Genomic DNA, 136,397 nt, shown 5'->3' with positions numbered 1-136,397 from the left:
TCAGACGCCGGTGACGCCAAAACAGATATGGCCTGTCCCTCCTGGCTTTGGTTCCGGACCAAACCGGTTGTGTCTGCAGAAAGGTCCGCTGAAAATCTCAAGTCGGCGGAGGGTCGCCACAGATGTGCTGTGGCAGCGACATATTTACCAGTCAATGATCCCCGGAGGCTGTGGGTCTCAGATGTGCTTCGGGACGGGCCTCCGGTGCGGCCAGTAAACATCGCCGCCGCCGCTACAGATTGCTGTCTCGCTGCCGTCGTATCGCGTGAGTTGACTGAAATTCTAAGAAGGCCATCTCCCATGGCTCAGCTCACATCCCCCCCCCCCCCCCCCCCCCAACCCCATCTTTTGTGCTCGAGCCCAGCGAAAACAAAGTGAATAATTCATGAGCACACAGAGCAGAATGCACGCCGATCTAGTTCAACATATATGTATTTCAGACATCGTCGCTCTTTGCAGGGCTCTCCCGCTCCGACGAACACGGGGACGTTCGCGGACGGCGTCGACGTCAGAGAGCTCGGACCGTCCCCGGTAAGTTGTTGGAATCGGGCGGCGGCAGAACGGCGGAGGAGATAAGCAGAGGGTCGGAGAGGACCTGACCGCCCCGGCGAGCCCGGATAGGAGCGGAGAAACCAGGAGGCACCGTGGAAACAGAGGCAGGGAGGAAGGAGAGCCGGAGAAGCAGACGCGGAATAGAGCGAAGGTGGAAACGTTGGGACGCATCCCCCGCGGCTCCTCGTGCGGAAAATGTCAAACTCATGTGGTCCGGATTTACTCACACATGGACATCGGCAACCTTCATCTCCGCGTCCCCGAAAACATTGTTATTCATTCCGTCCCCCCCGCCCCCTCCAACCCTGCCACCCACCTCATTGTGGATTTGGTTATTCACTGTAGGACGGGGAGGCGATCAAACAAAAAACAGAGTGGCTTTTAGATGCCGGGGTTTGTGTTCTGCAGTTCTCTTTGTGAGAAGGATTGTTCCGTCGGTGTGTTCTGCATGACGAGGCGGCGTTATCAGGTGGTCAGGGGGACCACGGGTTCGAGCCAGGATGGTCGGGCGGAGGTGGGTCACATGTGGCTGAACCTCCAAGGAGCAGCTTAACCTGAAGGTCCCTCGCAGGGGTGACGTTCCGGAAGAATCCTGCAGACGCTGCTGCACAAAACAGTTGACTCAAAAGTTATTTTCTTGGTTGGTGTCTGCTACGGCGAGCGGGAACTCAGCTCCACGCCTCAGTCCAGCAGAGCCAGTCGTCCAGCGTCCTCTTGTGTTGTTCTTTGAGGAAAGTGCTGGATCAGAACCACGCGTTTGCACTGATCGTCCTCAAGGGGAAGATTTCCGCGTTCCATCTCATAAACCCGACATGCCTGCAAATTCCTGGCGGAGTGAAGCCGTAGGCCAACGGCCGTGGGCCGGCAGCGAAACCGCTCGGCCCCGACGTCGCCTTGTTGCTCGGGGCCTCGGCGGATCCGTGACCCGTGCATCTTATTCCGGCTGGGAGGAAAACACAATGTCAAACGTCGCAAATTATTCACGATATTCTGAAACGGAGCCTGGAGGGCACCCCGAACATGTTTGTCCAGTCTCTCCTTCATGGCCTCCTGGGTTTTAACGGTTCCTGTCCCTCAGTGAGGCGTGTTACACCAAGAGGTTGCACGTCATGGCGGCTCCCCGGCTTTGCGTGGACAAACATCCCGAGCTTGAATGTTTGGGTTGTCTTGAACGTATTTGTCGAAGCTGCGCTCCGAGACGGGAGTCCTCAGCGGAGACTTGGAAGAGCAGCAAGCGACCGCTTCAAAATATGATTATACATCCGGGATCACCTGATTTGCCTAATGATTTAATTTGTTGCCAAAGGGCACTGTAATGCACTTAACTCCGAATATTTTTGGCACAAGTAAGATGATTGGGTGAGTTCACTCAGTTGGGACATCCAAAGGCAGGGGCAGCGGCGAATCTCTCACCATTATCAACGCAACAGCACCTCACTTCTGGGGGAGACGACCACAAGAAACACAAGATTGTTCAGGTCCATCATGTTTAAGGTTTAGAAACATCCAGAGCGCAGGTTCAGGGTCAAATTCTATACGACAACATTTGCAAATATGGCGGTGTGAGTGAAAGACAGGCTGCAAGGTTGGATGGCTCTTTATGACAGGTACATGCTTCCTGGTTTTGAAGTTATTTGGAGAATAATTATTGGAAATGCAGTTATTTTGTAAACATTTCATCCATTCTTCTTCTTTTACTTTCGGCTTTTCCCTTATGGGGAGGGCACACTGAATCGACCTCCTCCGTCTAGCCCTATTCTCAGTATCCATTGATAGCGATATAAAAAGTAATTTCAGTCAAACTCGGTGAAAATTTACAAAACAGTATCTGAAAGTGATGCATTGATACACACATGGATCAAATACACTCAGATGTCTTTTTACATCATTGCAATGAGCAGGTACTACAAGCCTGAGAGGACGCTCTGTCAAGACACTTGTTGATTCTCAGGCCGAACCGTCAGGTGACGGAGTCTGACACACTCACACACACACACACACACACACACACACACACGTCATCGTCCGGCCCATCCCGAAACCGGGGCCACATGCAGACGCCCCGGGTGGAAAATTAGCCGTGTGCTAAAAGCTTTTAGAATCAATACTCAACAGCAGGGGTGCACACACTTTTTCAGCATGCGAGCTACTTATAAAATGATCTACCAACTATTAAAATGCAAAACAAATATTAGAAATTCATTGAGAATTCTTTATGTACAATCTAAGTTGGTGCACCATGCATAACTGCACCATGTTGCAAAGTACATTTTGCACAGAATTGCACTGAACGGACTCAGCCGGGGATGGATAGTCCCGACAGTAGCTCCTGCTAGCCGCCCTCAAGCCCACTTCCAAATGATCATCAGTCCTGGTAGAACGGTATTTGGACTTAATGATCTTCATGTGGGAAAAGGCTGACTCACGTAAATAAGTGGATAACTGTGATTTTAGTCCCTTCTCCTCCTCAGCTCGCTTTTCGGAGGGAAGTCGGCATCGTAGTTTTTATGAACCGTCCGAAAATACCGCTCCACATTACCCTTCCTTGGTAGAGCGATGGTAGACTGGCAGATGAGGTAAAGGCACTTTGAAAATGAAATAGTAAAAAAAAAAAAATCCTCCAAAAATTTTTTGGCTTCTTACTTGGTCCAGCCCCCGCGCTCATTTTACTACCCTTTCTTATCAAATAAATTGAAGGATAACTAGGTAACTCACTAGCTTGCTAGAGTTTTGCCGCACTGTTGTATGCGCATGCGTGGTGACCCATGTGTCAGCAAAGGTCAGATGCCCGACTGTTCTTCCATTAGGTGACAAATTTCATGTTGAGGACGGATGATAGGCTGACGTCTAGTTTTTTTAATACCACACTACCTTTGCGATCAACGTATTGGGCACCGCTGCTCTACAGTATCCAGTCCACAGATCCACTGCAGAGCTGGAGATGTGCACATTTCTGGCTGCCCGGTTCGCGCAGAAGGACGACACGCGTGGAGACTGCATAGAAACCTTCTTGCATTGGGCTGGAGACACCAGGAGTGTCCTGTAATTATCCTTTACTAGACTCTCTGAGCAGTGACATACAAAATATTTTATCATTTTAAGAACTAAAAAGAAATATGCAAAAAAGTACCAAGAAGTTGAAACGAAGAAAAGGCTGCTTTCCTTTTGATCTAGTCCTCAGCAATGAGATGATGGTGAGAAGATTCGACATAATGGTTTGGGGACCAGAGGCTCCGAGGGCACACTGATCCCTCAGTGATGAGATGATTCAGAGTAATGGGATGGGACTGCTGATCCGGATCCAGGTCTTGATGATGGGCGAGGGTTGAGAGCAGGAGGTCCTGGTCGTTCTCGGGCCAGTCAAACACTCGCAGTTTGATTGGCGGGAAGCATCAGCGATTTAAACAACGACGAAGGGTAACATCCAATCATAATCCCTGCGTTGCTGTTACAGGCGGACCAGAGGAGCAGAGATGGTGTCTGCGGGAGTCATGTGGTCCTACTTCTGCTGTCCAAGTAGATGTTTAGAGGACGGCCGACTGATGCTGGTCCTCTGCTTCCTGTCGCTCGGACACATCGTGGACACATCGGGCTGACGCTCTTACAGAAGATGGACGGCGTCTTCAGCGAATCAGCAAAGGCGGTCTTCTTTGGAGTGTTCCCTTTGCACGTCACCACAACCTATCATCTGCCTGCATCTTATCCTCAGCCAATCACCCGCCCCCTCCCAAATACTCGCTCAGAGACCAGGGCGCCCCCCTGCTCAGCTCCCCTTTTAGCCAAAAACATTTTTTTCTGCGCCTGAATGGAGGACAAAAAAGAGTCACTTCAACGCTTCTGTCTGTTTCCAAGCTGCTTGCACGTCTCCTGCCATTGCCTTCTCATGCAGTCCTGGCTTTGGCTGACAAGGAAACTTCTCCAAACAAAATATTCTCCAAAATATTTCCAATCACCCTGCCAACAGAAGCTACCCATCATCTGATCCTTGGAGTCCGGCTGCAACAGAACTAGCAAGAATCATCGACCAACATTTAACTGTGATTCAAACAGCCGGACGCATCTGTGGACGGGACTCCTGTTTGGACCGGTCACCTCCAGAAGTTAGATTAGTTCCGGTGAGCCTTTCATACGCTGAGCCAGAAGTCCCCTTCCATTACGAGGGGTTTGAAAGCAGCAGTCCAGGACCGTCTTCAAAAGTAGTCTCGCTCATCCAGAGGGGCGGGTACTCCACTCCAGGTGGATGCCCAGGTAAACCCTGGCGTCCTCCCCCTTGCACCGCCTCCTCCCGGGAGCCAACACGTTCGAGGTCACCGGTCGTTATACACCTCAGTCCACACGAAAGGCTTGGATTTCTTTCTCCCATCTCCTCCTGTCTCTGCTTCCGTGTCTTGCGCTCCTCCTCAATTACTCTTGCTTTCGTTATCGGCCTCTCTGGTTTAAAATTCTCTCTCTGTGCCGGCGGAGAGCGGTGGATATGGAGTATGCCTGGATCTGGGCGCTTCCACGGTTGCTGCTGAATGGCAGCTGGCTCTTTGATGCAGCCTGCCCATTAATATTCAATGGGGCTCCCAAGAGGAAACTTCATAAAGCCTGGCAGCCAATTAAGAGCGGTTTCATACCGTGCACCACATTATCTCCCCACGTACCTCCACAGCTCTTAAAAGACAAGTAGCGAATGGCGGGGAGGTCAAGGGTGTCACGGCGCTGGGCTCGACTTAATGTTATCAAATGTATGCTGCACCGGGGAAATCAAGGCTCTTAGGCTAAACTGTCGCTACCGATGATTTATCTTTCCAAAGAATTCTTAAAACAAGTTATCAAAGGGTTCCTGCAGATGGATTTTCAAACCAAAGGCCACAGACATCAGGCGTGAAGGTACACTCGAATTGGACGAACATCGGCGTCTGCTTCCCGGAGGCCTTAACAAGGCTTGAGGAACACGAGCGGCGAGTCTTTCTGTTGGTCAACTATTTAAACGGGCGCCATGAAGAAAATGCCGGGAGAGATTCCCGAGAGATTCTGCCGGGTTCATGTTTGAGAATATTCCGAAGAGCTCCCAAATAAGCCGCGGGATAAAATATCTCAAACGGCTGACATCGGGACTCCCGCTCCCTCATTGGTTGTCGGCCGGCAGAGCAGAACATCTCCTCCAGCAGAGCGCCAGCGGCAAAGGATGAGCGCGCTGCCTATCAGCCTCCGGGCCGAAGGTCTGCCGAACCTCCCGGCTCACGTTTGGATGGAAACCAAAAGGGAATTGGCGCCGCGGGTCCAAACAAGCCACCAATGCCCAAGGAGGAAAATCCGTTTTTACCCCGACGTAATGAAACAGCAGCGGCGATTGTTCCAGTTGTTACGAAGCAGCGGTTTGCCGCGGTGAACATGAACGCGCCTCGGAACACGGCTGTCTCCATTTGCACGCTGATTTAAAGAAGAGCCAGAGCTGAGACGCAGCGGCGCCATAAAACCAACCAACCTGTCAGGTTAGTTTTCGCTAAGCTATAAAACTTACTGTGAGAGCGTTCGGAGTCTGAGCCGGTGGCTGTTATTATCGGGGTCCCATGACTCAGTGAAAGCTGCTTGGAACAGAGAACAAACAACCACGGAGGCCGGGACTTCACTGTTTACCCAGAAAAACACAAACCGCCTTCCAATATTTGATGACTTCTTGGACCTCTTTGATTTCTTGGATGTTTTTGGACTTCGATGACATCCTCTGTGATTTTCCCCCGAAACATTTGAACCGTGTAAAGGAGGTACGATGTGCCAGTCACGAGGACGTCTGTCAAAATATCCGCATGGAGGAAACCTGGTTTCGTTGGCGTTGTTTTTTTTTTTTTGGTGGCTTGAAGCCAAACCGATCTGATTACACTCATTCATCCAAACTGAAAAAGCCTCTGTCGAGGCAGAGGGGAAACGCACTAATAAAGGGGCTGAATAGACAGCGGAGAAAACGTCCTCTTAACTTAATTAGCTTAGCATCAGAAGAGCGGGGGGGGGGGATAAGATTTGAGAAAATGACTGCTCATCAAAATCAACCGATGGCTTTGCCAGACGCATCACAAACATCACTTTGGTCGGCAGCTTTTTTTTTTTTTTCAATATTTATTTCTATCGATTGAGAGGGAAACACCGTATCTGGGTCACCATCCACTCCACACACTGGTGTGACAGCAACATCTGGGACCCGAGTGTGTGTCGGTGTGTGTGTGGTGTCAACAACAAACGCAGCAAATCCAAAGAAGTCTCTAGAAGTGTGTACACAAACACCTGAGATCCAATCATCTGCTGTTTTCACCAGGTCAGATCTGGAAAGGTGAGAACGCCGCCGGGGGCCGCAGCAGAAGAAGTCGTCCACAGACCTGGACGGTGTTGGTGCTCCTTTGTGGTCTCACTGAGTCAACGGCTCATTATTGCAGTCCAGCTGCTCACACACTGCAGATTATTTTTGCTTTCCAAACGAGTCGACCACCGATTCCGACCGCTGCCCGCACGCCGATACACATCTGACCGGGCGTCCGGGGACGTTCGGCAAGAGTCCCGGGACGAACTTGTTGACAGTATTCTGACTTACCGAGCTAGAAGCTAAAAAACACGAATAAAAATGTGTTGGTAAGAGCGAGGAAACGCCATGATTTTTGAGCGTTTGAAGACAGCCAGTCGCTTCCTGATTTCCGGGTATGCGGATGAAGCCGTCACACACGTAGCCCTCCAACCCTGCCCGAAGCTGCCGCTTCGCTCCATCATCTGACAGCTGAGCCAGAGAGCTCATTTCAGTCGTCAGATTTGCCACCGTGTTCCGGTAAATCTGCTCTTTCCTGTCCCGCTGTCCTGGTTCCCTTTCTCTTTTCACGCAGTTCAACCCTGACTCCTCCTGTTTCGCCACGATTTGCTTGGTGAGACGTGAAATAAGCTGCATTTGTGGGGCGTTCGGATGCGAGCCGCTGTTTTTTGCCTGGTGTTTCGCCCACCGGTGGAAACAGCCGGCGCTGTCGAGAGAGAGGAATTCACGAAACGGTGATTGCCGTCTGAAACCTAATCAATGTACGATATATGAAAGTAACGATATGAACAACAGTCTATGAAATGAATGATGCATCACTACGATGGTGGGTTTGGAATAATTCATGCTGCAATAGCGTAGCAATAGTGAGTACTTATCAGTGTACTATTACTGCAGTGGATATGAAATAAAAATACTATTCATATTTCTATTCACATTACTATTCAGATTTAGTTGACATTATAACTGTTTCGCTGCTGTGACAAAGAAATTTTCCCCACCGGGATCAATAAAGCTTATCTTATCTTATTGCAATTTTGTCATTTAGTGAAAGGTGGATTTAGACAAATAAGACGTTTCTTTTTTCTAATTTCCAGAGTTCTTCTGCAGCTTCTGTACGCCACCCGCGCACTTTCATTCTGCGCTGATTTATGGTCCTGTGCTGTATTTCCTCAGGATGATGGTTTCATCGACAGGAGAATCATCCAGCTCTCCACCTTCACCTCGGCTTCCCCGACCAGCTGATGACCTCCTCCGTGGTTCCACTTTTCTGCAGTTATTGGATACAGTAAACTGTGAGATTACCGTCCGCTTTGGGTTTATATCCTGAGCCAGGTTCTACCCAATGCCCGGATGTGCCAAGTGTCACCTGTGCACTTTGCAAACAAGTGTTTAATTAACAGTCAGGACTGAAAGAAAAGCCCTCCTCGCTCCATCCTGACAACCACAGACCGTTTGGGTCCCTAACAGGAGAAAAGATGCTATCGGAAATTCGTGGAGCGCCGACGGCAGACGGCTGATCGCGGGGAAACTAAGGAGACTTTGGAAAGTCCGATTGGAGCAGAGCAGCCGTAGTTCGGCCCCGTTTGCGCCTCCGGGATGAGTCGTATGTGTCAGATACACCACCTAGACTCGCACCTTCCAGGTATCTACTGGCGAAGTTCACCAGGACGTCCTCAGGAGGTCACATTTCGATGTGCCAAACCGCACACGGAAGCATCTTTCGTCTTTCAAAAAGGCAAACAAGTTGACGTGCGCCCTGGAAACAGATCTGGTATGGTCTGAAAGTAAACATCCACCAAACAAAACCATTTTTCATCTCATTACTACTCAGGAAAACAGGCACGAGCTGCGATATGGAACTGTTTACATCAAGCTGGTTGATGTGGTTGCTCAGCATCTCTTCCCACAGCAGCGGGACGCTCCGTGCAGCTGGGTTGACCCCGGGGTCGCCGCTTTGCCGGGTGTCTCATGGAGAAGTTGGGTTTGTTCATGTAATCGAGTTCACGAAAGGAACGCCGTTTTTTTTTCTTCCTGGTCGACTGTCGGCTTCACGCGGAGCCGTTGCAGAAGACGGACCTCGTGGCTCAGGGAGACCGAAGTTACTGCAAAATCTATTTCGATTTGCGCCAAATGTCTTTCCTGAATTTTAAAAGCTGCTTTACAACATTAGGGAAGCTCATCTTTGATATTTTGTCAAGTTTTTTTCACGGAATCCTCACTAATTAGTGACAGCAGATATAAATCGACAGCAACATCTGTCATTTTAACCCAAAGAAGCGACAGCTTCTCCGCCCATGAAGCGGCTTCATGAAAATATTTAACATTTCTATTTTTAACACACAGTTTCGCTCACTTGCTGAAGGACGCTCGCAGAGCCCAGATGGTGGAGGAGAGAAGCTCTGAGTTAGAAGTAGACGGACGTGGACAAAACGCAGTAAACCTTATTCCAGAAGAGACGGGCCCTTCAAAAAGATAGTCAGAAGGGATCTATGGGATCCACTCAAGATCGTTCATCTAGTGAGGATGAATAACTCAAAAAACACCTCAAAAATGTTCAGAAATGTGAGAGGAAATGTAAAACGTATATCCCCGAAAGCTAATTATAACTTTTTTTGGGACCAGCATCCTATTGGCACAGGAAATTAGCTGCTGCCTGCCAGCTTGCACACAATACCTTCCGGGAAGTCTGTCAACTGGGCTTCACTAAGACAAAGGTAGGCTAACAGGAGTCCGTCTCTTCTGATGCGCCGCTGAAATTGATGTCGGGTGAGCCGTCACAAAGTCCACCATCCAGTCACAGCCGGGTAAAACCAAGAGGCCGGCGTCCACAGGATACCGGCCTCCCGTACACGGAACATCAACTGATAGGAAACCAACTCGTCACCACTTGCCTGGCGAGGCGCGAACCCAAACACCCGTCTCCAGGCAGAGGCTCAATCCGACAAGCCTCGGAGAACTGCAGCTGACGAGGAAACCGGCCAATGACCAAGACCAGGGTCAAACAAAGAAACCAGACCTTCTGTCTCCACTGGCTCAGCGAGGTGGGAGCCCAAACACACAACTCCAGGCAAGGTTTCAACTCACATGCTTTAGTGCCAAATTGCAAAGGAAGCTGACGGATGGGAAAGTACAAAGGTCTAATGAGGAGAACATTCTCAAACAAAGAAACTCCAACCCTGACAGACCCAGGCCTACTCTTGGGATCTGACACAGGGGTACAAGAGGAACTCCTCGGACAGAGCCTACCACAACCAAATTTACTGGCAGTGAGATCGGGAGCAGGAGGAGACCATCGAGACAAATCCACCGAGGAGAAGATTAGCGTTGCGCCGTTGTCGGGACACAAGCTGAAAGGAGCAGGAACCCATTCTAGCGAGGCAAACTAAAAACTAGAAGTTCCAGGCTCGGAGAGGCCGCTTGTCGGGGAAGTCGGTTCAAGCTGGAGAGCCAAGACAAGATGATGTCCCATCAGGGAAGCAAACACATCAGGTACGATTGAACAGACGTCAGGGACTGTGGTGTTACCTCACAGATGATGCTTCCATGGAATCCGGGTGTGGCCGAGGGGAAGGTCGTCAGACTGAGATGCAACTTGAGGAAGAGCGAACCGGAGAGACCGGAGGAAGCCACGATGGACGGTGGAAACGGCAGCTCACCGAGGACAGGCTCTGACAGAATCCGATGATGTATCACAGAAACCCAGCATTATTCTGACGGGCATTAATAACACATGCGGTATTGATGATGGGACGTAACACCTCGTCCCCACCAAAGGTACGCCTGCAGCCGCTCTGCGACCAAATCATCTGTCGCCTCCGTGGCGCGACGATCTGCCCGCTACAGTTGGGCAGCGTCAAACGTGGCTGCCGGCGAGGAGCGCCAAGACTGCCGTACCCGGCGGCGGATCTACACACGGCGCCCTAATCTCCATCGCATCAACCTGGGACAGAAATATCTCAGCGGCAATGAAAGCTTCCCCGGTACATTATGTAATCAAGAAGTGGAAGAAGGTATAGAAGGTCTGACCCGGCACTTCTTTGATATAATGCATTGATAAAGAGATAATCACTCTGAGGACTCATGATTGTAAACTCCAACATGCCCTGCGTTGTGTCTTCAAATGCTGAGATTTCACACACACACACACACACACACACACACACTCAGAGTTGTTGTTGGTAGTACTTGATTTATTGCCTATTACCGTGCCATGGCAGCGCTGGCAGTCAGCCCAGAGCACCGGATAGTTTATGATATTGAGAATAATAGACCCCGTTAAAAATAACTTTATTATCAAATGCACCTCTGAGACAACGGGCAAGTCGACAAGGAGGGCGTCCTCGGACAGGAGACCAGGGCGGACCCACGGGCCACTGCAGGACGGTGCCCGCGGAAATACGTAACCGCACACTTCGCACACACTCCGGCTGATAGACTTGAGTTTGTATCATCAGAAGATGGACAAGGAGAGGTTCCCCAAAGACGGCGGGGAGAAGAATCATCGCATCACAGCGGCAACTGAGATGGAAAGTCTTTGTGCTGCTGCGGGGCTTTTTTTTTTTTTTTTCCAAAGAGATGAAACTTCTCTGCACCTTTAAGGAGCCAAAGTCAGAGGAGAAAGGAGGTTTGGCCAGGAAGAGGCGGGCCATCCAAGCTCAGGCCCTGCAGTAGAAGGAGCCCAGACTCCGGACGTCCGAGTTGGAAAACCTCTCTGGTTTTTGATCCTGTCCTCCTCAGACACACAGGTGGTGGCACAGCTCGCCTGTCCGACATCTCAGACTGGATGGCAACTAACCACCTGAAGCTCAACCTAAACAAGACTGAGCTGCTCTTTCTCCCGGGAAAGGTTCTCCGCAGGGAGACCTGGCCATCACCATCGACAACACCGCGGTAAGACCAACACCAACTGTGAGAAACCTGGGTGCGGTCCTGGACAACCAGCTGTCATTCCTCAGCGAATGTCGCAGCAGTCGCACACTCCTGTAGATTCCTCCTAACACCAGGAAGATTTGCAGATACGGCGCGGATACTCATCCGGGCTCTAGTCATCTCTCGTTTGGACTAATGTAACTCCCTCCTTGCCGGTACCCGGCGGTGACCATCAGGCCTCTGGAGCTCATTCAGAAAGCGGCAGCCCGCCTGGTGTTCAACCGTCCTGAATTCTCCCTCACAACTCCCCTTCTTATGTCCCGACACCGGCTCCCGGTAGCCGCCCGCATCAAGTTCAAGCCCCTGGTGCTCGTCTACCGGGCGGTGAACCACGGGGCAGCCACGTCTTATCTCCAGGATCTGGTCAAGCCACACGTCCCTACATGACCGGTCTCGGCTCTTATTGGTCTTGGATACTCAGTGGTGGAAAGGACTCCCAAAAAAGGTCAAAACAGCTGGGTCGCTGCCCATCTTTCACAGTGAGCTGAAAGCATACCTCTTCACCAAGCACAGCCCTACTAATCACACCCCAACCCCCACCCAAAAAAAAAAAAAAAAAGTGAAACAAGTGTATGTATGTATATGGTTCTGGGGCGGCTATTTGGTTGAGAGGTCACTTCTGACTTCCGACTACTGGTACTTCAGATCTTCGGTGACTGAATTGCACTTTTTGTAAGTCGCTTTGGATAAAAGCGTCTGCCAAATATCTGTAATAAGAATAAGAATAAGAATAAGAATAAGAATAAGAATAAGAATAAGAACAACTTTATTAATCCCGAAGGAAATTGCTGATGTAATGTGATGTAATGTTTTCTGAAGGCCTTTGTTGAATTCCTGAAGGTCGGCAGATAGAAGTGATCTTGACAACCCTGCGACAAACAGCGACAGTACGACTGGGAAACACCGTTCAGCGTATTGAAGCGCTCTTGGCTCACAGCTCCGAGGCCGGTGACCAGGGCAGAGGTTCTTCATCTACGCCTGATGCTTCCCTGGAAATGTAGCGGGCTGTGAGAGTTAAACGAAAACCTTTTCAAACGTACACACACACACACACACACTCCTCTGCCGGGGAAAAACCTAATCAATATCCTCTGTAGTCGGGTTGGGGATAAAGTATTCATGTCTCTAAAGCTACTGTAATGACATAATACCTCCACTCCAGTCCGGAGGGATTAGTGTCTTCGGTGTGTGTGCGCTCATGTGTGTGTGTGTGTGTGTGTGTGTGAGTACTCATTTCAAACCGCAGCCTTCTTGAGTAATAGCCAATAAGGAATGTGATTTACCTTCTTCTCGGGGGTCAGCGGGTGGCGAGTTTCTGCTTAACGCATGGGAGCCAGACTCCAGCCTGTCACGCTCGCAGCCAGACCTCCAGGCTACCTCCGGGTTGGTCGGCCGGCGCGCCAAACCAGACGTCTACAGCGTCAATGTTCAAGCGTCCGTGGGCGATAAAAGGGAACGAGTGGACGAGTCAAAACCGAGCGCCGCCCTGCTCCCATCCAGCGACAACAGCGAGAAGAGAACGGGAGGCAAACGGCGATGAAGACCACAGTTTTTTTGGCAAAATCCCAAAAGGAAAGGGTCGCCTCTTGTGAGCAGGAGAGCTTCCATCACCCCGGGCCTCCAAAGCTCTTCACACTGGATCAAATTCACCCCTTCACACACACACACACACACACCGATGGAGGCAAAGCTGCCATGCAGAATGAGCTGACCAGTCCATCAGGAGCCACTGGAAGGTCAGTCCCTTGCCCAAGGACACCTGGGCCAACCGAGAAGAGGAGCTGGGATGAACCGCTAAGCTCCCGATCGGAGCAAAGTCCATTCCACCAACTGAGACAAAACCACACTAGACGACAAGAGGTAAGTTCTCTCTGGAGGGCGTTGGGTGAGGCGGAGGTGTTCGCTCATGGTCCAGGTACTCTCTCGAGGACTTCCCCTCAAGACGAAGGGGCTCCTCGGCACCTCCGGAGTATATGGTCCCCTGAGACGACAGAAGTGAACTATGGAGATCATCTCGGTACAAAACCGTAGCCGTATGAACGCGTTGCTCCGCGGCTGTGCTCCAGATGCCTCTGGAGATGGGAGTAAAGAGTGACCTTCATATCCAACAGATGGAGCAAACAGGAAGGCGTTCTAATCACTGCATGCGTGAGAAGAGGCACAGATTCCGTGGACAGATTTTGTGTGAAAATGTTCTTTAGTGGAATCAGTCGTAAGCCCCGGGAGGCTTACGGACGGATCCAGACAGAAGAGCAATAGTGAAAGAGGATTAACCAGGAGAAAATGGAAAAATCAATCAGGAACTCTTTGAGGAACCGGCCGAGTTGGTCTACCGGGATGGGGAAGGCCGTCGAGGAACAGCGGCTCGTCTCGGCCGACGATCACCTACGCGTTTGGGTCGGACATCGGCTACGACGTCGGAAGGTCGTGACGGTGGTGAAGGCCGCGGTTTCTTGGAGAAGGAAACTTCTTGATTCCACATCTCCGAGGGCCGGGTCTACAGCTGCTCGGCGGCGTCCTGGCACGTTACCAGGATGTTGCTAATTGTATGCTTGGCTCGCCCGCTGGGACGCGAAGCCCCGCGAACACTGGCACACTCACACCGGGCGCAGAGGCATTTACTCACTTTGTAAACATCCTTTCACTGATCTCTCATTAATTCAGCCCAGAGGACGGCGGGGGGGCTGAAGAGGAGCTTGGATCTCAAAGTGAGTCAGATAACAAGGAGGCAACTGTTTTCTGCCCCTCAACAGGGGCTCGGGTCCACTTCATCCCCGACGATGGAGACTCAGCTCCTGGATTTCCCTTACATCATCTGAAACACCTTGTCTTGGTCAAAACCCAAAGTCCAAACTCTTCACAGACTCACATTCTGGTTTATGTCCTTGCCAAGGAACATCTCAACTGAAAGGAATAGATTCAGGTAACTCTTTTGCTTGATATTTAGTATTTGTTCTGATTGAAGGCAGATAAAAAGGGAAACAGATGAACACAGATTCGCTCTTCTCTTTGGAGACGTTTCCAATTACGATCGGTTTGTTTCAACGATGAATTTTATTTGTAAAATACTTAGTAATGTTCACTTTTATCAAGAAGTCACACATCTGAAAAGTAGACCAGGTATGATGAAAATAAATTCATGAATTACCTTTCCTTTTTTTTTTTTTTCTATCACCACTATTTGCAGTGCTGCTGTGACAATTGAATTTCCCCATCATGGGATCAATAACATCTACAGGTAGAGATTCCCATCCAGGAGGACCTTCGAGGGCTGACCTCCAGGTTTATCTGGACAGTCAAATGTCCGCTCGTGCTCCTCACGACTATGTATGGAAGGAAAGAAGACAGGAAGAAGAAAATGCAGAGGAGAAGGTGAGATGAGGGCAGGTTAATGGCCTGGAAGCCCAAAGGAAAAGAAGAAGTTCCTTGAGTCTATCAGAGATGTTGCAGTGAATGTGCACAAGGTTCCTACTACAAGGTGGCCCTCAGGAACACGGGTCACAAGAACGTCCAGCACCTCCGATCATCAGATTATGGGATGGAATAGACCAGGGTTGCGTCCTTTTCATCCTCACACTGCGGCTACGAGTGGCTTGGGAGAATAAATTATAAGTATTTAATTGAAGTGTATTTTATTTGTGTTAGCTCCTTTTTTTCATTTTGGATCTAAATTGCAAGATTGTTGTGATCTTGAAATTTAAAAAAAAAATTATATTTATTATTTTTCGACGCTCAAAATACAGCGCTCAAAAAAATAAAGGGAACACTGAAATAACAAATCCTTGACCTGAATCAGTGAAATATTCTTATTAAATACTTTGTTCTTGACATAGTTGAACGTGTTGACAACAAAATCGAACAAAAATTATCAATGGAAATCAATTGAGTGTGACTAATGGAGTTCACACTCAAAACGAAAAGGGGAAAACACACTACAGGCTGATCCAACGCTGATGTAATGACCATAAAACAAGTCAAAATGAATCAGTGTTGCTTCCTAAGTGGACAGTTTGATTTCACAAAAGTGTGATTGACTTAGAGTTACACTGTGTTGTTTAAGTGTTCCCTTTATTTTTTTGAGCAGTATATATACGTCACACTCGCAGAGGCCGGTATACAAGTAAGGTAAGTAAATTAAGTAAGTAAAGTAAATGCGGCTCCCAGTGTTTTCTTTTCCGTGGAAACCAAGTCCAAATAATAACTTATCTGTATATAAGTTCATCTGTGCACTATCTCAATTCAGACCAGCTTCATGTACAAATTTTTTATTTTTATTTTTTCATACTCTTGTGCACTCCTTTCTTTCACTTGGCACTTAAGACATTGAGACACTTTATAGTCGTCACTTGTTACTTAAGACACTTAATTTATTTCTTATCCTCCCCTTTTTTTTTACTGTTTATAAATTTTTTTTTACTGTTTATACAATTTTCTACTACTATTTATTATTGTTATGTTTTTCTTGTAACTCTGGCACAACAATTAACAATTTCCTTTGGGATAAATAAAGTTATTCTTATGGTTTTTTGGGTGTTAAAGGTCGGCGACCCCCGGAATAGACGGAGTCCTGTAAGTCATAATCTAGAAGCAATGCTTGTCCTCCATTAGTGGACATTAGAGAGGTAAACAACTGACCTTCCAAATCCCGTTCACCGAACAGGCACCCCACGGGATAAAAACTTTAAACGCGAAAAACCCTCTCAGTTCCTTCACCTCCTGAGAGATTTGTCAGAGGGGCTCGATCTGGATCTGAGTGTGCCGTGATTGGCTGATCCTCTACGGGACGCTTTGGACGCTAGAGGGGCTTGGCAGGCCACGAAGAAGAGCGCGCGATCCGGCAACGGAGCTCCACGTACCGTGACATGCGCGCAGTCCCGTTTTCTGAATGGACGGCGGTTCCGGGTCTCCCGGAGTTACCGGCCGTAGGAGCCAAAGCCGTCCATGTGGTCCGTCTCCCGTCGGAAGGCGAGATCTGAGAGAGCAAGATCTCACCGCGAGAAGTAACAGAGGTAATAGGATCATGGCCGCCATCTGGCCTGATCCCAGCACACGCAGGGCTATAAATAATAGCTTACATCCTAATACTGTCGCTAAGTCTATCACTGTTTGGCACAAGGCTCTTCCCTCCGGTCCAAGGAAAGACCGGAAAACTCCGCTCACATTCGGAGCGACGGAAGCGAGAGGTGCCAGATGTTGTTGTTGGATTTTAACCATTCGTGGGACTCAACAAATGAACGGGAATTTGATTCGTACCTACGGGGGGGGTCCGGCTTTTTCCTCTCAGGCTGGTTTCCAGCTCACAGCAAACTCTGGTAGCTGTCCCGTCAGTGTGTGTGTGTGTTCATGTCTCATACACTGGGGCTTTAAGTCCGGCCTTTAGTTGCAAAATGGACATAGTAGTCAGGAGAAGCGCGAGGCTTGCAGGATATGTCCTCGGATCAACGTGATGTTGCGCAGCAGATCCCGTCAGGTTTGTTCAGATGCTGCTGCTCTGGTAGCATCTTCTGCATGCAAGTTGGCTAATTGTGTTTCATCACAGAACTGGTTAGTCGTTAAACAATTATGACTGGACATCAATTTTTAGCAGTGGTATAAAGTTACTGCAGCTCAAGTTCGTCCCGAGTTCCGTGAACATCACACCAGTTGTGGGAAAAAAGATGTGTTTTCTGCTCTAGCGGTTTGAATTTTGTCAAGCACCATCTTAAAAGTTAAGACTTAAAGGTGAAGCATTCAGAGCTAAGAGTAACCACAACAAAACATGGATCATTTGATGAAGCATCGATGAAACAGCATCTGAGAGTTCTTCCCAACAACAAGCTACACGAGGAGGCGACGGACTCAGACGTCTCCGAGTAGATCCTGGGCTACATCCCGGCTGCAGGGGATGTAGAAACAGAAGCTCCCGCTGCAGAAGGACGAGGGGTATCTAATGGAGATGTCCACCATCACACAAGAGGAGCTGAGAACATCACGTCCACAAACAACGTAACTATAAGCAGAACGTGCTTGTTCTTCTGAAGGAGTTTCCTGGCATGTTTATGTCTCCTGCATTAGAGTCACAGACTGCAAGTTTCTCACCTATTTGAGAAATGTGAAAATTTGTATCTGATAATGATGATAGTTCTCTCCTACCGGGAGAGATAACCTTCTTGACACGATCCAGAGAGTGTTTTGTTCTTTTAGCTAAAACACCCTCTGTTCTGATATCTCCCAAAGCCAAACGGGAGTGCCGGAGGTCACAGAGGCATCTGGCTGATAAGACGTGGACCTATACAGAGTCATTCCACGTGCAGAGCCTAATCAGAAGGACACGGGGCCAAATGATCCAAAAAATAAATCGGAAATAAACCAAACGCCATTAATTTGGAGAAGCCGCTCGATATCAGGTAGAACGCCTCTCCCCCCTCGCACGCTGCACCGAGGTCCTACCGGAGCAACGTCGGCCGAAGACCGAGCCCAGCGAGGAGCGGCGCAGAACGCCGCGGAAGGTCTTTCGTACCCGTGGCCATCAAACTTTATAACTCTTCCCCTTTCCGCATGAAGGAAACCTGACAGCCATAAAATCAGTATCATGTGTCAAGTGAATGGATGTAATGTCGGCGCCTTCCGGCGAAAGAATTTCCTTCGGGGTGAATAAAGTCACATGATCTCCATTAACTCGAAGAGCAGCGTCTCCAGATCTCGGAGAACAGCGGGCCGACAGCCGATTGGTCAGAGTAAGGGGTAGGGCTCGGATCGCGGTCGGCGTTCGGGATTTAGGGGGGGCGGCGTGGGTTTTGCTCGGGGTTGGATCAGGGTTAGCGTCAGGATCAAACTCCAGACAGCTGGGAAGAAGCGCCGGCCTCCGAGGACGGAACTCCGGCTAATCCCCACATTACGGTGACATCGGCGTGAACCGACCGTGTGCTGAATTACAGACTTGGGCCACAAACCTCAGACCTAATCATTATTGTTTGTGGTTTTAATGAATGGTGAGAGGCTGTGAGAAAGCCCTTCCCACCCCCGCAGTGTCTGGAGACGCCCCCCCATCACGCTCTCTTAGTGTTATTACCTCCTCAGGAAATGTTAATGCAGCTGCTTCATTTGCCTAATTATTTGCCTCCGGCCCGAGCAGGAGTTTGCGCGAGGCCCTTTTCCAGTTCGGAACGGGCGGATCGTCCTCGGTTTTCACAAAGACCTTTGGATTTATTCACACTGTTGCCCCCAAACTGCAGATGGCCTTATGTGGTAATTATCCATTTTAATTGTTATTAACGGCGTCGTTGTTTTTTTGGTGTGTCGGGTTTCCATTGACCGTATGTGTAAGGAAATTAGTTTTTGTTTAGATTTTCAATCTTACGTAATTCGATGACTGAAAGCAAAGGTTAAGTTGTGTAATATTGTGCTCGTGCGATGGGTTGTTACAAAGCGGCGAATTAAATACAAACATTGCTCTGTGTGTTTTGCACGGGACAAAGGGTCGGCGTGTTTATCAGTGCAAATGGCCTCCAACACAAACTGGACTGTCAATATTCACTCGATAAACCGAGTCCCCCCCCCGGGTTCAAACGCAGCACCTTAGCGCCGGGAGAAAAGCAAGGAACGTGATTCAAGTCCTGCGACAACTATCATCTTCATGTATCTTCCAAGCGGGTCTCGCGGTGGCCTGGATATTGGAAACGTCCTGAACGGATGACTGGCGAGGAGTCGGTTATGAGTGACCCGACGTTCTCGAACGTCTGGGTTCCGCAGCAGCTTTTTGCGTGGAGTGGGAGCCGGGAGTTACCGCAATAACGTCTGGCCTCGTATGTTCTCGGTATCAACGCGAAGCAGCTTGTGCAGGACAATGCGTGGAGACGCCCAGAGGGGAAGTCCAGGACCGCGCGCTCGCTTCCTGCCTGCCAGGGAAACCGCCCTTCGGTCGGGTCGCATGGAGGGTCATCCCGGGGTCACGCAGGGAGGATCGGTTCGGGTCTTTATTTGGAAGCGTCTCCGTGGCAGGCTCCCTACCGGATGCCCACGCTGAAGCGCCGCAAGGTTCAGGTTCATCCATCATGTTTAGATGGGATCACATAAACCCGCGCAGAGGCTTTCGAATGTCTCAAAGCAGTGGAAGTGATTTAAAACGCATCATTTATTGGCAGAGGGTGGCGTCGAGCGGCGGCTCCTTCCGGCGTGGGCCGCCAGCCCGGGGCCGGCGCTCACAGAGGCCGATTGTCTGAACCCGCCGTTCATCTCGGCCCCAACAATACACCTTTGAAGTGGCAAATTGGTTCTCCACCTGAACCGATTTCTCTGTCGCCGACTCGGGGGCCTTCGGCCGGGCTGTTTTCCAACAATGCATTTGGAAAATTCCCTTTTCAGCAATATTAAAAGCAAGAGGAGGGCGGGGCCGCGGGAGGACGACCGGAAGGAAGAGCTTAGTTGGCGCGGTCCTGACGAGGGAGATTATCTCCGTATAGAAAGGCTGAAAACAGATTTATATGGATGGAGAATGAATAGCAGCCTTAACCACAATATCTGGACTAATTAGATGGTGTTGTTGTTTTTTTTTACTGGGGTTTGGATTTATTCCGCATCCCAGTCCGGGAAATGCGCTTTAGTAAAAAGGATCTTTGTATTTATGGAGCATTTTTGATCCAACAATGCAAAAGTCACAATGTCCCCGTTGGCTCGACGACTTGCAACTAACTTTTGGCAATCAGGATCCGGTGTGTAGCCGCAGTCTCACCACATTAACCATCATCTGGAAACACTTCGGTCGCTCTCAGTCATCACATATGTCTGCTCTGTCTTCAGTCATCGGATCTTCTACTCCAGTGACTCTGCATGAGGATGTCATCGGGACACATTCGCAGCAGAAGTACGTCCAGATGACTGGATTGTTTTACAGATTAGATCCAGATCCAGAGGACCGTTGTTGTTGACCGCTGCCGTTAACAAGCGCAGACAGCCGATGAAGAGTGTCCGCTTCCGTCGTATTGATCGGCCGGCGCTGAAACAAGGACAAGATCTCACCGCCTCCGTCGAAGCGAGCGGTTTCATCGGCGGCCTTCCGTCGAGTCTAGCTTGACAGAACCGTCCATCCATCCATCGTCTCTCTATCATCCACGGCCAGGTCTCCGGGTCGGCGTCCCAAGCAGAGGCCTGGACTCCCCTCTCCACATCCACCTGGTCCAGATTCCTGACCGTCCCACTCAGAATCCTCTGGATACTGAGGAGATGCAGCTCTAGTCTGAGCCCACATACATCAGGTGTAGGGTGTGTAGGGAGTGAGATGGGAAGAGTGTGTGGGTGCAAAAAGTGTGAACTGTGTGTAGGGTGTAGAGGGTGTGAAGAGTGTGAAGGGCATGAAGGGCGTAGAGCAGGGGTGGGATAACTTTTCGGCTCAGGGGCCGCATTGACTTTTAAAATTTAACAGACGGGCCGGGTCAGCACAAGATATGATACATATAATTAAAAAAAACAACGCATTTGTTAACAGTACATATCAGACTAGTCTGACATTTGCTTTGAAAATAAAACCAGCTCTGACGTTTGCTTGCATTTCATGCACAAACCCGTTTTTCCCTTGAAGCTTCATGTCCAGCTCATTCATGTGTGTCAGTATATCCACGGTAAAAGCTAAAATCACAAAGTCAATCTGTGTCATTCAGCTCAGGAAAATTCTCAAGTTGCTCCAAAAATGAAATAATCTCCGTTTTGAGCTCCCACATTCATTGATCCAAACATTCAATCGTTCAAATCAAGTATGAATTCTGTACCAATCTCTGGTGGGCCGGATTAAAACGACCAACGGGCCGAATGTGGCCCGCGGGCCGTAGTTAGCCCACCCCTGGCGTAGAGGGTGTGGAAGTGTGAAAGGTACGTAGGTGTGAAGGGTGTGTGGGGTGTGAGGAGTGTGAAGTGAGTGAAGGGCGTGCAGGGTGTGTAGGTGTGAAGGGTGTGAACCGTGTGTGGGGTGAGAAGGGTGTATAGGATGTGAAAGGTGTGTAGGGTACGACAGGTCTGTAGGTGAGAAGGGTGTGAAACGGTTAAAAGATGTGTAGATGTGAAGGGTGTGTCGATGTGAAAGATGTTAAATGGAGTGTCGGTGTGAAGTGTGTGAAGGGCGTAAAGGGTGTGAAGGGTGTGAAGGGTGTGAAGTGTGTGAAGGGCGTAGAGGGTGTCCAGGTGTGATGGAGGAGGATGGTTCTCTGTTTACCCTCCATCTGCACATACAGGTGAATAGATGTCCAACAAATGCAGCAGGAGAAAGAACTATTCAGGTTTTTCAGAAAATGTTCTGTACCATCTTCTTTTCAGCCCCGAAAAAAGACTACATTCAACTGGAAAGACTCCCTTCTCTCCCCTCATATTTTCCAATAAGGACTCGTGTTAGTTGTAGTTTGTGTTTGCATAGGAAATCACGCTTTGAACATTCGGTTCGGATGTCTGAATTAAAACAAAAGGCTCCAGCCTTTTCAGTCGGTCAAGCAAAGCGGCGGGCTGTCGCGCACGTAACGGCGCCATCGTCCCGAGCGCCCGTCTCCCTCGGTAATCGTCCCGGGACGTTCCTTCTCCACATCTGGGTTCTCCCCGCGATCCTGCCGACGGGCCGCCGGATTCAAGCCTGTCAACTCGCCGTCATTAACGCGTCCGGCGGCTCCGAACCGAGCGTCAGCTCCTCAACCTGCCGGCCTGTTCGCAACGTCGACCCGCCTGCCGGATCCCGACCTGGAACGAAGGAGCGGACCGCTTCATTTGCGATCTGTCTTCTTTGAAATCCTGCCATGTGTTCAATTCGCCAAAAGAAGCTCAAAAATAGAGCTGGGCATCTGTAATGTTTTTAATGATACATGTGATAATAGGAGTATTTTAAAATGTTGTCCTCAGAAGAACTCTTCATGCAGATTGTAAAAAAAAAAAAAAAAAAGTGTGTTTTTCTGTATCAGTGAGAAAGCCTCTCCTGTAAAGGGGCCAACGAGTCATCCTGGGAATACATTAAGAACCCAAGACAATCAGTATTTGTTCAAATCTCCAAGCGATGCGGTTCATTTGGTCTTGAAACAAATGATAGCCGAGGAGAGTGAGGAGAGTGCTGCGCGTCAGGCAACGCAGGATCCCATTACTCCAACATACGCTGCACACACTGTACTCAGTAAGGAAGTAGAAAGTAGGACTTCTGAGTTTGGAGTGAAGACCAGACTTTGACCGACGGGCGTCTGGATACGACTGACAGCAGACGCGGGAAATACTCACATTGTGTCATATTCGTCTCCAAACATTTCCGTCCCCCGTGTCTGCTTCGGCTACAGCCTTGCACCGACCGCTGCAGCCGTTACGTCAATACGTCCATCTGGGCCGCTGATTTGGTGATTTGTGGGATGACCTTTGGTAACATCTTGGGTGGATGGACTCTACTTGCACAGGACTGAATTCACACACACACACACACACATACACTGACGGTGGCAGAGCTCTGCCATGCAAGGCGCTGCACTCTGGGTATCCTTAAAAATGCTAAGAATCAAGTAAAATAACGAATATAATGGAGCCCAGCTGTATAAATGAGTCTGATTCTAAGTAAGATTAAATTGAAGCCTTCTGATAAAATGCAACATATGTTGTCTCCTGTCAGTGTAGCAAAGACCGACGCTCCAAAACAAGCTCGGCTTGTTTTCCTGTGAAACGCCTGAACCGATGCACCCAAAGCCTGGTGGTGAAGAAACATTGACTACATTTCCATGTTTACCCAGAGGAAGACCAAAGAGAAGATTTACGGACGTAGCGAGAGAGTATATGAAGTCGGTCGGCGTGAGAAAGGAGGATACAGAGAATAGGTTTGGATGGAAAAGGTTGATTTGCTGTGGCGACCCCAGAGGGGAGAAGCCGAAAGAAAAAGAAGGAGTTGTTTGGAGCTTTAAAACTCATTCTGCTTTAAAAACACTGAGATCCACCTTGGGATGCAGAACATAAACATGAAATGCAGAAAACGTGAGCATCAGAATGAAGTAGATGTTGAAGCTTCAGAAGAAACAGAACCGAGCGACAGCGCAAGGAGGAGAAGCACGCAGAGGAACAACTGAAGGGTGGAGAAATGATCACGGATGGATCACAAGAAACCGGCGTGGAAGACGGATCGTCGCGGGCGGAGGCGTGAATGTATTCGTATGGGGATTAAAGTTTAATAATTACCAAAAAAAAAAAGTTACGTAACATCGAGGACCGATAAGAGCTGAAGAAGGAGAGCGGGATGTGCAAGGGAGGAAGCACAAACAGCATCTCATCTCCCAGCTTTGAACAGAACGCGGTATTGTGTTCCAACATACCGGCTGCCGGACTGGAATGTGCGGATTCCCGAAGCGAGTTCGCCGTCTGATAAACGAGCGTCGCAAACCAAACAAACTGTCCGTTCCCTAACCTGTTGCTGCGGCACCACAGGGGCACCGGGTAAATCATTTACTCGGTCCCGTGGCGTCGCTTCTACCTCGGGGTTTATCCGGATCGGCTCCTCCACGGCCGCGTCATCTCAGTTCATTTCAACGTTATCCGAAAACAACCGATGTAAAAACCGATACTGTCTTATATCTGCGTGCGGAAACGCCGGCGCTTGTGACGACGCGACCATCTGGTGGCGTGAATAAATTGCATCGCCTCGGCGCTCTGCGTTTGAGTCGGCGAGACGGATAGCCGGTGCGGCGCGGGGGTTCAGCCGTGCAGAACACTGAAACAGTAATCAAACAAAAAGCGGGGAAACGAACCGCCGTTACTCCGAAACGCACCTGCTATCGCGCATTTCCCAGGCTTTCCATTTGCTGTGCAAATAGCTATGCAAATACGGTTGACCATTAGTGAAGGATACCCGGGAAGAGGGTTAGGGTTGAGCACATTCCACAGATAAGGCTCTTGCAGCAGCTGTAAACACCACAAGCGTGCGACTCTCCATTAGTCAACACGTTCGTACTGTCCCGTGTAATTACAATGAAACTAATGAGGCCATCCCGGCGAACACGCCGACAATCGGCTGTTGGATCGCGGTTCCTTCCTTTCCCCGGCAAACAAACAAAAGGTCACCCCCGTCTTATGATAACGGATGTTTAAAAAGGTCCAAACAGGAATGCGGACACGACTCCCCGAGCAGGTGGAGATGGGACCCGACCCCTCTGAGACGCTTCCCCGTAAAGAATTTCCATTTGAATTAGGACCGTTGGCATTCATTATCCATTTCTCAATGGATTTCTTAATGTGCTTACAGTTCTCCGCGGGTATGCGAAGCCACTCGAGCTGAACATTTACACTTCCTGCCCTCAGCAAAATCAACCCGCTGCAAATACACTTGGTGAGGCGAGTCCAACAACCTGACACGCACTCAATCACAACTTAGAAGATGGAACTCCGGCTCTGCACGTCATTGCTATGCTGATGATGATCTCTTCTATCTGATCGGGAGAATGAATTCCAAAGCATGTCTGGTGAAGATGCGCCACTACATTCAAATCAATCAGTGGAATATTAAATAAAAGATTACGTCATTCCATGAAATGTCCTCCTGCTGATTCTTTGGGATACAACAACACTTGGACAGCAAATGTACTTTTTTTGCTGGTTTTGTTACCAGATAGAACAAGAAAGATAGAAAGAGGACAAGAGCTTGTTTGAACAGTGAGAATGAGGCGACGCTGACGATGAAGCAGATGGTCTCCTGTGTCGTCCTTTAAATGATGTATAGATTTTATTTGCATTGACCGTACGGATGGGTGGTTCGCTCTAACTCCTGCCAGTTCATTTCTACCTCTGCGGCTGAAAAGTCATTATAAAAGTTGTATATTTCTGCAATATATATATCTATATATAGATATATATATATATACACTGCTCAAAAAAATAAAGGGAACACTTAAAAAACACATCCTAGATCTAAATGAATGAAATATTCTTGAAATACTTTGCTCTTTACATAGTTGAATGTGCTGACAACAAAATCACACAAAAATGATCAATGGAAATCAATTGTATCAACCCATGGAGGTCTGGATTAGGAATCACACTCAAAATTAAAGTGTAAAAACAAACTCCAGGCTGATCCAACTTTGATGTAATGTCCTTAAAACAAGTCAAAATGAATCTGTGTTGCTTCCTGAGTGGACGCTATGATTTCACAGAAGTGTGATTGACTTGGAGTTACATTGTGTCGCTCAAGTGTTCCCTTTATGTTTTTTTGAGCAGTATATATGTAGCGTATTCATTTTGGTTTGGTCCGTCCTGCTCATTTTTGGTATCTTGCGGTCCTTCATGCTATAGTATTTGTCCCGGACACAATAATCAATGAGTCAAAGGGTCAATATTCTCCTGCGTAGTCCCACATCGCATCCCCGCCGGCGTGTCTGGAGCTCCGGGAATGGTTGATTATCCTACCGAGCGCGGTAAACTTCTCCTGTCCCTATGGGGTAGATTACACAGACAACCATGTCACCAATGAGGATAATGGAAATGGAGAGTTCTCATCAGCGGCCATGAAACTGCCTGTGATTACAGTCATTATTACTTAGGAAGAGTCAAACACTTTGGGTAATCATGCTGAAAGGTCTACCTCCGCGGAGAGTCAGGCTTCATCTGATCTTCTCTCCGTGGCAGGAAGCACTTCACGCGCTATGGGCTTGATTCGCGTAAATGTCAAATTTGCCCGTGGCGCGTTTGGACGCTGTGTGTTTCCGGAGTCGCACGGTGACGACGGAGGCGTTTGAGGGAGAGGCGGCGGATGGAACGCCGCTCCATCTTCTGCTCCGGCTCTGCACAGCAGGTCTACCGGCGACTGAATCTACCATCTCCCCACACACCTCTATGGGAGTGTGTTTTCATCCATGTTATTCCGGTTCATGGACGAGAAGTTTCCGGACACTTTTCTGTTTGTGCACCAAACAGGCGAGTGTTTATTCCACTTTTAACAACTTATCACCGGTTGTTAATGGCGAGGAGCCACCTGATGCTCTGTGAAGTTCTGACCGAACAAAGTCCACAAAGCTTCCACCTCCAGAAGGCAAGACCCCGAACGTGGAGTCAGATGGTTCGCAGAGACGACGGAAAACGACACAACGCTTCTGCGAGGATTATTTCGGATAAATCGGCGATGAGAGAGACAAACTATCTTCTGCTCCTTCCCCCTTACGGTGGACCGGAGGTGGAGCGGAGAATGGCTGCTTGTAACCATGGAGACACCACAGCATGTCTGGTGAGGGAGAGAGGGAGCGGCTTTGACAACGAGGTTCAGACACTGCAAACGGCCCAACACACACACACACACACACACACACACACACACACACACACACACACACACACACACACACACACACACACCTTCCATAGACTAACAGTGGTCTTTGAGAGGTGATGATGACAAATGGCTGGGAAAAGGCCAGCGGACGGACACGGGTTCTTTGTGGAGATGTTTAATCTCCTCTGCACATAATGCTGTACACACACACACACATACACACACACACACATACACACACAGAGCAAACCTCAGAGATTCCTTGTGCATCCCCTCGAGGATGGAGAGGTGATTTAATGTGAGCGGGTGAATGTATGAGCAGCAGAGCTTCTGAGTGACACCTCCTGAGCTCCTCCAACTCACGCAAACAACACAACCCTGCGGCGGTGTCGCCACAGCAACACAAAGACAGACGCACAACAGCAAACATCCTTGATGGTCCGCACACAAAGCGGGCGCTCACGGAACGAGTGCTCGCGGCTCCGCTTACATGAGATCTTAAATCGGAACGAAGCCGGTAACGAAGACGCCGACGATGAACTCTGTGACTTCATCCAATGATATCTAGGAGAAGACCAAGCTGACGGTTCAAACCCGTCTCGTCTGCATCCCTGGCGAGAAGAATGCGGGGTTGCGGGTGACGGCCTATGGAGGACTCCCTGCGTTCGTGTTCTTAAAAACACGTCTGCGCCCTTTTGAACATCGACAGAAGACACGGTAATTCTCGGTGAGGGTGCAGAAGCTCATAGAAGGTCCAGCACGTCAGAGGCCGTCATCGGAGGTGAAAGCGCCGGTCGGACAGCGGCGCCTGGCAGCCGCGACGCCCCTGAGGGTTTTGCTGTGACCGTCCTCCTCGCCAGCGCGGCGCTCGTGCAGCAGCCTTTTTCCACATATAGTGAAAATATGAATAACCTTTTTCAGAATAATTCATGAATTACCACCACACAATACCTCAAGGTCTGCTCCTTCCTCTCCGTCTCTCACTTCTTACTCGCTGCGGAGCTTTTGCCGAGTTGCTATGGTAACTTGGGTTTCCTGCCAAGATTACTTCCAATGCGCCGGCTTTGAGATTCTTCCTCCCTTCATTTCCTCCGTGCGGTTCTGCTGTCCGTCAGTCCGTCTTCCCGTCCTCACCCCCCGTGACTCGCCCGCTCGCCGATCGCCGAGCCCCGGTTGACACGAGCCAAGCCTGGATGGCTCTTACCGCTCATCTCCTCTGACCGCCGGCGAGCTCACAAAGTGGATTAGCGGTTTGTTTGACTGTCGGCTCTTTGTTGTGGCGTGGAGATTACCGCTCCAGACACACAATGAACATTTCATCCACGGCTGAAGACGGGAGGAACTAAGGCTTAGCAAGAAAACGGTCCACACGCGCAGAGAATGAAGCTATCGTACATCTGTAAGGTGCCGAAGGTCTGAGCGGCATCTCCCTGGAAGCCGAGTGACCTTCATACCGGCGCGTCGGCTGCGGAGAAGAGCTTCTCTTCATACCGCGTCGTGCGGAAGCTCAGTCACGACACTTATTGGAACGTGACACTGACAAAGGACAAGTTTGGACATTTTTAAAAAGCCAAAGATAAAAAACCTTGTCGGGAAAATATTGCGGCAGATTAGGGTGAGAACCGTCCGGGTCTTCTGCAGGTGTGCCGCTCACGCTGCTCTTTCAGAAGGTTTGAGAAGCGAGTCCAGGCAGCTCGGGACACTCGGAAACACGCGCACCTCAAAAATACACAGGAGGCCACGTCCTCTACGGGTATCTGCTCTGAAGGACAACCACATCTGGAGGAAGTTTGGTGGTTTGTTCACAAATATTAAAACATAAACACCCGCCGTCATCTCCACCTCCGCCTCCGGCCCATTAGGAGACATTTCAGCCTCTGAGGTCCCAGGAAACGGTTGTCTCAGGACCTCCCCACGTACTCCCTGCTCCAGGGTTTGACCGGGCCCTCGTCACCGGGGCAGATGACGTCCTCCAAGGGTCCGTCAGGCCGTGAAGACCGGCTAAATGCGCTGCGAGATAATGAGTGTTGAATCACCGGTCTGCTGCCTTCGCTGCTGTGCAAATAAAGAGCGTCCAGACCGAGGCCACGGGAGCTCCGCGACGGTCCTCGGACCACAGACCGGAGTTCTGAGCCCGGCGCCTAAATCTGCTTCCCAAATCGAATGAGATCCAACCCTCGGGCCTGATTCTCCACACTGACAGGACGAGGAGCACGGAGGAACCGAAGGAGATCCGATCGCATCACATCGCAGCGACGGACAGTCGGCGAGCCTCTGAGGAGACACAGACCCGGGATCTGCGGACAAACCGACTACACCGGATGGAGGAGATGGTGATTACGGCGCGTCCGCAGGCAGACACCTTGCACATATTTGCCACCTCTCTCTTGAAAACAGATTCCACGGGCAGTAATTAGCGTCGGGTCTTCGGCTCTGGCCCGCAGCTGGATAAAGATGCACGGATCGGAGCGCAGAGCTTCTCCACAGATGAGACTCGCCGCTTTAACTGTATGCAGAGGGCACGTCTTCAAAGTCACAGCTTTTAGGAGTCAGCCTCCACGCTTAATTAGCCCGGGCTTTTCCAGCGAAAACACAACCCCATCGCTCCATCGCAGGTCTAATAGGATTCAGAGAGAAGCTGCAATCACACGGCTCCCATTATCACCACCATTCCCTCCCATTTGTAATGCTTTAGCACCATTCAGATTGCTGATATTAGAAATATAACAACCGTATTGTATCATATGATCCCCCACGGTTTCCTGTAATTGCATTTTCTTTTTCTGTGTGTGTGTGTGTGTGTGTGTGAGTCTTGATTCTGCTGATATCTGTCTGTCTGTCTGTCCTCAGTGTTCACACACACTGATGCTCAGTCCCTGATATCAGAATGGGCAGCGTGCTGCAGCTCAGCGGGTCTGCAGACCGTCCCCTTAAGCAAAAGCACGGAGGAAACATCTGGAAACTCCGCCCTTGAAGTGTCCACTGTCGAGTCCGAAGGATCTGCGCGTGGACTTTGGTCAGGTGTTTGCTCGAGAAGATCCCAAAGATCTCGAGCAAACACCAGTTCGTTCCTTTACGTCGCTGCTCATCCAGGAGACGACATCGTCACCATTTGATGACCCTGCCTCGGGAAGGCTAATAGCTCGGACCACGCACAGAGCGGGCCGAGCCCGTGGAGACCCGGGCCGCTACTCACGGAGACTGTTTATTGTTCAGCCGGGTCACACCAGGACAATGAATGGACAAAGGCAAAGGACCTTCAAGAACCTGTGCAGAGATCCACTGAAAAGACCAGGCTCCACCCCAGCAAGAGGTCAAGCGCCTGCAAGGGAAGAAAATTAGGGCCAGCTGCTATGAGAAGAAGATTTTGACAAGAAGTCACCAGTGCTGCACTGATGACTGATTGGTCCGTCCAATCTGACCTTTTCTGACACGGGCGTCACTGCGCATGTGCACATAACGGTGCATTCTAGCAAGCTCGTGAGTTAGCCTCCAATTTATGTCTTCTAAACTTATGGGTATAAAGATGAGTGGGGGAGCCGGACCAAGTAAAAAGACTAAAACGTATCACTTCCATACGGAATGGGAGGAGGACTGTGTGTGTGTGTGTGTGTGTGTGTGAGTGTGTGTGTGTGCATCTGCCCGTCTGCCATTGCTATACCGAAAAAGGGAAATGTGGAGCGGCATTTTCAGACTGTTCATAAAAACTACGATACTGACTTCCCTCCAAAAAATATTTAATTAAATAAGTTTATTTCAAAAGGGGACAATGCAATTTCATAAAACACATGAATAAAACATGAGTAAAAAAAAAAAAGCCAGAATTAGCCAAAGAGGCTATTTTTCATCTCTAGCCCCCCGGCCATGATGTCAAAATGGCAATAAAATGGACAAAGACATACGCCGTTGGACACAACAGCAACACAAATATAACAAATAAAATATAATATTTACAAAATACACAGTGAGCGGTCAGATGGACGATGAGAGATCACCAGCCATTCCCGCAAATGTGTCTGAAATGTTTTGTAAAATGATAGTAAATGATAGAAAAGTGAGCTGAGAAGGAGAAAGGTAAAGGAACTAAAATCCCAGGTGTCAGGACAGCAGTCATTTTTCTCGCAGCGAACTTCAACTTCAAGCTGCTGACTCCATTCAAGTCATCAGAATGAGGCATTTACCCAAAAAGTACCCTGTTGTAGTGTGCCGTAAGGGTTCGTGCAGTTATGCAAGATCCACAAACATTTATTGTGTTAAGTATACTCAGTAGATATATCAATAAATATGTATTCAGCATTTCTAGTGGAGGTACATCATTTTCACATGGTTTTCACTAAAAGGCGAAAAAGTGTGGGCACCCCTGATCCAGAGGGAGAAGTTGGATGCGAGCTGTCCAAGCGCAAGGCCCGACCAAGCCTTGTTACCCTGAGACGTCGAGAAGGTCCCCGTGGGAGGAGGTGAAGAGCACAAATACGAGAAATAAAGGACACACGAAGACAAAATGCGAGTGAAAACGAGTCAGACAGCGAAGCCGGCGGCAAAGGCAGCGCTGTCGTTACAATGAGGATTGGATCAGCGGGAGGGTGAAGTAAAGAGCAGAGACAGTTAGCACCTCAGAATGCCGATGAATGGTCCTGACATGACCTTCATGAGCCTGGAATCAAATCTGTGGGATGTTTGTAACTAACCCCAATGGCCGGCACTGCGGGTGGAATCACACCAAACCCAGTGACCAAATGGTGGGCCATCGGCACGGGTTCAACGTGATGAGTGTGTGTGTGTGTGTGTGTGTGTGTGTGTGTGTGTGTTCGGTCTGACATCCACCAGAAAGCAGAGCAAGACAGCTGGTGGAACCGGTCGTGATTGGCGTTAGAGGAAATGTGGTTTAAGAAGAAGTGCAGTTTGACAGTCAACAATGAAATCAAAAAATACCACAAAATGAGAGTGAAAAGTACTGAGGACTTTGTCTGCAAAAGATAATAGTTTTTAAATATCTTTGTAAATTGCATTTTCCTCTTCTTGGCTGATGTTTACCAAACATAGTCATGTGACTCGGTCAGTGGAGAGAAGATGTGAGCCTGAGGTGTTGACGAGGAGTCAATCGCTCTGCCTTCCGCCGTGAACAAGGACAAATATGAGTTTGAAAGGAGAGAAAGGGAGATGGAAAGAAGCTTTGCTGAAGCCGTCGTCGGCTGAAGGAGCGTCCGGAAATGCTCGGTTGTCGTTTTAAAGATGGATCGTGGGCCTGAGACCAACGCGCCAGGGCTAAACCCACCGAGGTGTGTTACAAGGATCACCGCAACAAGCTCGGGTTCTCTGACCCGATCAAACGGTCGCTCGGACGACCAGCGGTAGGTCGTCTGCTGCCCTTCACCAAGAGACACGGCCAAAATAAAAAGTCTCGGTTTTAGCCGGTGGTTGAAGCAGAATCCGAATGGGCGTTCGTGATTGGACGGCTGGTTTTCCGCCCCCTGGCTACAGATGTACAAGTGTACGCAAGAACCTGGTCTGATTCTTCAAAAGAGAGCAATCACCCAAAATGGAAAACATACAGCACCTGGCAGGTGAGACTACATGGGTGTTAGCATTGCCGTTACCATTGCAAGGTGTCCAGACCTTGCAAGATGTTACTACAGACACTGGTCACCCGCTCGCCTCCGTACAGATGTGAGGCTTCTGAAGGCCGTCTTCAGCCTGTGAGAACATGGACTGATTCAGGCCCGGGTTCCTGTGCAGAAACGGAGATGGAGAGGCAGCTGGAGACGCTTAAATACAAAGACACGACTGCTTTTAGAAAACGGACCACTTTCTCATTTATTCCCATGAATGCAACAGTTGGTAAATGAAAATGGAGAGGAAGGGGAACAAGGTGATCGCTCATGCAAGGAGGCAGATCTGTTTTTTTCTTTTTTACAAATGAAGAATGATGTTTTCCGCATGGCAAGGAAAGAAAATAGAGGTTTGAGGTACTTTCACAGGAGCTAGTAGAAGTTCTGCTTTGTGGTCTATCTTTGACAGTGTGTGTGATCATGGGCTGACCTGATGTTCACCATCACAGCAGGTCATTTGCACCACATCATTAGACCAGGTTCCAACACACACAGGAGGATCTGGTCTGTGAGACTGTCAGGATCTAAACATCCATCACTCCAGAAACCAAATTCAGTCCATGTACAGAACCCAGAGGAGCACAACGCCTTGTATGCTCAGTTCTGCTTTCCAGTGCCGAGGGGCCAGGCCCCGGGAGCCGCCGTGACACGTCCCGCCGGGAGTCTTCCGGGCGGAGGGGAAGCATGGAGAAGTTCACCAGCTTGCGGTTTGTCACTGTTTGTCCAGATTGTCTCCACCTTCCACCAACGCTCCTGGCGGCTCCCTCACAGCTGCCATCCATCGCTGACAACAAGCAGAGCTCTTCTTCTGCATCCCTTCATCTGTGCGAGCCGGAGGCTCCGCCCCCCACTCTGACTAATTAAAACAGATGGAGAGGCTGAGGTGGGAAGGGAATTCACAAAAGCAGAAAATCAAATGTAAACAGAGGAGCAGCTCATTAAACGGCATTATCACATCTCCTATCTAATTCCATTGTTTGGAAACATCAGCGAGCGGAGGGCCAACCTTCAGCCAAAACAACGCAAGGTCAAGTTGACATTTGGGCAGAGCTGGTGGAAAGTAACGCATAATTTCTCCATATTTACTTTCCTGGCTTTAGGTCACTTCAGTGAAAAGGGACTCACTGCATTACTTTTTTTGCGTTTCAGAGATGCAGTGCCTGAACTCGGGTGATCTTGGATGGGGATTGGTTTTTGTTTCGGTACATCTTGTTTCTTTAGTTGGGAAACTCGAAAACCAAACAATTCATCGTAGAATAATGGTTGAGCTGAAACGAACGGCACAAAGCCGGGTTTTATCCCGGTATTGGGATATCAGGGGATCCGGGGAAAGGTGTCTCTGTGATGACGCCCCAAACAAAGAGTGCTCGGGAACACACACTGACGAAATGACCGCACTCATTCTGTGGCATCTGTGAGTCATACATGGAAATGTAGGGCCGTCCTACCTGGAGAGGACCGTGCTGCCGAATCCCCGCGGCGCCTTTAAGCAGGAAAAGTCCGGTAACAGAAGAGAATCGGGCCGTCTTGACTCCAAACGACTCCCCGGGCCAAACCGACGTTAACCCAACTCCTCTGCCAGCCTGCCGTTCTGCGGGACCAGCCTCTCCATTGTCCGGGGTAAGAGGATCCTCTCGGGGAACACGATACGCCCACCGGGGGAAGGTGGACAGACTCCTGCTGAGGCCCGGATGGTATGAAGCCCTGAATGCCTCCTCTGTCATCGCAGCCCTCCAGCAAACGGCCGTCGGTGTGTGTGTGTGTGTGTGTTTGTGCGTGTGTTTTCCTCACAAGGGTAGAATGGACAACACTGCTGAGGGACCCCACCAAGATGAAGGGGACCAGAGGAAACTCGGGAGGCTCTGAGACAGAACAAACGCTTTTTATGTTTCTGAGCTTACACACACCTGCATTCATTAGCAAGGAATTCTGTGTGTGTGTGTGTGTGTGTGTGTGTGTGTGTTACTATGGGTACCTGTGATAGCTAAGAAAACACCAACACAATAAACAATACTACACTGACACAGGAAACAGTACCACACTAAGACATTACACAGTAACACAGTAACCAGTACCATATTAACACAGTAACACACTGACACAGTAACCAGTACCACAGAACTCAAGTGTGTCAGTTCCGTCCCACCCGGACTGATGTTTCCCGGCAGAAGCGATGCCTCCTCAGCAACGGCTTCCGATCCAGATTCCTGAAAAATGGCTTCAAACGACAAAGCTGAGAAGCCTCTCTGACTAATTCATAGCAGCTCCACTGCAGGGCCGGCAGAGCACAAAATGGAAGCGGGGATGAATATTTTATACATCCAATAGAAGGTTGTTGACATATGGAAGTGCAATAAAATCAAAAAAAAAAAATCTGGGTGTTGAATAGTGGGCGGGCCCAATCCCAACAAAAGCATTAATTTCCTTTGCAAACCACTGCCTTCTCCACTCTTGTTGTTTTATTGTCACTTCCCTCTCCTCTTCACTCGATCAAATGAGAGGATTCTGAACACACCTTTGCAGGGCGATCTGAAACACTGATCGACCACGATGACGAGAGCGCTGTGTCCGGTCCTGCCGGCCTCACACGTATTCTTCGCAGAAGACAAAGGTCTTTGTGTTTTTGTAACTTGTGAGGTCCAAGTATGGAACGTAACGCCAGCAGACATCCAAACCTGGAAAAACTCAGTTCAACCCCCCACAAACACACACACACGAATACATGCACACAACAGAGGGTCACTTCACCAAAATGTTATTAACTAACAAGAACTATGAGTATTTTTACATATCATCTTCCAATCTTCAAATTTGCATTGGACACCTGCCACGTATTTATTTTCCTGTGACTTTTGCAGGGTGTCATTGTATTTAGACGCTGCTTGACCAATTTCCCTGGCACTTCAAGCTCACACTGTCATTGTTTCTCACCGTTTTGACGCAGGGATACACTTTCCTGTCATCTGAGGTGAAGTGGGCTTGATATTTTCGTTTTTTTTTTTTTGGAGCCCCCTCCCTTTGCCCTCTCACCGAGCTGATTTTGCTGAGTAAACCAATCAGGATGCTTTCTGTCTAGCACGCGTACAGTTCAACATGCAGGCATCGTCTTAGTCTGCGTATTAGATGCGTGTATTAATATCTCGAGTGCACACTCTAGCTTGCTTGGTCTCCATTCTGGGATATTTTATCCAATTCACGGGCATCTGAGAGCCACTTTCAATGTGCGGGAAACTCCCGGAACTCTCTGGAGACTTGGGATGTCTGCGACAGTCAAAGCGTGGTGAGGCCTCGGTATAAGCAGTTGTGCTAAAAGGGTCCCACCTTAGCAGATGCATACGAGTGATCGGACCCGAAACATACCCAAACGGACAAAACCACTAAGAAAAACACAGGAGGAAATGGGATGATAATAGCGTGAGCGAAGCAGGAACAAGAGGGTTGTGCTGACACCCCCGCCTAGCGGACATAGCATGAGTAGTTGCCTAACATATACCGTATTTTAACGACCATAAGGCGCACTGTACTAAAAGGCGCAGTCTCACTTATGTGTGCCATTATTGTATTTAACTCACACATAAGGCGCACCTGATTATAAGGCGCGGGTTTTATATACGATCCGCACTTCCCCCTTTAACGTTCTCATTGTAGTCGTCCATGTTAGTGATGTGGCTGGGCTGGATGTGTTTTTGTCGGCGATGTGTTTGCTGCTGTTGGAGTGGAAGATGGCCAGCTTTTCATTATAATCCGCTGGACGTTGCTGCGCTTCCGTAGTCCTGGTCCCGATGGAAAAATGGCACTGTCGAAACCCCCAAGAAACGAAACCCCTAAAACGGACCTCCTTGGAAATGTTCAATTTTCATTTCTTCTGCTAGCGTTACTGCTTTTAGTCAAATGGTGACCGTCGAAACGCTTCTCCCACTCGTTCTTTGCTCAATGATCCACCGCTCGAGTCTTTCCTCCAACTCGGGCATCCTCGCCTTATGTCCCCGGAAACTCAGCTTCTTGACCTGTCGGACCTCCTTTTCCAGCTTCCTCCACTCACGAATCATCGATTCATTAATCTTAAATTCTCCTGCGGCTGCTCGATTTCCATGATCCCCCGCGTAGCTGATGGCCTTCAGTTTAAAGTGCGCTTCATAAGCGTGTCTCTTTATAGTTTTCAGGGTTGTTAAAACAATGACGTTCTGCATAAAACACATACCCATTCTTTTGTATACAGTCAACTCCCACACTTCCTCCTTTAACGTTCTCATGATGTTTTCTACTACGTCCGCCTTACAACAACAACACACACAGGTCGCACTGCACTAGAGGGCGCGCCGCACATTTTGAAGAAAATCTAAGACTTTTATGTGCACCTTATAGTCGTGAAAATACGGTTAGTAGTTCGGCCGGATGACTCGGGATTTGTATTCTCTCGTGAAAATATAAAGCTCTCTGGTTCTCAGCTTCTGCTGAGACTCCGGGGCTCATTGGACTCTGCCTTTCCATCGCTGTCTCTCAAAGGCTAAAGCTCAAAAACAGCTTAAAGTACTTTTCTTTGTCTGGGAAAAAAAGGGTCCTAAGGTTACATGTCGGGCATTGTAGCCTAAAAAGACAAAGACCCGACCCGGTCTGTGGCCGCCGACTCTTTTCGCATCGGACGCCCCACAGTCCGACCAGACATGAAATTATCCACCGCAAGACCATTTGCCTGATCTTTTGGAGATCACACTGTTGCCAGCAAGGGTCCTTGGGTTTACGCATGCATCACAACATTGCATAGGCCATGTTTGATGCGCAGATTGAAAACTGAGTCGATTTGATCGCACCACTTCGCAAAACTGCCATCAGAATGTGAGAACTCCATGCCGAACCTTCCCTCTTTGAGGCATACCCCGATTCAAATGGACTCCATTTTCTTCCCAAGACCTCTTTGAGAATAACTGACTGCAGCGATCTGGCCATTACAATCTGCTCCTTGTCAAAGCCGCTCGCAGCCGTGCACTTTCTCCCGTTTTCCTGCTTCAATGTCACTAATTTAGAACACAAAATATTCACCTTCTGCCAATAAGAACCCCACCTGTCAATGGACAGACTGGCGCATGTGTGAGTCAAGAGAAGCAAAGACAAATTTGAACCATCTTACAGAGGACCTTGTGGGAAGTTGTGGAATATTTGTTTGTCTTAACGGTGAAATTAAGGAGTTTATACTTTGGCTGAGATTGTGGTAAGGGCCGGGGTGATGCATTAAGCGGTGATAAAGCCAAGGGTCGGGGTGAGATCCGTCACATCCATCATCGTCATACCTGTCCAATATTTCTGAATACAAAATAAGGGGATAAAGATCTGCTTCCGATAATGACCACTTCTAAGCGTCGATGCGATACCGAGCGCGCACACGTTTTTACATACGCTCCTCTAAGCAATATTCCCGTCACTCTTCCACCTGAGAACAGCCGTGCCTGTCAGTCATGCCAATGAGCGTTCAGGGTATTTAACAGTCTGCCAGCGGATCCTCTCACACGTCTCACACATTCACCTCAAACTGGGCCAGAAAACACAATTAACTGGCTGGTGCTGCGTTCGGACAATGCCGGCCGCATCTGATGAGACTCACCTTCAAGGAAAGTCACTGCAGACTTTATTTGGTCGCTGAGAACCACTGCACCCTGACTGACAAAGAACATTTTATGGGACGTCGGTACGAAGTCGTCATACGAGACGGTGTTTCTACCGTGTTACAGTCGTTTCACATTCACCTGACCGCTAATGTCGCCTGCAGCGGTGAGGTTGGCTTTTCTCGCCATGTAAGTGGATATATAAACCCTGCTTTTCATTCCCACTTGTAAAAGCCACCACCGGAGGTCTCCACAGACGTCTGGACGTGTCTGACTCACTCATGTGTTCTACTTCCTCCCCTCCGCACGACTCCTTCCTTTGTAAACACCGTTCGTATTTCTGACAGTTTTATGTTGCTCGAGCAGGGCCTGGGACGTACATGTATATTCGCCTCAACGGGGACGAACAGAAACTCTGCCGTCAGCAACCCTACGCCGTATTTCACGGAGGAGAACATGGCGGTCGTCTCAGTGCGAAGAAGGGAAGCGAGTGCGTCCACGAAGACGCGGCAGTCTCTGCCAATGACAGCTATTGATCACCCTGCTTTGAAAATCTTAAACATCGGCATGTTTACTTGGGCTGGGGGTTCATAAATAAAACAAGGGGTTTCCTTCCCGAGAGGAGAGGAACCCTCTCTTGCTGCGAGAATTCAATGCAATCGCGCGAGAAGAAGGGATTCCAGTTTGTCTTCAGCAGGGAAAGAATCTGCATTCAAAGAAAGAAAGAAAATCACTCCAAACGACACCAATGGGTAACAAGATCTTGTTGCTTCACCACTGAGAGACTGACCTTCTACGGAAAAATGGAACGGACATTTGAACGGGAAGGGCTCCAGGATCCTGGCCTACCTGAGGGCCAAACTCAGCGGCGGTCGAACAGTCTGCACAGGTGATGAGAGAGCGATTCCCATCCCGGTTCGATCGTTCGGTATCTTACGCCATCGACTAAAGAGTCAAAAGCGGAGCCCGTTACTGTGGCGACGCTCGTTCATTCACCGAATGACTTCCACACCGCATGAATGCCGTGGCCTGGAACCCATCAGGCGCTGGAAGAGGTGACGGGCGATCAAATCTGCTCAGAGACTCCGGGCTCATTATGCAGCTGAGGTGCAGCGATGTAGAAAGGGGCTCCTCCAGAGCCCGGCCAGATCACCGAAGAGGAAGGCAGCCCTGCCTTCGGCCTCCGGGGCCCGAGCTGTCAAAGACCGCGTCTTCTTTTGAGCCCCTTCGTATATAATCTTGTATGAAAGCATCATGATCGCCATTATTCATTTATGCCCCTCTTTTGCAGTTTTATTGGACAAAACTTTGGCGTGTTTGTCACCTCACGTGATCCTGAAGTGGTTGTAAATTGACAAATCCACTCTGCGGAGGGGGAGAATCTGTGCCAGAGAGGAGCTGCGAGCCTGTCGCCTTTTCAGGTTTGCCATCTTTCTGACTTTCACACCCTGTGGTGTCGGGTATTTTGCGGCTGAGGATCCGCACGCCTCGCTCCTGGAGTGCACCGGATCCAATCACACGTCTTTTCATCTTCAATGCCGCTGCCGGCGTCAGGTGCGACTGTTCGGGCTGAGGTTTTGATTCTACCGCAAACGCCGTGGTGCATTTCAGTGAGGTCCCAGGTTACAACTCTGTTTCCGGAGAAATATGAAGGGAGTCTATTTATGATGGGAGCCGCATCACTTTGCACAGAGCATATTGAGGGAGGGTATGATTTCTGACAGAGGGGGAAGGATTTCACAGTCCATTTTCAAAATTAACACATGCCAGACGCTCAGTCATTTAGAACAGCACATTTCACAGCGACGTGCCGCAGCATCGGGTCAGAAATCCACCGCCGGAGGGTTGTCACCGCAAAGAAGGAGGCTGGCAACCTCACGGTAAGTGATCGGAACACATCAACTGGCGGACGGAAGCTGCTGCAAGGCTGGTCCGATGTCTGCTGGGACGGCTCTGGGCCCGCCGGCCCTAAGCGCAGCTTCAACTTTGCAGAAAATGAACAAATGAATGAATAAAAACTGCCTCAATTAATTACAGTTCTCAGAAACATATTGATTATAAAGGTGTGCATCTATGTACACTACTTCATCATCTTATCGTCTCTCCAACCAACCAACTAAACCAAAGACAAATCGCTCTATAGCTACGGTTCTCCAACCAACGAACCAAAGACTAATCGCTCTATAGCTACCGTTACTGTTTCGGTTTCTCCACCAATCTACCTGGATCTCACAACCACGACATCTCCCCGGGACTGTATGTGTGCTGCTGCTGGTCTTACCACCTGTCGGACGCTGGACTGGCTGAAGGGTGCAACCATCACAACCATCGGGAGTAACAACCACTGCTGCCTGGGTACGGCTCACCTGGACAATCCGCGGCAAGCTCCCGGTGTCGCACCAAACTGCCAGGTGAAGCTAGCCGACCCGAGCAGGCTGGCTGGCTAGCCGGCTAGCCTCTCGAAACTCCGGATCCCGACGGCGACCCGAGCAGGCTGGCTGGCTGGCTAGCCGGCTAGCCTCTCGAAACTCCGGATCCCGACGGCGCCTAGCAAGACGGCATTTCTATCGGCCGAAATCTGCTTGCTCCTCCTGCTCCACCATCTCTCCCTCCACCAGCAACCATCTCCGACATCCAGCTCCAGCACTTGCCTCCTCACAGCCCCGGGTATGACACTCTGCTGCACACCGGGGCTGCTCCTCCAGCTTGTCCCTGGACTGCCTCCCCCCGCGGCGCTCCTCGCCACACTCCGTAATCATGGACTTCTTCCCAATAATTGTGTGTATGTTCTGTGTCTTCTGTTTTTTACTTGTGAAGCGTCTTTGAGTGCCATGAAAAGCGCTATACAAATCTTATGTATTATCATTATTATTATTAATATTTTGAAGAAGAGATGTACTCCAGACTGTGCGTTCACACATTCAGAGCCGCCTACATTTCACGTTTGCACGATACACACTCTCAAGCAAAGAAATCAGCCCCGTGTCGTGAACAAGCGTGACACAACGTCATGTCGGCCAACAGCTGATCGAGATAAACTCTCAAACGGGACATAATCATTAAGTCTGCTCATGCGCTCTGCATTCATTAGCGGCTCTGGAGTCATTAGGAGCACTCTGGTCCTATTCTGTAACTGATGCTGCTAATGAAGGGCATAACCATCTTGTTTACATTCGTCAACATCGGGCCTCTCCTTGATGTGTTTAATGATGGAAATTATATACCAACATAGGTTTCTTAGGATGAGATAACGGCTTATTATGCGTCCGTTTTCGCAGGAACTACAAAAGAAGGTGTCTAGCTGAGTGCTCTGCGTTAAAGTTAAAACAACGCTGCATGTTCTTCCATCAGACAGAGCTGGGGGAAGGGATGCTAATGAACGGGTGAACCATGTTCTAATTGAAACATCGACGGCAAGAACCAATTTGGGGGGGGGGGGGGGGGCACCGGTTTTGATTTGAGTGTAATGATGGTAATGATATGATGAAGCAGGTTTTTTTAACCAACGCATGGAAGGACACGAGGTGCGAAGACCAGCGCGCTGACCACGGTGAGCTGATAACATCGCACACGGTCCAAAGAGTCATTTCATGCAATGCTAGTTTTAATGAGTTACGTTTTTTGCTCTTGACTTAAAGAGACTTCATATCGTGGCACATTCTAAAAACTGAGGCGTGAGCATGTTCGGTCTGGATTTGTATGCAGACTCGCTCCTCCGGGGCCGTTCCTGTATATCTCTGAAACCCACCTGTCTGCTTGACAAGAGCAGGGGTGACGCAGGAGTCAGCCGGAAAAAGGCTAAATCACTTCTGAAGCAGCTTTACTCGGTGGCAGTAGATGACAGCTGGGGGGATAAAGCACTTGGCACCGGGGCAACTCCCGAGCATTTCCTTTATGGAGATAACAGGCTGCTGTAAATGAAATGGTTGCAAGGGCAGGCCATGCAGACACTGCTGCTCCCTCATATGAAGGCAGGGGCCCGAGGGCCACAGGGGACTCTGCACCTCGCAGATGCACCCATGGCTTATGACGTGCGTGCGCGCGCGCGTGCATGTGTTATGGGGACAAAGGTGAACGGCCACAGTTCGATCATGTTTCTTATCTCTCATTGGTGTGTTTTCCAAAGGACGGTCGGCTGTGTTCGGCGCAATGACAGCTCAGTGTTAGCCAATAAATGCATATTAGCGCCGACTGCCCTCAAACATTTATGAGTGCCTCGGCTCATGTTGCTCCACAGAGGCCTGTTAGATTTCACCGCATGGCTCTACGCTCCGCTCCAGCGGTGCCAAAGAACCCCTGCGAATGGGCCAGGATGCTTTCCATCCCCGCTCCCTCGTCTCACTGTGCAGAATAAAATGACATTTCATCACAGGGCTGGATGATCTATGCTCGCATATTGGATTGCGCAGTGTGCCCACACAACTGCCGTGGGTCAGAATCTCCGGCGGACGTCACAGTGAACCAGATCCATCCAATAATCCATCTATGAATGCATCCGTCTACAAATAAGTATCCGTCCATCCCCCTGTCCTGGCTCAGCTTAAAAGCAAAGTGTGCCGGAGAAGTATTTTCTGATGTGAAACGGCTTCATGAAGCAGTAGAGGCTCAGCTGAGCCCAACGTTAAGTAAAACTGGGCACGAAACCTCAGTTTGGCGCGGGCTGCAGATAAATGTCAACCCTCCGTCACCCCATTACCGCTCAGTGTGTTTTGTCCCGTCGTTTGAGGGATCAGATAACGGGGAGTCCGTGGAATTAGCTAAGAAAACACCAGTGAATGATTTCCTCTCTCACTACAGACTTTGCAGGGAGCGAGACATGCCAATAAATCTTGTGTTTTGGCGCCCACTAGTGTCATAACCACCCTCAAAAGATGGGTTAGGAAAGAACTGCAGCATTATCAACATGGTTCCACTCACAGGTCTTTAGGGCCAGGATTCTACTACCGTATGAAACCCTGTGTTTAAGCCGGGGGAGCTCCATGCATGTTGGTTCATACGTGCACACCATCCAAAAAAAAAAAAAACGACTTGGAAATTTCCCAAGAATCCACATCTGCCAGTACAGGAAACTGAATTATGTTTTTGTTTGCTTTCATTCTCACCCAAATGAAGTGTTTGGAGCTCAAAACACGATCTGTGACATCAGGTCGTTTACCTGAGCGCAACCAGCGATGGACGGTGAGGACAGTTGGTGAGCTCTGCAGAGACACAGTGCCAAGAACAAGAGGAAATAAACACAAGAAGTGCAAGAAATTACAAAACTATGACTCAAAACAAGCAGAGGAGTGATGAGGCGTGAATGTCTCGGGCACCACCGAGCGCCGACTCCACGTCCTGTGTATCTGAGGAGCCACTTCAATTGTTGGTCATGTATATTTTCATTTTCTCCTTAAACAGAAATTGTGATTTCCAGTGCAGGCTTTCTAAACCCTGTGTTATATTTTCCTGTATCATCCAGCCCGCAGCACCAAAGCGTTCCTGACAAGCTCTCAGCTGGTTCATTTCCTTCCTCTCTCGTTCTGGTGGAGAGACATTGGTGAACGTAGGAATGCGTCGATATATTAGTATACAACCTGCACACTCTCCTTGTTTCAGGCATTCAAGACATTAACCTGAACCCATTTGTGGGATTTTTTTCATTTCCTTCTAAAGAAAACACACGGCAACGCAAATACTCAGCACAGAAGTGATGCAGATAACAAATGTCTATTTCTGGCTGAGTAAGGCTAATATTCCCCAAAGCGTGGAAAATCAAACAGGAGAAGCCAAATGCCAGGGAAGGAATGCAGCTGATAAAACTGCATCAACAGTTTTGGAGCATCTGCCTGTGGACTCTCTCACACACACACAGACACACACGCACACACACAGACACACACGCACACACACACAAAAACAGAGGAGACGATGCTGAATGGCTGAATGTAGGTCAGTGCTGTGGAGAGATGGAAAGTAAATCAAAGCTATCAGCAGATGCCACAGTAATTCTTGCCTGGAGCCAAACAGTAGCATGCATGCTAACAGATATGCTGACAACAATGCACGTGTACACATGCATGCGCAAAGAGAGCCACTTAATGACATACTATAGAAGCCACGGGTGAGGACCCCGACCCGCAGCTGCGGGCCACCAAGATGGCAACGGCACAGATGTATGCACATACTGATGGGTTGTCACCTAAAAAGTACAGTTGATGCGTTCCATAATTCATCGGGTCAGCAGGAAACAGCAGCCGCTGAACTGGGCGAGGATCAGCAGAATCACTTAGACAAACACACGTGTGTGTGCTGGGGTTACCGTTTACACACAATGCCATAGCTGCCCTTCATGTCACAGAAAACTACTACTGTGTGGTGTTACGCACTGGGATTATTGCTATGATCATTGGCCTGCAGACAGCTGGGATTGGGCACGAGGAAGCCCCGATTGGGAAAGCCACTAGTTTTTGTGAATTCAAATACAAGGACTATTAATGTGAGGCTGAGTTTTCTTGTGCTTTGCAGGACATTTGTATTTCCTGTGCAGCCGTCCATCCATGTCCAATGTTTCCAGCCATATCATTGAGATGCATGTGTTGGCCCTCTTCCCATTCCCCGCACAGCTCGGTGAGGCACGACTCTGAAACTAAATAAACCCAAGGCGTGGAATATAGGCGGCCACTTTAGTTTTTACATTTCAGAATCGTCTGAGACGTCTGCTTCTCCTCCCCGCCGTGGCTCTTGCAGCATTGCACCAGTGATTTATTTCTCCTCTTGTTTGCGTAATTGATCATCTGTCAGGTTGAATCAGAGTAAGAACCCAAGGTTGCTGCAGAGGACGGGATCTGAGCTGCAGGCCTCCCGAACAACCACTTCATCCCAGGAGCAGGCCAGACGTCAGGGGACAAACAGCTCAGGCATGTATTTGTTTTGTCTCAAGCTTTGGGATATTTGTTATGTTTGAGACAGCCATGGTTCTAATAACATCCAGGAGAGTTGTTTAAGCACATGTTAATGTGGTATTAATGCAGATATATCAGAATACAAGATACATGGGGTCCAAACTGTAATTAAAACACAACTTGGAGGGCATTGAGGACCACTTTATGGTCTGTAGTTTGTTACCTCGTCACTCCACTGGGATTGTATATTTAATTTATTTGAACATAAACAGTATAAACAGATATACATATGTACAAACCAACATGGCAAGGTAGAATCGAATGTCAATGAATCAACCAGGGATGAGGAAGCAAAGGACGTAAGGACGTTCGTTCTGAATGTAATCACTTAACTGTACGAGTTATCAGTATTAAAGGTTTGTGAGAAATGTAATGCCAGAGGAAAAAGGAATGTGAAAAAAAAAATTAAAAAAGAAATTAAAAAATAAATAAATAAGTAAATTGCAAGGGGAATATAATATATACTTAACTTGGTGGTTCACAAGGAATCTCAGACAGCAAACTATATTTTTTGGTTTTTGGATTTTTCCATAAGTTTTAAGGATTGTTTTTATACAATTCAAAATCATTCATAAAGAACGTAAAAGTGGGGGAACACTTTTGAATTCTGTTTATGTGTAAGAAGAACTTGGCCAGGTCTAAAATAACATTGACACAGAGTTCACCTCTTTAGTTGCTTACAATAAACCAAATGTTATGTAATCTCTTGAGTAGGAAACTGGTGACGATGGAAATTTGTCTTAAACCCATTTTTGAGTTGAAGCCCAAAAGCCCGGACCCCACAAGTAAAACAAAACCAGAGGAAAATCGCTGAACACACCTGTCGCGTAGTGATGACGTCTCCTCTGCGCGTCGCAGGATTGTCGCCTAGTGATGACGTCTCCTCTCAGCGTCGTGGGACTGTCGCGTAGTGATGGCGTAACACCTCGGACGCGAAGTGATGACGTAGCCGGTGGCGGCAGTGACGCATTGTTTTGGTCCCCGTCCCGGCGCACGGGGCAGGGGAGGACCGGGGAGACTTCCCGGATCGAAGGTTCCCGTCAGGCAGCAGCACCGGCCGGGCAAGATGGACCTCCACCTCCGCGGACTCCTGGCGGCTCTGTGCGCCGCGGCGGCCTGCGGCAGCTCTCCGCCCAACTTCATCATCCTCTTCGCGGACGACCTGGGCTACGGGGACCTGGGCTGCTACGGACACCCCAGCTCCCGGACCCCGAACCTGGACCGGATGGCCGCGGGGGGGCTCCGCTTCTCCGACTTCTACAGCAGCTGCCCGGTCTGCAGCCCCTCCAGGTTCCTCGCCGGTTCTTCTGATTTTAAATGAATATTTCCGCGGCGGCTCCCCGGAGAGCCGACAGGTGTGCGGACCTCCTGGTGTCGTCAGAACCCGGAAGAAGAGCCGCTTGAATCGGTGCAGACCGGGTTTATATTACACGTCTGCTCCTCTTTTTTTTTATATTCTTTTTCTCAAATCTATATACACAACAACTTTAGCCAGGGGAAATACAAAATATATATATAGATACAAAAATTAAACAGCTATTGAAAGAGCCATATAACTCAAATACATTCTACGCCGATACACATACACACTGATAATTACATTTTTTTTTTTCAAAATAAAATTCTTTCGTACTGCCTTCCGACTCTGAAGGTCATTTATAGTGGTGCTGTAGTGATCCACAAGAAAGATTGATGAAAGAAAGATTGTTTTGTTTGCAGCTCATCCATTTTCCTTTTGTGAATATGAGAAAGGAAACAAAGTTCTTTTCTTCTGTGTGGACTTCTTAGGAAAAACAAATGCCCTTATCCTTCAACGCAGTGAGAATCCAGTTCTTCTCACACTAAAGGCTTGCACATCTAACCAAATTAGTTGCTCCAGACGATGGATGGATGGATGGATGGATGGATGGATGGATGGATGGATGGATGGATGGATGGATGGATGGATGGATGGATGGATGGATGGATGGATGGATGGATGGATGGATGGATGGATGGATGGATGGATGGATGGATGGATGGATGGATGGATGGACATTTCATGCTGTTAACCATTAAAACCAATATCAAAGAAAGAGTTTTCAAAGAAGCCTTGACGGAATAGCAGTTGACCCGTATTGTTCCCTCCCCTCCTGCAGGGCGGCGCTGCTGACGGGGCGTTACCAGACCCGTTCCGGAATCTACCCGGGCGTTCTGTACCCCGGCTCGGTCGGAGGCCTTCCTCTCAACGAGACCACCATCGCCGAGGTCCTAAAACCTTTGGGCTACGCCACAGCCGCCGTGGGGAAGTGGCACCTGGGAGTCGGACCCAACGGGATGTTCCTCCCGACGAGGCAGGGCTTCGACGAGTACCTGGGGATCCCCTACTCCCACGACATGGTCAGTGGTCACCGCCGCATCTGATGGGGATCAGTTTGAAGCGTCTGTTGGCTTTTGGCCGACGCTAAGGAGAAGTGCAGTGACGGGGACCCGAGGTTTTAGCATTTATCCCGGTCTGGAACCGCGTCCTTCTCTAACACGTGGTCTGCTCCTGTTCCTCCAGGGTCCGTGTCATAACCTGACATGTTTCCCTCCGGATGTGAAGTGCTTCGGCTTTTGTGACATCAACACCGTCCTGGCACCCCTGATGTACAACGAGGCCATCAAGGAGCAGCCGGTGGATTTCCTGGGTCTGGAACGGGCCTACAGCGACTTTGCGACATCTTTCATCTCCACGGCGGCGCAGAAGAAGCAGCCTTTCTTCCTCTACTACCCGTCCCATGTAAGAGCCCGAATCCACGACAGAATGCGAATAGCGGCGCCGAGTGGCCGGCCCGGGTGTGACGGCCAAACCGGAGCCGTGATTTCACAGCTGTCTTCTCCCTCGCCCAGCACACACACTACCCCCAGTATGCAGGGCCGGGAGCTGCCGGGCGGTCCCTGAGGGGACCCTACGGCGACGCCCTTCTCGAGTTCGACAACACCGTGGGGGAGATCCTCGCCACCTTGGAGAAGGCTGGGGTGATGAACAACACGCTGGTCTTCTTCTCGTCCGACAACGGGTCGGTTTCGACCTCCGACCTCCCGTCCCTCGGGTGAACTCGCACCACTCATCGTCTTTTCTCCCGCCGGAGCAGTCCGGAGCTGATGCGCATGTCCCGCGGGGGGAACGCCGGCTTGCTGAAATGCGGGAAAGGCACCACGTACGACGGGGGAATGAGAGAGCCGGCTATCGCCTTCTGGCCCGGAGTCATCAAACCAGGTCAGGTCACGGATTCAGACTGGCTGCATTACTTTCATTCAATGCGTGGACTCCTTGCAGGATAGAGTTGTGAAAGTAGAGTCTTATTCCACATTTTAAAAAAGAGAAAACAAGTAGTTTGGTTTCATGGAGCTTCGCCGCCGGGTGAAGAATCCCAGCCGGATGCAATGAGCCGACGATCCCAGGCGACGGGAGAACGTACTGGCTGTGTATCTGCAGGTGTTACTCATGAGATGGCCAGCACCCTGGACGTCCTGCCCACCTTTGCACGCCTAGCAGGAGCCGAACTACCCCGGGTGACGTTGGACGGCGTCGATATGACGGAAGTCCTCGTCAACGGAAGAAAGGTAGAGGCGTCGCGCTCGGGCGAGATCGTGGAAATCAGTTGTACCGCGTCATTTCGAAATGCGTCTCCTGTTTGCAGAGTAAAAGGGAGACCATGGTTTTCTACCCCACCAATCCAAGCCAGCAGCAAAGCATGTTTGCTCTGAGGACGGGGAAGTACAAGGCTCACTTCTACACCCGAGGTAGGCACCTCAGATAACCCGTTCAAAGGTGTAGCTCCAACATTCGCTCCCACGTGGACTTATTTCCGGTGATCCCGGACTTTGCGCCAGGTGCCACCCACAGCGGAACCACTCCAGACCAAGACTGCTCCGTTTTCGCCTCCCTGAAGCCCCACGATCCGCCGCTCATCTTCGACCTGGAAGCCGACCCCGCCGAGAACTACCCCCTCTCCCCGATGAGCAGACCCGACTTCCGGTCTCTTCTCGAGAAGATCCAGAAGGTTAAGGGGGAGTTTGAAGCCACCATGGTGTTCGGAGAGAGCCAGATAGAGAAAGGGACCGACCCCGAGCTGGAGCCGTGCTGCAATCCTCTGTGCAGCCCCAAGCCTCGCTGCTGCCGCTGCTCGGGCTGATGAAAAAGGAGGCGGAGGTGTGGGGAGGAGAGGGGGGGCTCAAGTAATGCACTGATTTGTTGCTCTTAATCAATTATTGAAAGCACTGAATGCCACGCTGGTGTTTGAAACAAGGACTTTGATTACAGTTTGGGGACTTTAACCTCGCAATTAATCACTTTACACAACAAGGGAATGTTTTCATTTAAAATCATCCATGCCTTTACTTGTACAGTGTGTGCGTGCGTGTGTGTGTGTGTGTGTGTGTGTGCGAGGGTGCACGCTTCTTGATCATTACAGCTTTAATCATTCAGATGCGTTTGCGAATCAATTTGTAATCACTTACTCGATGCGATCAATAACAACTCCGACTTTCAGACATCAAGCATATATTTTATTTTTAAGACCAAATTCATGACAAGGCAGAGTGATTTTTTTTTTTGTTCGTTCTTTTTTTTTCATTTTCCCTTAAATTGTACATGATTTTAGAGATAAAAGATAGGATATGTTTCTTCTGTCACATACTGTTCCTCTAGGCGCACAGACTCCTGTTAAATGTCCTTAATTCAAAAGTTTGGTGTATTCGTCACGTCGTGTCTCGGCATCTCAGGACACGTGAACATCCCGGATGTTTTTCCAGTAGCTGTGTGAAAAGAAGTTTTAACTAGGCCGTAACAAGATGGGCGAAAGAACCGGAAGCAAATAGATACAGAGATGGGTCACCCTGGCGACCGCCGCCGTTGGCCGGGCTCGGAGCCGAGCCGCCGGCCCGCCGACTGTCGGCGTCGCACCCGATAAAACGTCGCGTCGCACAAATGTCTGGCAGATGTGCGGCGACGCTCGTGCACAGGGCAGGAGCCCGGCTGCCGGGTGCGACACGTTCGGAGAAAACAACTCGGATAGGAACAGAAGACATTGAAATAAAAGTATTGCAGATCACAGACATCCATGGTTTCTTTTTTTTTTTTTTTTTTTTTTCTTTTTGTTCAGGTGTTAGTTTGATTGTGATATTTTTTTTTTAAAATATCCATATTGAATCAATTACATATTCATTTTAATAACATACAGAACATAAAGGACACAGCACTATCTTAGATTCTCTATTGTATATACATGTTCTAAGTGACAGCAGTACATATGTAGGTAACAAACCCGTCCTGCCACATTCCTCTGTCAGTGAACCCCGCCGGTCAGAGGTGTGTGTGTGTGTGTGTGTGTGTGTGCGTGTGTGCGTGTGTGTGGACTGTGACTGAAAACAGTGCGTGACGGCAAACAGCGTTGGGGGGATAATGCAAAACGGGGTGGTTAAATACTAAGGTTGCCTTTCCCATGTTGATGCCTGATGCTTGCCCCCCCCCTCCCCCGTACAAAGTGTTTTAGCTGAACGCTAGGACATGCTGGAACAACCCTGGAACTGTGGTGCTCGTTTTTTTCTCCGGACCAACATCCATCCGTAAATATGAAAACGTGTCCGACGCCATCCCCTTCGAAAAGCTGTTCGGGGAACTCTCCCTTCACGTCACTACAATCCCTCCGCCTAAAATCCGCCGGCGTCGCTGTGGACTTTCGCCGAGCGGCAGGCTCGCCGCAGCGCTGCAAGAACCTCCCGCCCTTTCCCTCTCCGTGAAACCGCCGAGTCAAATGAAACCAGAGACGAGGACGTCGCTAGAACCCGGCCGAACAGTCGTAGTTGTGAGAATATGGCTTTTCAGAGCTCCTCCGCTTTCTTTAACCTGACGTTCGGGTGAAGCCCGCGGGTGGTCGTCGACGGCCCGGTGCTCGGCTCTTACGGCCGGACGAAAACCCGGCGCGTGAGGCGCCGATGACATTCGGGCTTGATTCGGAGTCGGCGAGACCTGCAGAAACCTCACCGCTGCAAGCTCTCCGACCCTCATCAACATCTGAGCGGGGAAGTCTTAGTGTTGAGTGTTTGGTAGTTAAACTGGATGCGGCGCCGCTACCTACTTTCTATACATATATTTACAACACACGTTACATTTTGTACGCAACACGGGGGGAAAGTCAGACCAAGGACGGCTCACTGGACTCTCTACTCTGCTCCATCGTCACTATCCGTAGAAATCAAAATCAGCAGTGTGTCAACATTGAACAAATACATATTTACAGTTTATCAACCCTGGACCTCCACGTTCTCCACGCCGCCCGCGCACACAGTTCAGCCGCTTCGCCTTCTCCTGGATATGTGTGTTTCTCGGTGTGTGCGGTAATCCTACTGGCCATGCATTGAAAAGTGAGACAGCGGTAGTAGGTATATTTTTGTCGTTTAAAAGAGGAACCATTAAATAAACCGGTGCTCAGCGTCTTAGTTTTATATCATAGAAAAAGATAAAACAATCAGGCAATCTATCCATCGTGTTGATGGAAATAAACCCAGAAAGGAACTAAACCGGTCAAAAGCCAAGCATACTGTAGAAATAAAGATCCCAGTCTAAGAGGGACACGCGGGAGCGCGGCCGCCGCTGAGAGCGCCCCCCGATGGCAAACCTGATGAACATACACGAGCTGAGAGCAGGAAGGCGGTGTCGCGGTGCTTCTCACTCCAGGTAGATGTCCTCCGTGGGGCAGGCGTACTCCAGATGCTCCTGGTAGTACTCCTGGAAGGCTCGTCTGCAGGGGAGACCCGCAAAAAGCACGACTCAGCATTTTTGTGCACCCGTTTGGAAGAGCGAACACACACACACACACACACACAGTGCTCCTCGTAGGTTTGAGCGCAAGGTGTCAAATCAGATTTGGAAAAGCTAAACCCTCTGCAAGAGGCGGGTTCCTCTCACCCCACGCTCTCTGCTACCGGACGCATGGACTCCTGGGATACGAACACATGGCAGGCGAATCTGTTCAGCATCGGGTGCTTGGTGATGAACCCAAAGTAGCTGCGGGAGGAAACACACCCGTGACGTAAGCGGCAGGCGGAATCGAAGGGAAAACGGGAGGTTTTGCGGTCGTAGCGGCGCCGCCGAGTAAAGGAGCCGTCCGCTGTCTTACCAGTTGTTCCTGGGATGGCATCCACAGAATGAGATGTTCTTCATCTGGAAGAAGTGACTGCATCTGTCAAACTGAGGACGGACAAAGAGGAGGAGAGCAAATACAAGTTATGTTTAAGTACGGTAGATTTTTCGCTCCTTGTTACATATGAATCCCAACAAAGGGATTTCTAGCCTTTCTCCTTCGACCACTGTGGTGATTGATGACTCTGCGCGTCAGCTCGGGCCATATTCATTCAAGGGAGCGTTCAAAAATGTCATATCTGCTCGGAAATTTTGTAAAAAAAAAAAACTAAGTGTGCGAGGAATTGTACTGACAAGATCTGGGTGTCAGGAGGTCTCGGCCCACCGCCTCGCTAAAAGAACTTCACGGGACAAATATAGTGTACTACCGAGTAAATAAGCGGCTCTGGGCCGAGACGGCAGAGCAGACGTGGGTTTCCTCTGGACCTCGTCTGTCAGCACGACTGACTGGAGACCATAAACAGAATTACGGAGCTAAAGTGCTTCTCTCGCTGCCACTTCTTGGAGGAAAGGTTTGTCTCTCTTTGTCGGCAATTGCTCTGCAGTCGGAGAGGCAGTAAAACCAGCGGCAGCCTCCTGAGGAGCTCCTCCACAGAGACGCACGCGGCTCTGGAACGCATTTGTTTATTTCACGCAGAAATAAAATGATCCCACACTCTGCACCATTTGATAATATTTACACACACACACACACACACACACACACACACACATAGACTGATGTGTGCCTCCAGCCTCAGTGGAGAAGGTCGAGCAGATCACGAGCACACACACACACACAGCTGGTTCTGGAGCAGGTGAACACACACCGACAAGTGCACGGCTACGATCAGGAGCGAGTGCCGCCTCCGGGAGGGCTTTCGCGTGTCTGGCTGATGTCGTTCAAAGCCTGACACCGGATACACCGGTTACCCCGGTAACGCTCGAAATGGTCCGATCGCTGCTGGCGACGGTGACGGTTGTTTTTGAAACCAAAGTGCGTTCGGCGCTCGTGTCCCTACCTCGTCCACGGAGTCGTACTCGTCCTCCAGGCTCATGATGAGCTTTACCCCCTGCAGGCTGATCTCCAGCTCGCACAGGGAGGGCGGGCGCACGTGGACCGTCCGTTTCCTGGAGATGGCGATCTGACGGGAGGGAAAAGGACGGCTCAGGACACTCCGGCGCCGTCGGCGCGCAGGCGTGTCGACGCCCGGCTTACCTTCTGCATGGCCGCGCACAGAATCCCGTTGCCTTGGTGATACGGGACCTCCACGGAACCCAAGAACTGAACGTTGAACGTCTCAATCCAGGCGGGATTTCGCTTCATCCCTGAAAGGCACAACGGGCGCACGACTCGTGTGAGACGGGAAGCCGCGCGGACGCCGACCCCGACGCTCGCTCGTTCACCCACCCAGCAGCTCCTTGGACTGGCCCATGACCTCGTGGGCGTAGAAGGCGGGGAAGATGCCCCTCTCCCCGGTTCGCATGTTGTAGCCCCTGTACCAGTAGTCGTCCTCTTCCTCCTCCACAAAGAGGGGATCGTCCACGTCCAACTCCAACTCGTCCGCATGTCTGGGAATGAACCTGCAGGGGGCAGCAGACGGGTTTCATTCACCCACGACAGTGCTCGGCTTTGGATCCGTGCAAAAGAGCCAGGAGTTTGGAAACGGAGCAGAAGGTTTTCTATCAGCAGGCTCAGAAGCACCTTCCGAAAACCATGAAACCTTGAACAATATAAGTGATCTTCTCCTCTGGGCTGCTTCCACGGCTAATGCACCTCCTCCATCCAAACATCTAACTTCCTGTCCTCTTTCCCTCCCTCCATAAACCTCCTTGCCGGTCTTCCTCTCGTCCTCCAGTTCCCAGCATCCCTCTACCCAGATGTTTTCTGTCCCTCTTCTGTCCAAGTCCAAACCATCTCAATTTGACTTTACCTCCAGGACATGCAGCATGTGCTGTTCCCCTGGTGGACTCCTTCCTGGTCCTGTCCATCCTCCTCACTCCCGAAGAGGAACCTCCACAGCTTCAACCTCCAAGAGCCTCCGGTTTTCTCCTCAGTGTCTCCAAGCCAGACAGCATCACTGGTCTCAGTGTCTTCTCCACCTTTTCTTTCATACTCTTTTATCACGCATTCCCTCCTGACGCTTTTCTCAGCCCGTTCCAACCTGCTTGCACGCGTTTCTCCACCTCTTCTCCACCCTATCCGTTGTCCCTAAGTACCGTCATTTCCGGACTATTAAGCGCACCTCAATATAAGCCGCACCGGCTAGCCGATCGCTATCTTGGGCTTCCTCCTGCGCACTAAAACCGCCAAAGTCGTCTTCTTCGGTGTCGGAGTTGAACGGACTCAGAATTTCCCGGTCATTTCATTGGTCCGATGTGACGAGGAGAGATGTTTTAGCAACGTGAAGCTCGTTAGCCCCCCCCAAAAAAGTCCATATATTAGCCGCAGCGTTGTTTACGTGAAAAAACTCGCGGCTTATCGTCCGGAAATGACGGTACTTAAACTCATCCGCCTTCTTCACCTCCACCCCCTGTAGCTTCACCGTTCCCCTTGGGTTCCTCTCAGTCGTACATGTATTCTGTCTCGCTGCAGCGAACCTTCCTTCCTCTCCTTTCTAGAGCATACCGTCACCTGCTCTCACTAAAGATCACAATGCTCCTTGCAAAAATCTTTGTCAATTGAGGTTCAGAGCCATAGACGTTAAGTGAAGTACAACCGCCCTGCAGAAGAGCAGGACTGGTGGTGTCCACAGCTCTGGTGTCTCACCTGTAGACGGCCCTGTGGGTCTGCTCCCTCTCCTCCCCGTTGATGGTGCAGGAGAAAAGCCCGAAGGATTCTGTGCCTGCAGAAGGACACACCCGTCACAATGGAACTCCGTATTGTAGGACCACAAAAGGGAGAAACGACTCCTCTCGGCGGTGACGAGAACCTGCTGGAGCTCCCTGTGACCGATCTTAACCAGAAGGTCATTGAATTCGGGGATAGAGGCTAGCATAGCAGAGCAATTCTACACAATCGACCCCCTCTTGTGCAGCCTGCGGGGAAATAACGTTCTCGTTTGAACTCCGAGTGTCAAACGGCACGGCGTGAACGCACGGGACCTTCTGTGATCTGGTGCTGGTAGACCATCAGATCTGCCCGGTATGGTTCGTTTGTGTCGGCGTCTCCATCAAACCGACTTACTGGAGGAGCGGGAGGTGCTGTTGACAAACACGTTAAGGAACTTCTTTGAGAACGGAAGGTCGGCCTCAGGGGACGAATCTTCAGAAGAACTGAGGAGCTCTGGCCTCCCATCTTCATCCTCGCAACCGTAGCCGACCTGAGCCATCCCCAGCGGCTCGTCGTCACAAACGGTGGAGAGCTCGCTGTCGTCGCTCAGGACGGAGGTGCACCTTCGAGGACCACATGGAAAAGATTGTTGTGGGTAAGCCAGTTCACATTTACAAGTGTACACTGGTTGGACTATTTTGCAACTCTCTTTCGCTCACACACACACACACACACACGTAATGGTTGGGCTTCCTGCACCATCAGCAACAAGGAAACGTTCACTTTCTTATCACGAGCCAAATGGCAAACACAGGTTGCCGGTCACTTTGCTTCTGAATTACGATAATGGCCCAGAGCTTTGGGATGAGGCCAAAGCCGGTGAGCGAAGATGGAAGAACTCTCCCTTTGCACCGAGAGGAACACTGGTGCGCACGTATTCCCTGCACGTTCACCTTTGGAGAGATCTCCGCGAAGAGTCCGTGTTGACTTAAACCATAGACCACAATAAAAAATTGTCTACCTGAAATGTCAAGAAGTATCTTCAAAGAAAAAAAAAGTTCAATGAATCGTCATAACAAAGACAAAGTTCGATTTTTTTCCCGCTCGAGTGGAGCCGGGGAGCCTACCTTCTGAGGCTGACCAGTTCCAGAGTGGTATTCTCATCGACCACCAGTGTGTACTTCATGGAGTCATAGGCCAGTCCGTCGTCTTCGTCGGGCCTCAGGGACGGATCTTTCTCGCAGGGCGGGAGGTCGTGGTCGGACAAGGAATGGTCTCGCACGCTGGGGTCGATGGGCGGGGAGCTGTCCAGCTCTTGTTGGCTGCCTCTGTAGGACCGCCTTATCAAGCCCCCCGTGAAGGGATAAGAGTCCCCGTCATCCTCGTCCTCATCGTTGTCCGTGGAGTAGGTGAGACTGAAGCAGCGGTTGGTCTGTGCCGTGGGAATGTCCAGCGTCAGGCTGTGCTTGACCTCGGTGATGCGTTCCAGAGATGCCGAGGAGCGGCTGGCCGGCCTCGCTTCCGTCTCCCTGCCTTCGTCCTTGTCACTGATCACACTTTCGCTGAGGCTCGGCGAGTCCTGGTCTCTTCTTCTTTCAAGCATCACCAAGTCGTTATTTGGTTCTTCTTCCTTTTCCGGTCTTCTGGCGTTCTTGGTGAGGTTCTTCTCTTTAGCGAAGTTACTGGTGCACGAGGAGCGGTCTACGGGTTCCCTCAGAGGGTCTGCACACTGCTCCAGGATCAGTGGAGTGATGGTGTCCGCAGTCGGGTTGGTCATGTAAAGGCCAGACCTCGTAGCTGTGCTCTGATTGGAGGACTCCATCCTCTCTCTTCTTCCTCCTTCCTCAATCTTTTCATCCGTGAACCAGTCGCCTTCTTTGTCTTCCTCCGGTGATCCACCCTTACTTGACGTCTTCCCTGGTTCCTCATCGGCAAACATGTCTCCTTCTTCAATGTCTGAGGAAGGGGAGATGGTATCCGATACGGACGCCTTCCTTTTGAAGCACTCCTCGGGACAGCTGATCGGGTACGAGCCCTCCGAGATCATCCTGTTCACCAAGTTGCTGAGCAGCCACGGGGAGTCCGAGTTTTCGCTGAGGTCATCTTCGCTTTCCGATTCGGAATCTCCCTCGCTGGTACCGTCGTACTCGTCGGCGCTGGGCATCATTCTGGGTCCCACGGGGAGGTAGAAGGAGCGTTTGAAGCTTTCTAAGCTGTGGTCCGGCTCGATCTGCAACACCATCTGTCTGGACAGGGTATCTTCGCAACACTGGGCCGGAGGAAGAGTCTCATCCGGGTCGGCCTGGTGCTCGCCGGACACGTCGTCCACGCTCCGGAGCCCCGTCAAGGCCCGGTCGTCGTCGTAACACTCGGGGGGCAAGATGGGTGAGTCGACGGGGGACGGCGTGGCAATTGTCGGCGAGGGCAAAGGGGATGGAGACGGGAGGGGGGAACCCTCCTTGATGGGGTCGGGTTGGCCCAGAAACAGAGATGCCTTCAGTCCCACAATCCCGCTGTCCTGCTCCAGCTCTGTATCGGGATCCAGCTCCTGATCTGACGTAGGTGAGCTGGCCTCTTCGATGGAATTGGTGAGATGAGATGAGCGTCCGCTGCTACTGTCGTCGCTGGTCAGGTCCAACTCTGTCTCTGAGATGGAGGAGATCATGTTAGAAACAACCGGGCCTCCGCAGGTAAACGCTGCCTCCAGTTCTCCTTCCAGGTCAGAGTCAGAACCTGGAGAGCTCAGGTCTTTGTCCAGGTCAGAGGTCACATAGCCTTGCTGGTTCATGTCTGCTATGCCGGGGTCTGAAGACGGAGAGGTGGAGTCATTAGGTGGCCCTTGCAAAATGGCCGACGCCGTGGCATCAGAGCTGTTGGACCGCTCGTGAGACTCTGACTGGCTGGAGGACACATAGCTGGAGAAAGAAGCGAGCTCGGAGGGCTCGATGGGGGGGAATTCAACATATGAGGACTGACTCCCTTTGCATGCCATCCCATAGGTCTCCTTGCAATGGAACTCGACGTCAAACTCCTTGTCCAGCTCCTCATCAGACAAGGGAGTGTCGGCGCCATCGTTGGCTCCCATGGGTGCGGTGAACGACAAACAGTGACTGGTTCCATCTGGATCCAGGTCGGTCTCTGGCTCCATCCCTGATTCGCTGGTGATCGTGTAGGTATCTGTGGCACGCCGGCTTAAGTGTTTATGGTTGTGATCGTCGTTGAGGTCGTGGTCGACCTCCGTGTCCGAGCACTGAGAATGTTCATCTACGGACGGTACTCTGGTGGTCTGGAACGACGGGTCAACCTTTGGCTGAATACTATCTCCAGAGCCAGGGTAGGTCTTGAGTTGGCCCACTGAGCCTGAGTGGACAAGATAGGAAAAAACAAAGAGGTGCACGAGAGAAGAGAGAGATCAGAAGAAAACAGTGTACATTTTTCATGTGCCAAGAAGTCGCTCTTCTTGACTAGAAACCTGTATATCCAAATCCCTGAGGAGCACCATGAGAGGCAGTCGGTGAAATCGCGTTAATGGAGATATCGAATCCCCATCCGCGCTTTTCACCATAGCAAAACACCGCTCTCATGCCACTGGTCTTCTTGTTACCGTGCTTGGGCCTCTCTCGCCGGTTGCCCTCCATATCGCAGAGGGGAGGCCTATGAGGGGACTGGATGTTCCCACCCTCCCCGGCCTGCTCTGCTGGAGGATGGGACACCGGAGAGGGTTGACACTGGCCTGTCAGGTGGCCTCCGTCCTCCAGACACGAGTGGGTCGGAGTCTGTCGGCCTTTGGGAAAAGAAGATCGTCATCATTTCGATGTCAATAGATATATTGATGGAGCATTTTCCATTCAAGACCTGTACAAGTGAGAGGAGACCAGAGTAGGACGCAGATGAAATAAATAGAGTTACGGCTGATGTTACTAGAACATGAGTTTAGTTTAGTTTAGTTTAGTTTAGTTTAGTTTAAAAAGTTTACTAGGACAGTGTACAATTACATTAAGCACAGAGGCAGAGATGTTTGTACCAGATTGTAGCTCATAGCTAATTTCCATCTGTAGTCCTGGGAAGACAATACAAATATAAAACTGTACAAATAGACAATATATAAAATATACAAATCGGCAATAAAAGAACTATACAATATATAAACAGGCAATATAATAAGTAAAACCCAGGTTGAAAGTGATATTGTTGTGATATTATTAGTTTGGTCATCTGGGGGTCAGAATAAAAGGAAAGGTGTACAAGACAGTGGTGAGACCAGCGATGATGGATGGACTAGAAACTGTTACAATGACCAAAAGACAGCAGGCAGAACGAGAGGTTGCAGAGATGAAGATGTTGAGGTTCTCTTTGGGAGTGACCAGGATGGATAGGATCAGGAATGAGTCTATCAGAGGAACAGCACATGTTAGATGTTTTGGAGAGAAGGTCAGAGAAGCCGGACTGAGATGGTTCGGTCATGGACAGAGGAGGGATAGAGAATATATGGGTAGACGGATGCTGGAATTGGAGCTGCCAGGCAAGAGGTCTCGAGGAAGACCAAAGAGAAGATTTATGGACGTAGTGAGAGAGGATATGAAGGTAGTTGGTGTGAGAGAGGCGGATACAGAGAATAGGGTTAGATGGAGAAAGTTGACTCGCTGTGGCGACCCCTGAAGGGAAAAACCCAAAGAAGAAGAAGAAGAAGAAGAAGGTCATCCGGGGGCCATTAGATGCTACCCAGAAGGGTAACATCAAATGAGGGGTCCAAATGCGGAGGATCCAGAGCTCCGGAAACACAAATCTGCCTTTGTTGACCGGTAAGACACATGACGAACAAATTCAAAAACACGGAAACACGAGTGGAGGCCTATGTGACGTACTCACCTTGCGTGGCCGGGTTACGTAAGGAATCCTGCCAGCTCCCTTTCTTGGGAGATAGGCTGCTGTTGTTGTTCAGTGAATCCTGAAGAAAAGAGGGATCACAGTGCAGATGAGGACCTTCTTACGGCAGGCGTTCTCAGAGGTCGCTCGAGAAGACGCCTACCTGCGAGACAGCAGTGGTGAGGTTGAGCGTGGTGGGCCGGCTTTTCAATGTGCCAAGAGTGGGAGAGGCGGGAGGGGAGGCGGAGGGGGAGGGGGGCGCGTCGGGGTCAACCTCCTCATCCTCCTCCTCTTCTTCATCCTCATCCTCGTCTTCATCGTCGATCATTTCAAACTCCTGAAAGTCATCCTGGAAGGAGCAGACCGGGTGGTGCAGGTCACTCTTCTCCAAAATCAGGGAGTCCTGAACCAAAGGAGACGGTGGAGGGGTGGACAGGGTAAAATAATCAATGTTCTAACGTCCTCGGAAGTACCACGATAATCGAGTAAAACCTGAGATCTGCAAGACGAAGGTGGTGGTCAGAGAACAGGACTTCGTTTGAGAACTGAGTAACCAAGCTTCGTGACAGACACGCACTCGGGAAAACAGGCATCTCCAGTTTCCCAGAGATTTAAAAGTCTTTAAATGCACACTAACATGAATCCGAAGCGCAAGATGAACGGATGAGCAGAAGAGTAAGCTACGCCTTATCTGATCGCCAGAGGGCTGTTAATAAATGGCGGCGCCCTGCAGGTGCACAGCTCGGTATCCAATGCACAACAACAAGGTCCGTTCATGCACGCCGCCGGGCTCAGTTTGAACCGAAGGAGTTTTATACAATGTGACGTGTAGAGTAGAAGGATCCTGGTCCATCTTACCAGACGTTTAGGTCTTTGGCCTGGAGAACCTTGAAGAACCCTGGTGTAGACTTCACCTCTGGGCTGCTCCCCTCAGGGATCTCCACAGCCAATCAACTGCCTCCATCTAATCCTCTCCTCTCACACCAAATACCTTCCCTTCCATCCATAAACCCCCTCCGACCTCAGCATCCTCCTACCCAGATCTTCGCCATGTCAGTACGAACTATGTAAAAACTATAAAATTCTTTGCAAAGAAAACACATCCCATAGTCGTGTTTAAAGTTGAGTTAGTGCATGAAGGTGAGAAATCCTCAAACTCAAGGTAGGGTTACTCGAATGGAGATGGTGGGTATTGATAGATTCATGACAGAAACACTTAGTCTCAAATTACAACTCTCCTCCAAAGCGGGATAACGTTGGTGGGGTGCGGGGAGGGGGGGTCAAGAAAGGTCAGGACTGGGTGACGACATCAGTGCATCAATCAGATGAGTCTCAGGTTTCAGGTGGTTTGTAGGAAATGAGTGCACGTCATGATTTTGGACCATCCGAGTACTTGGTTTAGTCTTATTGCATGCAGACGGAGCCAGTGCTCCTACAGAGAGCCCTAAACCTTCTGGATAAGGAAGGAGATTGTTCTGACCGAAGAACCGGCTGGCCGTTGCTAAATAATCACATCCACCTTAAAGACGAGGAGGTCTTCGACTCCTTTATTCCAAATTTAGTAAACACTACAGTGACGGTATACAGTAACAGGGCGGAGATCACTTGTATGCTCGTACAAATTCGGTCTTAGATTGTGATGTTCATGGCCAGAACGTCCTGTCAGCCCTGGGATTGGTCCACTGTTCACCTTCTCCTCCCCATTTTAAAACAGACAGGGTGAACATAGAGATTGATTTATCTGGTTTGCTGTTTGAACAGCGCAGCATTTTCTCTTCCTGTCAGCGCCACCTTTTAATGTGCGAATCAAAGCTCAAGCTCTCTGTCATCCTCCGTGCACAAACCTGCTGACGCCCGTTCGTGCACTTTGTGCTCAAGCCAACAGAAATAAACACCCCGAGCCGTTACCCAACGGAGGACAAATGAAGGCTCGGGTTATCCGATGTTCGCCACGTTGTTTTTCCGTTTGTTTGTAAAGACGTCTCCTTGCGGGACTCTAAAGAGGCTCTCACACCGGCAGCAAAATCCACTCCACTGGACAAGTGGGGGCGGCCGTGTCCCAGCTGGTGGAGATGGGGTCCCTGCATCAGAAGGTTGGCGATTTGAGCCCTGGTTCCTCCTGGATACACAGCGAGTGCCCTCAGGCATGACAATGAACACCCGGTCGGCCCTAACTGTGAGGTGGTTAGCGCCTAGCATGGCAGCTCCGCGCCTTCAGTTGGGTGGATGTGTGAACGCGACCCAGTGCAAAGGAACCGCAAGGTGTTGAAACCACCTTTTACCCCAAAACGTAGAACCGTAAAGATCCAAAAAATCAACAAGGTGGTTTTAGACAGGCTTCCGACATCAAGGAAAACATCTGCCCGCAGAGGAAAGACCAGATAAGTAGAAATAAAAGATGCTTGGAAGGCGTCACAAACCCCAGCTCAAAATGATCTTTCACAGTCCGATCATCCCTTGGATTTTCCCTTAAAGACAATATTCACGGTAATCTAACATACAGAAACATGCTTGTTCAGCATATTTGTCAATCACCATCCAAACCTCCTCAACAGGAAATGAGTGGATGGCCCTTCCAGTTTGGCAGCAGAAGGCTGAAGGTAGTCTGAGGGCATCTTGACCAAGTGATGAACCAAAGCCCTTGACAGACCAGAGAGTCCCAGTGAGCCATGGTTGCACTGCAACAAAGCCTCAAGGACCTGAGGACGGCGACACGGAGAGGATGCCAAGCTCGTGCGAGGACAGCGAGCGCCAGTGTATCTCTGCTATTAGTCGGTGTTCGTGTCAAACCAAGCGTGAATGTTGGCGGACAGATGAGCATTCGTGCGGGGAAGCCGTCGATGCACGTTAACACAGACAAAGCACGACATCACAATACTATTCCCTTCTTCACTCATTCCAAAGTCCTCTAGATATCAATCTCAAACACTTCCCATGTGACAAATGGAACTAATCCCGGGTTCCCCAGGCAGCCGTTGAAATGTCCTTGACCAAATGCAAGGACGTGGAAGTCAACGGCACCACGCTTTTAACCTGCACGGCGCTGGAACCGGAGGAGGAAGCCTGTCTTGCAGCAAGAGCTTTAAATACGCGAACGAACCGAAAACAAACCCAGAGGTGCTGATGAAAGGTAACTTAACAATGAAAAAGAACATGGGCGGCAGACCGGGAGCTGCCAGGTGAGCTTGAGGGATTAAAAAAACAGGGATGCACGAATTATATAGGAAAAAGAGAAAGGGGGAAACTAAACATGCCAAGAATCCAAGATGGAAAATCTACACCTTCGCCTTATAATGCTCCACAGAGAACATCTCCCATCCAGATGCCTCCCTGTTTGCTGGTGATAAGTATTAAAGAAGTGAACACCTTATAATTGTTTTGGATTATGATGATAAAAGGTGTCATCATCTGGCTTGGTCTTCAGAGGAAATGCTAAAATAGACAAGGGGGGGCGCAGGAAGCGAGGGAGAAAACAGGGAGGTGCATCTTTCTGCATCTTCTAAATGATGACGTGTTGGGAAAATGAAGCGTCAGAGGTGTTCGCTCAGAGTCGGAGGATTTGGACTTCCAGGTCTTGCAATTTAGCGAACAATGCCAGGCATCAATGACAGATCCTGAATGGGCTTCTTCACAAACTGTATGCCACCTCTGGTGTGTGTGTGTGTGTGTGTGTGTGTGTGTGCGCGCGCACACACACTCATGTCACAAAGAAGAAGCAATGATCTCACGAGTTGTTGGGATTTAAACCTGAACCCCATAACCAATTGGAATTAATCGGAGCTGCGGATTGGGGCCAGAGGATAATCTCACTGTTTAGACCGCCTGCTTTTCTTAAACATGGGACGCCACCCAGCGCGACCCAGATCCACCGGGACGGGGGCCGGCGGATCGGCGGAGGACGGGCAAACGGAAGCAGCCAAAATCCACCGGCCCTCGATTCTCCGTCTTGCTTTTGTCTCCGGCATTTCAGATGTCCGAATCGGGTACGAACCGGTCCACCTCAGCCCCTCGGGCCCAAGCCGGGCTGCAGATGCGGCCTGTTCCGGTTTGAGGATCAGAAGCAGCCGGGGGCCGTAATGACGTGAGCTGTGTTTTGGATGCCAAAAAAAAAAAAAAAAAAAAAAAAAAAAAAGGTAACTGCGTGGTTTCTACCGGAGGACCGAGAACATCTCCAATGTCTCCTTCTCCGGATGTCCTCTCAGGAAGGGCGTGGCATGCGTTCCTTACTTTGTTTTGCGGATTACAGCGGACGAGGCCAAATATCCAGAAGACTCGTTCAGAGAGCTTAGCCCAAACAGGCTAACCCCCCCAACGCACAAAGTAAATCCCCATTTCCTGTCACCTTCACAGAGAGAGCAAGGAAAGCTGCGAGGGGACGAGCAGGAGAAGGAAGGAGGGTGTCAGGAACTCCAAGCGGAAATCAAAGCTCTGTCTGAGCGTCACCCCGGGGGCGAGGGAGTGGGAGCGGGGGCGGGGGGGTTCTCTGCATAGCAGCAAACCTCGCTGGGTCACCCACCCTCTGCTGCAGCCCTGTCTCCACAACGGAGGCGGAGAACAGGACGGACGGGGAGAACGGAGGACCAATCAAATCCAAGCTGGGGCGTGATGTGGTTTACCACGTCTGATGACTAACACTTTCCCGGAAAACTTGTCAGGAAATGATCGGCGCACCGTGATGAAACCTCAGTCGCTCATCGGAACACGTGTTCCTCGTTTTGTTTATCGATTGGTCTGGGAACTGCACCGTCATGGCCGCCGGAGCTCTACGGTCCAAACTGGAATGGATGGGACGACGTTAGAGCCATGCCTTCGAGAGCTGGCAATATCAAAGTTGGCATTCCTTCCTTCTTGGACCTACATGTCTTTTGGTTTTATACTAGTCATCTTGTCATTACTCCATCTTGGAAGCAGTAACCTCAGGCAAATGTCAACAAACAACCTCTTTGACAGAAGAAAGGTTACGATGGGATATGCGGAAGTGTGTATTTTTAAGTGCATGTAAAACCCTATGATAAAACAAGCAGTTCTTCATGCACATGATTTTGGGGGTTTACGGGAGATCGGTCCGGTATCACTGGGAGAGCCTCACCTTTTCGTAAGGATCGGAGTCATAGTTCAGTCCGATCCCGCAGTCGTCCGTGATTTCAGAGAGATCTTCATCATCGAACTCTTCCAGGCTGATATCGTGGGCTGGCCTGGAACGACATGAGACAGCACGTTCACCGGCTTGTCAAAGAGGAGCGCGGATCGACCAATTCATCACCCGACGCTCCAGAGCGGAGCGTGCTCGTATGTAAATCTCATACGGCGGACAGAGGCAGCGCCAAAGCCTCCACCCCTGCTCCACCCTCTGGCGAGAACGCCCCGTTACTTACCGAGACCTCTTTCACCGCTGTCACATCGAGCTTTTACGGCGCCGGCGTCTTGCAAATGAGAAGTGCAGCTGCCTTTGCAATGAGCCTTAGCATCGGGAGCTACCACGATTAGCCTCCCTCTTGTCTTTGCCCCATTAGTTTGGGCAGCTCGGGGCCGGCAAAGCAGCAGCGTCAAAGAAAACACTGCATTGCAGCTTTTCCACTCCAAAAAGTGAGACATATCATGTGCGGATCCAAGCTCGCGTCACACAATCACGGGGTCTCGTCCACGCCATGCCATTTGTGTCAAGGTGAAATAGAGGACATGCTGATGTACCAAAAACAAAAACATGCAACGCCACTACTCTTACAAGGTGCAACTGGAAATACAGGGGGATGTAAAAGTTGCAACCATATAACTCTACGGCAGTGAACCTTGATGGCCTCGACAGGTCAAGCGTTGGTCGGAGCGCAGCTGCCGCTAGTTCCCTACCGAACGTCTTTGTGATTTCAGTGGTGAAACAATTATTAAAAGGACAAGGACATTAAACCTTTAGTTTATCAAGGGAAGGATGAAAGCTCAACCGTATTAAACGCGATGATAAGCCGAACAATGGAGAATTTCTGATAAAACTGTTTGGCCTGGGTGAAAACGATCCAAACGGCTAGATATGGCCTTCACTTTCCGTCCGTGGAAAACTACCTTGCTCACATGGAGCCCGATCTTGTGTATATCTACAAGTTTACATCCACAGGGTTCCCACAGCAGGAGCAAGAGGAAGTAGAAATCTGTTCTTCGAGCATCACGGCTCAGTAGTTTGACCTCACGGCTCTTTGCTCAACACCCGTTTAAAAAAGTAAATAAAAGAGTTAACATTAAGGCCTTTGGTATTTTGGCAAGTCACCAGCTGAAGAAATAATTTGGAAACACATTTGAAAAACGAATTATCCCTTAAAAGTACATTTTTTCTACGATCCAAACGGACCCAACCTTATCGTATCTTATAATAATCAAAAGGAGATTTATGGGCGTAGACTAAGGCTATCAAAGAGAAGTGCGGCTGTATCATGCGTGAGATCTCAAAAATGAAGTATGTACCTTCCAAAAAAAGGCACCAAGGGTCACCCTGACTGATAGGGAGGAGCTGATAGGCCAATTCAAATCTGTACATAAAGGCCAGCCGGCGCCGCATTCGACCACATTCAGGTGTGCGGTTTGTGCAGAACGGACCATGAGGTGCCTCATCGTTGTTCTGGTCTGCGCGGTCCTCGCCGAGGGACTCGTCAAGTAAGGACACGTATTTCTGGGTCGCCTGCCTGCTAAGGAGCGCTAAAGTGGCTATCGTGCATTCGTTTTCTCTCCTCAGGGTCCCACTGGTGAAGAAGAAGTCCATGCGTGAACTCCTGAAAAATAAAGGAATTACCATTCCGTACCAGGACCCGGGACTCAAGTACCGATCCGATGAGCTGGCTACCTCTGTCACGATGTACATTAACAACTATGCCGATGTAAGGAATCCTGCTTTGCCGCTGCTTTGCCATCATGAGAAGGGCTTGCTTGCTCGTGTACATGTTGGATTCCATGTGAACTGCTTTCTCCACTTCTGACCTGTCTGTTGGTTAGACCACCTATTTTGGAGCCATTACCGTCGGAACACCTCCCCAGTCCTTCCAGGTGTTGTTTGACACCGGCTCTGCCAACCTGTGGGTAGACTCCATCTACTGCGACAGCCCGTCCTGCAGTGAGTACACACTGACCGGGTCTTCGAAGGGTATGTCCGTGCAGATCGAACTGATATGGACGAAGCAAACGGTGCTTCTTTTACGTTTGGGCCGTTCCTTTTGGGGGTCACGGCCAATCACCTACTTCCATCCCACCTCCTCCTCTGCGTCCTCCCACATCAACCAACCAGCATCTTAGTCTGACATCTCATATGTCCCTTCAGTACCATCTTGTTTCCTAAAGATTACTATACATCCACGAGTCATGTTTTAAGCCGATATCTATCTTGGAGTTCGTTCGGACGCCACAAACGGGAACGGCGTGTTTACGGCACCTGCTGATGGTAGAATCGCGACCCGTGTCTTTCACAGACGCGCACCCCAAGTTCAACCCCAGGCAGTCCAGCACCTTCATTCAGAACGGTCAGTCTTTCTACCTGCCCTACGGAGCCGGAAGCCTCAGTGGAATCTTCGGATATGACACAGTCAACGTGAGTGTGACGAGCCAGGAATTCACCCCTGATTGCAAATGTTTACATTTTTCCTTTCTCACATCTCACAGAGCAGAACAAGCAGAAGCAGGCTACCGTCATATAAGACTATCCCTTTCCCAAGTCTTAACTCGTATGTCCGAATACAATGAAATGGCACATATTAAAAATTGCTGTCATCAAGGCACTCAGAGGCTATTCTACCTCAGACTGAATCTCGAACGCCGCGCGTCTTGGAGAAAACCCACACATCTTGCCGTATAGAAATCTAATCAGACACCGTAGATGCTAGCACAGAGGGGACACCGTGACCGACCGATCTTGTAGCGATGTAATACGTTTATTCATTCTGATTGACCTTCTGACCGGGCTGTATAAAATCAAACCGCGGGCCGAGATCGGCCTCTGGGCCAGACATTCGCACACATGCAGCGGAAGACGTGAGGGCTAGGGACGCCATCGGCGGCCATCTTTTGTCAAAATCTGGAAAAATCGTAAAATTTCATAATGCAGAACTATAATGTAGTATAGTACAGATCTGTGGAGTGAATTACATCATCAAGATATGTACAACATGAACAATCTGCAATTTAGCTGTAAGGACCCCCCCCCCCTTTTTTTTTGGTTCAGCTGTTTGCTTTTTCTGTGATTTTCTAGGTCGGCACCATTGTGATCAAAAATCAAGAGATTGGAATGAGCACAAATGAACCCGGAACCACTTTTGAGGTCGCCAAATTTGATGGCATCCTTGGCCTCTCCTACCCAACAATCTCAGCAGGAGGTGAAACCCCTGTTATGGATAACATGATATCACAGAACCTGCTGGAAGAAAACATCTTCTCCTTCTACCTCTCCAGGTACAAAGTAAAAAATACCCAAGAACATGTAGCTTTTCTCCCCAAATGCCCCTCCGCCACAACTGTCACTCAGCTAAACTGTGTCTGTTTGCAGGCACGAGCAGGAAGGCAGCGAGCTGTCCTTCGGAGGTGTCGACACCACCAAGTTCCAAGGCCAGATCCAATGGACCCCGGTCACCTCTGAGACCTACTGGCAGATTGGTGTTGACGGGTCTGTTTCTAAGAATTGATCAAAATGATGCAGCGAGATACCTGATAACCAGCGTGGTCTTGAACTGTGTTACTCACAGATTCACGGTCGGTGGTCGTGAGACCGGCTGGTGCGCCCAGGGCTGCCAGGCTATTGTGGACACCGGAACCTCCATGTTGACCGCCCCCGGCCAGTTTCTGCGAGCTATGATGCAGGAGATCGGAGCCCAACCCACCCAGTATGGAATTGTACGGCAGACGCGATGGCCCCGCTTCATATTTCGATGCAGCCTTTCCTTTTCATGTGTTACACGTGAACAAATACGTCTTCTTTTTGTGCTAAAATCTAGTACTTGGTGAACTGCAACCAGCTGAGCAGCTTGCCAACCTACAGCTTTGTTATCAGCGGGGTTACATTCAGTCTGCCTCCTTCAGCCTACATCGGCCAGGTACGCAAAGAAAAGATCGCTCCTCTTGGATGCTCACGCAGAAGCTTTAGGTTAACATTCAACGGCTTACGCTTCCTTTCCCAGCATTACCAAGAAGGGTACGGGATGGTCTGCCTTGTGAACATCACTCCCACCTACCTGCCCTCACAAAATGGCCAGCCCCTGTGGATCCTGGGAGACGTGTTCCTCAGAGAGTACTACTCCGTCTATGACCGCACCAACAACAGGGTCGGCTTCGCTCCCGCCGTCTAAGCGCTACCCTTCAGAGTCGTCGCAAGATTCGTCCACTCCGGCGCAACTAATAGCCTGTTCAGCGAGTATTCTTGACCGATATTCCAGGTTGACACGGAGATGCTGTCATTGCCATTGTATATTAAGAACACCTGCATTTTGTCGCTCAAACATTCCGACAAAGATATTTCTCTTACGGAATAAAGGTGAGAATACTTAAGGGTTGTCTAATTTTCTTAAGATCTTCACTTTTTAAACGCCCCAGCGCGAGAACCTAGGCTGCAGGAGATCAGGTGGTTCTCCGTGTGACGACATTTAGCGAACGCAGGAAGTGGAGGCCTTTTGAACGTCGGACGTTTTCCCGTACAGGAGCAAGAAGACCACAGTGACGGCAAACAGAAGTCCTACGTGACAAAACAAGCACGTCGGCCGTTGATAGTCAGAAAGTAGCGGAATCGGGTTAAACGGCAATCCGTATTAATTATGCCTCCTATTGAGAATATCTGCTGGGGAGGAAATAAATAACTGCACATGCTGGACATACAAGGAAAGATTTCATGCCGTTCAATCTGGGTCACGGTACGGCAAATTTAAAAAAATGAAATGTACATTATCCCTACAGAGGAGTCTCGTGGAACTACTCATTTCTGTCGTCAATAAATGGAAGAAAAACCAGGAGTGTATGACATTGGCATGGATGCTGGCACATGGACAAACAGGTTGATCTCTTTCTGTGACCAAGTAAAATGGTTGAAACCAAAGCCCAGCATTACCACATTACACTCGCACTGCTGACAAGCAGGTAAAACATTAAATCCAAAGTGCAGCCCGGGGTCTTTCCAACTGTCCTGTGACACAAAGGGACACAACAACCCGAGGACGACTGTCCGACCGAGGAACGGAGGACTCCCACCGGCTGTCCAAGAAACAGTATCGTTGAAAACAACACAATCGGCAAGCAACCGAAGGGAGGGAAAGCGATGGGGAGGGAAGGGAAGCGCCTGGTTTGGTTTTGGGGTGAAAGGAGCGAGAGGAGGAGCAAAACCCAAATCCCTGCAGGAGGAAAAGTACACCGCTAGAAGAAGTTCCATTAACTAAACACTGCAGAGATGAAGGACCGAGAACGCAGCTGTATTATGAGAGGAAACCCAAGAATACAACATTCAGAAAACACACACACATACACACAAACGCCAAACAAATAAAATGGGATCCACAACAATTCTAATAGGATTTGGTTCATTGGCACTCAGTGACTTCGGTGACGGTGAAACTCCCAGAGCCCAGGCCTGCAGATCCTCGGAGATCTTTCGGTCATTCAGGTTCTAAAACATGTTCTAGTCCCCAGATGGTGTGAACGCAGTTACCAGGAGATCAGACGCTGGAACATGTCGGCTCACACTGAGGTCTGAGGCCGACGTCTTCGCACCTGTGATTGCAGGTGATCAGATTCAGGTGTGGAGGTTGGAGGCCAGGGCGGTGCAGAAGGACACACTCCAGGCTCCAGAGCAGGGCTGGGCAATTCATTTTGAGACGAGAATCTGGACGGTAACACCAATACCAGCAAAGCAACACGCCAGTAGGTCGATTTTTTAGCGAATGGGCCGGACGGGGAGGGCCAGAGGGGCTCTTGTAGCAGGTCAACCCTGGACGATAATGCTGTTTTTTGTTTTTTTTAATCGCCTGGGAAATCCCCTCTGCTCAGTGGTGGAGGAGACGGGACTATGGCTGAGCGCGCTCAGTGTGGGGCGGAGAGAGCCAGAAGGCAGAGCAGGAAGGCCGCCACTTCCATGTTTGCCTTTTCTGTCATTTTCTATCCATCCAGTCTGGACAGGGCTTCCCCTCCGCTGTGTGGAGACCAGGACGACCAAGGACCGGGTCCTGAAAGATCCCCTTCATGTCCCCTCTCCCTCCTCCTGTGCTCCTTTCTAGACACAACACACACACACACACACACACACCATGACTACAGAACCCTCGCCCCTCCTTGAAGCGGGCGTGAGCGTGGCCTCCCCGCGGAAAGCGTGCAGCGGCTGTTGGGCCGGAGGGCAGATCTTCACCGCTCCTGCGTCTGACCTGAACAGCTGAAGGAAACACCCTCCTTCCCTGACGCGCCACGCTGCAGCAGAGGCACGCCCAGGTTCTCTGAGATGGCAGGTCTACCGTCTCCCTGTGCTCGGATCATGTTCCCCGCTGAACTTCCACCTCCTCCTTCTCTCGTCTCCAAATCGTCTCTGCGGCGTGAACGGATTTATTTGCAGTTCAGGATCAGGTGGAAGAACCGGCATCCCGCGGGAGGAGACGCGTTCACAGAGCCTCCCGTTGCAACCAGAAACACCTGACAATGTATGACTGTAGGTCAGTCACCAGTTGTTTACAAATGTAGACGTTATATTTTGTTTGTTTTTTTTTTTGGTCAAAGGAAGAAAGGCGGAGTGGGACGAGGCCTCTGACGGAGCTTCTCCTCCACCTCCTCCGCCATGACATCATCTTCCGTCAGGACCAAGGACACTCCGAGCGGTTGCCTCTGACTCATTTGCAGGATCGACTTCAACGGCTGGACTGCCAGTGTCCCGGCGACACACACACACACACACACACACACACACACACACAAACTCTGGAGCCGTTTCATTAACATCATCTCTTTGTCTGCATCCGTTCCAAACCGGGAAGAGTTGTTTTGAGCCGAGGTCGGGGGGAATGACCTCATGTGGACGTGGATGAAGAGGAGAGAGGTGGATCTGCTGCCGGTGGGAAGTAGGCGGAGTCTCGTGCGGCGGCCGACTCGTGATTGTGAACGAAAAATCTGAATGCATCAGCAGCTGCTCAGATGTTAACATGGATGGAGGAATCTGTGTTTGATTTAAGCCTCTTAGCTTAGCTTAGCTTAGCTTAGCTTAGCTCTGTACCATCAGCCACCACCTTCTCCCCTCCACCCATCATCCAAACATTGGCCGATCATGAGATAAAGCGCAGCTTAAAGAACTGGAGCACTTTACATATTATTGGATGGATTTCCACAAAAAAACTGCCATTGTTGACATTAGCATCTGGACTCATGAGGAACCCTCACAAAGTCCAAGGAGAAGAAGAAGTGGAATCCTCTGAAGGCCAGGCGGCTGCCAGGAGGAGGTCACATGGAGAAACATATGAACATCCACGCTCTCATTCACACGTCTAACCGATGCAGGGTCTCCAAAGAACCTCCTGCGTGGGTTTGGACTGTGGGAGGAAGCTAAAGAGCCAGGAGGAACCCCACGCAGACACAGGGAGAACATGGAGACTCCAGGTTCCAGGACCAGAACCAGGACCTCCTGCTAAATCCCCGTGTGAGTGTCTGGTACATGAGAGAGGGAAACAGGGTGAGATGTTTGCTGGTTTCACAACGTGACGACTTTTCAAAGCTTTCTGGACCACAACCGTCTGGGACCAGGTCTCACCAGCTTGGACCAGGTCTAAGCATCTTTGGAACTCAGCACATTCACGGCATCGTACAACTCAGAGTCTTCAATCAACCTCCTGCATGTTATCGGTGTGTGAAAAGGCTGGAGAACCCGTGGAGAGCCTGCGGCTGAGAGGAGAACATGTAAACAGCCGCGGAAAAAGGCATCAGAACCAGGAAGCGTCTTCCTCCGAGGCGACAGCGCTAAAGTCACGAGGCGCCTCCCGACGGGTCGCTTCGTAGGTTTCCACTGGAGACGGAGATGTTCTCCAGAACCAGATGTGAGGAGGAACATGCTGGGTGGGATTAAGTTGACCGTTCCAAGCGGCGGTGGGGTTACGTAAGGTGGATTAAGGTATCACACACTATGGGACTCCAACCATGAGCCATGACACACACACACACACACACACACACAGGGATTATTATTGACGACCCAAAACAAGGCTCATCCCTGCCTGCAGGCCAAACCCTTTGACGGATTTCATCCCCTCCCTGAGTTGCAGCTCGCCCGTCCCACAGCTCTGCGCCGACGCTCGGCAGGAGGTCCGAGCAGCCGCCGAGTCGGTCAGATCCCACCGACGCGCTCTCGGTGAAGGTCACGGGAAGTGGTCATGACAGAAGCGACCGTCGTCCCTGGATCGGACGCGGAGGCCGCGGAGGCAAACCTCATCCCTCCGAGGCCTCCGAACCGGTCTTCATCTGACCCGGACACGAGGAGGAAGATGGACTCAGGACCGTCCAGTGTTTGGTCCGTCACAGACGGATGAGGGGGGGGACATGATGCCATCATGAGGATGCTGCAGGCGGAGCCCATGGAGGGTGCAGCACTGAGCGCTGGCTCACCGGGAACATCTGCCATATCCTGGCGCAGAGGACGGATAGGAGACGCTGGGGTGGAGGAGAGGGGGAGAGGGGGAGAAGGGGAGGGGGGTCTCCATCATTGTTCGGCCACATGCCCTTGCCTGGGCTGGACTCGGCAGGGCGGGGGCCTCCTGGACAATACGCAGGAGGAAGAGGCTGGAGACCCGCCATCTGCAGCGGCCTCCTCCCGGAGCTCCGCCCGGCCCGCGGTGCTCAGGCCCCGGCGGACTCCTACCGAGCATCCGTCCATCCCCGCCGGAGCCGTGGATGAAGGTGTCATCAAAACCGCGTCTAAACGTCCCCCCCCACCCCACCCCCGCCGCCCTCCGCCGCCCAACCGCCGCAGTCTTCGCCGGCTTACCTGCAGCCCGGGGGAGAGAGGGAGTGGAAGGTGGAGAGGGAAAACATCTCGGCTCGGTCCGCCATCTTCTCCAATGACTCAGTGACTGCAGGAAGGCGCGGGGGGGGCGCAGTCCGTCTCATCCAGGACGGAGGACGGGATCGACCGCGGACGGCGGTGTGCTGCTCGCTCCTCTCTCTCTCTCTCTCTCTCTCTCTCTCTTTCTGCCTCCCTCCTCCCTGTTTCCCCTCCCCCTCTCCCTCCCCCGATCCTCTCCCCGGGGGGTGGGGTGGGTCGTGGACCTGCAGCCTCCCCTTACTGACAGTGTTGTAAACAGATGTGTGTGTGTGTGTGTGTGTGTGTGTGTGTGTGTGTTTGTGGTGGGGGTGCACTGACGCGAACCGTTGAGCAAATGAAAGTGAAACCAACCTCCAAAGTGATGCTGCATTGCGCATGCGCAGTGCAGCATCCCTCCAGCGCGGTGGGCCTGTTGCCGAAAGTGCGCACCCCCGCACGACGCAGGACCCGCTGCCGCCACCCGGGGGCAGCAGTGCGTAAAACCGATCCACGCCAGGGTAACAATGGGAAGCTGCAGTACCAGACGCTGCCACGCGTGGGGGCGGTCGTGCCTGAGTCGGGAAACAGCAGTAGGACTGAAAACCTCACGTTACAGAAAATGGGTTTTGGACGCGCCGAGTCGTGAACGTTTGTATTTTTACTACTAAATGTTTCACTGCGTGTTTGATGCATGTTTTTAAAATCGAACTCTTCCGGTTTGTTGGACGTTTCGCGGCGTCTTTGCTGTGACGGTTCTATTGCACGCAGGGTTTTGACACAAGAGTTCCAACATTTGCATTTTTATTTCCATTAAATGAAATGATTTTACAATCCACATCCTGGACGAAAAGATGTGTGTGATACGTAACATAATTCTTTTATGGCGCAGAGAGTTTCTCTTGTTTGCAAGGTCGCTTCTATATGTGGCACCCAGGACTATTTTGATCATTTGATTGATATTGTTGGATGTGGAGACACCCCCGACATTTTTATTTTTTTTGTTAGATTGTTTTGATTTCAGATGGCACTCGCCCACATTATGCTGGAAATGTTTGAATTGACGCTGTTGTAATCCTTACTTTGACCGGGGTCGGCGGTAGTGACACAACAGCGGCTGGTTGGCTGCTCAAGCCTCGCGCACAAACAGCGGTTGTCGGCCACTCTGACTAAAACGTATTGACTTGTGTATCCCGGGAATAAATCACACGTGACACACTAGTTTCTGCCTCCTGTGTGTGACATAATCTTTGCGAGCCACAAAGGAGGCTAAAGTTAAAACAACTTGAGACAACTTACCTGAGAGTCGAACCTAGACGTATCAAGAGTCAATATGGAGCAGGTGCTGGATGACATCCTTACAACTCTGGACCTTGGACAAGCCAGGGCTCATCAACGTGTGCCATCATCTGAAGTGCAGGGAACCGGCAGGTGAAGGATTCAATATGCAGACCCGCCCTGCCCTGATGAGGATGTTGGAAGTCACAATATGTGAAATTGAGGATGATAAAGTGTTCCAACAGTTTATTAAAGAGCTCCAGTCATTTGTAAAGTCCCTTGAAACACAAGAAATACATGATCCTGAGTCAGAAAAGGCTGCAATAGAACTACTCACGCAGGAATATGAATGACTTCAGCAAGTACAGGCAGTGGAACATCGTCTCCTGGAGGAGAAGTTTGGAGGGCTAGATACAAAGCTGAGCAGTGTGGCAGTAACCAGTGACAGAGAGACAACACCCTCTGCTTTCCAAAGAAAGAAGATGTGCCAACAGTGCCAACTTGATAACCTACCAGTGCAAGCTCTATGGGACACAGGTGCCCAGGCAAGTTTAATAAATGAGGAATGAGACAGAAGAGACCCAGTTTCACTTGAACTGTGACACTCACCCCTCAAAGACATTACTTGTTCCCATCCTTGGCTCCAGTGATCCAAATGTTGCAGGACCACCTATTATCGGGTTCAGTGTAATAGACGAGGTAGTGGGAAAGTGGGACAAAGGACATGTGAAAACACAGCACGTACAGCAAATCAGTCAAACATTCTCAGTCAAAACAGCTAAATCTATGGTCGAGATGTTACAGACCCACAGAGACAAAGTGTTGGGACAGTTCGCACAGGGAAGAAGGAAATTCGGTCGCACTCCTAGACTCCCAGTAGACATGCTGTTCAACCTGCCCCTTCAAGAACAAGTCAGCGATGAAGAATATGTGCAAAAGTGGCAGTCACAAAAGAGCGAGGTCTATCAGATAGCATCAAAATCTGCTCAGAAAGACGCTTCAAGGGGTAAACATTATTATGATCAAAAGACACATGGTGCTCAGCTATACCCAGGCAACAGAGTTCTCCTTCGCAACTTTAAGGAGAGAAGGGGGGGTCCGGTAAGCTCCGCTCTTATTGGGAAGATACTGTGTATGTGATCGTTGCCCAGAAAAGCCCTGACATGCCAGTTTATGAAATGAGGCAAGAGAAAGGGGCACAGAAATTTGCTTCCTGAATGTGACAGCTTGCCTGTAGAAAAACGGGAAAACAAACAGCAAAACATGCAGAACAAGAAGGCACAAGCCAGAACAAAAAGACAACAAAAGACTGTTCAAGAGAACACAGAGTCAGACAGTGATGAAGAAGGTGTTCTTGTCTGGAGATCTCCTCGCCCGCAGATTTGTGAGGACAGTAGCGCTCAAGTACACATCCCCCCAGGCAGAGCAGCAGCTGGAGCCACTCCAAGGCGAGGAACAGCCCAATGACCACCCTTCGGACGAGGAGCTACCCAGTGGTCATCCTTCAGACAAGGAACGGCCACGGTAGAAAGACAGCGAAGTGGTGTCAAGCCAGGGGCATCGTCATCCCACAGCTACCCACAGAGGGAGCGGCGGCGGCCCGAGATCCTCTCCTATGACCAGCTGGGACAGCCGACCACCAGACCAGTGGGTAAAGTCTGCATCGATGTATCACCCACATGCCCACAGAGACTCTGGAGACCGTGGACATTCAACACCCTGCAAGCAGCTTATTGAAGACTGATCTAGTGTTACAGACACTATCACACTGTAACAGGGAAATGGTAATGATTCAGAACACACAGAAGTAAGACTGAACTTATAGGGACTGAATTTGGTATATTGCACATATTTGCAGTGTTAAGTTAAACAGCACGTCAATATGGTAACAGACAAAGTGATAAAGTTGGCTGTTTATGTGTCTGGTTTCAAACGTAAAAGGTAGCGACCTTAAAACACTTGATAGCCTTGACTTTGACACTTTATATTCTATTGCATTTCTTATTCTCCCTCCTTCCTACTATTATCTATCATTGTTATGTTTTACTTGAAACTCTGGTACAACAATTTCCTTCGGGATAAATAAAGTTGTTCTTATTGTTATTGTTATTGTTATTGTTATTCTTATTGTTATTGTTATTGTTATTCTTATTCTCATTCTTATTGTTATTCTTATTCTTATTGTTATTCTTATTCTTATTCTTATTCTTATTCTTATTCTTATTCTTATTCTTATTCTTATTCTTATTCTTATTCTTATTCTTATTCTTATTCTTATTCTTATCCTTATTCTTATTCTTATTCTTATTCTTATTCTTGAGGAGAAATATGGTTATTCATACAGAGACTTTGGTATTACTTGGAATAGTATGTGAAATTGTCTAATAAGGTAATTGTAAATTATTCTTTAAAGTAGTGCCAGAAGTGTAATATAACCATAGTATAGGCTCAAGTTACACTGTTTTGAAAAGCAAGAATGTAAAAAAAAATGGTTCAACTTTTTTTTTTAATTGAGCAGGGGAGCGTGTGGCACCCAGGACTGTTTTGATAATTAGATTGGTATTGTTGGATGTGGAGACACCCCTGACATTTATGTTTTTCTTTGTTATATTGTTGTTGTTTTGATTTCAGATGGCACTCACCCATATTATAGTGGAAATGTTTGAATTGACGCTGTTGTAATTCTTACTTTGACCGGGGTCGGCGGTAGTGACACAACAGCGGCTGGTTGACTGCTCAGGCCTCGCGCACAAACAGCGGTTGTCGGCGTCTGGCTGCCAGCAGTCACTCACCACTCTGTCTAAAACATATTGACTTGTGTATTCCAGGAAGAAATCACATGTGACACACTAGTTTCTGCCTCCTGTGTGTAATATATACACTCATTTGAAATGCATATTCAATTTGCATTCAAAGCAAGAAAAGTGGACTTTCTTGTATGTAGTGGCAAGAAATTTGAGGAAGAGAAGAACTGCAGGCAGCCATGAACCAGTGAGAATGTTTATTTTGATGATCATAGCCTTGAAGGGGTTATTAAATTAGGCAACCACCCTCTCCTCAGCGTAGATGGGACCCAGGGTGACATCGCCTTCCCACTCAACATCTGATAAAGAAGACAAGGGAAAGTGGTTACAGGACAGGCCAAGGCATCGTCCTTACGACACACAAGGTGCAAAAAGAGAGTCCCAAACAATACATGCAATTTATGGAACTCACATTGAGTTTTGGAAACATCACGCATCTTCCTTCCAGAACCTATGGTTGTTGCACCAGGATTCCAGGACATGCCCTGTTGCTGCTTTGAGCCCCCAGTGTTTGATTGACCTCCACCAGGGGTCCATCCCTGTCCGTGTCCCTGTCCATGGCCCTGTCCATGTCCCTGTCCATGGCTTTGGCCGTGGCTTTGGCCGTGGCCTTGTGTTTGGCTGTTGTCCTGACCAGCGTCACAGTTTCCACACACTCCGTCGGCTCCACTGGCCTCCCTCCACCTAAGAAGAAATTAAAATGCAATCCAGTCACAGTTATAAGACGAGAAGATTTTCCAATCGGACTGTCCGCCCGGACCGCAAGTGAACCCACGCCAACTCACCCGTTGTGGAAGTGACAGGCTCTGTGCTGGTTATCATACTGAACACCTGTGGTCGTTGCCTTCAAGTGACATGTTAGGTACATCTAAGGGGACAATGGTGAAGGTTGAAGATTAGTACCATCCTGCTGGTACTTTTTCTCTACAGGCAGAAAAAAACTGAGAAATCTCACCATTCCACTGTCAGCAAGCTGGAACCTGAAGGCCTCCAGCTGGAAGTGAAGCAAGTTCTCGACTGTGCGAGGCATGAATCTGGACTCAGAGTTAGTTAGCCTTCCATCGAAATAACACCTGCGTGCAGGGAAAGAACCGGCAGACGTCAGAGGTGGGGACGACGCCTACACCTCCCAATGAGCAAAGCCATCGGTACCCTATCCAAGTACCCTACCCGTAGTTATCGATGAAGGCATATCTGGGGTTGGAAGAAGGGTCAGGCACCAAGGTGGCCACACAAGTGTCCACGTAGACGCGGAGAGGCACGTGGAAGTATTGCTTGACTGATGCCTCAAGTTTAATCATGTCTCCCAAGTAGTATGAAGGGCTTCCCCTCTCGTGCTGCCAGTCATCTTTACAGAGGGGAAAGATTTGAGCGAGGTCAGGAAATACACAGTAGTTACACTTCCATGGACAAACATAATGAATTCTGAGTGAACTCACCAGTCATGAGTCTCAAGGAGAAGTACAAGAACTCCTCGGACACTTTAATTGCCGCAAAAGGGACCCAGTGGGGTTGGATGGCTTGACTGCTGACGTCGAGCTTCCTGAGATTTAAACAAGTCTTGTTACATTGAGCGCCTGATAATTAATCGACACGTATGGAGAGCCAACACTGGCAAAATTAGACATTGTATTTCATTGAGGTGGAGCGAAAGCCATTCCTCTTGCAAAGCATTCGGATGTACTCGCTCCTCTTTTTGGTTGGGAAACATCTGTTTTTCGCTTCACCAACAACCAACAGTACACACCTTGGATAGTAGCATTCTGCAAACACGACTGCTTTCATGGTCCTCACAACAGGAGAACCACCCAGAGCGGACGGGTTGTAGTTGACAGTGAATATGTAGATGAGGGCATCGTCTTTCATCTGGCAATAAGGGACAATCATAATTACGAAGAGACCGTTGTGAGCCGAGGAACAACAACAGGGCCTGAAAACGTGCCCGTTTGCAAGAAAGTATTCAAAAGCCATTTGAAGAAGATGAATGAAAAAAGACAAAGTGCACAATAGAAAGATAGAGCATCATTCGAAATAGGTCATCATAAAGATTTGGGATTGTTCTCACCACTGTTCTGCTGTTGCAGTCATGCAAATCAACCTGGAGAACGAAAGCAGGACCGTCCTCTGCGACAACAGCGCACTGACCAATCATCAGGTCGGCAGGATTGATCTCCTGCCCGATACCAAACATGTCCTTCTCTACTCTGATAACTGCATCTCTCTCTCTGCACTCAATACTAATAGATGAAGCAGCGACTGGCGACTTCCTCTCGACTGGCATCGGAGCGGTGGTGTCGGGCTTGGGGTCTAGAGGGTACTGCCAAGTGAGTGGTTTCTCATGTTTCTGCTTTTGCTGGGGATCTGTAGTCTTGGCCGACTGGGTATCCTGTCTCTGCGGCGGCTTCTGGGTTTCAGGTTTTGAGTGGTACAAACTCCACTGAGCGTCACAGGAGGTGCCAAGAATGGCTAGTGCCACAAGGCACACAGAGGTCCACTTCATCATCATGACTCCACAGCAACAAGTGATCCGTTCACAAGGTGCTGTAAAGAAACCAATAGAGTTTGTCCTGCTTTTATAATAGAGTGCACTGACTTACTTTGATGGCATTCCCGCCCCTTCTGAACATTGCCCACACAAATCCTCCAAATCTGATCAACAAAAATCTCAGCCAATGAAACGGTATTGACTGAAGTCATGCAGCGGTTGACCAAAGGCTGTGAAAATAAGGTGAATATGTAAGTTTACGATATCACTATTATCATGATCGTAATTATCATCAGCATCAGCATCATCATCATCGTCATCATCATCATTGTCATCATTATCAGCATTATAAATTAAGAGACGTGTTTTTCCTAAAGTCAAACAGAAAAGGGTGGGAGTTCGGGCTCCACAGGGAGCAACGGATATAAAATATGAATTCATTTTTCGGTCCATATGACTGAATGCACAAAATGATTCACCGCTAAGAATTGTGACTTCTATCCTGATGAATATTGTAAATTGGCCAAAAGCTTGTGGTATCAACAAAGTTATCTTGACCGTGAATCAGGTCCACCCGCCCTCAGAGTGACATGTCACCCTGTATGTTTTGCCAAAGTCTCATCCAGGACAGAGGCCAGGATCAACCGTGGACGGCGGTGTGCTGCTCGCTCCTCTCTCTCTTTCTCTCTCCCCCTCTTTCTGCTTGCCTCATCCCTGTTTCCCCTCCCCCGATCGGGTGGGTCGTGGACCTGAAGCCTCCCCTTACTGACAGTGTAGGAAACAGATGTGTGAGGGGGTGCGCTGACGCAAACCGTTGAGCAAATGAAAGTGAAACGAACCCCCGCCTCCAGCGCGGCGGCCTGTTGCTAAAAGTGCGCACCGTGTCCGACGCAGAATCCACTGCCGCCGCCCAGGGACGACGCTGCGCAAAACCAACCCAACGCAAGGGTAACAATGGGAAGCTGCAGTACCAGATGCTGCCATGCGTGGACGGCCGCCGCTCCTGGGGAAGCAGGCGGTCGTGCCTGAGTCGGCAAACAGCAGCAGGACTGAACACCTCACGTTACAGAAAATGGGTTTTGGATGCGGGGAGTCGTGAACGTTTGTGTTTTTATTAGTAAATGTTTCACTGCACATTTGGTGCATGTTTTTAAATCGAACTCTCCCGGTTTGTTGGTCGTTTAGCGTCGTCTTTGCTGTGACGGTTCTATTGCACGCAGGTTATGACACAAGAGTTCCAACATTTGCATTTTTATTTCCATTAAATGGAATGATTTTACAATCCACATCCTGGACAAAAAGATGTGTGTGATACGTAACATAATTCTTTTATGACGCAGAGAGTTTGTCTTGTTTGCAAGGTCGCTTCTATACACTCATTTGAAATGCATATTCAATTTGCATTCAAAGCAAGAAAAGTGGACTTTCTTGTATGTAGTGGCAAGAAATTTGAGGAAGAGAAGAACTGCAGGCAGCCATGAACCAGTGAGAATGTTTATTTTGATGATCATAGCCTTGAAGGGGTTATTAAATTAGGCAACCACCCTCTCCTCAGCGTAGATGGGACCCAGGGTGACATCGCCTTCCCACTCAACATCTGATAAAGAAGACAAGGGAAAGTGGTTACAGGACAGGCCAAGGCATCGTCCTTACGACACACAAGGTACAAAAAGAGAGTCCCAAACAATACATGCAATTTATGGAACTTACATTGAGTTTTGGAAACATCACGCATCTTCCTTCCAGAACCTATGGTTGTTGCACCAGGATTCCAGGACATGCCCTGTTGCTGCTTTGAGCCCCCAGTGTTTGATTGACCTCCACCAGGAGTCCATCCCTGTCCGTGTCCCTGTCCATGGCCCTGTCCATGTCCCTGTCCATGGCCCTGTCCGTGGCTTTGGCCGTGGCCTTGTGTTTGGCTGTTGTCCTGACCAGCGTCACAGTTTCCACACACTCCGTCGGCTCCACTGGCCTCCCTCCACCTAAGAAGAGATTAAAATGCAATCCAGTCACAGATATAAGACAAGATGGGGATTTTCCAATCGCACCGTCCTTCCGGACACCAACTCACCCGTTGTGGAAGTGACAGGCTCTGTGCTTGTTATCATACTGAACGCCTGTGGTTGTTGCTTTCAAGTGACATGTTAGGTACATCTAAGGGAACAATGGTGAAGGTTGAAGATTAGTACCATCTTGCTGATACTTTTGCTCTACAGCCAAAAAAAAAAAACAATTATTCAAACAGGAGAAATCTCACCATTCCGCTGTCAGCAAGCTGGAACCTGAAGGCCTCCAGCTGGAAGTGAAGCAAGTTCTCGACTGTGCGAGGCATGAATCTGGACTCAGAGTTAGTTAGCCTTCCATCGAAGTAACACCTGCGTGCAGGGAAAGAACCGGCAGACGTCAGAGGTGGGGACGACGCCTACACCTCCCAATGAGCAAAGCCATCGGTACCCTATCCAAGTACCCTACCCGTAGTTATCGATGAAGGCATATCTGGGGTTGGAAGAAGGGTCAGGCACCAAGGTGGCCACACAAGTGTCCACGTAGACGCGGAGAGGCACGTGGAAGTATTGCTTGACCGATGCCTCAAGTTTAATCATGTCTCCCAAGTAGTATGAAGAGCTTCCCCTCTCGTGCTGCCAGTCATCTTTACAGAGGGGAAAGATTTGAGCGAGGTCAGGAAATACACAGTAGTTACACTTCCATGGACAAACATAATGAATTCTGAGTGAACTCACCAGTCATGAGTCTCAAGGAGAAGTACAAGAACTCCTCGGACACTTTAATTGCCGCAAAAGGGATCCAGTGGGGTTGGATGGCTTGACTGCTGACGTTGAGCTTCCTGAAGATTTAAACGAGTCTTTTTAACATTGAGCGCCTGATAATTAATCGACACGTATGGAGAGCCAACACTGGCAAACTTAGACATTGTATTTCATTGAGGTGGAGCGAAAGCCATTCCTCTTGCAAAGCATTCGGATGTACTCGCTCCTCTTTTTGGTTGGGAAACATCTGTTTTTCGCTTCACCAACAACCAACAGTACACACCTTGGATAGTGGCATTCTGCAAACACGACCGTTTTCATGGTCCTCACAACAGGAGAACCACCCAGACCGGACGGGTTGTAGTTGACAGTGAATATGTAGATGAGGTAATCGTCGACCACCTGGCAATAAATGACAATCATAATTACGAAGAGACCGTTGTGAGCCGAGGAACAACAACAGTGCCTGAAAACGTGCCCGTTTGCAAGAAAGTAGTCAAAAGCCATTTGAAGAAGATGAATGCAAAAAAGACAAAGTGCACAATAGAAAGATAGAGCATCATTCGAAATAGGTCATCATAAAGATTTGGGATTGTTCTCACCACTGTTCTGCTGTTGCAGTCATGCAAATCAACCTGGAGAACGAAAGCAGGACCGTCCACTCCGACAACAGCGCACTGACCAATCATCAGGTCGGCAGGATTGATCTCCTGCCCGATACCAAACATGTCCTTCTCTACTCTGATAACTGCATCTCTCTCTCTGCACTCAATACTAATAGATGAAGCAGCGACTGGCGACTTCCTCTCGACTGGCATCGGAGCGGTGGTGTCGGGCTTGGGGTCTAGAGGGTACTGCCAAGTGAGTGGTTTCTCATGTTTCTGCTTTTGCTGGGGATCTGTAGTCTTGGCCGACTGGGTATCCTGTCTCTGCGGCGGCTTCTGGGGTTCAGGTTTTGAGTGGTACAAACTCCACTGAGCGTCACAGGAGGTGCCAAGAATGGCTAGTGCCACAAGGCACACAGAGGTCCACTTCATCATCATGACTCCACAGCAACAAGTGATCTGTTCACAAGGTGCTGTAAAGAAACCGATAGAGTTTGTCCTACTTTTATAATAGAGTGCACTGACTTACTTTGATGGCATTCCCGCCCCTTCTGAACATTGCCCACACAAATCCTCCAACTCTGATAAACAAAAATCTCAGCCAATGAAACGGTATTGACTGAACTCATGAAACGGTTGACCAAAGACAGGAAAAATAAGGTGAATATGCAGAGTTTATGATATGATTATCATCATTATCGTTACTATCATCATCGTCATTGTTGTCATCAGCGGCAGCATTATAAGTTAAGAGACTTGTTTTTACTAAAGTCAAACAGAAAAGGGTGGGAGTTCAGGTTCCACGGGGAGCAACAGATATAAGATATGAATTCATTTTTGGGTCGATATGACTGAATGCACAAAATGATTCATCACTTGGAATTGTGACTTCTATGAATATTGTGAAGTGGCCACAAGCTTGTGGTATCAACAAAGTTATCTTGACCCTGAATCAGGTCCACCCGCCCTTAGTGTGACATGTCACCCTGTATGTTTTGCCAAAGTACATTTTGCAACACAGAAAAAAAGTTCATGTTAAGGTAGGACTTGGCGTGAAGCACTAAATCAAACTCTAAGGGAGCCTCCTGGCTTATCTCCATCTCAGACTGTATGCAGCACCTGCTCCCACGTTGTCACGCAGGGCCTTTAAGGGTATATTGTATGACACGCTCTGTGCGTGTGTGTGTGTGTATATGAATAATAGCCCACATCCATATTCATACGAAGGTAAACAAACTGCACCGGCCCCAGGATGTTTCCACTGGTTTTTGTCTGTACGTGGAACTGGCAAGATCTGCTCTTTCTCTTGCCTCCTGGCTCACATTGGGGGCAAAGGACTATACTTTTAAAAGTTATGGCTTCTTGGCAGGGGGAGCGAGGGACGACTTCTTTTCCTTTCGACTTTTCCCTTCAGGGGTCTCCACAATCTCCTCCATCCAACTCTATTCTCACAACTGATGGCGGGTTGTATCGGGGGAACCCTACGATCTCTGCAAAGTCCACCCCGACCAAGAGGACTCCTACAACCCCACACAATGCTCGTGCTGAAACTTAGGGATCTCTAACAGCTAGTCCTAGTAAGAATCTTGTATCCTCCTCTCTCACACCGACAAACTTCATGTCCTCTTTCACTACATCCATAGATCTTCGTCTAGACCTCCTGCCTTGCAGCTCCGACCTCAGCATCCTTCCACCAATATATCCCCCAGCCCTCCTCTGTGCAGGACCAAACCATCTCAGTCTGGATTCTCTGACCTTGTCCCAGAACATCTAACATGTGCCGTCCCTCTGTTGGACTGATTGGGACAACACGTGAGGGATAACTATTAGTCATTTGTTTTTTACTTCATAATAATAATTCATCCTTTATTGATCCCAATTGGAAATCCGTTCACTGCAAAGAACCCATCCTGGATGACCAGCGCCAGGGGAGCAGTTAGGGGTTCGGTGTCTTGCTCAACAACACTTCGACACACTAGGAGGAGCTGGGAATTGAACCAAGAACGTTCAGTTCCAAAGACGATTGCTCGACCTCTTGCGTCCCGCCGCCGCAAAGCAAGCAGCAAGCTTCACAGGAAAGGCTAACATGCTTTGAGTGTAAGTGCTAATATCCTACTGGCAGAGAAGAGTACAGGAATGTGAAGTTCATTCTCTCACCATCATTGGAAGTTGTACAGTGTGCGATGTCTATAATTCATCCATCCATCCATCCGTCCATCATCTGCACTCGGGGTCGCGGGGGCGTTTGAGCTTATCCCAGCCGTCATCGGGCAAGAGGCGGGGTACACCCTGGACCGGTCGCCAGTCAATGCAGGGCCCCAAATAAAGATAGACAGCCATTCAATCACTCACTCACTCATTCTGGACAATTTTCCCATTTTTTTCCAATTAATCCGTCACATGTTTTTGGTCTGTGGGAGGAAACCCACGCAGACATGGGAAGAACATGCAACCGCCACACAGAAAGTGCTAACCACCCCGCCGCCTGTCTAGAATTCACCCCCGGAATATTTGTATGTTTTCCGTTGATTTCTGCAAAATATGAGGTTTATATTCAACGAAATTCAAACTATCACGTCTTCATTTTGGTCTTAGCATGCGCTGACGGGCAGTCAAATCATCTGAAATGATCGGAGTTGTTTTGTGTATTACATGAAATGTAATTTGTGTTGAATCTGGTTTGACACTGGACTTTAGACACACACAACCGTTCACCCTCTAATTTACACGTATGAATGTGAGCCAATGCAAAAAGCTTTCAAACCACCAAGGCATGAAAGCACAGCTGAAACGGAGACCATTTACCAAGTAGTGTACGTGGTTTTATGAAAGATAAATTGTGGTGCCCCTCTTGTCTTTTATTTTAGGTCCGTTGAGCATCGTTATGTTGTGCCTTTCCGCAATGGCAAAGTGCACTTTAAGATAACAAGAGTTGTTTGCTTTGTTCAGCCTTGCAATAGAGAGATTTCATAACCCAAACTGGGTGGGTCATACAGACCCTGTCAAAGTTTCGAAATGTTCAAACAAGCAGGAAGGTTCTTCATTTGTCATCAACAACAATCAGTGTGGCGGGAAAGATGAAGATACTAATCAGTAATTATTCATATGTCCATAATTTTAAAATCTGACTATCTCATGATACGATATCATTCACATGCCGCAACTTTGACGCTTGAAGTTTACAGTTTGTCCCAATTTTGAAACGGTCAGTCTCACTGCAGACCAACCTCTGCCAAGGGCATTTGATTGGTAGTTTCAGGCAGCAAATAGAATGTGAGATATCAACGAGTCATCGTGACATATATCTTATAAAAGTCAGAGGATTTGCTCTGAATTTTTCACAGCAACTGGTGTTCATCAGGAACTTTGTGCTGTGAAAAAAATAGCAATGAAATTGATTTGTGGTTGTCTTTTGGCACTTGCCCTGCTTGGGTATCTTGCCGATGCTCAACAAGGTTACGGCAAGACCAAGGATACTAAGACCAACACTCAAACGCAGACGCAGACGCAGACACAATCGTCGAAAAAACAGCAGAACCAACAGACTGGACAGCAAGCACAGGATAGAACCCTTCAAAAGAATAGCAAGAGTAACCAGAATGCAAATGTGTCTCCAGAATTCCACACTTGTGATGTGGCAGAGCGTAGCAGGATCGCCTGTGGCCCCCCAGACATTAGTGGTTTATACTGCGAGGAGATTAACTGCTGCTTCGACGGTATGAGGTGCTACTACGGTAAAGCTGGTAAGTATTTCTCTTCGGCTGATTTGGATCTTTTTTCCAGTCTGAAGCGACCGAAGGCCTCGGGGCCATTCGCTTCATTTGACATGAAACATCATCATAATCCCCATTTCTTGTGATCTATTGTTGTCAGTGACCCTTCAGTGCACCAAGGACGCCCAGATGATCATCGTCGTGGCCAAAGATGCCACTTTGCCAAATATTGACTTGGACTCCATCTCTTTCCTTGAAAACGATCCCAACTGCTTGCCTGCTGGTACAACTGCAGAATTTGCAATCTACACATTCCCTGTAACTTCCTGTGGCACTGTCGTCTTGGTAAGGTCAAGGCTCATATGACGCTTTCACTCAACCGGTGTTCGTTTTCCATTTGGCGGTGCCGAAAACTGAAATACTCGCTTACTTACTGCAGGACGAGCCTGGCTACGTTGTCTATGAGAACAGGATGACCTCCCTTTATGAAGTGGCTGTTGGGGACAAAGGAGCTATTACCAGGGACACCTCCTATGAGTATGCATTCCTTTTTTTCCTGACAGCATGTCAACGTTTCATGCGTAGAGCATCTTCTGGCACTTTTGTCGCAAACGATTGGACATGATTAAGGACAAACTGCCTGTGCTTTAGCTGACTAACTCTCGTGCTTTGTCAGTCTGCTCGTACAGTGTAGATACGCTGGCACTGAGGTGAGGGCCGTTGTGGTTGAGGTCGACGTGGTACAGGCACCACTCCCACCTGTAGGTCTCGGACCTCTGCGTGTGGAACTTCTCCTGGCCAATGGATTCTGTGTGACCAAGGGTTGTGTGGAAGGTTAGTCTCAAATGATGCTTTGGGTGTTCAGCACGTCACTGGGCGGTGAAGGTCTCACCAGGGAAATTCCCATTTTCAGAGGACGTGGTCTACAACTCCTTCGTCCAGGAATCCGACTACCCTTACATAAAGGTCCTCAGGGACCCTGTGTACGTTCAAATTAATCTGCTGGAAAGGACTGATCCCAACCTCGTCTTGACTCTCGGTCGATGCTGGGCAACTGCTGGCCCCATTCCTTACTCTCTTCCTCAGTGGGACTTGTTGATCGATGGGTAAGTGCCGGTCAGACTTGAGGGATGAAAGCGTTTTAGGGTTTCAATCGCTAAATCTCCCTTTCGTCATTATCCTTCCAGCTGCCCCAACACTAACGACCACTACCGGACAGCGTTAATTCCTGTGCAAGCCTCATCGGGAGTCCCAATCCCGAGCCACGTCAAGCGGTTCGTTTTCTACATGCTCACTTTCGTGACTCCTGATACTTCGAACAACAAGGGAGGCCAGCAGATGAAAGACAAGGGAAACAAAGGAGGGAACACAAATGATGATGCAATCTATACACCTTTAAATATCCCGGTACTGTATTCAACTCTCCGAGTATATGTCTTTTTCACGCTCCTTTGGTATGACCTTCTCTTTCTACATCGTTCGCCGTCATAATTCTTGTTTCCTACCAGGTGCATATCCACTGTAACACCGCTGTGTGCGTGCCCACTCTCACAGATAACTGTGAGCCCAGATGCTTCAGAAAGAGTAAGTACAGTTCTATCAACCACCGATAGTTTTTGCCTTTTAGTGGAGCTATTCAAGCAGAATGGATCGGTCATCGCAACAGGATGGCTTGTGGCATCGAATGAAAAAACAGAAAGTTCTCTTATCGAATGTATCTTAGACCAGGAGAGGAAATGCCAGACATCATTTTTTGACTTGCGTCTGACTGCAACTGACCAGTGTTCTTATCTTACTCACAGGGAGATCTATTGGTGCTTCCAGCCAGGGTGCTCTTAGACCCGAGAGCACTGTGGTTAGCAGTAAACAGATCATCTTCCAAGACAGTACTTCTGAGTAGGAAGATAAAGGCAAAAGGATTTATGCCAAGAAATCAATGTTTCCAAAACTTACCAAAAAGTAAATTTGAAATAAAATTTCAAGTCACTGCTTGTGTTGTCTGATCTCATGACCCTTTCTATCCCAGATTATTTATGTACACACCTGATCTCAAGGCCAGAATACCTATAAAAACTATAGTCCAAATAGATTCTCAGACCCTTGGAAACAGTCGTGTCTGCATTGCAGATACTGGCTTGCTCCCTGTTATACCACTTATAAATATATCGGTACAATATATCTCAGGGTAATACAAAACAAATTAGATTAAAAATTCACTTCACTTGAATGTAATCTTGGTCCAAGAGAAAAGGGTAATCATTTTTTTCAACTGAAGTCATTATCTCTTGCAATAAAGTGTACATACCTATAGTGTTGAAAAGATAAAGGAGCGGCCCAAAGCTACATCACAACACTCCTTTCCACTGACAACCAGCCAGCTCATAGAGACGATTCTTTGTAGGGGCCAAAACGAGCCACCTCTTAGGGCCCAGTCCTCGCAGGGGGGTGAAACAAGCCGCCTCTTAGGGCCCAGTCTTTGCGGGGGGCCGAAACAAGGCGCCTCTTATAGGCCAGTCTTTGGCTGGCCGAGCAACACATGCACACCAGGGATGTGCAGTCAATAGAGGCAGGGGAGGCCGAGCCTCACCTGTCGTCATGAAAAGAAATAAATGTAAAATGAAAAAATTATATTAAATGTTCTATAAAGTTATTTTCCACTTAAATTCACCATTTTTATTTTATTTTTTTCAAAATCACTGGAAAAAAAATTCACATTTACCGTTCAAAATATGAAGAAGAGACGTTCGGTGACACATCAACCGGCTGAGCCCACTATGGATTGCACAATGATTATGCTTACATTGTTGGCCATATTGCTGTCTTTGTGTATGTCACTAAAAAACACTTTTGATATATGAACTAAATTTCCATAGTTTAGCTGATGTGTATAATGTTTTTCGTCAATAACTGTAATGTGTTTCTTGGAATCATAAAACGACTGCGAGGAGACATTAAGTGAGGCACGCACTAACAGTGCCTCATGGTAGGGTGCACCGCTGATCCCAGGGATGCTTCTTACTACTCGACTACAAAATAATATAATTAGCAATAGCAAGCTACAGTAAATAGTTAGCAAGTCAAGTGCAGCCATCCAGTTATTTTTTCCCAATCTCATGGGGCTGTATAGCTCACAAACGGTGGGAGATGAATGTAAATCTCCTGGGCAGCTTCTCAACTTTTTGGCCCAGATGGATCTCATCCAAACTGTTCCTGAGGCGACAAAGTTGCTCCGGCCGGTGGTCACCGTTCCGGCTACAACAGCATCAGTGGAGCGCTCATTCTCAGCACTGAAAAGACTCAAAAAATACAGTCGGAGAACAGGACCGATCAAGGACGACTGTCTTCACTGGCAGCGATTTCCATTGAGACAGAGAGACTTTTAAAACTGAAGAACGAAATGGAAGACTTCGACAAGCAACTTATCAATGCTTTTCTTCAGGAGCTGCAAATGGACTTAATTTATAAGTAAATGTAAGAGATAATAAGGTTTTTTTTTTTTCAAATGTGCTTTTTTTCTATGCTATAGTTTGTATATGTAAAGAATTGTGATATGATATTTTAAACAAAACACCTAAACTGCTGCCAATAAAATGGTGAATAAGCTCTGTAGGGTTCATATGTTTGTAAATCTAACTGTGATGACGTCAATGCCTCACGAGCCATGAACCTCACTGCACGTCACTGATACACACACACACACACACACACACACACACACGCACACGCACACACTAACACACACGCACGCACACACACACAGCTGCGAGCGGAGACTAGATGCAGGAAGGACGTTTGAATAAAATGTGTATTTTTAAAGAAAACACCGAATGGGTGATTGATCAACGGCAAACAGACCATAAATTGACCATAAATTGAAATAAATTGATCTCAGTGAAACAAAATTAAGGGTCGTTCAGGAGCCGGACCAACCATCATGACGTCATTTATTTGGATCGCGAAAACACGGAAGTAACACTCAAAATCCCGGAATTTGACAGCATGACGTCAGCGGCCTGACTCCGTCGTGATTGGACGAGAGTGCACGCCTGATTGGGCGAAGCCGGGTCACGTGAGATCGAGCGAGCTGCCAGCAGGGGCAGTGCCTGGGACGACGTGTTCTCCGGCAGCCAGCCTCCCCGGTCGGTCCCAAAAACCTCTGATGCGCCGGTCCTCTCCCGGTTATGTTCGGCTATTCCGGTTAAGCGGCGTCGCTGGCGAGCTGCTGTCCACTCGCTCCCGCCGGCTCATAACGACAATTCACCGCAACTCTCCATCACTGCTCGCCCGAACGCTCGCAATGCACTCCCGTCGGAATGTGACCGATAGCGGTGACGGGGATTCGGGCAGAGAGGACAAACCGGCGCCGGGGCTTTTCGCCGTCATTTCCCCTGCCACCGCGGACGATGGGGGCCGGCCGGAGTGGCGGAGGGGCCCAGGAAACTCTTTGGCGGCCCTCGAGAGGATCTCCCGGACCCCAAGTCCGCATCTATTCGCCAACTGTGACGAGGACTCGGAGGCAGAGTCTTTCCGAGACGGCAGGACCGAGGAGGTCGGCAGGGACGTGAGGCTCCGAGCGCTCGCCTGGTGTCGAGACTTCTTATCCGGCCAGTGGAAAACCATCCCGGAGGCCGATTTCCAGATTAGCATCGTCAGGTAAATGACGGATTAGGATCTTTACGCTGATCCGATGGCACGCTTTAGAATGGTTTTCTGGGGAGGTTATGTTCTCCCAGACCTTGGCGTCTGCCACTGTTTCATTTAACTTTGTGTAATATTCAAATATTGAACGAGTCCACCTTAAAGACCGGTTTCTCGCAGTAGCCGCACTACGCCCTCTCCACTTCCTGGTTGTTGACCGCATGTCCATAAAGTGACCAATCAGAGCGCGGGAGAACTCACAGTGGGAGGGGCGTCAAAATGAGAACTATTTAATAATTCACTGCAGCTTATTTCTAACCTGGCTGCAAATACTTTGACACCAAAGTATATACCAGTGTTTCCTAACCCTTTTGAGCCACAGCACATTTTTTTATTGGAAAAGTCCCACAGCACACGACCAAATAAATATGTCAAAACTTGTGTTTAATGAAATAGAGTGAAACTGTCAATCTGTTCCTCTGTGTAAAATCTGGCCCTCTAGCCTTCAATGTATTCATCTAAAATACATAAATTAATTTGTATATCTCAGTGCTGATTTTTGTTTTCACAGTGGGTATTGGTTTGTCCCAATTTTTTATTTTTATATTTTTTTTACTGTTTATACAATTTCCTACTATTATTTATTATTGTCATGTTTTACTTGAAACTCTGGCACAACAATTCCTTCGGGATAAATAAAGGTGTTCTTATTCTTATTCTTATAACTTGAGAATGTTATTGTCATTGTCCATTTAACAAAACTTATAAAAGCAGTTGTTGATTTATACTTGAAAGAGAAAAGCCTCAATTGCCAAGTTACGTGGGGGATAAGACAAGTACCTTAGATGTAAACGTAAATTGTTTGGTGCGCCATATCGAAGGAGATGTGACATATCATACTTGCGGGCTTTCAAAAGCACGGTTACGCTTTTTCATGCAACTGCGTCTATTACGAGTCTAAATGTGGGCAGCGAGTGAACTTTGCTTGCATGTTTTGCAGCGGCGGGCTGAGCAATTTGCTGTATCTGTGCACTTTGCCTGATCACCTGCAGCCTGTGGGAGAGGAACCTCGACAGGTGCTCCTTCGAGTCTATGGCGCCATCTTGCAGGTCAGTCGATTCACTTGCCCCAGGATGCCGTCACACGTCGTCCTGTCAGCCCTTCAGCAATCTCTTCCTCTCTGCATAGGGTGTGGATTCTCTGGTCTTTGAGAGTGTGATGTTTGCCATATTGGCAGAGAGGACTTTAGGGCCAAAACTTTATGGCATCTTTCCAGAGGGACGCCTGGAGCAATATATTCCGGTATGATAAACACCCGTTGATGTACAGGCTTTCCTCCTTTCTGATTTTGTACTGTTGCCATGTTTCGGTTTATGAAAACAAAGATTAACAGGCATTTGTGGTGTCTTCTCCCCCTGCAGAATACCCGCATGCGCACGGATCAGCTATCGGAGCCGGCCGTCTCGGCTGAGCTCGCCACAAAGTTAGCTCGCTTTCATAACATGGTTATGCCCTTTAACAAAGAGCCAAAGTGGCTGTTTGGGACCATTGATAAGTAAGTGCGCTGCCTGAGCCCTCGCTCCTCTGTCCTGATGGTGCACCGTTTCCTTCATTTTTGGCGACGTGTCTCTCATTTCTGTCAGGTACATGGATCAAGTGACAAAGCTAAGCTTTCAGCGGGATGCACATGTGAAAAAGTACCAGAAGCTGATGAAGCTGAACCTGCCAGATGAGCTGGAGAGCCTCCGGTGAGCAGGTTGTCAGCGCTGTGCGCTGTGTGTCCGTCTCACGCCCTTCGATGTCCACGTCATCCTTCTAGGTGTGGCACAACGTTAGTCAAATGAGCATTACACAGTAGCCTGAGGAAGACTTCAGAGACAAAGTCCACACAGCTGACACAGAGTTTGTCAACCAAGCAAATGTTTTCGGCTCCGGGTCCAAGTCGTCTCTCCAGCGGCGGATGTCTATCGTGGAACAAAGTGTAATCAATGATACCACCTCACAACATCATGGAGATAACAACTCCATTCAAGACGCTGTAAGATATCCCATGGTGTCATAATGGACCTTCAACCCCAGGTCAGATACAGTTGGGACATTATGAGACAGGGAAGACGCGTGACTTTTCGTAACACTTGACACGTGTGGACGTGACACCGTGACACTGTCACAGCGCAGAGAATTCCGCTCATCCTTATCCTGAGTTCTGCAGGTTCTCCACATTCTTTGAATCTGCAATGTTCAGGAGAAAGGTCCAAATGTCTTCCCATGTGGAGATAGTTTAACCTATGTCCCAGTTCCTGTGTGACCAGAAAGTCCTCTTGGCAATTTGATCGTGTGGGTGGGTGTGTGCATGCATGCCCATTATCATGCAAAACATGCAGTTGTGGAAGTGCGCACTACTCCTACTCCGACACACACCCGAGCTGATAGGCCGCCTCTTTCTAACTCCTTCCCCCCTCTGTTTTTCCCACCAATGCTCCACAGGGCACTGCTGGCTGCAACTCCATCGCCCGTGGTCTTCTGCCACAACGACGTCCAGGAAGGTAAGGCATCAATCCCTTCATCCGGTCGGTGATTGTCCTCATGGCTCCGCGGCCAGATCTCCTCTCTGAGCGGTTTGGTGGACGATGCACCGAGAGGCTTTGGAGTGTGAAGTTATTATTAGGGGCAGCTCGTGTTCTAACGTACCTTCCTATAAGGTCGACAAAGCAGTCCAAGTAGATCAGATGACAGGTTTGTCATTGTTGAATGTCCCGGGGGCATCACCTCCACCAAATCACATATGGCCTTCAAATCGGATTCCCTCTTTATAGGACGGTGATCCTCAGAATTAGACCGCTTAGACTTTTCCCGGTTCGCCGTCAGGAAAAGTGGAAACCAGTACCCGTCGAGTTCTTCGATCAGTGATTTATGTATCAGCACGCCGCTGCCGGCGTGAGTGATGCCGGTTTGTTGGTTCCTGTGTTGCGGACGCAGGTAACATCCTGGTGCTGCACGACGGAGAGCAGAGCTCCACAGACAGACTCATGCTGATCGACTTTGAGTACAGCAGTTACAACTACAGGTGAAGAGTCCGCAGATGCACCACGGCCTCTCGCTCACGATTCCATGCCGGCGTTTGACGCTTCTTTTTCCTCCGCTCCTCAGGGGCTTTGACTTTGGGAACCACTTCTGTGAGTGGATGTACGACTACACCTACGATCAGTGGCCCTTCTACAAAGCCATGCCCGAGAAATATCCCAGCAGAGAGCAGCAGGTCAGTGGCAGGATGACGCCTGTCGGGTCCCCGGACTGCTTTTAAACATCCGAGCAAGTCCAGGTTGTCGGGCTCGGCTGCGGCCCGGAGAGTCTGATCGCCGGGCCATTCGTTGTTTCTCCATGTTGGCAGATGCGACGGTTTTCTTTTGATGTGGGACATTTGCGGTCCTGCGGCTGCCAGGATGTGCCGATTCACTTCTCGCCGCTCGTCGTCAGAGGTTCGTCCCCAGACCTGTGGTGGATGTTATGCACGGGAGGCTCTTACTTTTAAGCGCAGGCGCGGGCAAACTACGGGCTGGGGGCCACATCCGGACCGTTGGTCTTTTTAATCCGGCCCGCCAAAGATTGGTACAGAATTTATACTTGATGTGAATGATTGAATGATTGGATCAATGAATGTGGGAGCTTAAGCAGGCGATTAATTCATTTTTGGAGCTACTTGAGAATTTTCCTGAGCTGAATGACACCGATTGACTTTGTGATTTAGCATTTACTGTGGACATACTGACATACATGAATGTGCGGGATTTGAAGCTGCGAGGGAAAAACTGGTACACGCATGAAATGGAAGCAAACGTCAAAGCCTTCAAAACCAAGCTGGTTTTATTTTAAAAGCAAATGTCAGACGAGTCTGATATGTACTGCTAACTGGTTTTTTTTTTAACGTATCGTATCTTGTGCTGACCCGGCCTGTCTGTCAAATTTTAAAAGTCAATGCGGCCCTTGAGCTAAAAAGTTTGCCCACCCCTGTTTAAGCGGATGAAGGATCCGGTGAGTCGGTGGTAGAATGTAGTTCTCTTTGGATGAAGAGGCGTCTGGTTTCCGCTCAGGTTGATTTCCCGGGTTCTTAAGAGATCATGGTATTCTTGCCGCAGGTGTGGGTGAAGCTTGGTGAATCCTGCAGGTGGTGGTTCTCCTGCCCATCGATGAATCGAGCAGCTTCTCCCCTCGCATTTAGAAGCCAGCTGGTTTTTGACAAATACTTCTTTTGCATTCAAAGAAAACTCACCCTCTGTGTTGCAGCTTCATTTCATCAGGAACTATTTGGCTGAGCAGGGGAGATGTTGTCCTGGGGCCAGTGACCAGACGCAGGTGGAAGAGGAGATGTTACTGGAGGCAAACCGGTAAGCGCGCCGTTGACTTACGATGACCTCCCGAGTCGTGGCGGAAGCAGAACGTGTGCTGGTTTCACAGATATGCCCTCGCCTCGCACTTCCTGTGGGGCCTGTGGTCCATCATACAAGCCAAGATATCCACCATCGAGTTTGGATACATGGTAAGGGCTCCCGTCGTCGGAGCGACGCAGACCGCGTCGTCCTTCGCGCCGCAGAATTTCCACCAGGATGGACGTGACCTCTCCCGTCTCTGGTCTTCTGCAGGATTACGCCCAGTGCCGCTTTGACGCCTACTTCAAGCAGAAGAAGCTGTTTTCTTGAAGCGGCAGCCAGCTGAGTTTTGTGTCTTCTGTGTCCTCTTTGTCCTTTTAACGCCCTGCAAAATTATCTGAGTGGAACCGGGATCTAAACCCCGACCCGTGCGGCTCGTCCTATGAAAGCAGCGTGGGATCAGCGACGTTCAACGGGCCCTCCTGCCTGAGGAGCCCAAAATGTGAAGCCCTCTCCGTAGGCATACCTTTGTTGTAGACCTGAATAGAGGGTGACTGGATCTTAGATGCACTTCGGTTTTATGGACCACGTTTCGAGATTGAATCTCAGCCGCGCCGTCTGCCACCGACTGCTCCTGTGACACCGACATGACTGTAATAAGCAGAAAAGACTGGCACGGTGCGGTTCTTTTTATTTTGCATTTCTGTGTTCGCTCTCCGCAGAGCTCCGTCCTCACGACTGTAATGGGGTGTTCAAACTCTACATGTAGATGGGAACTAAAAAAAAAACACACACAACTTTGCGCCTAGAGCTTTCAGGTAGGGTTTGCTACTACTGAATCAAGCGAAATGAAGTTTGATGCAGGGATGCCCAGCTGTCGCTTCAGGACAGGTGTGTGTCCTCAGAAACGTCAGCCGTTCGACTTGTTCGTCTCCAGCTTTATGACAAACGGCGTCCACATGGTTTCTTTTCTCGAACCACAGCGGCGACTCGTGTTGGTTCGCTCTTCTGTCCATCTGTCCCTTCTGCTCTGCACGATCTGCACCGGCAGGACGTCTCGGGAACAAGGTCCCGCTCCCTGCACACTCCTATCTCCTAACATTCTCTCGGCATAGACACTTTCTGCAAGATTCTAGATATCATGACTATAATTTATTACTAATAAACATCAATGTGGAGACCCCGTGGCAAAGACCCACGTGTGTTTTGTGGTACTTTTGTGTATCCAGCTCCTCCTGAGCTCGGTGGGATCTCCTCCTGGGGTGTAACTCGAGCGCCAGGCGGCCATGGTTCCCGCAGAGGGCTAAAAATAGGTCGATCCAAACAAACAGCCCCGCGCTGAGAAGACGGACGCTTCTTCTCGACGAAACTGGCCGAAGCGTCGTCCTCGGATCTTCAGGTAAACGTTTCCTCCGAGGTCACGCGGCCGAGCCGAGATAGGAATCGACGACTCTCCGGTGATATCGGACTCCTCCGCCCGTCGGCCGGCTGCGGCTCTTGGGACTGAACTTCTGCAGGTCATCCCGAAAGCCTACTTTGAACTCAGCTACAGCATTTTAAATATCTCAGACCTGAAATAATATCAGGTCAGAGCGGCTGCACCTCGGTCCGAACGTGTTCCTTATGAAATGATGCTCTTCAAGCGTTGTCTCACGGCGCTCCTGGAGAGGATGAAACTATGGGTGAAGTATGGTCTGAAGATGATCTGCGGAGCTTTTCCAATCCTCACGGCTTGGTTGGCATCCCCGGTCCTCGCAGAGCGAGCTTCCTGGCCGGCAGAGCCAGAGGAGTGGAAAACCAATGTGGCGTTACGAACCTACCCCTCTGGGGGAGGAGGCACCCTGGCCAAGGTCCAAACCAGCACGCATGCATTCTATGTAAGTAGAAAGTGCCAGAAATAGGTGATGGATTGAGAAGTGGGGGGAAAAAAAATTGTAGTTTCTGTGACTAATCTCCAGGTGGATCTGGGTCAGCTCTCCCAGTCCAGTGAGTTCTTCAGAGCCTTGGCCCAGTCTAGAATGAGAGAGACCAGAGAGAGCCTCGTCCGCCTGGATCACGTGTCCTCCACCGTCTTCTATCATTTCCTTGAGTTTTCCTTCAACGGTCGATTCCACCTCCCTCTGGAGGAAGAGTTGGCCGCGCACATTTGGGTACGCGCACCTCCTGATCACGCGTCGCCGTTCACCATCGCCTTCATGACGACCGGTCCCTGTGTGCGTAGGTCGGCAGTTACCTTCTGGCCGAGGCCTTCCTCACGGAGCTCCTGTCCTTGCTGGCAAAGATAATCAGACCAGAAAACTGCCTGTCCTACCTGAATCTGGCGCAGGAGATCTGCTGCGAGGAGCTGAGGATGACCGTCTTCTCCTATCTGAGTGTGAACCTCCTGGAGCTGTCTGACCTGACCAGGTGTCCTGGCAGTAATTCGATTGCTACATGCGTGAACGAAGGGCTCCCAGCTTAGAGTGAGATTCGCCGCATCGGTCGTTGACGTCTCCTTCCAAACCGATTCCTCCCCCAGGTCTCTAAGCGCAGAGGAACGGGAGGAACTCGTCCTCCTTCGAACACGAGGCCGCTCGCATCTCTGCAGCCTCAGGAAGGAGAACCTGACATCTTGGCAAGATCCAGAAACGGAAGAAGCCCGACAGGTCTTCCTCCTGAACCCGGGCTCCGAGGACGGCGGACGGTGGCGTCCGTTGACCCGGCTTCCCTTCGCGGCCGATAAATGGTGTCTCACCGCCGTCGTCCTCTACAACTACCTGTACATCCTGGGGGGGCACCGGCAGCAGGTCGGCAGGGGCTGGCACTTCAAGATGGCCTCCTTCAGGTACAACCCATTGTCTCACACCTGGATCTCCACGGCTCCTCTCATCAAGGTAAGACAGACGGGATCCCGTCCCCGTGTTCCTCGTCCGAAGCAGCCCCGAGGAGAAGACGTCCCTCCTCTTGTGTCCGCAGCACAGGAGGCACTTCAGCGCGGTGGCCTGTGACGGCCGCATATACGCCGTCGGAGGCTGGTACCTGGACTCCCTGGTGGCCCCCGACTCGGCCACAAGCCTGTACACGGCCGTGGAGCGCTACCATCCGTGGGAGGACACGTGGAGGTGTTCGTTTTTGCGTCCTTCGGCTGGAGTCCGGGCCGTTCTGAAGCGAAGATGCCGCTGACGTTTGTCTGTGTTTGGACTTCTGCCTCAGGTTTGTCTCCTCGCTGCCACTCACAGATTTCCAGTTCACCTTGTCTTTGTCCCATGACGTGCCCCTGGCGGCGAGCCTGGGACACTGCGTCTACGTTCTGGGGAGCATCCAGAGGACCGGGGAGAAGCTGCTGCTGCGGTACGACACCAGAGAAGGTGCGGAGAGCCGACGCTCTGATTTTTTTTTTCCGTCTTTCTCCATCTCGTATATCAATGTGAACGCGGGTTCCTCCGCGTGCAGATGTGTGGTCCGAACTCGCACCAACACTGAGCCGAGCCGCCGCCGACCTCCCGACCCTCTCCTTCCTGGGCGCCACCGACAGGCTGGTCGTGATCGGCGGGAACAACTCGAGCAGCGTGGTGACGTCCTACTGCGTGCGGACTGGAACCTGGGGAGAGGTAACCACCCTCACGCCGCGCAGCTGCAAGAGCGGACCTTCTGCTTCCTCACGGGACAGTGAAGCGTGCAGACAGGAGCGTGCACGAGACACGTAGACCACGGCAGAGCACGACAACGCGAGCATCCACCGGGAGATCAACCCAATGTTCCCATCGGCCGGCGTGGAGATCCAGAGCAGACGGAGCTCACACTCAAAGCAGCCGTGCTATCACTGCATCCAAACACTGAGCATGGCAGGAATGAACACATGAATACACAAAATGACAAACATGTTGTATTTCTTCGGAGCCCTTGTTGTGTCAGCGTGTCTTCTGACTAAACCCTGTGGTCTGCAGGTGCACGCAGCTCAGAAGGTGGCCCTGGTGGGACAGGGAACCGTGGCAGGTGAGCGGGTCCTGATGCCGAGCGTCGACCACAACAGCGTTGCCGAGGTGGATCTGGACACCCTCTCCGTCAGAACCCTCCCTCCCCGACCCGTCTCCACCTCCTATGAGGCCGTCTTCTTTCTGCATTTTTGACATTTTTAATTTGTGCCGTTCTGGTCGACGTCAGAACCTCCCCTGGAGGTCGCTTTACTTTCTGCCGGTTAATAAAAACATTTTTCCTCAGCTTTTAGACCTCAAAACACTTGATAGCCTTAACCTCGACAATTTATATACTGCTCAAAAAAATAAAGGGAACACTTGAACAACACAATGTAACTCCAAGTCAATCACACTTCTGTGAAATCATAGTGTCCACTCAGGAAGCAACACAGATTCATTTTGACTTGTTTTAAGGACATTACATCAAAGTTGGATCAGCCTGGAGTTTGTTTTTACACTTTAATTTTGGGTGTGATTCTTATCCAGACCTCCATGGGTTGATACAATTGATTTCCATTGATCATTTTTGTGTGATTTTGTTGTCAGCACATTCAACTGTGTAAAGTATTTCATAAGAATATTTCATTCATTTAAATCTAGGATGTGTTTTTTAAGTCTTCCCTTTATTTTTTTGAGCAGTGTATTTTATTGTATTTCTTATTCTCCCTCCTTCCTACTATTATCTATTATTGTTATGTTTTTGCTTGAAACTCTGGCACAACAATTTCCTTCGGGATAAATAAAGTTGTTTTTATCTTATCTTATCTTTTAACGGTGTCGTGTAAAACGTCTCCACCTTCCCTCTGAGCAGAACCTGCTCTGAAAATAACCCCAACTTGAAAGTGACATCGGCAAAAACGCACAAACATCACAATAGCTGGTTTCACAGACCCACGTGAAGAAGCCTTAACTGCCAAGTGTGTGTGTGTGTGTATGTGTGTGTGAGAGAGAGATTTATCTGTTTTTTTCGTCCTTCCATTGATCTCTCTGTCTTCTCTCACTGGTTGAGGAGGAAATGTCAGAGCTCCATCTGGAGCCTCAGCACGTGAGGTCAGACTCACTGTGACCCACCTGGTGTCTGGTTACAGAGAGAAACTTCAACGGGGAGAGAGAGAGAGAGAGAGAGAGAGAGAGAGAGAGAGAGAGAGAGAGAGAGAGGAGGCAGAGAAAAAAGGAGAGAGGGAGGGAGAAAGAGAGAGAGAGAGATTAAAGAGGCAGAGGAAGTTGACGGTGACCTCACTCCCTGAGGAGAGTCGCTCCAAGGTCAGTTGGTCCCAGTGAGCAGACGTCTCTGCTGCCTGGCTGACACACACACATACACACACACACACACCTGGCCTCTGAGATCGACCCCTCGTCTGATTGCACCGATCCACGGCTGGAAAGGTAAAGAAGGAAGCTGCCTGTACCTGTTTTCCCCTTCTGTCTTTTCTTGTGTTGTGTCAGCGGCGGGTCTGGGGTCGTGCTGGGTTCTGGGTTCTGGGTTCTGGGTCCCGGACTCGGGCTGCAGGCCTCAGACCGGGCTCAGGAAGCCATGCCAAGTGTGTCGGAAGGAAAGCGCCGTTCTCCCGGGTCTTCCCGCATGCGACGTGAGCTGTGTTTACGTTGGGCCGCTGGTGCCCTGCTATATCTGGCTCCTCACCTTTGCCCTACTTGTTGCCTGTTTGGTCACATGACGTGGAAAAAGTAACCCAAAACCCGTCGGCCCGTCTCCGGCTCGGGAACCCGGGGTCTCCGCGAACGATGATCCGCCGTTGCTTTCAAAAAAAAAAAAACAAAGACTTTGAAGAGGTGTTTTGGGGACGGGGCAAGGAACGCGTGTGTGTGTGTGTGTGTGTGTGTGTGTGTGTGCGACGGCTGTAAGGACGCGAAGGTCATTTAAAGACGAGCGCATTTCAAGCAGGAGACGTCGAAGGTGGGCCTCCATCTTCCAGCAGCGATGTCACAAAAGGGGAAACCCGCTGTCTTCCATCATCGTTTGCAGTGATGTCGCCCTCTGTTACCTCATATAGGAATCTTAGCGCGGCGCCGTCTCCGCGGATCGTCCGACCGACGCGCTCCCAGACATGGCCGAGGCGCACCAGGCCGTGGCCATCCAGTTCACCGTTCCTCCGGAGGGCGCCGAGCTGAAGCTGGGGCAGGAGGTCATCAGAACCATCTACCTGTCGGGGTTGACGTCGTGGAAGAGGGCAATACAGTTCAAGGTCCGACGGCAGCCGAGAACTTGGACTCGATGCACGTTTGTTTCCTCCGGGTGGTTCATTCTTCGCCTCTTCTCAGAACGGCGTGCTCGCCGGGGTCTACCCCGTCAGCCTCTCCAGCTGGCTCGTCATCGTCACCGTGATGCTGAGCGGCCGGTACCTTCAGATGGACGCCTCCCTGGGGATGGTCGACCTCCTGGAGGAGCGCTTTCCACACAGGTGGGAGAATCCGACAGCGGCCGCCGTCCGGAGTTCTGGATGAACGGGAGTCTGACCGGCGTGTCGTCCGCCCAGTGACCTCCTGTCGGCGCAGACCCGGGCCGTGCTGAGCGCCGTGGTCTTCGCCACAGGCCTGTGGCTGTTCCTCATCTACCTCCTGAGATACACCCTGAAGGCCCTGCTCTCATACCACGGCTGGATCTTTGAGCCTCACGGGACGATGACTTCGTGCACCAAAGTGTGGCTGGTACGTCCGGCCCTTTTCTCCTTTTCTTCCTCCTCCTCTGCCGGATCTGCAAGATGGACGTCGTCTCTGATGCTATTTGCTTGTTCTTAGACCCTGGTGAAGATGTTGTGTGGGCGCAGGCCGCTGCTCTACAGCTTCCAGGCATCCTTACCCAGGCTCCCTTTGCCCAGTGTGGAGGACACAATCAAGAGGGTAAGGGAGAACATCAACTCTCCATCCCTCAGTCATAACACACACACACACACACACACACACACACACTGATAACTGATCTGCCTCCATCTCACCCTCTTCTTTCACAACACCTACTTTCCAGTCCTCTTTCCTTCCCTCCATCCATAAACCTCCTGCCTGTTCCTCCTCCTCCAACCTCAGCATTCTTCTACCCAGATCTTCTCCATCCCTCCTCTGTCCCACGTCCGAATCATCTCAGTGTGACCATCTCCAGAACGTCAACCATGTGTTGTCCCTCTGATGGCCTCCTCCCCGAGCCTCTCCATCCTCCTCACCGCCAAAGAGGAACCTTCGCATCTTCATCTCTGCCTCCTGTCTTCTCCTCGTTGTCTCCAAGCCAGACACCGTGGCTGCTCTCACCTCCACCTTCTTCACCTTTCCTTCTTACTGGCCGATGCTCTTTGATCGGCCATGACATCTTCCGGGTGCTGAGATACACTTACCAAACGGTCCTCTTCTCATCCGTAGTACCTGGAGTCCATGGTGCCCTTGCTGACCGACGACCAGCAAGAAGAAAAGCAGATGCAGGCCAAACATTTTCTGGACAACGAAGCCAAGAAGCTGCAGAGATATCTGATCCTAAAATCCTGGTGGGCCACGAATTACGTGAGTACCGTCTGCCGGAGCGTCACGCGGTCGGGGTTTGAGTTCGGGCCGGTCGCGTTGTTCTTCACGAGCTGCCGTCGTCTCCAGGTTAGTGACTGGTGGGAGGAGTACATCTATCTGAGAAGCAGGAGCCCCATCATGATCAACAGTAACTTTTACATAATGGTAAGGTCGAGGTCCCGCGAAACCGGTTCTCCTCGGACCTTCTCCTCTGAACCAACGAATGAACGTCTCCCCAGGACTTCTTGTACGTGACCCCAACAAACCGGCAAGCTGCGCGGGCAGGAAACGTGGTCCACGCCATGCTGCAGTACAGACGGAAGCTGGAGCGCGGCGAGCTGGCTCCGGTAAAGGCCAACCGCCCTTTCTGCTCGCGGCGTCCCTCAAAGCTAACCCACGCTTCAACGTCTGAAGGCGATCTCTCGTTGCTTCTCCTCCCCAGATGTGGGCTCTGGGGACGGTGCCCATGTGCTCCGCTCAGATGGAGAGAATGTTTAACACCACCCGCATCCCTGGCATCGACACAGGTGAGGGCGAGCGTCGGTCCGGGAAGAACTCGGCGCGAAGAGCATCATTCATGCATCGGTTTCCTGTCAAAGGAGCGGCAGTTCCTACCAAGCCATCCGGCATCTCGCTCCGCCTGCCCTTCACTCTGCTCTCCCCCCTCGCCGTTTGCAGATACTGTGCAGCACCTGGCGGACCGTAAACATCTGGTCGTCTACCACAAAGGTCGCTACTTCCAGGTCTGGCTGTACACCGGAGGGCGCCACCTCTCGCCCAGGGAGCTGCAGACGCAATTCCAAAAAATCATCAGCGATACATCGGAACCTCAGCCCGGGGAAGTGAAGCTAGCGGCTCTGACGGCGGGGAATCGGTGAATAGAAGTCAGACGGCGGTCAAACGTGCACACTGAGTAGACGCCTGACTGCGACCTCCGCTTCCAGACTTCCGTGGGCCCTGGCTCGGAACAAATACTTCAGCCGAGGAGCGAACAAAGCGTCGTTGGACGCCATCGAGTCGGCCGCCTTCTTCCTGGCGCTGGACGACGTGGCGCAGTCCTACGATTCAAAGCAAAATTTCCTCGACGATTACGGCAAGTCCCTGCTTCACGGGAGGTGTTACAACAGGTAGGAGGAGGCGAGCGGAGGAGCCCTCAGCCGGGCCGACTCTTACTCCAGGTGTTTTTGCTTCCAAATGTTCTCTCCGTTACTCACAGGTGGTTTGACAAGTCCTTCAACCTGGTGGCCTACAAAAATGGAAAAGTGGGTATCAATGCTGAGCACTCCTGGGCGGACGCACCCATTGTTGGACACATGTGGGAGGTATTTACCCTTTGGACGCCGCATCTTTTACGCATCACAGTATTCGGTGTTGAGTACCATTACACGGCTTCTCCTCCTCCTGTGGGCTGCTCCCTTCAGGGGTCTCCACAACCAATCCCCTGCCTCCATCTAACCCTGCCATCTCACACCAACTAGCTTCCTGTCCTCTTCCCCTCCTTCCAAAAGCCTCCTCTCTGGCCTTCCTCTCGACCTCCTGCCTGGCAGCTCAAACCTCAGCCTCCTACCCAGATCTTCTCCATCGCTACCCTTTTTCAGCCTCGCTGTTCCTCTCATCTATTCTGACTTGCAAAGGCCTCTTGTCAAGGGCATACCTCAACCTCTCCAGTTGTCCCAACACCTTTCAATGCCATACAATGTGAAACGGAGTTTGGAAAAGTTTGTTAAAGAGAGTCACTTGCGCTTTCATGATGTCGGGAACGGCCATACGTTTTTTTGGGGGGTAAAAGCATGATTTTCGGGATATTTCTCAGGGATGAACTTCTCTCTGTAGTATGTCCTGGCAACAGACTGCTTCCACCTGGGCTACACATTGGAGGGCCACTGCAAAGGAGAGGTGAACAGCGGCCTGCCTCGTCCCACCCGACTACAGTGGCAGATTCCAAGGGAGGTAAGTCAGAGCTCCGCGTCCGTCCGCTCTTCATGACCCGTTCGCCTCGGCCATCCTTTGAGTTCGACGTCATCGCCGCCTTCCACTGTCCTTTCTCTCAGTGCAATCGAATCATTGAGCTGTCGTACCGATTTGCGAGGCGACTGGCTGAAGACGTGGATTTCCATGGCTTTGTGTTTAGTGACTTTGGGAAAGGCCTGATCAAGAGGTGCAAGACAAGTCCCGATGCCTTCGTCCAGATGGCCCTGCAGCTGGCCCAGCTGAAGGTACGGCTCGGCGGTGTGTTAGACCGTCGCGACTGCTCGGTGCTTTGTGACCACCTTCGGCAATCCCGCTGCTTCACAGGACCAGGGCCACTTCTGTCAGACGTACGAGTCGTCCATGACCCGAATGTTCAGAGACGGCCGGACGGAGACGGTCCGCTCCTGCACCATCGAGTCGGCCAAGTTTGCCAGAGCCATGATAAACACGAAGAAAAGCGTAAGCAGCAGAAGTTCGCGCACCCTGGAAGGACATAAAGCACCATCCTGTCAGGACTACTTACAGGCTGTTTACAGCTGTTTCTGGGACACGAGTGGTAAGGTTGACTTTTTTTGTCTGTTTCTGCAAACAGAGAGAGCAGAGACTGGCGCTATTCGAGAAGGCGGCAGCCAAACATCAGAACATGTACCGTCTGGCCATGACCGGTTCCGGCGTGGATCGCCACCTCTTCTGCCTCTACATCATGTCCAAATACCTTGGCGTTGACTCGCCGTTCCTGGACGAGGTCAGAACCCGACCCCCACACCCGCCCATCAAAACCCCTGGGTTGTCTTCTCCTAATTCCGCTGTCCTTGTCGCCTCCAGGTGCTGTCACAGCCCTGGAGGTTGTCCACCAGCCAGACCCCTCAGCAGCAGCTCAATCTCATCAACATCGAAAAGTTCCCAGAATACGTGTGCGCCGGCGTCGGATTTGGTCCCGTGAGTCAAATGGTCTTTTCTCCGGACGCTGAATGTGGGGTTTCAATTCTGTCAGAACGGAGTGAAAATGAAAATACTAACGCCGCAGACGAAGCCACGCACCCCATAATGTGTTCACCATTATAGAAACATAATCACAAGCAAACGTAGCCACAAGGCCTCCATTTAGGCCAGAGTTAGCCTTGAAGGGATGGGTAACATCAACATCAACGGCTGCTTTGTAATCGTATGGATTATTTTAGGAATCTTTAACAACAAAAGTCTGACGGGCAATTCTACACCTTCCTTACGCTGCCGTCCAGTCTCGTTTTGCCGTACATCACCTAAAGCGCACAGGCATACGTGACTATCGAGCATAGCTCTGGTGGGGAAACTGTTAGTATCTTTCAACCTACCCAATACAAGAGGCCATCTTAGACAGGACCACGGTTATGTACCGATGTGATGCTCCAAAGTTAGCTGATCCCAGTTAGAGAAAAATGCATGTCAATTAGTCTCAAAAGCTTCTCTCGTCTGCTCTTAAGGTGGATGACGACGGCTATGGTGTGTCTTACATCATCGCTGGAGAAAACCTCATCACATTCCATATCTCCAGCAAGCACTCCAGTCCTGAAACGGTAAGAACATGGCATGAGAATCTTATGACAGGGATCCCCCGTTAGCCCGCCATCATGTCCCATGGTGTCTCCCCTGCAGAGCTCATACAGGTTTGGTTACCGCATCAGCGAAGCCTTGAGGGATATCAAAGAACTTTTTGAACCTGCAAAGGACACAGACACAGAGCTGGAGCAGGAAGAGGAGATGATCAGTTAACGGACGGTGCACCTTTGGCTCCCGCGGTGGACGGGGGTCACGCCGACAAGCTCCTCATTCCAACCTGATGGGACTAATGGAATAGTTGTTACTCTTCTAACTTGTGTTTGTTGTCTTTTCCAGACCTTGTTATGGTGTTTAGATCTTTTTTTTTTTTTGGATACCTAACCCTTCTTCGACATCCTTTCCAGGAGGTGACCTGCTGAAATATAGAGCTACAACAGAGACTTGTGTGTGTGAAAATAACTTTTCATTGGATATGGGACGGATGTGCAATCGAAGGGGTCTTCGGCCGCACCGCAACAGTTCAGTGGACGGAGATCGACGCCGCGGTGAATATAATGAGCCGACACAACCTATTTGAAGAGGTTTTTATTCGGAGAAGAGGGGAGACGCGGTGTCGGATTCCAAATATACACAGGCCGTCGCAGCCCGGCCACGCTATTCAGACTAAACACATGCCCTTTCACCCGCTTGGAGATTCATGACACAAAGTCAGATCGCTTCCATAATGTCTTCTGGCAACGGGTTTAGTCACACCGAATGTCACAGAACAAAAGGCTAATGGCAGGAAGCTCATAACCCACAGCAATCGTTCAGGAAAAATATTCCGGAGGGATTTTTACATCCGCGTAATTCCGACGTCCCGTAATGCAAACACTAATCATGATCGTCAACGGGGAGCGTGGGCGGCGGAGGGACGAATCCCCCGCCGGGTACTGGGGAGGTTCAGGATGTAAGCGCAGAGGTCATGGGGATGAACGCATCCCCCTAATGTCAAACATGGACGATGCATCTTCTATTTGAATATTTATTAGTTTGGCTGGGGTCGATACAAAAAAGTCAAAAGTAATAAAAAAACAAACCATTCTGGTCAAGGCATCAGTTACAGCAATTAACTAAAACTAAGCTTTATACCTGTACAAAGTGAATGGACAAAGAAAAACACCATCGGGTGGCCCCGCTGCTTGGTGAGAGCCACCTCAGGAGCCACAGACGCCACAGACACCTGACTGCCAAAGATTCAAAATGAATCAACTGTATCAGAGAACCGTCTTCGTCGCTCCTCTCAGACGCTTCTTCCCAATCGAGCACGCTGAACGCAACAGAATAAAACCGACATGAAAGGCAAATGGACTTGATTGATGCACTATTTTCTTACCGATGTCACGGGGTTACCGAGGGTCGAGTCCACCGGGCGATGACGGGCCCCGGGCTGTGTGTTCCCATGGAGATATACACCGATCCAGTCTTCTGTGTGCATATACTATTCTTTGTATGTAATGTATTTCAACACTAGCATGGTTGTTTGACGTGTCTAAAACCACTCAGAAGAGCTCGGGGCATGGGTCTATGCGGCAGGAGAACAGGATTAAGAGGTTGCGCCGGGAGTTGGGTTGACATTCTGGGTGGCGGCTTGAGGCGCCACCTCTATGATTCGAGGTTTGTCGATGATGCGAGCGGTGCGGTTGCCTTTCTCTACAATCCCAATGATCCACGCCTGGTGACCTTCGCCGTATTTCGGGGACTTGATTTCCGCGCAGAAGCGTGCGGCTTGCTCTCGAGGCAGACAGATGAGTAGGCCTCCTGCGGAGGAAGGACATCGGGTCGGTTAGAGGTCACGAGCCTGCTTTCGCCTGACGTTCTGACTCAGGAGGCCGCGTCCACACACCAAACACCCCCAACTTTGAGCCTCATTCAGGTTAGAAACATTCAAGAAGAACAGAAGGGGAAAGACAAGGAGAAATCCCATCTTTCTTCCATACGGTTTCTGCTTTTTATTACAAACTAAATCCTGGTCCCTTAAAACAGCCCAACTGCACCCTCTGCTGTTGGAGATGTTACACTTTAAAGGACTTCAAATTGTTTTGTTTTTGCTGCTGTTCACTCACCCAATATTCTCAAAACACTTTTGGAACCTCAACTCTTAATCATTCTAGCAAGTAATCCAGAATAAACGGGATTAAATTTGACTTTCACACGCCGACTGAAGACAATGGAGCTAAATTCTATGTTGAACAGGCATCAAGTCAATTCATAGTTATAGCTGTTGCCTACTTATAAACACACACCTGATGTTTCAGGACAGGTGCCGTGCATTAGCCCAAACATGTTCCCGCAGGCCTTGGACACCGCGGCCATCTTGGCGAGCACCGGGAGGTTGTGGATTACGAAGGACACTTCACTGCGCTGCTGTCGTGCCAGGGTCTGAGCGTGGCCGAGGATGCCAAACCCTGTGATGTCGGTGGCCGCGTGAGCGTTGAAGGTGTGCATGAGACCGGCCGCTAAAACACAGGATGGAGAAAAGACACGTTAAGGTGAAAACAGTGGTTGCCGGCAATATGAACGGAAGTGCAAGCTCCCTGAGGGCCCTCTACACGCAACCAAATGCACACGCTAATGTTGCACATACATGAATTCAGCACCAAGTCATTCAGTCATTTTCTGTTACCACTCAGTGTGCTGAGCTATTGATCCATGTCAGAAATCAGGCCGTGCCATGATCCAAGCTATACACAAAAGATACTTTAAGTAGTCCCATGACAAAACCCAGAAAAACTACCTGTCCGGTTGAGCCGTGCCATGTTCATCATCGCTTCATGGTAAGCCAGCTCCACGTCTTCCTGGGTGACCACTAACTTGATCTTATTCCATTTCTCAGGCTGCAAGAGACAGCGACACGTTCAGGCACTCGCTCACAGCGGCGACATTAGACAATCCCATTCGGGTGCGGCGGTGATTTCACGCGGGGCCACAACTGCTCTGAGCAGCAAGAGCAAACATACAATATCTAGCCACTGGTGCACCGCAACAGCCACTTGGGTTCCTAAAGGCTTGGTGAGCACCAACACGTCTCCTGGCACCGCGTTGTCTGGCCTGAGGAACGAGACACGCCGACATCTGTTTAGCATTGACACAAATCACTTCGCTGAGGCAGCTGAGAACAAGGTGAGCAAAGAATCATCTATTCCTACATGATAAATTCATTGGGCTGGCAGACTGTTGTTGCAACTCCCCCCATTACCACCCAAGGATTGAGCACTGTTTGTCCTCCCGTTACAGATGTGCCTGCCTCTTCCGATGCATCCTTGAATCCCTGGACAATGAGTGGCATGACTTTGTCTCTCTCCTGGTAAGATCCAGCCCGGAGAGATGTTATTACAGCATGAACTACACATTGGAAAGTCAACAGTTCAACTGAAGCACCACTTACCTTCTCTGACATTTTGTTGCTGACTCCTAGAAGCATCAACATATTGTCACATTCTGTCACTCCCATGGCGTAGAGGTCACTTAGAACATTAGCACAAGCAATGCGTCCCTACAACAAAAAACAACGACATGCCGAAAATTAAGCCGATTATACAGAATGATGTTGAAAAAAGTAAAAGACCTGGAAGGAGGCTATTCGTACCATCATGTAGGGGTCATCCACTATGGGGTAGATGTAATCTGTCGTCTGGACAAGGGAAAGGCCTCCGTGTCTTAAGGGAATCACACACGTGTCCATGCCTATGCCTTCCAAAAATAAAAAGAGAGATTACTTTATTATCTTATCGGCATTTGAGTGGCAACCACTCGCGAGCTTACGAGGAAAAAGTCAAGTGATGTTTGAGCTGGCTCAAACACGTGAGGAGAGACACGGTGGATATTGATCGGTCTTCAGATCCAGCGTACAGCTGGGTCTACCTATGGCTGGCTGCTCTTAGTACAGAGAGCATTGTGTTAAGAGAGGTTAAGCTGCTACAATTCCCACCTAGGTGAGCATTGTGAAACTCCCCTCCAGACTCAAAACAAGCTTTATTTTGCAGGTCAATCTGGCAACAACAACAAGCACTTCCACCTGGGCTAACCCACACTTAAGGTACGGGAGTTCTGTGTCGGTTCGGGAAAACTGAACCCGAGTCAGACCGCAGACGGATGCCGGAACTGTGTGCGGAGACAGAGACTGTTGTGTGTTTCTGATGTCCAACATCCACAGAAACCTCGGTTCAACCTTCCCGCCAGAACCCCGAGGTTCTCCAAAGTCACAAACAAACTATATTCCGAGGACCTTTTCAGTCACGCTTTTAAATTCATGATTGCATTTTTCGAATGCTATTTTCACTAAACCTGCAGTAAATTCATAAAAGATATCGCAACTGGCAGAATTTGCCCAAACTACTAATATTGTTTTCCTAAAATTACCTAATCGTGGCATAACGGCTCCCAGGAACTGCTCATCTTCCTGGTAGTGGTTCTCCTGTAGGTTTTCTAGCAGCTTCTTTAAAACCTCCTGGGGCACCTGTGACCCAAGAAAATATCCAAGTTAATGCACAACAATTTGCATTTCTTTAGACTTGAAAATAGCGCGCTGACCTTGCAGCCTGTGCCCTTCAGCTCGGCGAAGCGCGTGAGCCTGAAGTTCTTGTCCAGCTCATAGCTCTCAGGATTGAAGGACTCCCTCACGGCCATGTCTGAAGAAAGTCTCACCCTCAGCGCTGGAAGAAAAACAAACATCATGATGCTTCACGTCGAGCAACGTTAGAAACAAATGTAAACAAGCAACAGGAACCTCCATGGGTTGAGTTTGCGATGTTAAAAAGGGTTTTGGCTGTCGGGAAACCCTTCGTGGCGATTCTCCAGACCCTGTCATGAAACCACAGAGGCACCCATGAGCAGAAGCATCTGGGGGCAGCGGTGTGACACATTTATGGGCTAAGGTGCAAGAAGAGGGAAGGGGAAAAAGTCACCTTTCCCAAAAGCAATGTTTGTTTACATTTAAGTGAGCGGCCTGGGGGTAAGACAACTCCTGGACATACGCAGAGAAGCAACCATCCTCCCAGGCTGGCACAAAGACGCCCGTATCTACAGACGCTTCCACTCAAAGGTCCAGAGGACGTCTGGAACCGGACCCAGAACTGACAGCAGACCCTAACACTGGGAACACACAACTCCACGGTGGGCTGCAGAAGGTCTGCTCCATCTCACATCTTCACTGAAGATGAAGAGGCACACTGTGACCTGGCCACCGAGCACCTGACGGGGTTGACGCCGGCGAAACAGCTAACCGGCCGGGCGCATCGCATCGCATCACCGGGGCCGGGATGGACACAGGGGGAGTGGGGATACGACACGCTGCTGAGTTCATTCAACCCTTGGGCAAGGTAGTCAAACACACATACACAAACACATCTTTACCATGAAAGCAGCTTTTTATCCGGGAAACACGCCGACGGAGGCAGCGACATACCCGCCGTTCGTGTGCGTTCGCCTGGAAGCGCATCACTCCCTCCGAAGCGAGCGGCTGCTAGCCTAGCTAACCTAGCCTAGCCTAGCTAGCCGCTGTTAGCATTAGCTAGCCCCAGCAAGCTAACGCCAACCCAAGCGTGAGCCGGCGAACAACGGCGGCTCCGGCCGACGAGGAGCTAGCCGAGCGTTCCGGGTCCGCCGGTTCGACGCGCCGCGGTCCGAACCCGGACCCCGCGGCGGGACCGCGGAGCAAGGCCGCCGCACGGCCAACTTCGAAAGTTGCCATTGAGCGCCCAACAAAAATGTCGGCGGCGGAAAAAATTAACCCTTTGCTGTCCCGCGCCATGCGATGTGTGCAACATCAGAGTTGTTTTCAGGCGAACGGCGCCGGCCGTGCGCGCCGTGGACCGTGCGTGAGGAGCCGGTGCGGGCTGCGTGTTTACCGGGGACCCGTGTGTCATTTCAGCACCAAAGTGGAGTTATATTCTTGCATCGTTTCCCCTTTAATTGAACTGACCAGTTTATCCTTACCAGCTTCAAGTCAGCGCTGGATCCCGACACAAGAGCGGGGACGGCGGCGGCGGCACCGCGGCTCCGAGCGGCTGTCCGCGGCGAACGCCTGAGCACAACTCCGCCGGTTCCGCTCGTCGCTCCGCAGCCGCGGGGAACCGGCCGGATCCATGCGGCGGGACAAGGTGCTACTTAATCGAGACGCCTCCGCGGCCGGATTGCGCCTTCGTTTGCGGAGATATCGTTTAAAATGTGGGGAGAAAGAGTCGTGCGGGCTCCCCGGGGGCTCCGCCGTCACCGCGGCGGCCTCCGCCTCCCCTTTAACTGGCGGAGCATTCCGCCAACACATTCTCCCCGCCGGGGTGTACCTTTAATTCCGACCGTTCCCTCCAAGAGCCTGCAGCTGCACACACACACACACACACACACAGACTAACTAAAGTTGGGTTGTAGATTCCCAAATATGAGTCATGATATTTGCTCCGTGCTGGTCAGCAGGCCTTCTGCAGACTTGCAGACTACTGGTTTCTCCTCTTTCTATAAAAAAAAAAAAAAAAAAAAACAATCCAAAAGAAAGTGAGATGGAAGCATGTTTAATGCTGCGGCTCGCTGGAAGCAGAAACACGCCATCACAACAGTAGCGACTAAAACATCGAGATGCACTCCCTGTCAGCTCTCGCGGTGATATTGGGTGGCATCACGCAGACTTTCTTGCTCCCGCTCAGAGGTAGCCTGTCGACCCTGCTGGAGCTGACACGCTTGAACAAACATCAAATGTGTGAACTTGCGTGCAGTTTGAATGAAAGCTTGCTCCACTGCCCCTCACGATCGGTCAGAGCCACACCGGACATCCCTCTTATTGAGTCAAATATATGGCGCTCATTTGTGAGCGGGCCTCTTTCACCTTGCAGATGATGACCGGTGAGAGCTGTTTCACCGGGTATGAAAGCCTTTACGTCATAATATAATCATAAAGTCACCTATGAGCCTGGAAATGACCAGGCGTATCTTAAAGGATGTGGACTTCCATGTTTGTTAGCACATAGGTTTACTTCAGTGTGTTTCATCGTGAAGCCTAAAGCCTGTCTGATTGAAACAGAAACAAACGCTGATGTGTGTATGTGTGTGTGTGTGTGTGAGTGATATCATTGTGCATTTTCTGTCTGATTTGCTTTTGTGTGTGTGTGTGTGTGTGTGTCCTTTGCATCCATCACATGGATCAGCTGACAGAGATGTCTAAGGTCTCGGAAGGCATCAAGTCAAAGACGGGGTGAAGACAGTTACAGGATCTTCTGTTGTGGAATCAGGCACTGCTGTTCACCGCCGTCCCGTTCAAACCCGAAGATTTGCAGTTGGTGTCTACAAGAGAGAGTGAGAACTATTGTTACATTTAGAAATAAAAGATCCAACACCGACCGCTTTGTGCAAATACTGGTTTTCACAGGAGAACGAGTGCAACAAAAGGCCTTGGCCACAACGGGAACTCGGCCTGAGAATAGGCTTTGTAGGAGCTGAGAAATGGCAAACGCAAAGATTATAAGCTGACGCTTGGAGAAGCTGATTGCCAGCAGCATAACAGAGAAATGCAAGTCAGTTGGTGAGGTGTGTGTGTGTGGGTGTGTGTGTGTTGTGACAGGACGCTGGAGTGGAGCAAGGTGGAGACAGTGTGGGCTCAGGAGGAGTGAAAGGGGAATTGTAAGTCACGGGGCCGATGTATGAGATGAGATGAGATGAGATGAGATGAGATGAGATGAGAACAACTTTATTAATCCCGAAGGAAATTGTTGTGCCAGAGTTTCAAGTAAAAAACAAAACAGTAATAGATAATTGTAGAAAGGAGGAAGAATAAGAAATACAATGAAATATGAATTGTCTTAACTGTTAGCAGTAACTACAAAGATTGAAGATTCCCTGCGGCTAAGGGAAGAGGAGTTAAAACTACTAAGTAAAGTAAAACTACTAAAACGTACTAAGAAACATTTGTTGGAATAAAAGTAGACAAATGAAGTGTGTGTGTGTGTGTGTGTGTGTGTGTGTGTGTGTGTGTGTGTGTCATGATGTTAAGTTAAAGCACCTCTTTTCAGCCTTCTCCGTGCAAGTTTGATTTGATCCTGAAGGATCTGGACCCAGTCTCTTGGCCCAGGCAGCTTCTCTATTCTGTGCTCAGTGCAGTACTTTTCTGTGAACTCTGGACATGCACGACATGAACACACACACACATACAAATATGTAATGTCAACACAACCGTGAACAGCGTCCCTGTTATCTTTTTCTATCGCTTACCTTTGATGGCGCCCACAATGTTTGGGTCAAGGCCCTTGCGGTTGTCATTGAGGCCCCTCTTCCGTTTGCCGTTGGGCAGGGAGTTGGCCAGCGTTGCGTCGTCGAAGAACGCACACACCTGGGCGACCGCCACGGTTCACCGAAGAACAGCCACAGAGAAAGTCTGCGTCAAATCCACTGACCGTGTGTGTGTGTGACACACAAATGCACATGAAAGTCAAAGAAAGATATCCGGCGACACGGCTCCTGAGCCAGGTAGATGCGCACCAATTTCCGGAACAGCAGGCTTCCGGAGCGCGTGTAGTTGACCAGAATGGAGTCCAACTGAGCCCTTGGAATGAACACGTCATAATCCTCAGCGAGGCGCACGTCGGACTAGAAGACAACCAGACAGCGGGGTCAGTGTGTGGACGGGGCGAGATCATCAACAGCAGAAGCAAAGACCACGTGAACGCTGGAAGAACCTACACATTCAACACATCCTTTTCCATGTTCATGCAATTTAGGTGGGGATGTAGGTAGATAGGTAGGTAGGTGGGTAGATAAGTGGGTAGGTTTGAAGTGGTTTTAGCCGAGACACCCGGGTTCCATGCACACAGCCCAGTCCCCCCCTAAACAATGCAGGCTGCGGTACCTCTGTGGCTGCAGGCGCCCCGGCCTGCACCGGGGCACAGCGGTGAGAGCTGCTCTCGCTCCGGAGGGGCACAGACACCTCAGTGGACGCCGGAGCCCCGGTGGAGGAGGAGGAGGAGGAGGATGAGTCTTTCTCACAATCCTCCCTCGCTATAGATTTTGCAGATGCAGCAATAAGTGACGGTGCCTCCAAAAGTGAAAGAGCAGGTCTTTTAGTACTAGATAAAGTCAGCGGTGCCACTTTATAGATTGTCCTCCTCTTACAGGGCGTACGGCGGGGAGCGGGGCCGGGACCGACACGGGCTTGGCACGGAGATGCTGCCTGCTCTTGAGCTTCCGAGGACGCTACAAAAAGACAGGTGCGTTATATTTGTGGGTCCTCCTGTAGCTCCTCTACAGGGCATCTGTGGCATCATTGACTGACTTCTCTGGTTCTGCATCAGCCTCCTCATGGCATGCAACTCCTGCAAGATGGCCTGCAAGGTGCCCTTACAGTTGCACATGCAGCAGGGGGCTCCCGGGGCCGCTGGAGGGACTGCATCCTCTGGAGGGTGAGACAAACGTTACTCAGACATTCGGGTCACGGAGAAACGGGCCGTCAAATATCCGCTACGCGTGTGACGACCTTCGGCCATTCGAACAAACCGTCTAAGGGGCGTGACGAGTCACGCTTTTACAGCTCTCTGCCTCAAACATCATTAGCTTGTCTTATTTCACGAGGAGTATTTTACATCATCTCCTCCTCATCCGTCCGCCGGTCTTTGCAGACAGACGCTTCGGTACCGTACCATCGAGCTCCAGGTCCGCGCTCATGCTCCTCAGGCCTCTGGAGCGCCCGCTGTGCTGGCCAGCACCTGGACCGTTGGGTACGGAGGTGAGCGAGGATGAAGGCGAAGGCCCGGTCTCGCCCGTGGAGCTCCAGCTGTGTGTCTGGTGGTCTTTTGGAGATGCAGGACAAGGGGCTGGCGGTGTCGCGTCCTGGGCAGAGGGATCTTTGGACGCCGTGTCCGTCTCCACACGCTGGTAGGCCCTGCTGGTGGTCCTGTCACCCAGGAGCCTCATCATCCCTGTTATTTGCCTCTTGATCTCCATGCCTTCGTCCTCGAGCCAAACTACGCAAACACAACAGGAGGTTACGGAGCGAGTCCTCCGACGCCTGTCCCGTCGTCAGGCCGTGCCCCAGAAGGTCACGTACCTTCAGGCACGGCGGCGTCCACGGGGCCCCCGGTGGCCCATGAGAGACTGCTGTGCACCGAGGGCGAGGAGCCGGGATCTGCCAGAGAAACAGGAGGGTGTGTGTGTTGGGGTGCGACATGATTCTGACAGGAAGTGGGAACCGTCTGTCTGATGGGGTTTGTGATGTCAAACAAAGCAGACCACCACCACCACCACCACCACCACCACCACCACCTGTAGGAGGCATGAAGAAGTGAAACAGGAGCGCCGTCGAACAAGTGTGCTCTGACGTGCCGAGGATGCAAGACAAATCTTTTACGCGTCGGATGGATGGATGAATGGACGGATGGATGGATGGATGGATGGATGGATGGATGGATGGAGGGACGGAGGGTGAAGCCGACGCAAAGCGCGTCGCCGCGGCTTTGTCGGCGGCTCCGCCGCGCCGCGCCGCGCCAGACGGACCCCAGACAGACGCGCGTCTGGCCGGATGCAGCCGCCTACCTGCGTCCGTCACCAGCTTGAAGCTCTGGGACTTCCTGCTCCTCTTCCTCTTCTTCTCCCCGCTCTCCATCTTCAGGGCACCGCGGTGCACAAAGAAGAGCCGCTCTCCAGGGGAACCAGGTGACAGATCCGCTGCCTTCTTCACCTCCTGGATGTCTCCCACTCCCACGGCGGAGACCCCTCTGTGCTCGGCTCCTACACCCTCAGTCGCCGCCGCCGCCGCCGCCGCTTCCTCCCGCCGCGAAGCCTCAACAAATTAATGACTTTAATATTACAAATTCGTCGCATATCCCTTTGCGCCACCTGATGGCATCATCCGAAAGGTCGACTCAGACAAAGTGTGTGCAGACAGCAGGTGTGTGCGTGTGCGTGTGTGTGTGTGTGAACTCATTACACACACACGCACACACACACACGAACTCTGAATTATTATTCCCATTATGTCCTGATTTCATTTGTTTTTGTTGTTGTTATCTTACCAGTAGGAGAAAATTTAATCCCAACGGGATTGAAGAAGTGCTTTCCATCCGCGGAGTGGGGACCACGGAAGACCCGAAGATGTCTCTGGAGGAGCATTTCTGGGGGAATATATGTCAAATAATGAAATAATGAAATTATGTGGCTTCAAGCGGAAACTTAGTGTGCGATGGCTCACAGCTTTCCGTCCGACAGCACCACCGTGTGGTCATTTGCGGGAACAGCACCATCCTCTAGAAAAGAATACAATAGAATCGAATGGGATGCCCGTTAATCGTCATTATTCTGAACGTAAAACCAGATTGGACGGCTCATTTTCAGTGCAAACGGTACAAGACATTTTGGTTTACATTTGTAGACGAGACAGTGCAGTGCAGATTGACTCTCCAGAGTAGACCGTGCAAACAGTGCAAACTGATTTGTGTCTCAGTGGAGATAAAAAAGCATTTAAAGAAATGTAAAAAGCATTGCACGGGTTACTGGCATGAGTTTGGTGCACAGAGTGAGGTACATCGCACATATGTGTTGATGGCTGAAACATGCTGATGGTGATCTCTCTTATAACGTAAAGGGTTTACCTTTCTACAGCCGAGTGTGTGTGTGTGTGTGTGTGTGTTAATCAAGAGACCTGTTGCTACGACGCACACCAGAATGGCGGCAACAGCGCCACCATGTGGCCAGTAATGGAATTGCCTCATCACTCTGGTGGGAAAGAGAACTTTCTTTGCTTCCAATAGTCAGGTTTGCAATGTGATGACGCTGATGGTGATTGTGGTTGTCTCCTGGCAGGAATGTTAACATGAAAGTGTTGATAACTATGGTGATACATGTCACTTTCGATTTAAGAGCTGTAGCAGTATGATGAGGAGGAGTTATGGTGTGGCGAAGCTCGGGTTGTTGCGGTTTTTCAAAGGTGTGGAATGATGAAGGGTCACCGAACATTTTAACATGCAGGAATACTTTGCTTGAACTTGACAGTTTGGCTTACGGTGCCTCCACATTCTGCCCTCCATTTGGATAAAATACCCAACAGGTTAGTACATAATAACAGTACGAACATGGAGCACTTAGCGGACAGCTGGGCTCAAGGAAACCCAGAAGTTGAAACAATTACAGCAGCAAAAGGCTGCTGGGAAGGTTCAGCCAGCTTCCTTCCAATATGTTTACAGACATCCCCTATGAAATTAGCAAATGTCGTACAAACAACATTTTCAACCACCCACAAATTATTACATTTGGAATAACAGGAATATTCATTTTAAAAAGAAATTATTATCATATTATAAAAGCTGGGTTGACAATGGTATCGTTCTGGTTTGACAGCCTATGAAGGTTAATGGTCAGTTGTTATTATTTGAAAAATTTATTGCGAATTATTGCAGTTCCACCAAAAAATTAAGACATCTGTATCTCTATCTCAAGAACTGTTTTGCAACTGCTTATTGGCTATGCAGCATAGTGACATGTGTCAATTCTAAACAAGATTTTGGGGGGAAAAGGTTGATGTTACAAAGGACAAATATTCAAATAAATACATTAGGACTCTTTTGGTAGGTAAAAGTGTTCTTACAGCTACAGTTTTTTGTCTTCTCTATATTATGATTTATATTTGAATAATATATGGCCGATTAGTAATTCATTCTGTCTAAACAATAAAATCAAGGAGGCATCTTACAAAATTATACACAAATTATACCCAGCAAAAAATAAAAAATAAAAAAAATAAAAAGATTTAAAATTGATATTGATGACTCCTGTGATTTTCTGTGGTGTACATGAAGACTCTGTTTTGCATTTATTTTATTATTGCTTGTACTTACAACTATAAAGCCGAAAGAAGAAGAAGAAGAAGAAGAAGACTTACAACTATTCTGGTCAAATGTTCAAGCCTTTATCAAGAGGAGAACTGGATTCTCATTGCAGCTGCAAGATACGGACATGTTCCTTTACTATGACTGCACCAGGGAAAAGGACTTTTTTTGGTTTTGGGAAACTTTCACACTCATAAAAAGAAATGGACTAACAGCAAACCGAACTTCACAGACTTTCTACAGGAAATGGATTCTTCAGAACCCCAAAGCCGAAAGAACGAAATTTATTTTGGAAAAATGTGTTTAATGTTTGTGTGTATGTGTTTACGTGCATAGAAAGTGATTTTTTTTAGTTATACTATTTATATGGCTTTTTGATTGTTGTATATATGTATATTTTTTGTGTTTCCCCTGGCCAAACAGATTTGTTGTGTAAATATATTTGTAAAAAAAAAGAGGGAAAGAGCAGCATCTAAATATAGTGAGACCTTGTCAAAGTCACGGTAAAATAAATACACCCACATTTGGGCAGGTGGCAGGTGTTCACTGCAGATTTGAAGATTGAAATGTCTCTTCTATGAGTATTTTAAAATGTCTAAAAATACTGATAGTTCTGAAACTAAAATGAGTCTTTGCAGGTGTCTGACGTTACAATACCGAAAAGACCGTATTGCGTGATTTGTTTCTGTCCCTTATGTAAACATAATGTTTGTCTTTTGTTCATTTTGCTATTATCATGGCGGAACCAAATTAAATCTCAATATTTTACCTTTATTTTGAAACGTTCCCCCCTCGACACTGAGACGCACCTCTCGCTGCGGTTGGGTTCACTTCCGGTTTGGAAACGTTTCATTTCCTGTGTCACTAGTTGGGTCCTACGATGGTTGTGCCTTCCAATTAAAACAAATATCGAGCATCATTACCGGACAAAATGGATATTCTGAAGGCAGAGATCGAGCGGAAGAGGAAAATGGTCGCGGACAAGCAGCTTGTCGACGTGAGTGTCAGCACACTTTTATTTGCTAAGTGATGTTAGCATACCTGTTAGCGCGCTAACGAAACATCGTTCAGTTCTGTTGATGTCGTCGTAATACCGTACCCTCATTTTAACACAAACATTGTACTCTGAGATAAGTGAAGGCCAACTACAAGTTAAGGGTTTAGAATGACGAGAAACGTCATGTAGTCTCTTGAATGTTCATTGCGACTTCCATAACAACAGCATTCACCAGGTTAGCCTGAGCTAATGAGCTATGTGATGCTAACAGACGCGTTTCTTCCCTAAGAGGATCTTATCAGCTCCCTGTTGTGCTCGTAGTGAGAGAATCTGTGCTCTGGGAACTTTTACTTCATATTTAAAGACGCTTTTTGTTTCTAGGACTCCAAGAAATACTTTAAAAGGGCTGATCTCTCACGCACGGAGCAAGATGATTATTTCCGAAGATGTGGATACAAGGTTAGTTTCTATGAGCTCACCGACACACACACACACACACACACACACACACACACATACTTACTCTCGCTCTCTCGCTCTCTCTCTCTCTCACACACACACACCAATACCATGGAAGTATTGCTGTTTCCGCGGTAAACTTCTCTGAAACATGTTATTACCGTTCAGCCCCGTGTTAAATAGCATTGCAAAGCTGTGATCAGAACCATTGGCAGGAAGCAACCACTGCCAGGTATTGCTCAGGCGTGCATATATGTGTCTATTTGTGTTTATTGTGCTGTTTCTCCCCAACCTGCCTTTGCTGCCTGCATCCGTAGGTTCAGCGAGAGCCTCCTGAGAGTCAGGTATGGGACTGGACAGTGAAACGAGTCGACAGGATGCATGTTGAAAGGCGTGTGTTATAACTTACTGTGTCCCAGAGCTTCTGCTTCCTTTGTATCCTGTTTTCACTCCTCAAGACTGTTGAGGAAAAGAGCAGGAATAGCAGTTTCCAAAGACTGAGAAAGCAAAAATAATTTAATGTCATGGATTTGCCTAATGTGTCCTTCACATATTTTTGTAGATCTAAAACAGTCTCTGTTTCTATGCAGGACTGAAAGTCTGATTTAGAGTATAATTATGTAAGTTATCGAAATACGTCAGCCACTCACCAATTAGCGTCACCATTTAATGCTTCAAATGCTCCAGTCAACACATGCTTTTAACAATGTTTATACCACTTCCTAATGCACAAACCTACGCACTCATCAGTCATGAAATTCAAACCGCAAGGGAAACAGGAAAGGAAGTCACTGAGCCAAACAGGGACACAGCCTTTCTGGGGATTTCAGCATGAGTCACTGAACTCCAAAAGCCAATAATTCTTTTATCAAGCTGCTCATTTGTTTTGGTCCTAACGAGTGGGAGCAAGTCGTTCAGATCAACTGTCAACTGTAACTTTTGCAGTTTGCTTCTGGCAGTATTTTGCATCGCCTTGTAAGAGCTGCTCTTATGACCAGTGCATTTCTGTTTATGTACTTTGTGCGAGGCCTAATATGTTCGACTTTACACATACGGGGTAAACACTTTTTATTTGGCCAATGGTGATTGTTTTGTTTGGAAGCCTTTATGCATCAGCTTCTTTTAGATTATGCCCCTAAAAAGTCAATCTGAGAGAGCGGAGATGCATGCGCTTATGGAAGCATGACACGGCGGCACACTTGGACATCCCCGTGTGTTTGACAGTTGTAAAAGGACTGAACGGGTTTTGGTTGTGGTTTGGTCTCGGTTCAGCCGCCAGCATGGGGTTCCACTAACTACGAGCTCCGAGATAAATACAAAACGCTGTCTTATTTTAGTGTTGTATTCGTTTCTAGAGGCGTAGCAGGTAAGACGGGAATGTTAATTCTTGCAATCTGATGAGGTAGTGTTGAGCGTCCTCCTCAATCACATCTTGAAGATGTTAAAGATAGGTTTCACAAGACCCGCATCAGTTTGACATTACTCCCTGGCTATTTCATTACCTCCACATGCAATGATTAAATGACTTCTAATGTAAGCGTATCCTTTTACTCGCATGTCACGTAGGTTGATAAACAGGAGGAAGATGAACCGTCAACATCTGCAAATCCAGTTCTAGAGCTGGAGTTAACCGAGGAGAAGCTGCCGATGACTCTGTCACGACAGGAGGTGAGTCAAGACAGTTACTAAAACTGCACGCCATATTTGCCTCCAGGGCGAAGCGATCTTTACGGCATCGGACACGTTACCCACCAGTGGCAGGACCTCGTGGAGCTCTTTCATTTGGTTGTAAGACGTAAAACTCCATACAGTGTTTGAAAATCTACTTTCAGCCCCCTTAGAGAGGAGGGCTTGTTGTTCCACAGTCAATGGGGCTCAGAGAGCAGTTGACATTCAGGAGCTGTTTAAGTGACAGGGAAAGGCATTGGCTTCTGTATCTAAAGTCAGCCGAGTATGGTTTTGCAGTTGATCACATTTTTCAAATGCTGAGTTGTGTGAGGCAACAGGCGTTGTCAGTGCACCGAATGGAAACGGTGGTTCTGACAGCAGATCTAGATGCTGCGGTTAAAGGAGCGCATTCATAGCATGGTAAAGTGAAATTCCTTTCACACGCCGATGGTCAAACCCTCTTGTCTGCGCAGGTCATTCGGCGACTGAGAGAACGAGGGGAGCCGGTGCGACTGTTTGGAGAATCTGACTACGACGCCTTCCAGAGACTCCGGAAAATTGAGATCCTGACCCCTGAAGTAAACAAGGTATTGCCGACGTATCCGGGGCCGCTCACTGTGTCACACATGGAAAACCAGAAGAGTTTACCTGTGTGGTGGACCTTTCCCTGATCTTCTGTCAGTTGGCTGATAAGTTCTTCAACCCTCCCCCACGTCCAGGGCTTGAGGAATGACTTGAAGGCCGCCATGGACAAGATCGACCAGCAGTATCTGAATGAAATAGTGGGAGGGACGGAGTCTGGGGAACTGGAGACACAACATGACCTGAAAGTGCATGAAGAAAACACCACAATTGAGGAGCTGGAGGTGTGTTGTTATTCTGCACAGTGGATGCCAGTAGCTCAGCCTGAACGCATATTTTTGAAGACCACTCACCGTGCGTTCTCCCCCTCGTACAAGGCTCTCGGGAGAACCCTGGGCACAGGAGACGACTACGGAGACCAGGACGTGATCGACAAGGTCCTCAGGGTAAGGAGTGAAATGTTTACCTTTCGCCGAGGGGAAGAAAGTGTTGGCTGCAGAAGTACCGTATTTTCTGCACTGTACTTTTGTCATGGGTTTTTAACCAAGAAGCTTATACAAAGGTGCGGCTATTCTGTGGATTTTTCTTCCACCACTAGTGGCGCTCAAACAGGAATGAGAATCAAAAACTAAGAAAAGTCAACGCAAAGAAGAAAACGCAACTTTTTTTAGCAGATAGAACACAAACGACAAATGAACAACTATTGAGTATTTTCAAATCCTCGGCCCTTCATCATGGAACCCACACGAAGAAGTTCTTATGATGCAAGTTTTAAGTTGAAGGCCATCGATCTTGCTATCCAGGAAGGAAACCGCGCTGCTGCACGCAAGCTTAGCGTCAATAAATCTATGGTGGGACGCTGGAGGTGGCAGCGGGAAGAGCTCGTGAAATGCCAAAAGTCGAGAAAAGCTTTTCGAAGACGTAAAAGCAGGTGGCCTGAACTTGAAAATGTCCTGGAGGACTGGGTGAACATACAGAGAGCAGGTGGCCGAGGTGTATCCACTGAACAGATCCATCTTGAAGCTAAAACACTCGCCCGCAAAATGAATATTGATGATTTCAAAGCGGGGCCCTCATGGTGTTTTAAATTCATGAAAAAAACCTGTCCATTAGGACACGGACCACTCTGTCAGGAACTCCCCCCTGACTATCAGGAAAAAAATAGAAAACTTCCACAAATTACAAGATACAAGAACACTCCATTGGACCAGACGACATCATAAATATGGACCAAGTACCTTTGACCTTTGTGCCTCTGACCAGGATTGTTAACAAGACAGGCGCATCATCCGTGTTGTTGAAAACAACAGACCATGAGAGAACACACGGCACGGCATCCGGACAAAAACTTCCACCACTGGTGATTTTATTATTTTTTTAAGTGCATAACAATGCCTAAAGAACAGCTCCCCGAAAGGCATAGTGATCAAAGTTAACACCAAAGGGTGGATGATGGAAGGCATAATGACGGAATGGTTAACCGAGTGCTCCAGCAAACGCCCGGGAGGATTTATTTCACCGGAAAAAAAGCACTGCTCGTTTTGGATAGCATGACGGCCCACATTACAGATTCTGTGAAAGCAGCGATCGAGAAAACAAACTCTATTCCAGCTGTGATTCCTGGAGGTACAACAAAGTATTTGCAGCCACTCGATATCTGTGTGAATCTGCGGGTCGAGTGGGAGACTTGGATGACAAGTGAGAAGTCATTCACAAAAAACGTCGTCATGGGAGAAGCATCCTTGTTTGACGTGAGTGTGACACAAAGAGCGAGACAGATGTGACGAAGCACCTCCGAGGTTGTTTAACTCCGACGCCGAAGACGACGACTTCATGGGTTTCAGCGAAGATGATTAAGGTGCCTTGGGATTTCAAACACAGAAGAAATGAAGATAAATAAATACTGGTTATTTTCTCTTGGTTGCGTTCTGTTTTAATCAGCAAAGTCGCTGCCGTGTTAAAAGGCACTGTTAGGAAAGAATACATGTACATTTACAGTTCAAAATCATTCCGTACATGCAGTAAATATCAAATTTTTCAATATAGATATCTGCCGCTTATTACCCGGTGCTGTTTGTATATCCTTCTATTATTATTTTTTTTAAAATAGCGCAAATGTGGCTTATAGTCCAGAAAAAAGGGTACACCAGTCATGGGGATAATGTCGTGTTGTATATTTGAATCCCAAACATCTCAGAATGAACATGTTGCTTCAGAGGTTTTTTGTTTCCGCAGCAGGTTCCTGTGAACTGTTTTTCTCTTTGGTTGCAGTTTCTTCTTGGCGTTTGGGCCAAAGATCTGAACAGCCGGGAGGACCACGTGAAACGCAGCGTTCAGGGGAAGCTGGCCAGCGCAACCCACTCCCAGACCGAGTCCTACCTCAAACCTCTCTTCAGGAAGCTCAGGAAGAAGGTGACTTGTATGAGGAGACACTCCAGAAGGACGCGATTTAGGGGGAACTTCTTCATTTCCGATGTCGACGGAAGCCCGAATATGACCTTAGTTCTCTTCCAGAGTTTACCTGCTGACATCAAAGAGTCCATCACAGATATCATCAAATTCATGTTGGAGCGAGAATACGTCAAGGTTTGTCCGCTCCTGAAGGTGGCGCCTATTAACGGCGTGAATTCCAATCCAAACACTGGTCTAACTATACATATCTTTTGAAGGCCAACGATGCATATCTTCAGATGGCTATCGGAAATGCTCCCTGGCCAATCGGTGTGACGATGGTGGGAATCCACGCCCGTACCGGCAGAGAGAAGATCTTCTCCAAGCACGTGGCGCACGTTCTCAATGACGAGACTCAGAGAAAATACATCCAGGTGAGATGTTTCTCCAGTTAGACTCCCGTCTGGTCACCTTTCAAGCACACCGTCCGGTTTCCCTGAGAATGAAAGGATGGGTTAGATGTAACCTCTGGCAGGATGCTGATCTGAGCGCTTGCTGACGAAATAAAAGTAAAACGGCAAATAAAAAAAAAAAAACGCCCCGGTTGCAAAACCCGCTAATTATCAGTGCTGTTTTCAGAGCTCGTCCTTGAACAGCTCTGGGCCGCGTGTTCCAGCGTGGACACGGATAGGTTGGCGGAGGGCGTCGGGATCGGGTGTAACCATCCCTCGCCGGATGCGGAACGGTTTTCATGGAGGATTTTGTTCTCCTCCTGTCAATGTTAACGGTTTCAAATGAGATTTCTGGGGTTCTCAGCGCGGTGCCAGGTTTCCTCAGGAATCATTGTCGTGATTCATCTCTCCTGTATGAAATTTAGGCGGCAGAAAACGGCCCTTGTTATTGTTTGTCTTCACTTCGCAGGGGCTGAAGAGGCTGATGACCATCTGCCAGAAGCACTTCTCCACCGATCCATCCAAGTGTGTCGAGTACAATGCGCTGTGATGGGATGCCGCAGCTGCCTTTCTGACCTTTCTCTCAAGTTCCCGGAATCCCAATGTCAAGGGGGTTCTTGTTTTTTTTTTTTTTCCCCCCGCAAGCAGCCGTGATAGGTAACGTGTCATGAAACCGGAAGCCGTCTGTCTTTCATGGTCACAGGTCCACGGCATTCATGACGGAGGCGCCGGGGAGGCCGAAGTGTGTTCATAGGATGTCTGAAAGTTAAAAAAACATTATGCGTTGCTCCTCTTGGATGCCCAGAAATATCATTTAACATGAGATGTTTTTTTTTTTTTTTCCCCTCCAAATGTTTCCTGTTTGTTGCACACAAAGCAGGGTGTTGAGTGGAAGAGCCTGGCAGTGTAAGTTTTATTACACCTGCGATTATTGCTGATTCAACACTTTAGAATTCATGTGTGCATGTTTTTAAATGGACGACGACGACTTTAGATCCTGTAATACGTGGGACGTTCACCAGTGCATCTGCCGTTCTGTGTGTAAAATCAACAATACCGACTTTGAAATACACTTTTTTTTTCCCCTACCCCTGGATTTTCCTGAATTCTGCATTTCTACATAAGTGCCACGACCTGAGTGGATATGTGGACATCATTCAGACCTCCACATACGTGGGTAGAAGAACGAGTACGCCCTAAAACCCCCCTCATATCTGTTACTGTTTGCAGGAACACAAGCTGTGTGTCAGGGTTATCGCTTATCTTGTAATCTCTTCATTTGTGGGAGAAGGAAGCCAGGGACCACAGGGTGCTTTGCATTTCTTCATTTGTGCGTAGCCCTCGTAGAAATTAGAGAAAGTTACCAAAGCTTATGCTGGGACAGTAAAATGTTTTTGTATCTTCCATGCAGCGTGAACGATTGAAGTTCTCTCTGAAAAGCTAAAGTTAGCTTTGGTACCACAAACTGTCCCCAAATAACGTGGACGCAGAAAGCAATCGCGTCCCTCCCAGCTGCCGCTGCAGACTTTCCAGGAGCTGGTTAATGCGCTCCGCAGCTCGCGTCACACGCTGACCTTATTACTCTGGGTAACCATGGCGATGTGATCTGCTCCGTGTCTCGTGCAGACGTCACTGTCCACGTCACCGCCGGAGGCTCAGCCGGACGGCTTTACGGTCGGCCGGCCTCAACGGCGCGGAATGGAGTTGCCTTCTCCTTCCGGACCTCGGCTCGCTGCAAAGACCTCCGTTTTTCATGGCGGCTCCGGCGGAAGCTCTCCACTTTCCCCACGGCTGTTATCTGGCCTCGGGCTGAGGTCACTGGATGCTTGGCTGGCGTCCCGCGGGGCCGTCCTCTCGGTGCCAGCCGGGTGTTTACTCAGCCGGGTCCTTGAGCCGGGTTGTCACGCCAGAGGCATCTGCAGCCCCGCGTCAGCGAACATGACCTCCTCTTGTTCTATCACACAGTGGTGTGTTATCTCCCGGACCTCAGATGTGCTCCACACAGTCCAGGCAATGGAGGAACCGCAGGCTTTACATCAGTAAAAGTGGCCACACGCAGAAGAACGAGGCCAGAGGAGATTCCTGCCAAGGAGCCCCGAGGCAGATGCTTCACGGAAGTCACCTCTCCGTCTCCAGTCTCTGCAAAATAGGAGCTCTGTTCCGTCTGTGGATTCTTAGCAAGTTCTGGAATCTTCTCCAGATTTGATCCTGGAACTGCGTTGCATCCCTGCTGATGTGAGCTTTGCAGCCCCTTCACACTCTGGCAGGGGAGAGAAAGACGACCTCTTCCTCCGTGTGTGTGAGATCAATTCCGCCAGGGACGATCTCAGTTTCATATTTTTATAAATCTGCATGTGTTAAAGTCAAAAGGCTCGCCTCAGCAGGAGAGATCTGACTGGAAAACGTGTGAAGGAGGCACTTCAGTGTCGTCCGTCTTCCGCACAAAACATTTTAGCTCGCAGTTTTGGTTTCCAAGAGACCACACGAGGTTCCTCGCCTGCGGCTGACGGCCTGCTCTCAGGTCTTCAAGGTAACGACGGCTTCCTTTGTCTTCTGCTCTGGATCAAACAGACGGAAAGGAGCGTTGCCAGGATCCCGAGGAGGGTGCAGAAACAAATCCCCATCAAGAGCGACGTATTGCTCTCTGTCCTCCTCTTTCCTTCTCTGATTCACTGCTTTGGACACATGTTCAAATCGGACGCACATTCAGAGAGCTGGAAGGCCAGACAAACCTCTAGTATTCAGTGAGATGTTCATGGTCGGGATGAAGATCGACCTCCTGACTGCACTTCTGATGGACAGGATGTGTTCACGGCTGAGCCTCGGGCACTGAGATGAAGAGTGAGGCCTTCAGAAGGTGTTGATCAACGTCCTGCGTCTGAGTAATGCGGTCACAGACGCAGCAGCCGGTGAAGATCCGCCTGCAGCAGCTACTCTGGAAGAAGGTCCTGCAGTGAGTCCTGCACCTCCAGGATTCCCATGATGGCTGGAATTTTACCAGATTATTATTATCACTCCTACTAGTCACACATTACTAATAATTATTTTAGGATGGAATATTAATTATCATTGCAGTTATTTCCTTTTTATACTATTTTTTTAATTTCTGTCATGACAGTTGGAAAGATCTCCACAATGAGCTGGAGTAGCTTGCAGTATGAAGAAGGGAGCACATGGAGAAAAAGCAGGGAAATAGCTTAGCATCGCTCCAGCTGATAGCTTAGCATAGCCAGGAGTCTCAGTGCGCCACATCTGCAGCAAACCGCTCCGAGAGTCGCCGGAATTCACTTTTCAGCGACTTTTCTCGAGAGCCGGAGTTGGAGGGTCACGCACACGCACGCACACGCATACAGAGTCCGTCCTCCTGCAGCCTCCACCCTCCGCAGACCCCTCAACCCACCCCACTCCCCACCCCACCCACCGTGGATCCCGGTCCGGAAGCCCGTCGTGTCGGTCGCGTCTCCCCGCCATGGAGGCGCTGCCTGCCGGAGCCGCTGGAGCCGGTGTCCGCGGGGAGCTGCCGGAGGACGCGTCCCGCGCCGTGGCCGTGGACACGGCGCTGGGCACTCTGCTGGCCGTGGCCGTGTACGTGGCGTTGAAGGTCGGCGTGGACGGCGTGCGCCAGTGGCGGGCCCGGATCCCGGTGCTGGTGTCGGGAGCGGGTCCGGTGGGTCTGGCGGCCGCGCTGGTCGCTGTCCGCAGCGGGAAGGTGCTGAAGATCACCGTGCTGGACGGCCGCGGCCGGGCCGCGCTGCTCCGGCGGCCGCAGCAGATCGCGCTGGACCCACGCAGCGTGGGGTTCCTGCGGCCGCTCGGCGTGGACTTCGACAACATGGAGGGCTGCTGGCACGGGGAGCGCTTCTTCACCAGGATAGGCGTCTTCCAGGAGCACCTGCTGAGCATCCTGGAGCAGAAGAAGCAGAAGGTGGACGTCAAGGTGCAGCTCGGAACCAAGGTAAGCCCCCCTGTCACCCCGTCTCAGAAGTTCCCATCTGTGTGTGTGTGTGTGTGTGTGTGTGTGTGTGTGTGTGTGTGTGTGTGTGTGTGTGTGTGTGTGTGTGTGTGTGTCTGCAAGTCTCTGCTCGACCCCCCTGCGACTTCCGGTCCCACCAAGAACCCCACCGGGCCTCTTCTCCGAGTCTCCTGCCGCTGCTTGAGTCCTCAGACTCTTGAGCTCCTCCACTAGAAGCCCTGGAGCAAAGCTCAGACCTTCAGACCTCAGCAGAGCCTCGGTGCAGACCAGGAGGTCTAAGGTGTTTGGGGGACAGCAAACCCGGCTTCCACCATGTCCTCTAATGTGAGGAACCCTCCTCCAAACCCAACCCCCCAACAACCACGGTGACCTTCTGCCATGGAACGCTGGAGTGCGAGCAGTTTCAAACAGTCAGCAGAAGGTCAGTCTGAACCTTCAGGACTTCCCTGCCCACCCCAGCAGAAGGTCCAGAGAGTCAGAAGAAGACAGAGGGCCTCCAGTTCCTTCAGGTTTTCCTGGGAACGGGACCTTCTCAGCCTGTCTTCGCCTCCCAGGCGTGTGGAAGTTGTTGTGACCTCAGCAGGACTTCCTCCTGCTCCTCAGCTCAGGAGGCTGCGTGGTGTCCTCCAGGAGGGCGAAGATGCAGACAAAAGCTCTGCTGCCCAGATGTTCACAGACCTGCAGGGTTGGTGGTTTTCCACCTCCTCCAGGCTGTGGTTCTTATCATCAGGGGTCTTTGTCCACGGGGGGACATTCATTGTGACCTTGTCCGTCCTAGTTCTCAGAAGATTACCTCCAGCGCATCCCTCAGGGCGAGTGGCCGCGGATCATCGTGGTGGCCGACGGCTCCTGTGGAGATTCCTGCTCCGTGCTGGGCCTCGGCTCCGACTACACCGTGGAGTCCTGCCACGCCTACGGGGCCAACGCCAGCATTGAGAGGCTGGACCAGAGACAGGTCTGACACACATATACACACACACACACACACACAGGTGATAACCAACAGCTTGGTGTTTGCATAAAGAATGAAGTCAGGACTTTATCTGTCGTCGCTCTGCTGCTCTGAGCAAACAGCCGTGGAGAACATGATCCACTGCTTCTATAAACAGTGGGATGCCATGACCAATGAACCAGGTGTGTGTGTGTGTGTGTGTGCGTGTGTGTGCGTGTGTGCGTGCGTGCGTGTGTGTGTGTGTGTGTGTGTGTGTTTTTGTGTGTGTGGACACCTTCTCCCTCTGGAAAACATCTGACCTTCATCTGAACACAAATTCCATCCCAACCCGTGCTGCAGTCACCTCTCTGACGATCACTAGGTTCACAAATCATTTTACATGTAATACACACACACACACACACACACGCACAAGCATATATAAATGCCTATATATCATACACAAGTGTGTGTAAGCATATATAATACACATATGCATTTGTGTATACATATAGATATACTGTATACAAGCCAAATGACTCCTCGCTATTCATCAATCATTTTGACTGTACGGACCAGGGGTTGGCAACCCGCGCCTCTTTAATAAAATAATTAACAAATATTTAATTAAAATGAATTTTATTTTAGTTTTATCATTTTTAAAATGCTACTTTAAATCTGAAGATTATGGCGATCTTGTAACGTCTAAATAAAACGTGTTAAAATATTTTTGTCGCTCTTTTTGCACGCGCCAGTAAAAGGATTATTAGTTTGATGCCGGTGGATAATTTAAGTTCAGCTTTTTTTTTCCATAAATACAAGAAGGACTCAAATAAACATTGAGTATTTCGCTTAAAAGTAACCTTTAATCCAACTCCTTTTTTTCTGAGTTCGCAATGTTTTGTTGCATGCAGGAATGTAATTTCGTTTTCTCTGCAATTGGTCATTGATTAAAAAAAAAAAAAGCAACACATTTTGTTTATACATAGCATGAAGGCAAAAAAAAAGTGTTATATGCTGTGTTAATTCATTTTACATCTCAAAGGGTTATGTGGCTCCCTGTATTTTCTTTACTGTGTGGAAACTGGTCCAAGTGGCTTTGAGTATATAGAGTATATATATACATATACTGCTCAAAAAAATAAAGGGAACACTTGAACAACACAATGTAACTCCAAGTCAATCACACTTCTGTGAAATCATAGTGTCCACTCAGGAAGCAACACAGATTCATTTTGACTTGTTTTAAGGACATTACATCAAAGTTGGATCAGCCTGGAGTTTGTTTTTACACTTTAATTTTGAGTGTGATTCCTAATCCAGACCTCCATGGGTTGATACAATTGATTTCCATTGATCATTTTTGTGTGATTATGTTGTCAGCACATTCAACTGTGTAAAGAGCAAAGTATTTCATAAGAATATTTCATTCATTTAGATCTAGGATGTGTTTTTTAAGTGTTCCCTTTATTCTTTTGAGCAGTGTATATATGACATAGTTGATCAGTGCCTGCTGCTTGAAGGCCTCAGGAAGAAGGGACACTTATTTAATTATTGATAGAAGTTGAAAAGTCCTGGATTTATCTGCTTCAGGTCTGTAAGTCTGACTGTGGAGGACCAACGCACATGGCTGATAGATGGATTTGGAGACACACACACACACACACACACACACACACACACACACACACACACAAAGCTCCTCGTCCTGCATGGATCCCATTGTGTAGATGAATGTCTGTAATTACAAACCCGTGAATCTCTTCGGCGGCGGCGGCGTGTTGGGTCTCTGCCGCCTCTTCATCCCCCACAGCGTCGGTTTCAGGTCCTCCCGGCCGCCGTTTATTGGCCTGTTTGTTCCATGCGGTTTCCTGTGCTGATTGAATTTACCTCCCAGGATGTGACCCGCTGCCCCCCCGGCTTCCACGCCTTCCTCTGACCCCCATCCCCCCGACTCTGAATGCACTTTGCACCAGTTTGGCTGCTTCATGAGGTTGAAGAGAGCAGGGGATCCATCCAGGCTGGAAGGAGGACAAGCAAGACACATGTACTGACACACTTGAGCTCCTCCTCATCTCCACGTCTCGCCCTCCCGGAGATGTTTTATGGTTCATTCCTGGTTGTTTCCACCCAAAGGGCAGTTACTGAATGTGAAAGAGGCTGAGATCATCTTTGTGAAGGTGACCTTCAAACAGAGGTTTGGTTGTTTAAATCACAAAATCACCTCTACCACACTTCAGGTGCCCACGCCGGAGATCCGAGCCCACAGCTTGTACTTTGACCTGTCTGCTTATGGAGTGGAGGCCCTTCGAGAACATCGGGCCCCGGCGGCCAAACCGGGCTTCCACCTGAAGATCTACGGCACCTTCAGGAACCGCTACATGGCCCTGGTCTGCCCCGCCTCCGACAACAAGATGGTCCGCTTCCTCCGTCAGACGGCCAACTCCTCGGTGAGAACCACGAGAACATCTCCATGCAGGCTGCGGGGTGGAGAACAGATCTTCAGGCTTTCCTTTGAAAGCCCACCTGGAAGACGGCTACACTCCTGTCTCTCACAATAGCGCCAATGTAACACACACACACACACACACACACACACACACACACACACACAGGCAGTGGGTTATGGCTTGTTGCTACGTGGGTGTCTGCTCACGTCCTTGGTTACCTGGTAACAGATGTTTGGATCTGAGGAGCAGCAGCAGTGACGGAGACAAAGGCAGGAAGGAAGCTCTGCAAAAACACACGCCGGACTGGATCTGGATCTTCTCACATCACATTTAACTCCTCACACTGTAATACGTCATGGCAGAGCTGTACGTCCAACATCATTCGCCGTCTGAGAGATCCGCCGTTACCGGCTTACAGATGTGTCCTCGTCTTGATGTCCCTGATGGGAGAAGATGTTTCTTCTCCCATCAGGAGGCCATGGCCAATCATCTGCCACCATCTAACCTTTTCCTCTCACACAATCTAACTCCCTGCTTCTTTCCTTCCATCCATAAAGCTCCTCCGGCCTTCATCCAGACCTCCTGCTCCAACCTCAGCGTCCTTCTACCCGGATCTTCACCATCCCTCCTCTGTCCATGTCCAAACCATCGCGGTCCGACGTATTTAAGAACATCTCACACTGACTCATTTCTGGTCCTCTCCGTTCTTCCCCCTCCTAAGGAGAACCTCCACATCTTCAGCTCTCCCTCTTGTCTTCTCCTCTGTCTCCAACACCATGGCCGCTCTCCCCTCTGTCTTCTCCACCTTTGCTTTCCATCTGGCTGACGCTCTTTTACCTCTGACGTGAGGAACATCTCCAGAACATTGCAAACCCCTCACTAGTTCCAAGAACAGACATATCAGAAAGCCTCTTAGATAAGACCAGAAGGTCGTACGACGTCCGTGACTGAAATCTGCGTGTTTGACGAGATGATCCTCTCGACCGTCCTCGTTCCAGATCATGAAGAGCATTTTCCACCAGTCCTTCAACGCTTACAAGACGGACATCGAGCCCCGTCTGAGCGACGTGACGCTCTACCACATGCAGTGCAGCCGCCGGCTCACCGAGGTCCAGCTGTCCCACAGACGCGTCACCGCCGCCTTCATAGAGGGGGACAACGTGGCCGTGACGGTGGAAGGAGAAGCAGCGCGCGTCCTCAACTTTGACACAGGCACGTAGAAGATCTACGCTCGGTTGTTGTTCCGGACAACGTGGCGGCGTGACTTCTGAGCCGCTTCTTACCTCCGCGACAGTCCGGTCGGGACTTAGACGTCAGGTGTCGTCCTCTCCTTCCCCAGGCTGCGGTGTGAATCTGGGTTTGCGGGGCCTGGAGTCCATGGGGACCTTCATCTACCAGACGGCCACGGCTGTGGACCAGAATGACGTTCTGGAAGCTCTGTCGGCGAAGATGCAGCACGCCAGGCAGGTGGCCGAGACCTTCAGGCAGACGGGCCTGATGGAGTCCATGTATGACTGAAGGAGACACCGGGCCAGACGTCGCTTTGGTCGGGTGATGTTTCCACCCGATCTTCTCAAAGACTCGGCGCCATCTAGAAAGTGTCCACCGATGAAAACACACCATGTAGGACGACCGTCTCCGGAAGATCAGAGGGTAAAGGATGATGTGTGTGAGATGATACTTTGGCTTGCAGGTCACAGGAACATCATGTGTTCATGTCCTTCATGTAACCATCAGTGCTTTTTATATTGAACACACACACACACGCACAAAAACACAGATGGCCAAGTGTCCATCAGGGGGCGATCAGGGTTTAATTTGCGTACCAAGACATTTTCTCCATCCATTCATCCATGGATGCGCTCATGAGAAGAACTAATGGAAAATAAAGTGTATGTGATCAAGGACCTTCATTACCGAGCCTTCTTACCACCAACTTTCGCCCAGTGGTCCTCCACACTGCTGAGCCTGCGCTGCGGGTGGCGCGGGTGAATCCCCGCCTCCGCCACTGCAGGGGAACCGCTTCTGACTTCCATCAAACTTTCTGACCATCTTGATCCCAGAAGAGTTGAGTTCTCGAAGGGTTTCCGTGA

The 136,397-nt window shown here is 49.6% G+C and overlaps 13 protein-coding genes across 17 annotated transcripts; 8 read left to right on the top strand and 5 right to left on the bottom strand.

The window, feature by feature from the left end:
• The first annotated feature begins 46,106 nt into the window (after positions 1-46,106).
• On the top strand, positions 46,107-50,231 carry arsa (arylsulfatase A). The gene is made up of 8 exons (XM_086163369.1): positions 46,107-46,439; positions 47,288-47,528; positions 47,692-47,910; positions 48,021-48,190; positions 48,266-48,390; positions 48,610-48,737; positions 48,815-48,917; positions 49,008-50,231. The coding sequence occupies exons 1-8, from the start codon at positions 46,216-46,218 to the stop codon at positions 49,307-49,309; spliced, it is 1,512 nt and encodes a 503-aa protein (XP_086019495.1). The 5' UTR covers positions 46,107-46,215; the 3' UTR covers positions 49,310-50,231.
• Positions 49,661-74,447, bottom strand: mapk8ip2 (mitogen-activated protein kinase 8 interacting protein 2). The gene is made up of 14 exons (XM_086163368.1): positions 73,899-74,447; positions 65,025-65,130; positions 60,099-60,338; positions 59,939-60,017; positions 58,674-58,853; positions 56,197-58,429; positions 55,484-55,692; positions 55,067-55,142; positions 53,708-53,880; positions 53,516-53,625; positions 53,319-53,441; positions 52,295-52,365; positions 52,084-52,182; positions 49,661-51,916 (listed from the first exon to the last, which is right to left on the bottom strand). Exons 1-14 carry the CDS (start codon positions 74,330-74,332, stop codon positions 51,844-51,846), a joined length of 4,206 nt encoding a protein of 1,401 aa, XP_086019494.1. The 5' UTR covers positions 74,333-74,447; the 3' UTR covers positions 49,661-51,843.
• LOC147225290 (gastricsin-like) lies at positions 66,491-69,448 on the top strand. The gene is made up of 9 exons (XM_086163370.1): positions 66,491-66,577; positions 66,657-66,798; positions 66,914-67,031; positions 67,384-67,502; positions 68,160-68,359; positions 68,454-68,570; positions 68,650-68,797; positions 68,899-68,997; positions 69,082-69,448. The coding sequence occupies exons 1-9, from the start codon at positions 66,522-66,524 to the stop codon at positions 69,247-69,249; spliced, it is 1,167 nt and encodes a 388-aa protein (XP_086019496.1). The 5' UTR covers positions 66,491-66,521; the 3' UTR covers positions 69,250-69,448.
• Positions 74,448-78,195: 3,748 nt separating the features above from the next.
• LOC147225288 (zona pellucida sperm-binding protein 3-like) lies at positions 78,196-80,519 on the bottom strand. The gene is made up of 9 exons (XM_086163313.1): positions 80,079-80,519; positions 79,761-79,879; positions 79,453-79,556; positions 79,184-79,361; positions 78,969-79,086; positions 78,799-78,881; positions 78,648-78,697; positions 78,426-78,533; positions 78,196-78,312 (listed from the first exon to the last, which is right to left on the bottom strand). Exons 1-9 carry the CDS (start codon positions 80,517-80,519, stop codon positions 78,248-78,250), a joined length of 1,266 nt encoding a protein of 421 aa, XP_086019439.1. The 3' UTR covers positions 78,196-78,247.
• A 1,457-nt stretch (positions 80,520-81,976) lies between these two features.
• LOC147225287 (zona pellucida sperm-binding protein 3-like) lies at positions 81,977-84,394 on the bottom strand. Its single transcript, XM_086163542.1, has 8 exons — positions 83,869-84,394; positions 83,550-83,668; positions 83,240-83,343; positions 82,971-83,148; positions 82,756-82,873; positions 82,570-82,652; positions 82,209-82,480; positions 81,977-82,095 (listed from the first exon to the last, which is right to left on the bottom strand). Exons 1-8 carry the CDS (start codon positions 84,307-84,309, stop codon positions 82,031-82,033), a joined length of 1,380 nt encoding a protein of 459 aa, XP_086019668.1. The 5' UTR covers positions 84,310-84,394; the 3' UTR covers positions 81,977-82,030.
• Positions 84,395-87,213: 2,819 nt separating this feature from the next.
• On the top strand, positions 87,214-89,588 carry LOC147225286 (zona pellucida sperm-binding protein 4-like). Its single transcript, XM_086163366.1, has 8 exons — positions 87,214-87,614; positions 87,745-87,929; positions 88,024-88,121; positions 88,261-88,418; positions 88,498-88,690; positions 88,772-88,991; positions 89,093-89,168; positions 89,387-89,588. The coding sequence occupies exons 1-8, from the start codon at positions 87,260-87,262 to the stop codon at positions 89,482-89,484; spliced, it is 1,383 nt and encodes a 460-aa protein (XP_086019492.1). The 5' UTR covers positions 87,214-87,259; the 3' UTR covers positions 89,485-89,588.
• Positions 89,589-91,674: 2,086 nt separating this feature from the next.
• chkb (choline kinase beta) lies at positions 91,675-97,780 on the top strand. The gene is made up of 11 exons (XM_086163365.1): positions 91,675-92,237; positions 93,223-93,331; positions 93,411-93,524; positions 93,644-93,777; positions 93,866-93,970; positions 94,710-94,768; positions 95,202-95,289; positions 95,373-95,481; positions 96,507-96,607; positions 96,678-96,759; positions 96,863-97,780. Exons 1-11 carry the CDS (start codon positions 91,744-91,746, stop codon positions 96,917-96,919), a joined length of 1,452 nt encoding a protein of 483 aa, XP_086019491.1. The 5' UTR covers positions 91,675-91,743; the 3' UTR covers positions 96,920-97,780.
• Positions 97,781-97,915: 135 nt separating this feature from the next.
• On the top strand, positions 97,916-101,527 carry LOC147225284 (kelch repeat and BTB domain-containing protein 13). The gene is made up of 8 exons (XM_086163364.1): positions 97,916-98,466; positions 98,548-98,739; positions 98,811-98,995; positions 99,108-99,462; positions 99,545-99,690; positions 99,782-99,936; positions 100,022-100,179; positions 100,516-101,527. The coding sequence occupies exons 1-8, from the start codon at positions 98,218-98,220 to the stop codon at positions 100,696-100,698; spliced, it is 1,623 nt and encodes a 540-aa protein (XP_086019490.1). The 5' UTR covers positions 97,916-98,217; the 3' UTR covers positions 100,699-101,527.
• A 240-nt stretch (positions 101,528-101,767) lies between these two features.
• On the top strand, positions 101,768-107,999 carry cpt1b (carnitine palmitoyltransferase 1B (muscle)). Its single transcript, XM_086163056.1, has 19 exons — positions 101,768-101,931; positions 102,558-102,749; positions 102,826-102,965; positions 103,041-103,212; positions 103,303-103,404; positions 103,915-104,052; positions 104,140-104,217; positions 104,292-104,399; positions 104,495-104,579; positions 104,731-104,926; positions 104,997-105,179; positions 105,269-105,374; positions 105,886-106,002; positions 106,104-106,268; positions 106,348-106,482; positions 106,616-106,768; positions 106,849-106,962; positions 107,487-107,579; positions 107,659-107,999. Exons 2-19 carry the CDS (start codon positions 102,612-102,614, stop codon positions 107,773-107,775), a joined length of 2,340 nt encoding a protein of 779 aa, XP_086019182.1. The 5' UTR covers positions 101,768-101,931; positions 102,558-102,611; the 3' UTR covers positions 107,776-107,999.
• Positions 108,000-108,572: 573 nt separating this feature from the next.
• Positions 108,573-113,842, bottom strand: sephs1 (selenophosphate synthetase 1). 4 transcript variants are annotated; one of them, XM_086163060.1, is made up of 10 exons: positions 113,539-113,842; positions 112,135-112,256; positions 111,964-112,060; positions 111,191-111,294; positions 110,990-111,097; positions 110,751-110,905; positions 110,562-110,652; positions 110,339-110,438; positions 109,848-110,060; positions 108,573-109,362 (listed from the first exon to the last, which is right to left on the bottom strand). In XM_086163060.1, exons 2-10 carry the CDS (start codon positions 112,228-112,230, stop codon positions 109,148-109,150), a joined length of 1,179 nt encoding a protein of 392 aa, XP_086019186.1. In that variant the 5' UTR covers positions 112,231-112,256; positions 113,539-113,842; the 3' UTR covers positions 108,573-109,147. The 4 variants fall into 4 exon arrangements, with proteins under 4 accessions (XP_086019186.1, XP_086019185.1, XP_086019184.1 ...); XM_086163059.1 differs by lacking the exon at positions 113,539-113,842 and adding an exon at positions 113,009-113,303; XM_086163058.1 differs by lacking the exon at positions 113,539-113,842 and adding an exon at positions 112,957-113,289.
• A 2,767-nt stretch (positions 113,843-116,609) lies between these two features.
• Positions 116,610-121,066, bottom strand: bend7 (BEN domain containing 7). The gene is made up of 4 exons (XM_086163025.1): positions 118,114-121,066; positions 117,629-117,706; positions 117,222-117,545; positions 116,610-116,977 (listed from the first exon to the last, which is right to left on the bottom strand). Exons 1-4 carry the CDS (start codon positions 118,181-118,183, stop codon positions 116,694-116,696), a joined length of 756 nt encoding a protein of 251 aa, XP_086019151.1. The 5' UTR covers positions 118,184-121,066; the 3' UTR covers positions 116,610-116,693.
• Positions 121,067-121,245: 179 nt separating this feature from the next.
• Positions 121,246-128,036, top strand: prpf18 (PRP18 pre-mRNA processing factor 18 homolog (yeast)). 2 transcript variants are annotated; one of them, XM_086163023.1, is made up of 11 exons: positions 121,246-121,398; positions 121,780-121,857; positions 122,175-122,201; positions 123,424-123,525; positions 123,999-124,112; positions 124,245-124,391; positions 124,485-124,553; positions 126,379-126,519; positions 126,622-126,693; positions 126,777-126,932; positions 127,420-128,036. In XM_086163023.1, exons 1-11 carry the CDS (start codon positions 121,333-121,335, stop codon positions 127,498-127,500), a joined length of 1,053 nt encoding a protein of 350 aa, XP_086019149.1. In that variant the 5' UTR covers positions 121,246-121,332; the 3' UTR covers positions 127,501-128,036. The 2 variants fall into 2 exon arrangements, with proteins under 2 accessions (XP_086019149.1, XP_086019150.1); XM_086163024.1 differs by lacking the exon at positions 122,175-122,201.
• A 1,428-nt stretch (positions 128,037-129,464) lies between these two features.
• Positions 129,465-136,205, top strand: LOC147225279 (uncharacterized). The gene is made up of 5 exons (XM_086163022.1): positions 129,465-130,905; positions 131,702-131,878; positions 134,095-134,304; positions 135,303-135,516; positions 135,644-136,205. The coding sequence occupies exons 1-5, from the start codon at positions 130,420-130,422 to the stop codon at positions 135,820-135,822; spliced, it is 1,266 nt and encodes a 421-aa protein (XP_086019148.1). The 5' UTR covers positions 129,465-130,419; the 3' UTR covers positions 135,823-136,205.
• The last annotated feature ends 192 nt before the right edge of the window (positions 136,206-136,397 follow it).

Source organism: Fistularia commersonii, chromosome 17, assembly GCF_037954325.1.
Source record: "Fistularia commersonii isolate RoL2024-O1a breed Wild chromosome 17, RoL_Fcom_v1.0, whole genome shotgun sequence".
NCBI lineage: Eukaryota > Metazoa > Chordata > Actinopteri > Syngnathiformes > Fistulariidae > Fistularia > Fistularia commersonii.
The sequence above is the reverse complement of the archived record's forward strand: the minus strand, read 5'-3'. Positions and strand labels throughout refer to the sequence as shown.

What these genes read in the sequence shown, in the direction of transcription:
- LOC147225284 (XM_086163364.1), top strand. Translation starts at nt 98,218, where the DNA reads ATGATGCTCTTCAAGCGTTGTCTCACGGCGCTCCTGGAGAGGATGAAA. An exon ending in CCAGCACGCATGCATTCTAT is followed by an intron (nt 98,467 to 98,547) that starts GTAAGTAGAAAG and finishes ACTAATCTCCAG; the next exon opens with GTGGATCTGGGTCAGCTCTC. An exon ending in CCGTGGGAGGACACGTGGAG is followed by an intron (nt 99,691 to 99,781) that starts GTGTTCGTTTTT and finishes CTTCTGCCTCAG; the next exon opens with GTTTGTCTCCTCGCTGCCAC.
- LOC147225287 (XM_086163542.1), bottom strand. Translation starts at nt 84,309, where the DNA reads ATGATGATGAAGTGGACCTCTGTGTGCCTTGTGGCACTAGCCATTCTT. An exon ending in ACTGCAACAGCAGAACAGTG is followed by an intron (nt 83,669 to 83,868) that starts GTGAGAACAATC and finishes ATTTATTGCCAG; the next exon opens with GTGGTCGACGATTACCTCAT. An exon ending in GCCTTCATCGATAACTACGG is followed by an intron (nt 82,874 to 82,970) that starts GTAGGGTACTTG and finishes CCCTGCACGCAG; the next exon opens with GTGTTACTTCGATGGAAGGC.
- bend7 (XM_086163025.1), bottom strand. Translation starts at nt 118,183, where the DNA reads ATGGAGAGCGGGGAGAAGAAGAGGAAGAGGAGCAGGAAGTCCCAGAGC. An exon ending in CAAGCTGGTGACGGACGCAG is followed by an intron (nt 117,707 to 118,113) that starts GTAGGCGGCTGC and finishes TTTCTCTGGCAG; the next exon opens with ATCCCGGCTCCTCGCCCTCG. An exon ending in GGACGCCGCCGTGCCTGAAG is followed by an intron (nt 117,546 to 117,628) that starts GTACGTGACCTT and finishes GTGTTTGCGTAG; the next exon opens with TTTGGCTCGAGGACGAAGGC.
- LOC147225290 (XM_086163370.1), top strand. Translation starts at nt 66,522, where the DNA reads ATGAGGTGCCTCATCGTTGTTCTGGTCTGCGCGGTCCTCGCCGAGGGA. An exon ending in ACATTAACAACTATGCCGAT is followed by an intron (nt 66,799 to 66,913) that starts GTAAGGAATCCT and finishes TCTGTTGGTTAG; the next exon opens with ACCACCTATTTTGGAGCCAT. An exon ending in CTGCGACAGCCCGTCCTGCA is followed by an intron (nt 67,032 to 67,383) that starts GTGAGTACACAC and finishes TGTCTTTCACAG; the next exon opens with ACGCGCACCCCAAGTTCAAC.
- sephs1 (XM_086163058.1), bottom strand. Translation starts at nt 113,041, where the DNA reads ATGCGCTTCCAGGCGAACGCACACGAACGGCGGGTATGTCGCTGCCTC. An exon ending in GATAAAAAGCTGCTTTCATG is followed by an intron (nt 112,257 to 112,956) that starts GTAAAGATGTGT and finishes TTTTTCTTCCAG; the next exon opens with CGCTGAGGGTGAGACTTTCT. An exon ending in CACCTGTCCTGAAACATCAG is followed by an intron (nt 109,363 to 109,847) that starts GTGTGTGTTTAT and finishes CTTCCTCCGCAG; the next exon opens with GAGGCCTACTCATCTGTCTG.
- mapk8ip2 (XM_086163368.1), bottom strand. Translation starts at nt 74,332, where the DNA reads ATGCGCAATGCAGCATCACTTTGGAGGTTGGTTTCACTTTCATTTGCT. An exon ending in ACTCCGATCCTTACGAAAAG is followed by an intron (nt 60,339 to 65,024) that starts GTGAGGCTCTCC and finishes CCTTTGGTTCAG; the next exon opens with GACTCCCTGATTTTGGAGAA. An exon ending in CCAGTCCAAGGAGCTGCTGG is followed by an intron (nt 53,626 to 53,707) that starts GTGGGTGAACGA and finishes TGTGCCTTTCAG; the next exon opens with GGATGAAGCGAAATCCCGCC.
- chkb (XM_086163365.1), top strand. Translation starts at nt 91,744, where the DNA reads ATGCGCCGGTCCTCTCCCGGTTATGTTCGGCTATTCCGGTTAAGCGGC. An exon ending in CCACAACGACGTCCAGGAAG is followed by an intron (nt 94,769 to 95,201) that starts GTAAGGCATCAA and finishes TTGCGGACGCAG; the next exon opens with GTAACATCCTGGTGCTGCAC. An exon ending in ATCCCAGCAGAGAGCAGCAG is followed by an intron (nt 95,482 to 96,506) that starts GTCAGTGGCAGG and finishes TCTGTGTTGCAG; the next exon opens with CTTCATTTCATCAGGAACTA.
- LOC147225288 (XM_086163313.1), bottom strand. Translation starts at nt 80,519, where the DNA reads ATGATGATGAAGTGGACCTCTGTGTGCCTTGTGGCACTAGCCATTCTT. An exon ending in ACTGCAACAGCAGAACAGTG is followed by an intron (nt 79,880 to 80,078) that starts GTGAGAACAATC and finishes CCTTATTGCCAG; the next exon opens with ATGAAAGACGATGCCCTCAT. An exon ending in TGATGTTTCCAAAACTCAAT is followed by an intron (nt 78,313 to 78,425) that starts GTGAGTTCCATA and finishes CTTCTTTATCAG; the next exon opens with ATGTTGAGTGGGAAGGCGAT.
- prpf18 (XM_086163023.1), top strand. Translation starts at nt 121,333, where the DNA reads ATGGATATTCTGAAGGCAGAGATCGAGCGGAAGAGGAAAATGGTCGCG. An exon ending in TGACTCTGTCACGACAGGAG is followed by an intron (nt 123,526 to 123,998) that starts GTGAGTCAAGAC and finishes TTGTCTGCGCAG; the next exon opens with GTCATTCGGCGACTGAGAGA. An exon ending in TGACCCCTGAAGTAAACAAG is followed by an intron (nt 124,113 to 124,244) that starts GTATTGCCGACG and finishes CCCCACGTCCAG; the next exon opens with GGCTTGAGGAATGACTTGAA.
- arsa (XM_086163369.1), top strand. Translation starts at nt 46,216, where the DNA reads ATGGACCTCCACCTCCGCGGACTCCTGGCGGCTCTGTGCGCCGCGGCG. An exon ending in TCCCCTACTCCCACGACATG is followed by an intron (nt 47,529 to 47,691) that starts GTCAGTGGTCAC and finishes CTGTTCCTCCAG; the next exon opens with GGTCCGTGTCATAACCTGAC. An exon ending in TTCTTCTCGTCCGACAACGG is followed by an intron (nt 48,191 to 48,265) that starts GTCGGTTTCGAC and finishes CCGCCGGAGCAG; the next exon opens with TCCGGAGCTGATGCGCATGT.
- cpt1b (XM_086163056.1), top strand. Translation starts at nt 102,612, where the DNA reads ATGGCCGAGGCGCACCAGGCCGTGGCCATCCAGTTCACCGTTCCTCCG. An exon ending in TGGAGGACACAATCAAGAGG is followed by an intron (nt 103,405 to 103,914) that starts GTAAGGGAGAAC and finishes TCTCATCCGTAG; the next exon opens with TACCTGGAGTCCATGGTGCC. An exon ending in AGTGGCAGATTCCAAGGGAG is followed by an intron (nt 106,003 to 106,103) that starts GTAAGTCAGAGC and finishes CCTTTCTCTCAG; the next exon opens with TGCAATCGAATCATTGAGCT.
- LOC147225286 (XM_086163366.1), top strand. Translation starts at nt 87,260, where the DNA reads ATGAAATTGATTTGTGGTTGTCTTTTGGCACTTGCCCTGCTTGGGTAT. An exon ending in GACCAAGGGTTGTGTGGAAG is followed by an intron (nt 88,419 to 88,497) that starts GTTAGTCTCAAA and finishes TCCCATTTTCAG; the next exon opens with AGGACGTGGTCTACAACTCC. An exon ending in TGGGACTTGTTGATCGATGG is followed by an intron (nt 88,691 to 88,771) that starts GTAAGTGCCGGT and finishes TTATCCTTCCAG; the next exon opens with CTGCCCCAACACTAACGACC.
- LOC147225279 (XM_086163022.1), top strand. Translation starts at nt 130,420, where the DNA reads ATGGAGGCGCTGCCTGCCGGAGCCGCTGGAGCCGGTGTCCGCGGGGAG. An exon ending in AGAGGCTGGACCAGAGACAG is followed by an intron (nt 131,879 to 134,094) that starts GTCTGACACACA and finishes ACCACACTTCAG; the next exon opens with GTGCCCACGCCGGAGATCCG. An exon ending in CGTCCTCAACTTTGACACAG is followed by an intron (nt 135,517 to 135,643) that starts GCACGTAGAAGA and finishes CTCCTTCCCCAG; the next exon opens with GCTGCGGTGTGAATCTGGGT.